Source organism: Trachinotus anak, unplaced genomic scaffold (assembly GCF_046630095.1).
Source record: "Trachinotus anak isolate AG129_WGS33_773 ecotype Australia unplaced genomic scaffold, CSIRO_AGI_Tana_v1 ptg000012l, whole genome shotgun sequence".
Taxonomy (NCBI): domain Eukaryota; kingdom Metazoa; phylum Chordata; class Actinopteri; order Carangiformes; family Carangidae; genus Trachinotus; species Trachinotus anak.
In genome coordinates, this window is record NW_027273863.1 from 8,204,747 (window position 1) to 8,326,642 (window position 121,896).

The 121,896-nt window shown below is 41.4% G+C and overlaps 4 protein-coding genes across 6 annotated transcripts; 2 read left to right on the forward strand and 2 right to left on the reverse strand.

Annotated features, from left to right (window-relative positions):
• The first annotated feature begins 3,286 nt into the window (after positions 1 to 3,286).
• LOC139629624 (KN motif and ankyrin repeat domain-containing protein 4-like) lies at positions 3,287 to 20,281 on the forward strand. The gene is made up of 10 exons (XM_071492363.1): positions 3,287 to 3,481; positions 11,375 to 11,454; positions 11,555 to 13,084; positions 15,159 to 15,234; positions 15,908 to 16,237; positions 16,414 to 16,498; positions 17,224 to 17,443; positions 17,537 to 17,679; positions 18,257 to 18,457; positions 19,616 to 20,281. The coding sequence occupies exons 2-10, from the start codon at positions 11,436 to 11,438 to the stop codon at positions 19,706 to 19,708; spliced, it is 2,697 nt and encodes an 898-aa protein (XP_071348464.1). The 5' UTR covers positions 3,287 to 3,481; positions 11,375 to 11,435; the 3' UTR covers positions 19,709 to 20,281.
• A 1,994-nt stretch (positions 20,282 to 22,275) lies between these two features.
• Positions 22,276 to 106,352, reverse strand: LOC139629119 (low-density lipoprotein receptor-related protein 8-like). Of its 3 annotated transcripts, none has more exons than XM_071491526.1 (18): positions 106,140 to 106,352; positions 105,268 to 105,384; positions 76,448 to 76,570; positions 64,375 to 64,503; positions 54,451 to 54,840; positions 51,411 to 51,533; positions 50,200 to 50,322; positions 44,104 to 44,223; positions 43,308 to 43,433; positions 39,352 to 39,523; positions 37,649 to 37,876; positions 35,466 to 35,584; positions 34,889 to 35,028; positions 31,715 to 31,856; positions 30,818 to 30,970; positions 27,905 to 28,195; positions 26,895 to 26,963; positions 22,276 to 24,929 (listed from the first exon to the last, which is right to left on the reverse strand). In XM_071491526.1, exons 1-18 carry the CDS (start codon positions 106,204 to 106,206, stop codon positions 24,607 to 24,609), a joined length of 2,955 nt encoding a protein of 984 aa, XP_071347627.1. In that variant the 5' UTR covers positions 106,207 to 106,352; the 3' UTR covers positions 22,276 to 24,606. The 3 variants fall into 3 exon arrangements, with proteins under 3 accessions (XP_071347627.1, XP_071347626.1, XP_071347628.1); XM_071491525.1 differs by having other exon boundaries at positions 22,276 to 24,947; XM_071491527.1 differs by lacking the exons at positions 22,276 to 24,929; positions 26,895 to 26,963 and adding an exon at positions 26,980 to 27,177.
• A 9,764-nt stretch (positions 106,353 to 116,116) lies between these two features.
• tmem125b (transmembrane protein 125b) lies at positions 116,117 to 117,822 on the forward strand. The gene is made up of 2 exons (XM_071492504.1): positions 116,117 to 116,539; positions 116,664 to 117,822. Exon 2 carries the CDS (start codon positions 116,743 to 116,745, stop codon positions 117,442 to 117,444), a length of 702 nt encoding a protein of 233 aa, XP_071348605.1. The 5' UTR covers positions 116,117 to 116,539; positions 116,664 to 116,742; the 3' UTR covers positions 117,445 to 117,822.
• A 56-nt stretch (positions 117,823 to 117,878) lies between these two features.
• Positions 117,879 to 121,346, reverse strand: LOC139629720 (leucine-rich repeat-containing protein 19-like). The gene is made up of 3 exons (XM_071492505.1): positions 121,235 to 121,346; positions 119,405 to 119,588; positions 117,879 to 119,220 (listed from the first exon to the last, which is right to left on the reverse strand). The coding sequence occupies exons 2-3, from the start codon at positions 119,565 to 119,567 to the stop codon at positions 118,820 to 118,822; spliced, it is 564 nt and encodes a 187-aa protein (XP_071348606.1). The 5' UTR covers positions 119,568 to 119,588; positions 121,235 to 121,346; the 3' UTR covers positions 117,879 to 118,819.
• Positions 121,347 to 121,896: the final 550 nt, after the last annotated feature.

Here is a 121,896-nt window from a genome sequence, read left to right on the forward strand (position 1 = left end):
CACACATCCTGTAGCCTTTGTATTAGATGTCTGTATTTGACATTTTCTTGGCTTGTAGTCAGTAAACTGGAAAGTAACAGTCCAAAGTTTAATTCTAAAAGGAGACATAAACTATTTTTAAATACATGAATAACATTAAATGTTAATGTAATCCTAGAAAATTAAATAAAAAAATCAACCTTTTAAGATTCACTTTAAGTTACAGCAATGAACTACAAATAACATGCATTTGAAAATTACATTGTATACATTTTCCTCAATCTCACAAAAACGTATAGAGTACCTTTACCTTCACGAGTTGGATTTACAGGTTTCTGTCATGGGAGAAAGTAAGTAAGGTAGTTGATTTTAAGAACTGATAGTGATTTACCAGTAAACAAACCTTGACTTTAAAAACTCTCATGGTCACTGACTCTCCTTCCTGTCTTCAGTTTGGTCGTCATACATGTTCCACATATTTCTACTACACTTAGCTGAAATACTCTCAATAGTTCATTGTGATTTTTAAAACTGATTTGTATGACACAGATCAACAAACTATACCATTCTTAAACATAACCCACTTACAGTGGCCTCAGCCTTAACGTGAACTTTAACAGAGAGACTGAGTGACCTATAGCCTGCAACTGACCTCTATAGATTCAAATGAATCCCGGCTGCTGTACTTAGGACTTGCATTTTAAGGGTGTGTGGCCTTGGTCATGAGTCATAGTTCACTGTTACATGACTACAGTGTTTCAGTTGGCCAATGCAGCTACAGCACAACCTGTAACTCCCCTGACCACAAGCCACAGTTACATAATCAAACGTCAAATGGGAGAAGATATAGGCTGTGACAGACCTTTAGGTGGACTGAACTACTTTAAAGTTTTCCATCTGTCTTGTGTTTTTCAGTTAAATGCCCACCTTCTAAAAAAGAATTGAACCGATGTAAAAAAAAAAAAAAAAAGGAATATGGAAATTGACTGATGAGAATTATTGGTATGACCATCAACATAAAACTTTAGTGAACACTTTGCAGCCTCCTCCACAAGAAGCATGATTTTTGCTAGAAAGAGGACCTGCCTCTTGGCAGTATTTAACTTACCTCCAGCTATACTTTCCACCAGGATGCAGCTTCCACGAGTAATAACAGCAAATGGGAGGAAAATTAATACCCTGTGGCTGGCAAGCCTCCTGCCTCATGCATTTCACTGTGTGGGCCCAAAAAGTCTATTTATATAAGTTCATAATTAACAACTAATTTTTCAGCTAATATTTCTAAGTCATTTACAAAGCAAATGTGTACCCCACAATTCTGTCTAAAATATGATGCAACTCTACATCCTTCTCTGAAATTGCCTTTGAGAACATTTTTGCTTTTTAGCCAAGTTTTCTGCAGTTTGTGGTCAGTCAGTCAGCAGTCATTTGGTCCAGTAAAGACTGTTTTTTCTCTCTCTCTCCCTCGAGTCAAACCACAATCCCTCTCGGAGTCAGTTGTCTGCTTGGGTAATGGAAAAGGAGTATTTCTTGCTAATTCTTGCTAATTCCTTTTCCATCCATGGCGGGGCACACCGTGGTGGTTGCAGCCCCGTGAGCGTCTCTCTCGCCTCATCATCTCATAGACTTTTCATAACCATTGCCCAGTTTATTTTGCTTTCAAGTTGGACTCAAGATGGATGCTGCCAGTTGGAGACTGTGATCAACAATTTTCACTCAGGGGCTCATAAAGTGTAGTGGGAAATACATTTCTCTTGGCCCGAATAGGCAAACTGAGCCGCTTGCATCCCAACACAAACATAGACACAGTGAAAATAGATGAGGAGAAGAGAAAGAGACATTAACTTTGTACAGAAAAGATAAAATACACAGACTGAGAAGTAAAGAAGAATTAGAGAACTAGATTAAGCCATGTAAGGCTGCAATTAGGCACAGCAGTGCTTACGCTAAATGCTTAACTCATGATGCTAACATGCTAGCATGCTGATGTTTAGCAGGTGCTGGTGAAGTCTAACACTGATAATTACCACAAAACACAAAGCGGGCCTACAGCTGATGATGGTGTAAATCAAAATATTGAATAAATAACCAAATAAATTAAAAATTTAATTAAATTAAAAATGATAATGGATAAGGCCGAAGGATCTGTACCAAAGTCAATGTCAATCCATCAGTAAGTGAATGTTTTATTACGAACCAACCTTTTGGTGCCAATCCATCAAGTAGATATTAAGATATTTCAGTGGATAAGTTATAAGCTATGACCTGCCGATGGAACAACACAAAAATAGGATTGCAGAAGTCATTATGATTCATCCTCTGGGCACCATGAATGTTTGTGCTGTAATTTCCAGGTAATCAATTCAATAGTTGTTTTTTTCAACAAAAATGTCAACCTCATGATGGCACGAGAGGGAAAACCAGAGGATCACTAAAGTTTTCTAAAGTTTTAAATGATTCATCCTCTGGGAACCACTAATGTCTGTACAAAACCTCTCCAGATATTTCTCTGGATAAGTAAAAAACGATCTGCTGGTGGTATGAGAGGAAAATTTGGGAGATCACTTGTTTCTGGAAGCTTCATTCTCTGGGAACCATGAATGTTTACACAAAATGTCACTGCAATCCATCTTATACTTGTTGAGGTATTTGAGTCTGACCAACAGCTCAACAAACCAACATTTCCATCCCTGGAACCAACTTCTAATTTTTCCCAACAAGCAATCAGAGCAGGCAGCTGTTACTTATGGTCCACTGCTCTTATAAAGAGGAGATGATAGCCTTCCCTGGCATGATAGTGGTCCCCCAGAGGAAGATGCCGGTAACAGGCTGAAAGAAGATCCATGAAGAATGAGAGGCATGTACTGAGAGAATGAGCCCCCATGGATGGCACCAAGCCCCCTGCTCTCCCCTTCTGTTTACTTGATTCAAGGGGACAGAGACCACATAGCTCTGGACAGGGTTTCACTCTGCTCTATGAGGCACTGCATAGTCACTGATGTTATCTGAGAGGATTATGGGTGGTACACAGTAAGGTGACTCTGGTACTCTCTCTTACCTCATACCAGTTGCTCCATATTTTGACATGTTATCACCAGGGTTCCAGAAGTGTTGCCATTTTTCCCAGCAGGATACACCTCTTAACTCCGATTGGCTGCTGTCTGAAAGAGTGGGTGTGGTACTTCATGTCTAGCCTCCCATATTTCAGTCTTGTTGGACAGTGGATACTGTAGGAAGGCATGTTCACGAGCCCCTCCCTGCTCCACACACTCTTTTACACACAAGCAAAGCAACCCCAGCTTCTGTTATGGCAGGGGCTGCACACTGGCATTTACCAAACAGCCGCGGCATGCCACTCTCCCTGACAGCACCTCCCTGCCCTCTCAGGAGACAGACAGACAGGCTGGTCTGAGCTGAGAGCAGACTGTAGTGCACTGTCTGGCATACACGCCCTCGCATCAGCAAGATAAAGTGGAGGAAACTGCCCAGCATATGTCACAAGGTAAGCACTGATTTAATATTTATCTCATCTCTCCGGCCAGTGGAGAGCTGTTGGACTGGATAGTTAATCAAATCCGAGATGCTGAACATTGACCTTGAAAGTCTTCGATCTGGGACTGGCTGATCAAAATTCAGGGTCAGAAAAGCTTTTGACTCTAAAGTGGTTTAACAAATTGTGTGGAGTGGACCTCTGGGTCTATGCTGAATACTAATCAGACTTACAGTGGAATAACTTTTCCCTTTAAAGATGAAATGTTGAATTATTTTTATATTTCATTACATCTATATTTACTCATACTGTACAGGAATGCACTTAAAACAACACAAACACACATGTCCATGTGAACACACACCCAGGCAATACATTTTCTATTTTAATCTTGCCATGTTAACATACCATAGCTTTCTTCTTAGCATGAAGCCACTGGCAGCTGTTTCATCCTATGAGCTTTGGCTCCACATACCAGTCAACGAGGCTTAGATGCCACAATGCAACTCTGAGCCTGCTGTTATTGGAATAAGACCAGGACAACTTCAGTGGTCCAAAATCTCAAGATGAAATAAAAATATGAAAAAAGATCAGAGGACCTGAGGGATTTCTAGGAAGACTTTACGGAGAAAGTGAGTGAAAAATATGAGTTTGAAAAAAATAGATCAGACAGATAGATCAGGAAGGGAAAGGGTCCAAACAGTTGGCTTTGGTTTCTAAATCAACTCCGAAACAGAAGACAAGGTTTAGAGTTATGTGCTGGAAAAACCACAGTCTGTACAGCCAAGAAGGAGAGGAGAGGAATTATTTTTCTGGGAAGGAAACATAGACAGGGAAACATGTAGACATACAGCATATACTGTACAGACAGATGGATAGATGGAATCAAAATGCAAAATGCATGGGGAGAACTCAGTTTCATAGTTTTTAAACTCACTGTGGGGTCTGAAGTTCAGGATTACATTAATTATCTCAAGTTTTAGACACCGTATAATGGTGTTAAAAAAGAGCGCAACACAGAGTACACGTGGGTGGGTGGACGGGACGGCTCTGTTTCACCCCATGTGAACCCATGGAACCAAAAACACATGAGACTGAATGAATGAATTTCACAAGTTGTAAAAAGACTGCAGCAGCTCTGTGAGGCTGTACTTTGATCTAAATGCTAACATCAGCACGCGAATAGGCTCACAAAGACAATGCTAACATGCTAATATTTAGCGGGTGTAATGTTTACCATGCTCCCCATATTTAGTTTAATTTGTTAGCATAACATGTTAACATGCTATTTATCACAAAAGTACAACTAAGGCTGATGGAAATGTCATTAGTTTTTCAGGTATTTGGTGATAAATTTTGACCAGATGATGGCACCAGATGAAAGGTCACCAAAAGTGACAACAATTGATCCGATAGCTGACAAGGCATCACACAAAACAACTGTCAAACTCATGATGGCGGGAAAAGTCAGGGGGGTCATCAAAGTTATTAGGAGTCATCCTCTGGGGACTAAGTCTGTGTGCATACAATTTGATGACAATCTATCAAAGTTGTCTCAATATTACAGTCTGGACCAAAGTGGTGGGCCACCCAACCAGTACACCTGTCCCTTGAGACACCGTTACCATGCCTAAAAATGACCACTTCAACAAACCCCAGTGACTAAGATTTCAGCCACTTTCTGAAATCTTAAACGACCTCTCTGTCCTTATCTGAGATTCAAGCATTTATCAATGCTTCATAGGGAGGTCACCTCTTGCTGCGTCAAGTTCATATTTAATTGTGGCTTTAGTAAAAAATGCTGTGGACAGAGATGTTGTGATTATGAGGTTTATGCTGATGCAGGGAGAGCCTAAAGGTCTGTGTGAGAAGGAACACATTTATCCAGAGGAGGAGAGCAGCTGTTGTGGGAACACAGAGATGAAAAGAACTCAAATAAAGCGAAATCCACACAAGAAACTGTTACGTTTCCTTTAGCTGGATACAAAGGAAACCTTGATTTTATAATAGCTCAAGAATAAAATTCACTCTGATGCTTGACTTTGGATTAAGTTCAATGTGTGTAGAGGTAGCAGTACTGTAGCGTTGTGCAGTACTGTTGGCAGGGGCCTGTTTGGGGTAAGGCAAATATTTTATGTTTCATTTCTTGGGTTTCCTGTGAGGTGGGCCTTTTGCTCCAAGCATACACAATTAAAGCATGTGCCACAGAAATGTGGAGAGGCAATGACTTTTGGGAACAGTCTAACCGTAACTCTGCTATATTGTTTCCTCTGTGGTAACCTGGTCAGGAAGAAATGTATGAGTGTGTCTATATTTGTATTTAAGAAACATGTGGGCTACTGCAGTTTGGTCCTCACTTTGTTTGTCTGAGAGCGGGCTGTAAATAGCCCAAAAGTTAACATTTGTCTTTCTCAGTGCTACACATAGAGCTGTTGGAACAGTAGCCTACATCATTTGACATTTCTCCAAATCCAAGCACAGGTTAAAGGAATGGTTTATTCATTTTAAAATTAGATGAGAAGATCGACACCTCTCTCATCTTCCCTCTGCCTATGCTACGCTAAGGTAAGGTAACTGTCTCCTGCTGTAGTTTAATGTGCCGAGTGTAATTGATTTCCTCATCTAACTCTGTGAGAAAGCAAATAAGCGAGACCGTCCTCCTGTAAAAAAAACCCATAGGTCGTTTGTGCAGGAGATTATGATGACCCATAGTTATGTTTTGTTGTTAGGCGACATCTAGTAATTATGGCAGGAGCAAAAGGAGAAATGTGGTGATGCAATATATAGAGTGAAGTGAAGTCCACGTTTGGAGGAGGCTGGTGTCGATGGATGGATGGGTCAACAAAATACAGAACTTTGATGCAGGAGAGCAAAGTTCAATTCCCATATGGAAGTAGTGGTTTATGTTGTTTCTTTTATCCACGTCTGTTTGACAAAGTTAACCACATTGTTATTATTGTAACCATAACGACAAAGGTCGTCGAATGTTGAGGAAGTACTTATTTTATCCCAAATCACAATCTTTTCCTAAACCTAACCAGGCCATGACCATTATTATTGTTATCATGGCGACGAAGGTAGGTATGCTGCTATGACACAGATGGTGTGTTTATTATTGTTGGACATCCAAGGTCTGGTGCGCCTGCCACTATAGAGTCACTCCTATAGGCCGTATCAGAGGATTGAAAAAAGGACCTGTATGGTTGTTCAGGGTGGGAGGTCTTGTTGAAATAAGCGTGTTTCATTTTTCAAGTCAATCATTTCCTTTAACTACAGTATTGTCCTACACGTTTAAATCGGACCCTTGATCGCTGTTACGGCAACAATCCTGAGGCCTACAAAACAATATGCAGATCGCCCCCTCGGAAAATCTGACCATAATGTAATTCATCTCTTTCCTAAATATAAAGCTATGGTCAAAAGAACCAAACCGGTTGTTAAGCAAATACAGGTGTGGTCGGACATACACAAAGAACAACTCAGGGACTCTTTCGATAACACAGATTGGGGCATTTTCTTTGAATCCTGTCAAAATGGGGATGAACTCACGGACACTATAACATCATATATTAAATTCTGTGAGGACTGTGTGTCTGAAACAAAGACTGTTAAAATATTCCCAAATAACAAACCCTGGGTTTCTAAACAACTGAAAATCTGTCTCAATGAAAGAAAGGCTGCTTTCTGCTCTGGCAATGTGGAACTAGTGCAGGAAAAAAGGAAACAATTGAGAGGGAATATCTGTAAGGCAAAAATCGAGTACAAAAATAAAATAGAGAGCAAATATTTTGCTGATGAACTGAGCCAATTCTTCTGTAGATTTAATATTGTGGATGACAAGGTTGTATGTGATGACATCTGTAAAAACCTTCCTATAGGATCACCAGTACTTATCACAGAGGATGCTGTTGCTAAAAGTCTTGCTATATTGAAGCCGAATAAAGCCACGGGCCCAGATGGCCCGAAAGCCCGTTTACTTAAAGATTGTGCCCCTCGAGTAAAAGGAGTTCTTTCTAGGCTTTTAACTCCTAGTTACAGGAGTGCCCAAATCTTGGTAATTCTCTTTAATAAGGCCTATACCAAAAAAGCTGGGTGCAAGTAAGCCTAAAGATTTCCGACCAATTGCTATTACCTCCATACTGTGCAAAACCATGGAGAGAGTTTTGGTTGACCTTCTGACTACCACAGTGACTAGTGTGTTAGATCCGCTGCAGTTTGCCTATAAGAGCGACAGAGGTACTGATGATGGATCAGAGATTTTCTTTCTTGCCGCCCCAGAGGGTATGTGTTAGTGACACTCTGTCAGGTGTGCTCACTATAAACACAGGCTGCCCACAAGGTAGTGTTCTTTCACCTTTGCTTATTTCCCCCGTTCACAAATGAATTTGCAATTAATGACAGCACCTCTAAACTGATTAAATATGCGGATGATATGGCCTTAGTTGGCCTGTTACAGAAAAATGATCCCTCTGGTGAGGCCTCCTATCTAGCACACTTGAAGGCCCTTGAAGCATGGTGTAACAATAGCCAGCTAGAAATCAATGTGTCTAAAACAAAGGAGTTGGTTATTTGTAAAAAGCAAGCCCTGACAACAGAGCCAGTTTCACTTAATGGCCAACTTGTTGAAACTGTGGAAACTTATAAATGTCTGTTACAGTTCTCGATCGCCAGCCGAGCTTCTCCACAAACACAGACTATGTTTTTAAGAAATGTTCACAGCGACTCAATCCCCTCAGAAGATTGAGCTGTCTGGGTGTCAGTTCACAGATTATTGAACTTGAGGACACAACACACATTGAGAATGTCTTAACATTTCACCTCTCTGCTTGGTTTGGTCACTTAAACTGTAATTGCAAAAAAAAATTAAATAGGATAGTGTCAATGGCAAGCAAAATAGTGGGAAAACCCCCAAAACACCTGACCCACCTCTACACTGACAGGATGAGGAGGAAAGCTAGGAGAATCACTGCTGACAGCTCACACCCTCTTTTCAGCCAGTTTGAGCCTCTTCAGTCTGGGAAGCGCTATAGAGCCCCTCTGGCTAAAAGTGTTTTTAAAAAGTCCTTCATTCCAAATGCCATCAGCATTCTTAACTTAAAAAGTGACCAATCCACAGACACGATCTGAACTGCTATTTATTTATCTACTTTAACTTATGCATTTTTAAATTACTTGTTTTTATTGTACCTTTTTTTTTTTTTTGAAATGTTATGTGTTTGTATGGAGCTGTCTATATCTCCAGTGGTTTGTGTGTTGGTGAGCCAAAGACAATTTTCCACTCTGTTGGACATTAAAGATTTATTCTATTCTATTCTATTCTATTCTATTCTATTCTATTTAATTTAACAATTAGCTAATATCAGTAACTATTTTATTCTTCACTTAGTAAACATCCAGCGTTGAGATGAAACTTCATTTTTTTTACTACAAAGCAACAAATGTAAAGGAATTCCCAGAAGTCCAGTGAGCAGCCTACTTTCTGAATTTGATGACAGCCAGCATTGAGATGTCTGCAGAAACAGGTGCTCTGCTGCATACAGCTGATTGACAGAGGCAATGCTGAATGCAGCCTCTGCTTGTAGGCAACATTAAGCTCTTTTCCTAATATTAATGACTCACTTGCTCTATTGAAATCTGTTGTGTTATCCTCCTGGTTTGTCCTTCTGCCTGGAGGACGCTCAACTGAATTATCTTCTATCAGCTTGTAAAATGTGGACTCGTCTGGGTCTCCTCTCTTGGCATGTGCTTTAGCTTTACACCCACGTGTATAGGCTAAACTTAGACTTTTCAGTTTGAGTGCTGAAAGATTCCTCTCAACATCATAAAACCCCTCCGGTGATAACAACATACACAGTGTATCAGTTTCAATGTACGCAATGTAACACATGTATTAGGTTTCCATACGGACAACTGCAGAGAACATACAGTGAAAAGGAAACTCTAATATCATAGATTGTTTTAGCTGATTTAGGAAAACAATATTTAGCTAAATAATCTCATAGCACGCTACATTATTGGTGGGGTTTTCCGCACTGTATGATACAGACAGGGCTGGTTATACACTCAATACTCCTTTTTGGCAACTGACTGAAATGTATCTGTAGCTCAAAATATTAAAAACAGTTAAATACCAAGCACTGGCATTGAATGCTTTTCTAAAGTTCATTCTTTGATCAGAATTAAATCATATATTGACAGTTTTATGGTTGTTTATGTTTGTGCAATAAAGCTCCAATAAACCTCCTGTACATTACCTGCTCAACAACGATCAGCATAAATTTAAAGTTAGCGAATAGCTGGTGAACACAGTGGAGAACTCCTCAACTAAAGAGCCAGATATTTCAGTCAGGAGATGAGGATGAAAACAGAGATAAAAGCAGAGTGAGTGCTGGATTTATGTTCATCAGGTCGACAGAAACTCCAACTGAATGCTAATGTTGTTCATTGTCTGCTGAATGTAAATAAGCCACTGTTTTCTAACAACGTCAGCCACCATATCAACTTAAACGGTAACTGCTACCCTCAATGGCCAAGAAAACAGCAATAGATTATTGAAAAAATAGAAAAGTTAGCTAATTTGAATATTCTTGGAATTACCTGCATTTTCTTGTAATATGTCAATATCCTAGATGACAAACTCAACCTATCTGGAAACTACTAGATACGGTGTGCACAGTGCGCATGCAGGTCCTGCATGTATGTCCAGCTGCAACATGTATCTTTGACTTCAAGTGTACACACTTATCTCACACACTCATCTCTTCACGTCTTAGCTTGTGAAAATGTCTGCACCTCTGTCTGTAATTTGCAGATTTGTTGCTATTTCCTGTTGGCCGTCAGCGTGTGTGAATGATGGAAGATAAAATTCTCAGCAGGGCCATTTGGTGTTGTTTGTCTGTTTACTGCATAGCTCACATTGTTTGGGGTTGCGGCTCGGTGGCTGTGGTGCCTCAAGAGGACAGAGAGCTGCCATAGAGGCTGGTGGTCAGGAGAAGGGAGGGCATGGGAGGGGGGAGGTGAGGGTGGAAGGGGGAGACACTGAGAGTGAGGTTGAGGAAGCAATGACTAAACTATTCTCTTCAACATGGACTATTTAAAGAGAAAAGATGGAAAGTCAGCAAATTTAAGGGGCAGTAAAACCATATACTGAAAAAAAAATCTGCACAGTGCAAACAATGAAATGAAAGAAGAGAGAGTAAAAGGAAGTTAGAGTTAGATACAGTTCAGCAAAAGTAAACCAAAGATCTGAAAGAAGACTTGAGATCTAGTAGGAGGCAAAGAGAGAGTGGGAAGGGAGGAAAGTAGTGAGTCAGAACAATGGTTGTCTGTATTTATGTCTGTAGGAGCATATTTTGCCCCGCTGGCCATTGCTGTTGGGCTAAACTGTCTCAAACTATTTTCAGCTCTAGTCCTGGATGGCAGGGCTGTAATCAAGTGAACATCAGGCCTGCCACTGTTGAATAATGGCTGCCTGGTACATGGAAGAAATGAAGTAGTGTGAGAAAAGCAAAAATCTCTCGGAGAAGAAGAGAAAGAGAAGAAAGAAGAGAGAGAACATTTGAGTGTGATTGGATGTTAGTGTCTTGTGCTCTGTGCTACATGAGGGAGAATGAGTAAGTGGGAGATTGTGAGTGGAGTGCAAAAAAGGGTTATTACTGTTCCATCTGGTCATAAAATTTAGATTGAGTCTCCCACAAAAAATACCGCAACTATACCTCAAGTGAATGTCATTGCCAAAATTTGTCAGATGTGCCACCATAAATTGGGACTGTATTCATTATATTATTAGAAAACCACACAATAACCACTTCAGCCACTTGTAAAAAAGCCCTAACATGTGTTTTTCATGTGTGGCTGGTTCAACTGATTCCTCTATTTTTGATTTCATTTTGTTTTATTTGTCAGATTCTGAAGGTACAACCAGATAATGTGACAACTAATTGTTTGGAGAACTAAACAGAGCAAAATGATGGAGGGACAAAATGGTAAGAAAGTCCACAACATGACAGAATTTTACCAAATCAGATATTTAAAATCGGATATTTATTTGTGATGGATACTAAATTGGTGTTTTAATGTTTACAGGAAATATCACACCACATAAAGCAGCGCAGAATGGAATTAAAGAGAAGCCCCCTTACTCGGTGGAAACCCCGTATGGCTTCCGACTTGACCTGGACTTCCTGAAATATGTAGACGACATAGAGAAAGGAAACACCATCAAAAGAGTCCCAATCCAGCGCCGGAACAAGGGCCCTCGGGCGAGCACTCTTCCCAGGCACCTCAACCCTTCTGGGTGTGGCTACCGCCCAAGCCTGTGGGGATCTACTGGAGCTCTTGGCCCCAGGTCCCGATTGTCAGATGCCCACCATCATGGCTACACTTCCTGGGCATATGATCACAGGTCGCCCCTTTCTCCCACGGGGCTCAAATCCTTGTCAGAGATGGAGGCAAGAATCAAGGAGTTTGATGAGCAACCTCTAGGTGAGCATATCAGACCTAATCTGCTCCGTGCCTCCAGTCTGCCTCTCACAGTATTACTAAGACAGGGCTCAGAGACCACGGATGACCCTGGCAGCCTCTGGGGTTCTAGAGATCACCTTGGAGGAAGAAACACCTCCTGTGAAGACGTTTTCTACTCCACAGATAGCTCTCGACCCCAGGACTGCTCGGGGCTGTTGAGGCGCCTGACTGAGGCCCTTGAACGTGTGGGGGAGCTGGAGATGGAGGTGAGGGTCATTCCAGAGCTCAGGGCTCAGATCTGCATCCTCCAAGAGGAGAGAGAAAGACTCCGTCTGGGCCTGAATCCACATTTCCATTCACCTCCGATAAATGGAACCACAGACCCTCATACCTTGTCCCACTATGGCACCGTGGATGTCAAAAGGCCTCGGCATGAAAGTCATATCAGGTTTCCTAAAAATCACAGTGTCAGTCAAGATGACTCTAATCCAAAACATGAGTGGAGGACTAGTACAGATCTGGATGAGCTGCTGACGGTGACATCACTGCAGGCTAAGGTCGCTGTGCTGGAGCAGAAGCTCCATGAAACTGGCCTGGAGCTCCAGAGGGCCTTAGGCCTGCTGAGGGAGCAGCAGGAGGAAGGCAGAAGGAAAGACGAGAAGGTGGAGCATCTTGTCAGGAATCCCGGGGTGTGGGTCCGGGCAGAGAGAGTGGCGGTAGACCAAGATGGAAATGACACGGTTGTGAGATCCATTGATCCAGAATATAATAAAGTGTCTTCCTCAAGAAGCCCAGATGTATTCGGTGGTGCAAGAACTGTTGCCAAGAATGCACAAAGAAGTCGACAACAAGAATCAGTAGTCGATTCTATGTCTACTGAAAAGAGTCCACCTGTGTCTGCTGAACCTGGAGAGACTTCAGCTGAGGACATAGCAGTGGTCGTCCACCACATAAAGAAGCTCAAAAGGCTCCTGGAACAGCAGTGGGAGTGTTTGTGTGCAGACAGGGAGTCAGGAGAGGAGGGTAAACCTCTGAAGCACCCAGACCCTAAAGTCAACTCCCTGCAAAAGGAGATGATGGGACTTGTTGACATCCTCACCTCCTACTACACCCAGGATGGACACAGTGATGGAGAAAAGATTGAACATAGAGGTACTGTAGTCCACAGCTTGTACATTATATCAATTCAATGGTTAAGGCTACGTCTGCACTAATACTTTTTTGTTTTAAAATGGTATTTTAAACAAATACAATCTCCCTTCAGATGACCGTTTTTGCTCCATATCAGAAACGATCTCTGTCCATACTAACACACCTGAAAACGCATACATGCGTGACCTTTCATGTACAGTAGGCATGCATGAGCCAGTGTAAACAGGAAGAAGATTTTCTACTCTGCAGTTGATTAGTTAATCAACAACAAAATACCACGAACGAGGAAGAGCAAAGGAAGATATAGTGTTAAAATGCAGAATTTAACTGCGCAAAAGCTCCTAGTTAAGACAACAAGGTCAGTGCTTGTAATTCATTAGTCATGTTGCTTTAACCGTTAGTGATAAGACCCAATCAGCGAGTGTCCTGGAGGGCTACGTCATCGTTTCCAAAGGTCTAAGTTCTTTCCCATCCAGACTATAGTGCAACCCCAGAGTTTGCAAACTAGAACAGGTCCAGCAGCATTTCCAGAAGTCTGCATTTTAGGTGCTTGAAGTAGTGTGGATAGCAGGCATCAACGTAGCAGAAGAGATCTGCTTAAAACCAAAACGTAGCAGTTTGGACGTAGCCTAAATCTGTTTTGCAGGACTTTAATTACTGCATATAGAGGGAAAAAATGTATAAAAACACTAACAATTGTTGCCCCCAAAAAGCAAATTATGTAACTGAAAATGATTGACTACTACAAATTTGTAGTTACAGGCTTTGGTACCCACAGACTATTTTGACCACAGTTGCAGTGAAGCACTATGACTTCATGCTCTGGAGGCTTCATGGTGAGAGGCAGTGCTCTCACATTATATGAAGACTAACTTCAATCCTAATATTGTGGTTTGGACTTGGTTTGGGAAAGAAGAAGTCAATCTGTTTGCTGCAAGGCAGAACACTATAGTTTGACCTCTTTTCTTGACTTCACTCTTAAAGATTTGTTGAGTTGAAAATCTGTTAGATGACAGATCGTATTAAATTGGAGCACTTGGTCGGTTGACTCTAGTTAGTTCCCAAAAAGGCTGGGTTTAGGTGTTTTGAACTGCTATTATTTTGCTTTAGATGTCATATTTTCCACTACGAAAAACTGAAATGGCATATCTCTGAGAGTGTGTGTATTCAACACACTTCCCTTTAAACACAAATGACTTAAATGTCCTGAGGGCATGTTCAGAAAATGAACTGAAATTACAAAAAGTGCAAACATCATGGGTATGAAATACTTGTTAAAGAGACCATTATTTTAAATTTTGAAATCCAACTTTGTACTTTAAAATGAAAATTAAATCTTTAAAACCTTTGTATCAACCATTCAAATTTAATTAGGAAAGCCCAAAAAGACACAGTGCATGAGGAACAGCGTTACTTTTCTTTTATATAAGAAGGAGCCCCAAAGGGTTGAATAGGATTTTCCAGCATGAAATGGGCCAGTGAAGCCCCTATAGTGCAAAGCCTGTGTAAACTAAAGAGCTCCAGTTAGATGTCATAGTGACACAAAATAGGTATCACCTCCACAGATTCAGTCCTAACAGCTGTAGCTGTCTCACAGCTGTATCAACACAAGAAAAAGAGCAAGCTGATGAGTTGTTGAAAAACTACTCATTTTAATTTCAGAAGAAACACTATGTCTTCAAGAGGTTGGGAATTGTATTTACAGTCGTATCCTCACATTTGTCTGATAGCACAAAAGTCCTGTCAGAACAAGGGGGATTTGGTGCAATTTGAAAGTCAACAGTGAAAAACTAATTTGATTACCATTTACATTAGAAGAGGCTTCATCATGAAGTTCCTCTGTCAAATTCAGACACACAATGTACTTACTAGATATAAAGTAATGGGAGGTGTTGGTCTGGGTTTTTGTAGTTTGTGTTTATCTTTCTTGACAAATGGGTGACTCACAGCTTTTGTGAAGAAACTGTTGTGTCCGAAAGAATCATAATAAACCATAAACCCTGTCACAATGTTGCTGTTCAGCTGTGTGATGATATTTCATCATGTCCTCCGTGTCTGTCTTTCCTCCCTACAGCCTCTAAATCCATCCTGAAGACAGATGGATGTGCCAGGATGTCAAAAAAACAACTTTCTGGGGGTGTTAATGAAGGGTTAGTAAATAACTCTCACTGACTTTTAGTGACTGATTATTGGTTATGCAACTGTACTTGAGGTTCTTTAAGCTACTGTTACATGGTTGTGACTGAGAAAAACATCATAATTTAAATCTGAAAGATGAATACCACTCCCTCTAAGGCCTGGACTCCCACCCTTGTCTTAGGATGACAGTGTCACAGTAAACATTTGCCTTTTCCCAAATCCTCAAGTGAGAATTTATTTCATCCTTTTAAGTTAGAATAGAGTATATTTTCTAGCTCAGTATTACAACAATACAGAGTAAATCGTTTTGGATGTAATAATTGGATGAATTTTCTTCTCTTTTAAAATGAGGAAACCCAGGCACATTTAATTAGCTTTGACTTTGTTCTTTAATGTCCAGCCTTTGAAGCTTTAGAAAGATTGAACTCTAAGTATTGATTAAAATATTCTAAACATAAATAATGCATCAGAAACCTCTTCCAAAACTCTCATTCCCAAATGAACCAAATGAGACGTTGCAGTGGCAAATGGTAGATTGGCTTTAATGTTGAGTTAATGAGCTTTTTCATGGAATTTAAACAACTTTTTCGTCCTTAAATCTCAGCATTTGAGAGATCCCAGAATTCAGCGCTGACAGTGGTGTTATACATTTATTTTCCTACTTCCTTTTCTTTTCTTTCAAAGATGTAAAACAACCGCAAGTAGAAATCTACTTGGGCAGGACGGTGTGAAGCAGAGGGTTTGTGGCGATTGGGAGCAGAAGGAGAGCAGTGCCAGCCCTGGAGAGTTGGCTACTGCCCAGGTGGATGCAGAACCAGAGAGAAGGCGGATGGAGGGAGTGTGGCAAATGAGCCCAGACAGACAGATGATATCGGGAGGAACAGGATCAGGGACAGATGGAGGAGTAGCGTCTGTAGAAGCTGAGGCTCCAGAGAAAATGTCCAAGATGAAACCAAAGCCCCCAGGAGAACAGATGGAGAGGTACTCTGGCTCAGAAACAACCGCAGGGGGCAGGTAAGAGGACCATAACAAATGCCTTGGAAAATGTAATTGTGATGTTTACTCCTCGGGGAATAGTGCCCCATAATAAATGTGGAGAATATTGGACTATATTCCTTATACTGTGAGGCAAAATTTCCCTTTTTGTCTCTTTGTATGATACACCAGAGACATATGTTTATTTTTTTCAGGGAGACTGTGAGTGCAGATTTTATGGCTGCCTGCCAGTTCCTCAGTGACCACATGGACAACATGGATAACCCCAGTGATGATGTAGTGCGTAACTTGTATTCTCCCTCAGAAATTTTTTATTAAACCTAAAGAAACTCATTCATATTGAAGCTGTTTACATAATTTACATTTTTATGTCTAGGCGAATAGGAACATTTATCAATTTACTAAATTTTATTTCATCTTAAAACTGCACCTGTCAATATTTTTATTTAACCAATGGATATTTGTAAAACTTTGACAAACCCACAGAGAATTATCCTCTTAGCTCAGGGCATTTTAGCATCTCTGAGCTCATTGTTTTGGTTTTATGGCCTGCAATGTTACTGTTTTGGTGCTCTTTTACTGCTCTCATAAACAAATGAGTTACCTCAGTCAAGGAGGTAACCCATTTGTTTTATTTGTCAACTGATTTGCACCAAACTTGCTGGAGGGATGTGACACGGGTCAAGGTGAACCCATTAGATTTTGGGGCAGAACTGGATAATTTATTAAGAATTTGGATTTTTTCCCTCTGACGTCTGGTGTCTTTTGTTTGAAATTGTCCGTGACAGTTTCCAGTTGTATTCAGCGGAAAAACTCTCATAACCTAAATGCAACCTGCTCAGCACCAAATGACAGACAAATTTAACAACTTTCTGACAATATGACAATATTATGCTCTGTAGACAACAAAATCAATTAATACTGCTTTAAAGTGTGTATATTAAATGACACATGATTATTCATCCATACTTCATCCAAAGTTTATGCTCCCGTCTCTATTCCAGAGGAAGGCCCTGGTCGTGTTATTTCAGTACTGGTTCAGCGCGGCAGCAGAAGAGGCTTCAGTGGCCAGCAGGGTGGCTATGTACCTGAAAGAGGTGAAGAAAGCCACACCTTCACTGCTGGCCTTCCTCCTCAACCTGGCTGATGACAATGGCAACACAGTGCTGCATTACAGCGTGTCCCACTGCAACTACAGCATCGTCGGCCTGCTACTGGACACAGGTAATATACTAATAGTAGGCATGATGATCACAGTTATTGTACACAGGAAAAAGCTGGAGCGTATCAAATATGTTGACATTTTCTCTACCACAGGTGTGAGTGATGTAAACCTTCAGAACAATGCTGGCTACACAGCAGTGATGTTGGCCTCACTGACGGCCCCTGATGGCCCAGGTGGCATGGAGGTGGTCCGCAAGATAATGGAGCTGGGCAACATTAACCTTCGCTCCAGCCAGGTAATGCGACCAGTGCGAACACTGAGTAATTAAAAGGGTGGATTACACACAGAAAATAAGCAGTTCCTGCAAGTTTGATTCCCAGCAGCCTGTGCAGGTTGTTGTTCTGCATTGAATCCAGCAATCCCACACAATATTAAAGGGTTTTACACATGAATATCAGTTTACATGCCATTACAAAACAGTTGCATAATTTCTGAAGGGGACTTCTTAAAGTCTGAGAAAATAATGATGATGATGATGATGATGTCATATAGATTATATCTAATTGGGCTCTTCAACAGACAGACTATTACAGACTTGGGTTTGCAGTTTAAAAGATAATGTGAATTTAACAGGGGTGGAGGCTCTAATGAAATACACTTTTAAGATGCATTGTGGGAAATGCAGAATGCAGTGTTTTTGAAGTTTGACCCACACAATAATTTGGCCCCTGCAGCTTCAACTTTGATAATTCTTTTATTTATATTTGTCTCTTGTGAGCTCCCAGAATTTAATGAAAGTATAAAACTAAATTGCTAGAGCGTCGCTCTAAAGGGTTCTTTCTTTGTCCCATCCTCTCTCCCTGTCCACACAGACGGGCCAAACAGCGCTGCACTTGGCAGTGAGACACGGCCGAGTTGTGATGGTTCGCCTGCTGCTGAGCTGCGGAGCCGACGCAAACGTTCAGGACAGCCAGGGAACCACGGCCCTGATGTTCGCATCTGAGAGAGGCCACACACACATTGCAAGGCTGCTGCTGGAGAGGAGCCAGTGTGACCTCACCCTCACCGACAAGGTGATACTGCAGCAAACAAGTCCCCTGGGATATTTATTTCCAATATTATCATCTAGCCTTTTGATAAGAGAAATTATAATTTGATAGTTTTAACTGCCACTAGTGTGAGATATGAGCTAACAATTGTTTATGGTCATTATACCGAATGAATAACAGATAACTGTTAACTGGACAATATTATTTTCAAATTCTACAGGCATCATTCCTAGTAAATTAAATTCCAGAGTTCAAATAATGACTCCAACTCCATTTCTATTGTGAAATCTGGTTATATTTGTTAATAAAATGGCATATCTCCTTTTCTATTCACATAACTAAACACAAAAAGGAGCTTAGATGTATGAAAGCTTGAATTTTTTGACTCGTGCTGTGTGGACGTGGGTGGACTGACAGTCTGGATGCAGCAGAATAGAGCTTTCCCAGGATTAATCAGGGCTACAGGAAGACAAATCTCCCTGGGCTGAGATGAGCTAATCCGCCAACAGTACCTTATCTGCCAGTCTGGAGCGAGTGGAGGGAGGGAAGAGAGCATGCATATGTATTTCCGACTTTTGACACAGCCTGCCTTTAAAGTAGAGTTTTAGAAATGAAAAAAAAAAGAGCTCTGCAGGCATCCTATCGTGACTCGAAAACGTGTTTCACCTTGACACAAACCCAGATTAATTATACTAATTAAACTCTCATGAAATTAACCCATTTATCTTTTGAACTGAAAACACAACCTTGCTTTAAAGTTTGTTATTTAATCAGTCCTCTGGGTGCCTCAGTGCTGCACCTTGAAACTATTCATATGAAAGCAACAGCTCTGTGAGACAGCACTTGAGCTAAATGCTAATGAAAGCGGGACAAGCAGCTGATGTAATGTTAACTTTCGTCACCACTTTGGTTGAGCATGTTAACATTTACATGATAATATTTCTCGAAAAAAGCAAACGTCAACCTTGTGGTGGTGTCAGAGGAAATGTCAGGGAAGTCCATCCTCAGGTAACCGTGAATGTCTTTACAAAATGTATAGTACGTCCAGTAGCTGAGGTCTTTCATTCAGGACTGACACTGCCATCTGTAGAACTATTCTGCCAGCATTAGTAAGCCTGTGTCTAGTGTGTCAAACTTAATATGCGTTCAGAATGTAAGATTTTCTTTCCCTCTGTCCTCCAGCGTGGTCAGACGGCGCTCTCTATTGCCATGCGAGGTTCCCACACTGATACAGCCACCCTCCTGCAGGCCCACGCTAAAGCTCGAGCTCTGTAGTACTGGAAAACCGGAAAGGAATCTGCAGACACATGATGCTCTCACATGTGCTGTTTTCTGTGTGAGTTTAAGGTTGGCGTTCTGTGCTTGGATTGAGCTGTTTGGTTCATGATAATGTTTTTGAATCCTCCACAAGCATTAGCTCGTGTTTTGGGATGACATTATAGCAAGACTTTACGTTATGACTGTGAGGTAAAGCTTTAGATGAGTGTTTGTCATGATTGCTGGTGAAGTCAATGTGCAGTTTTCTGTTGTTTTTACTATTGATGTTAATACTTAGGTCTGATCTTTGCACATCCAAGCAGCAGCTTCATTCTGCAAACTATGCAATGAAAAAATATATTTATTATATCTTTATTGTATTGGTCATTATTGCTATTTGAATTCTTGCAGCAGCTCAGCACTTTTTTAAAGAATAAAATGTGTGTAAAATATATCAAGAAATGCAAAGTACTTGTTGGATGCTGCATGCCGAGTATGTGAAAGAAAGACAAATCTCAACCAACCTGTTAATTTCACTCTCTAGCAATTTATACAATGATGTTTGTTTTTAATAAAAATGGTGGAAAACTGTTGATGTTGTCTAGTTTTAACCCTTTAAATACTGTGGTTGATTTGTCAGGCTGCATTGAAAACCCAGTGGTCAGCTTTGTTGCTGTTGTAACAAACCTGGCCAGCAGGTGGCACAGCTCCTCCATTCCAGCATCTCCACTGAGTCAAATCAAATGACAATAACAAACAGAAAGCAACAGTATACATAAATCTGGAATTCTAAAATGAGCATAGCCGAGGGATTAGATCTAATCCCTTTCAAGTGTGACAGACAATTATAAACATGACACCCACCGAATTGCAGTAATTCCACTATGAGCGAAAACACAATGAGATTCACCTGCAATCCAGCTGTATGGCAGCTGGAATGGCTCAGTCAGCCATGAAAGCAGATGTGCTGTGAGTGGCCCTTTGTTCCTCCAGCCCACTGGGGAACAGTAAGGGGCAACGCTTTAGTTTTCCCGCAAAGACTTGAGATTATGTTTGTGAGATAAGAGAAAAGGATTGAGTGTAGAGACTGGCAGGAGGCTGGATTTCTGTCTGACAGAGCAAAGCCACCTCATTTCCCCTGGGGATTTTTTCCACCCTGGCTGACTGACTGCCCTGCTGCTGTAATGACCCTGAGCAAATACATATCCTCAGAAAAGAGAGGGAGAGGTGGATATATGGAGATGGAATCAGCTCCTTTTCTATCAGTCACGTGTCACAGATAAAATATTGGCACACAAATTCTATAATAAAGTGACGTTAAGTATTGAAATCTGTGCTGCTATATCAAATAGAACTGTGCTTTGAATAGATGACCTGTGTTTAAGGATGAGCTATAGAATTAAAGCATTTTGACAGTATTTATTCATGTGTGTACACAGGCCAATGCGCCTGCTCCACACATATATAGCTGTAAATACACCATCCCCCACCCTAACAGGACCTCACACCACAGTGAATGAAGGTGTACATCGTAAGCCTCTGGATATCTGTGACACCTCTTTTGTCTGCTGCAAGCACAACTGGACTAATACAAAAATTTGATATATTTTGTTACATATCGAAATGCAGTATGGCACAACAAAGAGGCTGAATCTGAAGGCATTTGCTCTGTTTCAGTTTAATAATGATAATGGGCTGGATTTATCTGATGGTGTTTTTCTGTCTGCTGATGGATCACTTTGTCTGGAGATGAATGTAAAACACATCTCAGTCAGCACGGGTTACTAATGGAGAGGCATCTCTTCTGGTTTAAAGCGTGACTGTGTAAATTTTGAAAAAAAACAAACAGCCCATCCTCTGATAACAAAAACAAAATAATTAAAAAGTGAATTCATAAGCAACAAAACACATCTTGCTCAGTTCAACAGTTGTTGCTGTGGCCTTACTTGGTCTGATATGACCAGTACCTCAGAGCCGCTACTTTACAGATCAAACTTAAGATTTTACTTTAAAAAAAAAAAAAAAAAAAGCATAAAAAACATTAGCAAATAATTGTTTACAAATCTGGCAGACACATAGCAATCATTCATTCAGAGGTCCCTTTTGGGTGACCTGATTAATCTAAGTCCAATCTTAACACACACACACACACACACACACACACACACAAACACACACACACACACCTTTCGCTCTGTTTTTGACCTTGACCAATTCCTGAGGGAAGTATCTGGCTCATTTGCTGCTAAATGCTCAGCTGCGCACACTTGCTAGTTGGGAACTTTGTCTGCTGTTTGATGCTCGGCAAGGTGAGTGCGTTTGGTTAATCAGACCTTTTTTTAATGATGACAACAAACTGTAAATTTGTGGGCTACATTACACACAATCATTTGACCCAATATAAAATGATCAACCAGTGCAGCTTTAAAGCACCTAATGGCTGCTGTTCAGCAAACATTCCACAGGCCTGCTTTGAAAATCTTCAGTGCCACAAAAGTGTACTCTTTGAACAGTAGGTCTGTGATAGATAATAATATTGTAATATTCGATCATTTGTAGAAGAAAATGAAACAGCACACAATGAGGAAATTTTCAGTCAAATTTTATATATCAATATATAGAGATATTCAAAAGTAATCCATTACAGAAAATCAAAAAGTGGAACCAGTTTGGTCTTATTACAGTATATCTTTGCATGTACAGTAGTTGGCTGATCCCTGTCCGTTTAATGAAAAAAACCCTAGAGGAAAATGAAAAAAAGTAAACAAAGGCACAAATAAACAAAACCAATCATCTCATTAACACTGAGGTTGGGAGGCGTTGCAAAGATGTGGGAATTTTTTTGTGAGGAGACACTATGTGTTACGTGGGTTGACAAAGAAAGAAGGGTTGCACACAAAGGATGCTAAATGATGCACAGCAAGAAACAACACAAACCACTTTGGTGGATATTTCAAATTTCTTACAATCAGGGAATGCAGTGCTCTCCTTTATACAAATAAATTAATATACCTGTCAACACTTTATCTAAAATCTTATGTACAGCTTTTCTTTTACATAATCGTATAATACATTATCAAAAAACCTTATGAAAACATATTTACAAATCAATGAATCAAAAAGCACCCTCAGAGCTTCTCCAGTGTCACACACTCACACACATACACGCGCTTACACACCTGTGTATCCACACACCTGTGTATCATACACTGTTTTCTTCCATGCAATACACAATACAGAAGGCATTCTAAGAGGGTTGTGCAACAAAGAGCATACAAAACAGTTTCAAATATGGCTGTGGGATGAACATTAGCACTCACATGCATAATAGTGAACACACACACACACACACACACACGCACACATACACACACACACCTAGACTTTTGAGATTTATGAATGGAATAACGGCTTTAATGACGGGACTGAACCAGCATGAAATACGTTCACTGACAGGGCAAGTTGGCCTCAACCCCATTACATCAGAGTCTGATTTTTGTTTTCTGTGGTTACATCACATAAGAAGTCGTTGTCATCATGCAGCCACCAGCTGGGCCCTCCCACATGGCACGATCCAAAACTGTCTGCTCAGATATCGGCCATCTCAGGAGGAGAAGAGCAGGCATGGAATCTAGCTCGCTTTTGTGAATGTGTGCGTGCATGTGTGTGTGTGTGTGTGTGTGTGTGTGTGTGTGTGTGTGTGTGTGTGTGTATCTTGCCTGAAACAATGAATGGCTGCATTGTCAGTTGGTGAGCAATTATGCATGCTATTTGTGTTTTCGGAGGGCAAGTTGCACATCGTCTCCTTCCTCTGGAGAACAGCATGAGTTTGCTATCACTGCGCCCCGTGTGTATTCATGTGCACATTTGTCACAGTCAAAAGCAGGTGATCAAATAAAACTCGAAACGCTCGGGGATTTCTGACCATGTAACACTGCCGCCTGACTAAAAGCTGCAGTCTATTGCTTCTTGCAAAACCATTTAACATCTAACATCTAAAGTCAAAGTCCCTCTCATATCACAACCCCTCTGTTCATTGAAAACACAGGTCTAAATACTGTATACGTCCATTTTCTCCTTTCCAGTCTGCGAACTTGCTTTACTTGCTTAACACTCTGGAGTGTTGAAGGTCAAATAAAAACATAACCCTTCAAATCAATTGTGTTCAACTGCTCTCTAAACTGTGAAGACAACCCATCCTTACAGACTTGCCCCTGAACCAGAGAGAAAGCGCAAAATGTGGGCGGTAACCTTTCTTTAAACATCAATCAGAGAATGGAAAAATCTCACAAAAAAACCCCATCCAACTGTTAATTACACAAGACAACTCCAGTAACGACATTTATGATTGATTCTAACATGAATCTATACAGATTGTCCCATCAACGCAGGTGCTGCCCCACTTTCAGAGCTCCTTCTCCGTCTTAAACAGTGTTCCCAGACCTCCACAGCCCACTAGGAATAACCCAAAGCCTAAATTAATATATCAAGGACAAAACATGACCTCTCACTAGCCCTGTCTCAAAATATGAGACACACAGCACACACCTCACTCAGCTATCAATGTAAAAAGCCTGACAGTCTGACTCCATATTCCAGCTTAGGTCAATGTTAGGAACACATTACCACACATTAATAATTCTGTAATTAATTCTGAGCATTTACCAGAGAAAAAATAGATCCAGCTCCAGCACAGAAAAGGTATGAAATTACTTATATTAAGAATCATGTTCATCTCATTTAACACTGGTGTTTTTCAAATGGAAATTGGCATAGTACATGGGTGTGAATGTCTGCATGTAACACTTGATGATATGTTGTTTGTCCCTACTGAAAACTCAGTCCAAGTCACCCCTGACCTCACTGTGTGTGCGTGTGCCTGAGCGGCCATCTTCTCCGGAAGTCGCCCTTGTGGGTCACTTTGCAGTGGAGAGCATGGGCTGCTCCGTGTACCAGTGAGTCCCGGGATCAGGCATGCTGCCCCCGAGTGGCAGGGCGATGAACTGCGGGCAAGTTCCACCCCCTGCTCCCACAACACCCATGCTGACGCCCTGCGGGTACGGGTGATGGTGCGTGTGGTGTCCCATGCCGTCAGTCCGCCCGATGTGGATCTCGTCCTCCTCGCCCTCGCCGGTGGTCTTGCGGTAGACGGGGTTGTCGAAGTTCATGCTCTTGGTGGAGTTGCGCCGCCAGTTGCGCCACACCAGGTAGACTCCGGCGCAGACCAGGCCGAACACCACTGTGGCAACGATAGGAACTGCATGCGTTTAACACACAGTGGCAGGGAAATGGGAAGGGGGGAGCGTTAACGAGGCAAAACGAGTCCATGGCATGAAATGACAGGCACAGGGAGGAGCAGAACAGGCATGCGGGGGACAGAGAGGGCAGGGGGCAGCGATACAGAGGTTGTGTGTGTATGCGGCTCAGCCAAAACATCGGGTCAAAGTCGGGTCAAGCACACAGACTCTAAATCAGCTGTGCGAGGCACCATTAGCAGCCTGACTTTGGAGTAAATTACTTTTAAACTATCCTTGGGGAGAACAAGTTTAAACTATCACATTACATCACAATCTCCTGGCATCTCATTCACAGCAAATCCGCCCTTGAATAAGCAATGTAATTTAATAATGCCTTTTTAAATTACACCAATAAACACTAATAAAGCTTTCATGCTTTATCTGTGTCTTCTTTTCTCTCCTGTACTGTCTGTTCACCTTATGAAGTATAATGAGAGCTGCCACCTGAGCTAATTGGCTGACTTATTTTGTTGAGGTTCATTTACTTCAGTATTATGTATAAGTGTTGCATTGGTTTGCTTGTTTTAACCTCAGACTGTAGATGAACACAAGAAGAGCCTGCAGTAATATCTTCCAAGTATGTTTGTTTTTCTACAGCCTTGAGTTGTTTCTTTTTTTAATTATTATTATTTTTTTTACAACCAGTAATTAAATTCCCGAGGGAATCGATTATGCTAATCAAACTGTATTCTTCCTTAAAAGTGGGTTTCCTTTTTTAAGTCTTTTTAGAGCATAAAGCATAGGAGCACAAGGGTAAGGAATGCATTCAAATATGTGTTATCTGTTCTGTTTATTTATTTTATGCTTACTTTACTTATTCTGCAGCTGCTAGCATGTTTGGTTAACTGGCCTCCTACTTACAGTTATAAACAAGCTTTGAAGGCTAATAGACACATCATTGGCTAAACACATAGTGGTTACAAGGTATATTACATATATATATGTATATATACATTTAGGAAACATCAGCAACATTACAGGAGATAGTGTTACAGTTGCCAGACACATTAGTCTTCATTATAAAAGCCTTTTGTCCTGTAACATTAGAAATGAAGACATACTTTTGGAAAATAAGAATAATAAGCCAGCTAAGCTGTCAAAAACAGTATGATCTTACAATTTTTGCTATAATTCTTATAATACTAGGATTTACTAGTTCGACATTGTAACAAAAGAGCAATGGTGTTTCTTTATCCAACCTGCATCATCAACTGGTTAACACGCTGACTTTTTGTCTGGGGGATTCAGGGTTAGCCTCAGTCTATTAGCACGTCATATGGCCATCAAGTCTTCCATATTTAAAACCTCTTTTAAAAGATTCCCATTTAAAAACAAGTTTCCTGGAACACACCGGACAATTACAGTGTTTCAACCAACTAATGGAGCTGACGTTAGCGCAATTAACCATTTAGCTAAGGCTAATAGACAGTGGTCATTTTAGCAGAATCGATATGAGAAGTCGATTTTGTCTACTTCTGCCTTCTAAGAGGTACATCTGCCACCGTCAGTGTAAACTAAAAGACTGACAGGTGAAGCAGCAGTAGGTTACCATTACAGCTACGTGAGAAAATATATTAAATGCTCTCTTATTGCCCTAAAGTATGTTAAACTAAAGGGAAATGAAGGTCTACTGACAAGGAGTCCTCTGGCTGTAGCAGAACCCAACACAACAACACAGTGTGAAGTGAATAATGCAGTGTGGCAGCAATGTCAGACTCACAGAAAATGACTTGTGAGAAAACTCGAGCGAGGAAGACCTGTGGGCCAGGCTTCTCTCATCCTGCCACAGCAGGGTCAGTGTGAATGGACTACAAAGAGAGTGGCCATAGGCAGCAGGTAGACAGCAGCTTTACACAGCCCCTGGGGGCCTTTAGTGTGGAAAGACAAACACGGACAAGGAAACTTACCGATGGGGATGACCACTCCCAAAACAGCCACTGTCAGGTTCTCGCCCATGAGGAAATGCTCACCACCAGCTGCAGAAAGAAGAAAATACCGCAGCGTGAGAGGGGATAAGAGTGAGAAAGCGTACAGGATGAAAAGAATAGTGTGAGAAACAGAGTGAGAGATAAGCAAGAGGGGAAAGCTGGGGGAAGAGAAGGGAGATAAAACAGTGAGGCGGGGAGCAGGTGATCATGCGTGCAGGGCCGTGAGTGTTTTACAGAGAAGCATCAGATAGTGAGAAAGAGGCTGGAATAAAAAATGAAAGAGGGAGCGAAAAATGATGAGTTGGTTGACATTTGCCGGAGTGTGACCTTGACACTACCCCATGACCTTCTAAACTTCATCCATCTCTGCTCCGTCAGGCTCCAGTGTCACCTCACAGCTCACACTCATTTACATACCACACACTTACTAACACGTACTCTGACACGCACACTTACACAAAACAGCGCACATGCAGTCGTGGACATGCAACAGCCCACACCGAGCACAATTTATGGAGGGAAAGGTGGCATTTCCTTGGCGACAAGGTACCATCCATCACTCTTATTAAAGTCAGTGGAGCGTGGTTGTTGGGTCTTGCCGATAGCTCACTTTAATGTCATCATTACAGTGAGGGTGAGGTTGTTAGTTACATTATGAGTGTGAGTAGGACTAGAGGATGTGCTACTTGGCAGGACACGTGGACGCTCGGGCACTTTATCAGAAGACAGGACCCCATCTCTTATGAACTCCTGAATGGGCCGCTCTGCCCTTTCCAAATCATACAGAGGACCCCACATTACAAATGTTGATCATGTAGGGCTGGACATTTTAAAGTGATAAATCTTGAAATCTGAATGCTCAAATGTGACATGTATGCCCACATAACTGTATTTAAGACTCTAAATGAGACCTATTTACAGTATTCGTGGTTGTATTTGCAGAAATCACACAGGCAGAATTGATAGAAAATATTTTTGAATTCACTTACAGTGCTGTGACACACTGCTGTCACCTGCAGGTGTGGTGGAGATGACCATAGCAGTGGCTGTAGAGTGGGAGCCCAGCGCCTTGGACTCCTCTGACGACACAGGCTTAAGTGTGGAGAGGGGTGTGAGGAGCTCTAGGGCATCAGAGGGAGCTGTGGTCAGGTGGGGGGTGGCGTCCGCCTGTGATACTCCCCCTGAAGGTGGAGGGAAGTTTTCAGCAACTGCCGCTCTGGTGCCGGGTGTAAGTCCAGTGGGAGGTGTGGACGTCGGTGTCGTGTCGTTTCTTGGTGCCGCTGCGAGGGAAGGAAGAGCACAGCAGAAACTTTCAGCTCAAGAAAGTGAATTGCTATAAATGTGTTAAACCCCTTGAAAGTGCAGATTTGAGTCTGAAATATTTCTCTACAACCTGAGTAGTTCTTTGGCATTTTGGGAAATATGCTTATTCACTTTCTTGCAGAGACTTTGAGGAGAGTATTGATACCACTCTCAGTGCAGTGTCTGTCTATTAAAGATGAAGCTACAGCCGAAAGATGGTTGTCTTATCAGTGAGCGTGACTAGAAACGGGAACAGTACGTTTTTTTTCTCTGTCCAAATGTGAGATCCACCTATCATCACCTCTACAGGTGGTGGTGAACTGATTTAACTTTTGGAAAGAAATTTTAAAAACATATCTAAAAAATTCCCTTACATTTACTTTGAATATCATGACTAATAATCTTAACATTAAAGTTCAGGGAAAAACATCCTCAGACGTTACTCATTAACAGTTAAAACTCAGCTTCTGTGCTTCATCAGGACTGTGTGGGTGTGGTTTGTGGCTCAAATGTGATTACATTAGCCTTCCAACAGCATAGACTAATGCTAAGACTAGACGTTTTTCCTTGCCACTGTCCCCAAGTGCTTTCTCTCAGTGGGATTTGTTGGGTCCCTTTCTTTCCTATACTTTATAGAGGTGGTCTTGACCCCCTCCAATTGGAAAGTGCCTTGAGATAACTTCTGTTGTGATTTGGCACTATATAAATAAAACTTGATTTGATTTGAATGCCTTAAACCTGCGTTCTATCTAATGAAGTCTATGGGAAAATGGCCCTACTTCTCACTTGGTTTATTACCTCAGTAAACGTTTTCCTAATGAATTTATGGTCTTAATCGCTAAGTCTTCTTCAATACAACATTTTTTAAATCATCCCATTTAGAAGAAAATAGGCAATAAAGCAGGGTATGCATTAGGGCGGGGCTACCCTCTGATTGACAGACTGTACCACACACAGCGACCTGCTTGACAATCAGGTCAGAGTACAGAGCAGGTCAGACCCCTCACTCCTCCTCAGCTCCAGCTTCTCATCCAAATATGGTTTCTCCTTCTTTCCAAAAAACAAAGATGGCGACAGGCAAATCGCAAACTCAAGGCTTCCAAACAGCAGTTCACAAACCAGTGGGTGACGTCATGGTGGGTCGCCACTTGGCCAACGCAAGCAAACAACCCGACAACTGTGGTCACATTTTGATTAAAATGTTCCAGTGAGAGGAGCAGAGATACAGAAATCTCTCATGTATACCTAGTAAGATTGAGAAAATATATTTTCAGGGCCTTTTAGTATATCCTCTCCTGCTGTAGTCTGTTTACATACGATTTCACATGGATGTATTCATTGATATTTCTGCATGAAATGAGATTTTGATTGGCATACCGGTGCTGTAAGATCCACAACAAACAAAACAACCAAATAACCAAAACTCAACATTCAGTGCTCATATGACCATGTGCTTCCAGAGGTTGGACACTGTAATAAGAACATTAACACAAAATACAGCAGAGCACTTCATGTCGTGTACTAAATACTTCCATCGTGAAGTTTATAATTCTTCTTTAGTCACATCACAACATTCTGGTTTATAATTATGGGAAACACAACTGATCTGGGGTCTGTTCAAACAGTTGTCCCCTCCCTGGGGCGACAAGACAACATGAACACTGTACAGCATGTAATAAAGCAATGTGACACCATTTAATGAGCTATACAAAGGCAGCATTTGTTCCAGAGATGTTGTTTTTGATTGTAATAAATTGCATAGTGGTCCATGTTATTGTATCCACCTGCTGTGTGTGTTGCTTAGCAACTACCTTTTTTAGTTCAACAGCTACAATATATTGCTTGGAGGAAGCATATCTAATAATTTATCATCAATTATCACCTACTACAGATAAATTATTTATTGATTTACTGCATGAGTTCTGTTTTATTACCTCTGTGATTAAATGCATTAAGCCACTTACAGAGTTTCAGGCAGTTTTTCTTACTTGAATAGAATGTGAAATAACAGTTAAATGACTTTTGAAAATTACGATTTCTTTTTTTAAGTTTTCCTCCTTATTAAACTTGAATATTATGTCCGTTTCACTGAGCTGGCAATAATAAAATATCAAATACATGCAAGATTTTAAGTTTTACCAGATCAACCAGGAACATAATTGGACTCATTACTATGTTTGTCTTATTGATATTCTCTCCTGCCTTGTTAACTCAATATTTTAGCAAAGTTTACATTTTATATGTTTTGCTTCATTGTTTTTTCTGTAAAAACACTTTTTAATAGTGTGCAGACATTCCAGATTCTAGGTAAAAGAATCTGGAAAAAATATTATTATTATTATTTTTATTATTATTATAACACTATATACTTACTAAACATTTGTCAGTACTAGTCTCTTAATTCAGTAGGCTTCTGCCCAAAATCGTTCAAAGTTTCCCCTCTGATCACACTTGACACACAAAAAAAAGAGGAAAGCCTCCTTAAGTGAGGCGAAATCAGATTATCTGCACAGTAAGCACTGTGGCGCTCTGCCCAACAAATCCCCTTAGGTGCTATTGATTACTAAATACTCTCAATTAACAGTCATAAACACACTCACCTGGCACACAGCCCCTCATATCAGGGCCCAGGTCCTGTCCGTCGGGGCAAGCGCAGGTGTATTTGGGCGAGTGTTCGGTTATCTGTGGAGCCTTGAGACACAAGTACTCACAGCCTCCATTGGCCATGCTACCCAGATTACAGCTGTCTGGGCCTGCAGACAGTAACAGAGAGAAAGAGAGGCGACATGAAGAGCTACACAGTTATGGTTACATAAATAAGATTATCACTTTTTCAGCTTCGGGACATAGCGGAGAGTCAGAGAGACAGAAGAAGCTGCTGTACTTTGTTGTTCCCTTTCATCAAAGCCCATTACTTTGCGTAAACAAAATCTAAAAGAATACAAAGAATAAAATCTGGCAACATACAGAAACGCGATGGAAATATTAACCAGTTTCTTTGATACTGTTCCAGGTACAACCCACTGTGTTCATCCATAGTCTTGTTTAAATACAAACCTGGAAAGACAAGATGGAATTGGAAAGATGGTTGATGAAATACGGTGAAAGAGTAAAATAGAAATGTGCATGGACGATGCACTGGGAGGTAAGAATAAGAAGAAAGAGGCAGGCAGATATAGATATGGAAACTGACACACAGAGAGAAAATACAACCAGCCCCCACATTCATGATTAAGTGCTCTGTTCAGTTCAACTCAGATCTGGATTTGACAGACGTGCGAATGTACTGCTTCTCCCACAACTTTGATCACTCTACCACAGTCACAAGCCTCACAATCATTTATTCATGCGCCTGGGTCGGCACGGACCCACGGAGGAAACTTGGTCACAGAGATACGACTTGGCTCACACAGTCACAGAGAGACAAGGTGTGATGACACACGAACAGATATGTAGGCACACGGCCAAAGTCCCTCACACACACTGTACACACACACCTTGCGGCTGCCGGAGTTGGTGGAAGACCACAATGTCGTGGGGGTCGTTGAGGTTTTCAGCCAGTGTGTGGATTTCTTGGCCGGTCAGCCTGTTGGCCATGAAGACTGCTGCTCTGTCTCTGTCTGTCCAGTAGATCCGATCCTGAGAAACAGGGATGTGTTGATATTAGAAATACAAAATGCTAAATCATTGAAGAGCATGGTCACTTCATTGCTTTTGGGAAAGTTAGAAGTACAAGCTTTCTGTCCTTGTTAAAATTTACATGTCATTTTTAAAATATTATTTATTTTACTTGATGTTCAACTTGAAGTGATCTTATTTATGATGATTTGGGTAATAGTTCTGTTGGGCTTGTTGGTAGTATGATGTTGCCCAGTAACCTAGTCATTTGCTATTTCTAGCCATGCTAATGGCATGGCTCTAGGATTGGCAGTGTCAGTCTGTTGGTTACTACTACTCTTCATGGATTGTCAAGAAATTTGTACAAACATTCATAGTCCTCAGATGATAAATACTATATACTTTGGTCATCATGTGACTTTTCCTCTGGTGCCACCATGAAGTCAACATTTGTGGTTTTAAGTGAAATGTGTCAACGACTACAGGATGGATTGCCATAAATTTGCCATCATCAGGTCCGCACTTGTCAGTTTGTCCAGCTCCACTTTAATTTGTGTTTTTATGGCTAAACAGTTGCAAAACTTATGTCCTGTCTGCCTTAGCGGTACTTTCCTGCTTGGTCCTTGTTAGCATATAGCAGCATGCTAACACGCTAAACTAACATGGTGAACAAGGGAAACATTATACCTATTTAGCATCAGTATATTAGCTTTGTCTTTGTGCTCATGTTAGCATGCTGATGTTAGCATTTACACTTACATTTAGGCTACTCATTTAGCAGACGCTTCTATCCAAAGTGACTTAGAGACCACACTAAAGTGAGGTAGTGGGAGACTCTGCTGATAAGTACTAATTACAACATCTATTCATTCAGTTCAAAGCACTGTGACAATATACAGAGCTGCTAGTAGGGATGTAGACTCTCAGTCTTGTTAGATGAGGAACCACAATACAAGTAAGTCTTGGACTTAATTGTGTCATCCTCAATGATTTCAGTAGCAAAATGTATCAACACTAAGTTTCTGAAATTCCTACATGTAAAGAATCCTTACCCTATATGTGTTTCTGTTTAGGTGAAAGAATATGGGTAAATGGGACAGAAGAACAATAAATAAAACCCCAGCACAGATGACTGGAAAGAAAACTAAGGGACAAGTGACCTAAACAGAGAGAGCAGAGACAGAAGGGGTATACTGAGGGAGATTACACAGGGCTAGATTCTGTCACTGCTTGACTAACAGTACTCATAAGTCTAATTTATTGGAGGACAAACAACAGAGAGAAAATTGGGGCAAGTGAAATATGCACTGATACATATTTGTTGCCACACAGAGTATAATTCATTATCTTTTGTGGAATATATTATGTTAATTTTGCTTTTGCTGCAAATATTATGCAGTGGATGAATGCATCACGGAAATGCAGGTTTAGTGGGCACTGAGAGGTTTTCAGCAGCAGGCTGGAACAGTGACACACTGTTGTAGAAGAAGATTTAATCTATGATTTGGTTTTCTGTTTATTGGTTTTGAGGGCATATCCTTTGTGGTTCGTTACAGCGTTGACTCTGAAATGATTAAAACATCCTATTTACATCAATGTACAGTCGCTTAAAGGCAAATTTTAACCATCACAACCTTGTTGTTTATTAATTGTTTTGTTTGTGTGTATGTGTGTTTGTGTTGAGTCAGTCATTGAGTCAGACAGAGATGGTAATGTGATGTACACAACATCTAGCTAGTGTGTTCAGCCCCCTGAACAAGAAGGTCACCTTGTAGTCACAACAGGGTAGAGAGCAGAGAATCCCCAGATCGATTGAGTCTTACACCAGGGGGCATTTATCATCACTGCTCTGAGTTACGCTACAGAGCAGTTGAGTGTTCACGAGGGAAATTTGAATCCAGTCTTAGTGTTCTGACTTATATATAAATATAACTCTGGACAAGTTTCATGACCCCTGAGTTCACAAACATAATTCAAACCCGACTGGATAATTTCGGAAATTCATTCTTGTAGATTTGCACTGCTCCTGAATGAAATCTGAATCTCTGTTCCCACTGAGACCAGTTCCAGTCCCTCCTGAGGATGAGTCCCACAGGGGAACGGGCCACTTGGGTGATGTCATTACCACCCATCTGAAACTGGCTGGGAGATAGATGCAGTTGCAACAACCGGGTCACCCCAGACAGGAGTTTGTAAGCAAAAGCATGTTTGCACACAGGCACAAACCACAAGGTAGCAGCAGCTTAGCTGGACCGCTTGGCACCGAACCAGATTTAAGCACCATGATGGCCCTGACATATCACACACAGGTAAGCTGGCTGATGACCAAAAGTGTGTGTGTGTGTGTGTGTGTGTGTGTGTGTGTGTGTGTGTGTGGTGTGTGTGTGTGAGCACTTGTACTTACTACATAGTAAGCAACAAAAAAGTATTTTAATAACAGAGTGAGGACATTTTGGGAAAGTGAGGACGTTTTGGCCGGTCCTCACTTTTTGAGACACCTTCAAATCACATTTTGAGGGTTAAGACTTGGTTTTAGAGTTATGGTTAGAATTAGGTTTAGGTTAAGGTCAGGGTCAGGGTTAGGGTTAGGCACTCAGTTGTGCTGGTTAAGGTTAGGGTAAGGGACTAGGGAATGCATTATGTCAATGAGTGTCCTCACAAAGATAGAAGTACAAGTGTGTGTGTGTGTGTGTGTGTGTGTGTGGCTTTGAGCTGCTCTCTATTCATATAGCTGTCATATGTTTAGTATGCTCAGCCTGTCAATCCCACAAAGGAAAACCGCCTTTAGGGATTCACAAACTTAAACACACACACACACACACACACACACAGGCTGAGCATACAATAAATTGAATTTAACAGTCATTACATTCAAATTCCAGTTACACTGCAGCCCTCTGGCTAATCAGAGCCATATAGATAGGATGAGTTGTGGGAGGCTGGATGAGCTCATGGACAGCTGGCCAAAATCCTTGTTGTCTATTGCTGAGTGTTTCAGCATGAGAGAATGAGATACATCTATAACATATACACACACATATACACCCACAGACCTCAAAAACAGCCAGAGCGTAGGGGTGTCCCAGTCTCTCTGCAGACGACATGTGTGTCCTGCGGTGAGCTCCGTTCAGGTCCACACTGGCTATGAGGTGCAGCTTCGAATCCACCCAGTACAGACGCCTGTTGGCTATGTCTGAAAAACACACACACACACACACACACACACACACACACACAGATGCATATAAAGATAAGACTTTCCCAAGCTGAGTAGAAATTGATTGTCTTCACGATAAGGCCCTGACCAACAAATCCCTTTAGGTGATATTGATTAAGTTTTAAAATGTCAAAGTCTCACGATTACATCACTGAAACACTTCAAATATAATTTCATAGCAAATGTGAGAACTTCATAAATCTATGTTTTGTCATTACCATTAAACATTTACCCTCACTATTTCAATTACTTTTGACCTTTACCTACAATCAGCTGGCTCAGTGCATTAGCCCCTTTCAGGCACATTTAGGAACACACAACACACAACGTACAACAAGTGCCAGAAAAGTGTAAAATATAGTGCGCTGTATCACTGAATTTAAGAACATGGGTTGAAAAACAGCTGTTCTCACCTAAAGTGATGCCGTTGGGCCATTCAATGTTATCCGCCACCAGCACCTGTCGGTCCACTCCATTCATCCCGGCCTTCTCTATCTTTGCTCGCGTGCCCCAGTCTGACCAGTACATAAAGCTGGATTGAAAAAAAACCCCAAACTTATTGAGTTATTATAGTGTTCATGTAGCGCTGCTGTTCTCAGCAAAAAATGTAAAAATAATAAATAAAACCGTGTAAAACTGTTTATACTACATTTCAAAAAATTATCTTTAATAATGCAGCTATTAATTTCTTTCTCTGTTGTGTTGGTCACTGGTCAAACAATCAGTGTGTCTTGACTTTTTGTTTTCATTCTACCGGACACCAACAGGGTTGCTTTCCGATCTTTTTGTCTACGTTTTTAGGTAAAGTCAGATAGTATTCTTCTATGTTTATTATGGGGACGGCACTGCAGTTTTTCACTGGCAAGATGGAAAAAATCAGTGGTGCTGAACTTTGACTATGCACTACGCAGCCTATTGTAGGACAATCCCACATAAAAAAGCGAAGTACTGCAGAAGTAATATTGTTTGTGATTTATCTGGGAATACCAGAAAGGGACTCATTTCTGCAAACAGCCACTGGTATATTATAAAACCACTTGTAATGGCAGACGTAGCGACAGAAACTGAGATTACTCCACTGGAAAGATCAGTATAAAACGAAGTTTACAGGAACTGTCCCTTCAGCACCACAAAACCACAACACAATTGCTTTCTGCTTTAATCTTCATTTTTCCTAGCATTTTACATCTTGTAGTAGTCAAGTGCATTGTTTTTAGGAATATTAGTTCATATAAGTTCTCATATACAGTTTTGTTTATGTGTGTCAAGTAGTTATCTTGTGGGGCTCTGGCTTTTCACATTTTACAATTTGTTAATGACCAAAAATCCCCAAGATTGATCTTTTATAATTCCAGGAGGCTTCTGACCTTGGACAAGCTGACAGGAATATTTAACTATTTGATTACAGCTTTGTCCTTGATGGTGGGGTATGTCCTTCCACCCAATATTTCAAATTTATTAGCAGGCAACTTCCATTTTCTTGTGTACTTTCTTCCTTTCCAGACGTGTGGAAGACACACAGCCCTTTATGTCATGATCAGTAGCCTTGCGATCAATGTGACTCTGTGACTGTGTTAAATCACCAGTGTTACTAAATACTCTGCTAAACCAGCCAATTCAAATGCTGTTAGTGTATGAGTTCAGTACAGTTTGAATGGTTATTGGACAATCAGTTAGAGATCATCGCAGGAAAATACACACTGATTTACACATTCATTTCCATGTAAATGATTATTACCAACATCAAGTGAATTTCCCTGCAAAGACAGAACTGTCATTTCCCGTCACAGTGAGCGTTCTGTGTTGGCTGGATTCCTGTTGGCCAGTTATGATTTGGGTCTGTAATGTGCACACAATCTCACAGTGTGTATGCCTCTTTTTAGGTTATGTGCCTGTTTATTTTAGTTTATTTATGTGCATGTTTGTTTTCATCTGGGTTTGGATCACCAGAACAAAAAATGCTGCAGAAGCACACACTGGCACAAATTCATAAAGCTTCCCAGATTAGGCGCGATCATCTAGGACAGAATTTCTAAAAAATCATTGAGTCAGGACTATAAATGGGTCACAGGCTTGTTACTCTGGATCCACATGTACAGCAACAAGAGTTCGCTTATGTTTGTCATTAGACGTGGTCCAAGAAGAGGATTATGATTATTAAATTTCTGGGTCTCAAGCTGAAATCACTTTACAAATCTATATCTAGGGACATTGACCATTGTCTTCAATATTGTAGATGAGGAATACACATGATCAGTGCAGTGACTGCCGGCATATTCACAGAGATATGGATGAGGGTACTGCATATAAACAGTTTGACAAGATTTTGTGTTGAAATCTTGTCAAATGTTGTCTAAATTTACAGCCTGCAGTTTAGTAATTAGCATTCTTTTTGAAATTAGAGCTAAACTGTGCAGGTCAGTGGTTTCTTACACTGTAATGATCAATAGAGATAATGGTTTAACGATCATAATTATTGATCTTTTCATTCAGATCTTTAATAATGGGTGTTACAAAATGGGTTCAATGCTTGATTTGTAAGCATTTGACATTGTGTGCCTCAACAAAGAAACGCATTCATACACATGCTTCTTACCCATGGTGGGGATCCAGAGCTATGGCTCGGGGCTCACTAAGGTCAGTGTTGATGAGGACACGTCTCTTGGTGCCGTCCACTGAGGCCACAGAGATGGATTTGTCTCCAGAGTCGGTCCAGTACAGGTTGTGTTGGAGCCAGTCCAGAGCCAGACCCACAGGGGTCTGCAGAGATGAATCCACCAGCGGCACCTGCTGGGAGGGGTCACTGGCCTCGTGGATGAAGGCACTGCAGAGGAAGGAGGAGGCAGTAAAGGGAGAGGCAGGGAAGAGATAGGAGAGAAGGTGGGGCAGCAGGGGAGCAAGGGATATTTTGAGGAGAGGAGAATATGTAAGGCATCAGCTACAGGAAGCCAGCCATTATTGCAAAATCGATATGAAGTGGAGGGAGGCTGACAACCTGGTGGGCCCTGTTTTGTGATAATGAGTCTGTAAACACTATCCTCCTTATTAAATGGCAGCCCACCAAAAACATTTATCATTTTAAAATATTGACTTTAGTCATTTCAGGAACTGCAATTAAAGCTTTGAAAGCAAATCTAGCATTAACCATGAATGATGGAATAAATGAAGGAATGATAATACTGTTTAAAAGCTTTTATGTTTGTCTGAATTAAGCAAACATTTAAGCCATACAGGGCTCATACAGGACAATCACAGTGGATACCATATGCAGATTATGAATGATCACTGCTGTAAACTATTTCTCCATCCTTCACTGTGCTGTAAAGTGACTGCAGAGCGGGAAGTGGGTCTGGTGCGCGAGCTGTAGCCTTGGGCCATGTGCTGAGCAGGTTCATCCGGGGGTTAGCGTCCTTCTTAGGTGAACCCCTTATGAAAATAGACAAGGCCTCACTCAGGGGTTGCCCTGAGTGCTAATGACTTGGACCCAGCAGAGGTGTGAGGTGAGGGCCAGGTGAGGGCTAGGCAGCTCCCAAACAGGAATTTCAATTTTAGTTTCCCTAGAGATCCTTTCTCTTAACATCCATTTATGAGGAGCACACAGTGCTCCAATTAGAAAAAAACTCTGTGGGGGACACGTAGTTGGGATAACAGTAGGAGGGCTAGAATTAATCTGGAAAAACAGCAGGTCTCAGCCATCGACTCGTGTTGATTAAATTTCAAAAGAATTCATTTTGCAAGACGCAAGTATTTTGATAAAATCAAACTTATTGAACCCCAGAAAAGATTATGAACACACTGGCGAAACATCTGTTGCACTCATGGATCACGATGCAAAGTACTACATCAGTAAAAAACATCTGTGTTTACTTGGCCAAAGTCAAGCTTTTATAACATAAGGTACCTACTGTATAGTGAGGTTCCCTTTCTTAGCCTCAGTCTCTAACCTACACTTTTAATGTAAGATCACCTTTGGAGTCTAAATTAAAGGCACCTTGTGGCAATGTTGACCACTGGTGGTGCTATGGAGCAATGTTTTTAAGAATGGGTCTCTGTTTTGTTGGCATCTTGTGCACACACTCAAAGAGAGAGTGATATGATCCAGCCGAGAGTGTCCACTGATTGAAAGCTGGCAGTGGTGGTAATGTAACAATGTACCAACACTTTCCTGTACTAGTATCGATAGGCTATTGGAACAACTCTATCAAAATCTACAATCAAACATTTCAAATTAAATCAAGGTCAAGTTTCTGATTGACGACAGTGTTTCTGAAATTAAATCAGGTAAAAGTCTTCATTTACCTGTAGATTTTCCGGTGAAAGCGATCGCACCAGAAAACACGGTTGTTGGCCACATCCAGGTCCAGAGCCACAGCATTCTTCTGCGTGGACACCACCTGGCTGTAATCCCTCTTCACCAGGTCGATGCGTCGGATCTCATGCCGGTTGGTGAACAGTAGATAAGGGCTTTTCCCTACCAACAAAGCAAAGAATATTTAGGGTCCGTTTTTGGGACAAGGGGCACAAAAGCAAGCATGAATTCAGCATCAAAGTCTGGATTAGTGCACGCAGATACATTTCACAGTGCGAGGTAATTCATAAAAGGTGCTGAAGCAGGATGAATACATTGTTAGTAAGAGGAATACATTAGAGTTGAGATCTGCTTCAGTAATGCCCTGTCAAATCAGCTCTGACAGTTTGGCAGTGGGCCAAAAGAAGGGCTGGTATCCAGGAGCTCCACACATCACCTATGCACAGCGCCGCTATTATGATTTAAATTCAGCAGCAAGGGCGGTGTATTAAAACAATTCTAACCTCTATCTCGTAAAAAATCAAGTTCACTAAAGACATTCTGAGCAAACATGGTCTGGATTTAGATTGAATAAGAAATAATGGCTGTGCCTGCAATTGTGTCAATAATTAAACCCAAAACATACAGCCCTATTCTGGGGTAAAGGAAGGACATAAAAATAAAAAAAAGTAGATGCTGATAAGCCTGAGAGATTGGTTTTTCAGCACAGCATCGAAATGTTTGTGTGCTGGACTCAAGACCGCTGACCCTGATGGGAAGCGCTGCGTGTCAGGGAATGATGTAGACATTTCTCCACAGTCTCAACGCATTGCAGCTTAATGTGCTGCTGCTTATTTGTAGCAAAGTCAATACGCTGAATGTGATCTTTTCACAAAGATAAATAACACAGCAAAGCTTCTGTGTGATACAGCTCAATATCCTCCTCTAACAAGAGTGCAGGGACAATAATCCTTCATTAAAAACTGCTGAATAGCTGTAGTATTGATCAGTGTGTCTGTATGCGTCATTAAGTTGTACGCTCCTTATTATTTTCTGCTTGCGAATATATAGATCGGGAATACCTTGCCTTTCGCTGCACCTCCTTAAACAGTGAACACCCAACCGTCACACAGGCAGCAGAATTAAGCACACATGAATGAAAACACACACACACACACACACACACACACACACACACACTAAAAAAACTAGTCGTTTCCTTTGAAGGCTGAATGAAGTAAAATGAGATCCCCCTGTCTTAGCCTGTTAACACAAAACAATTTGGACCAGTTAAGGAGTTCCCTCAAACTCAACTGCAATAGAGTTGAACTCGTAAATGCAACAAAATAATGTTAAATGTTGAGGCGTGCACAGCATCTATTAAAGCGCCATCTCTTGATGATGCGATTTCATTTTCTTCGCTACCACTTGATTTTATCAGTCAGGTAACTGTGGCCACTACTTGCTAAGAAGGAATACATTTGCACCAGGTGGCAAACCACCATGACATCACCCACTGGTTTTGAAGCCTCAAGTTTGTAATTTAGCTGTCACCATCTTGGTTTTTTGAAACCAGAAGAAACCATATTAGGACAAATAGGGGTGGATCTCACCTGCTCTGTACTGTGCCGTACAGTTTGTCAAAAACACAGTAGACATGCCCTGATGCATACCCTGCTTGATTGTCTATTTTCTTCTAAGCAGGACCATAATTTAAAAAATGAGCATCATGTTGAAGAAGACTTAAAACTAGTGATTAAGACCATAAATTCATTAGGAAAATGTTTCCTGAGGTAATAATTCAATCATTTTCCCATCGACTTCAATCAAATCTGGTTTATGTTTGCAACCAGTGGAGTCGCCCCCTGATGGTCATTAGATAGAACGCAGGTTTAAGGCTCTTCAGCATTGGATCAACTTTTCAGACCCAGAGTCTATGTCCATTTTTATGTACAGTCTAAGATTTGCATACAGAGCTAGAGAAGACCACTGCAGTAGATATTTGCATACCGCATAACAAATTTGTCAACAAAATTGTGATATGATAAAGCAGAGTGACGCTGACATAGAGACATGTACAGACTTAATTGATCAGCTGTGTAATGCTATAATCGTGCTAAAGAGGTGACTTTGCATTTCCTTGCTTGGACACATGTCCCTGTACCTCAGCGCCTACATCCCAGAGTGTCCTTGTTTCATTCTGGGTACATTCACACCTATTTTTAGAGCTGTCTTCTTGTGATAAGGTCAGCTAGGATGCATTATAATTAGAATCAGATGTGCACAGGGGCCTTAGACACATTTATATTATCATTTCTTTACACTGATGCTGTTAGAAATCTGGCAAAGAAAAAGCCAAGTGTGTAACAGACACAGTGTGAGCCTGCAGGGAGGGTTCTATCACTCTAGCTAGCAACTACAGCCCACCTTTGTCTAGTAACATCTATATTGAGCCTATATCTTTCTGACAGTGTGTGGTAATAGGACGGCAGCTGCAGCCAGTTATCTCCAGAGGCAGATATGAAAATCTCTCATTAATTGCTCGCTTGCCTCAGTTTCCCCTTTGACAGTCTGTGTCGTTGCCTCATTGTAGTATCGTACTCCAGCACGTTCCCTCTTCCTGCCCTTCCCTTCCTCTCCCTGCCCAAAGTCTGAATTATAAGAGTACCGTTCAGCACTAAGTGTTCTCCAAAACTGGCCATCACAATGACAACATTTCCAACCCCTTCAAAGCAGAAAATGGTCCCCTGCTGTTTTTATGGGCTGTCACAGCAGCAGTAGTTTCCACTGCTTCGAAACCAAGAGGTGGAACTGCTGCATTCACTGCAATTCTGCTTTGACACACAGCCAGACACACAGTTCTCTCCTGGCCACGATGAACTGATAGCAAACACAGTGGGCAGTCATGCACAGAGAAATACACAAGGCAGCGGGAGCAGATACAATCCACATACAGTATAGACAAATGCAAACACGCACACACACACACACATACACATGAGTGCTGAGCTTTGATATCAGCTCAATTTAATTGAGGGAAATAAAATCACGGCACTTGACAGCCACAGGGACCAAATTACCACATTTCATTTGACTCACTGTTTCCTGCCAATTAAATACTGAACATTTTGCAGGAAATGAAGTGTAAACATATAAACTGGCCTCTCTCTGTAATCCTCTTGCTAATAGCTTTTGGCCATAGTTGGAGGTCAAGAGAAATGAACTGGCCTCTTAGCTCTTCACTTTGTTCTCCACTAGTCTGACAACTGTTGTCAACAAGCCGAACGGGACAGCGGATTAAATTGATGTAATTAGCCTCCACCGTGACTCAGCCAGGTACCCCTGAAGAGCTGCTATACCTAATTGTAAGTGTTCGGCATGGCTAAACACATCAGTCCGTCACTCATGAAACGGGACACTGGAGGACAGATTTGGCCTGGGAGAAAGTGAGCGTTTTTTTTTTTGTTGTTTTTTTTGTGATTCAGCAATTATGGCAAGTACACAAGTGGGTGCAGAACAATAATAAGAACATAACAGCAGAAAGATGTTTGTGATTATGAGATGAGGAGGATTTGACACTGAGACCCAAAAGCAGCGAGAGAGAAGTGTTGCACTAATGAGGCAGCACAACATCTGAGAGAATGTCTTGTTATCAACAGTGCAACACAGACTAAACTTCCAGCGCGGGCAAGTTTTTCTAAACAAACCAAGCTTGTTTTGCCGACAACTTTATAGGTTACACTGATTTATCAGCTTCATAAAACTAAAATAGACAAAATACAGCATTTGTTATGTTATGAAATCACCCAAAAGTAAAAAAAAAAAAACTTCAGAATTTCAGAAGACTCTGACTAAACACAGACCTACACTCTTGCAGTATCCTCATTTTCAGCCCCTCACTTCAACCGTGCCATCTCGGCCACCCTGAGCTTGACTGCATTGTTGATCATTGATCATTGTGACTCACCCTCCGCCTTGCACGTCTTAGTGACGGGGTCCATCTCATAACCTTCATAGCATTCACACTTAAAATCCCCCTTGTAGTTGATGCAGATCTGGCTGCAAGCATCAGGGTTCTCACACTCATCAATGTCTGCAGAGAAAAAGAGGAGACAGGTTATCAATCAGCTGGAAGACAAGAGAGAGGCAGAGACAATCAGGCAGAGACAGACAGTGACAGACAGTGACTAATTCACCCTCTTGAGCTTCTGCAGATCAGAGGCAACTAAATTCCTAGAGTATAAATATATTAGTGCTTCTTAAGTAAAATAACAGCTGTAATGGTTGAGTAAAAATGCACATTTATGGCTGTAAGTGCTGGAGAAGCACGTAGACATGTTGCCTTTAAGAAGAAAGAGGTCAACAGGGAGACAGGAGGGTGTGTCCCCATCAACTTCTCTGATCTGCTTCCTTCCAGCAGATCTCAGGCTTTTTCTTTAGATGTGATGAGGAAATGGTAGTGTTAAAAGGATGGGGAAGGGTGTGACGGACACTCTGTGTGTGTGTGTGTGTGTGTGTGTATGTGTGTGTGCAAGAGAGCAGAATGACTGTGCTAGGTTCCCTGTGGGAGTGACAGACTGGGCACACCAAACAAAAACAGACACCTAGAGAGCTGAGAGCTGCCTAAAAGCAATACACACACCCACACACCCACACACACACACACACACACACACACACACACACACACACTCATACTAGACTGAACAGCAGCCAGTCGGCCACTATATCTATCCACCTGAAATGTGTGTTTCTTTATTTACCTCCACAGGTCTTTTTGTCCAGCAGCTGGTAGCCGGTGGGGCACTGGCACTCAAAGCCGATTGGTCGATCCATGCAGACATGAGAGCAGCCGCCGTTGTTGATCATACACTCATTCAGCCCTGGGAGACAAAGAGAAAGAACCACTGCTCAAATGCAGCCAATCACAGAAGAGGTAGGGAGGTTAAGTTGCTGAGGGTGAATATCTGATTAAAAGGACAGGCCTCAGCTTCATTCACTACAAAATCTGTCTGAGTGAGGGGAAGAGCAGTGGGAAGGTTTGTGATCTTCGATAAAGGTGTTTAAAAATGTGTGGCACACAGGTTGGGAGAATGCATGTCATCCTCATAATCTTCATTTGATCTCAGCTCTTATGCTCAGCTCTTTTCCATCCTTTTTGAATCCTTATCAGATATTCTCATAAGTGGAGAAGGAATCAAAGAGACACGACATCGCACTCGCACACACACAGTCAGCTCTTAAACTGAGAATCAGGTCCATCTGCAGGGATATGAAATATGTGTGTAGAGGGGATTCATGCTGCGAACTCAGATCCTGAGATGTCCCATAAGGATCCATCACAGGAGTGAGCGAGGATATCTAAATTAAATAGGCACGCTAAATCGAGACAGAGTGATGTCAGCGCATCCTGAAAATGACAGAAGCTAAAAAAAAAACCAAAAAAAAAAAAAACCAAGATGTTAAAACGCAACCACTCTCATTTAAAACTAGGTCAAAGCAGCAGGCACAACAATGGCTCACAATAACAAAAGCAGAGGCAGTTAGATTTGATTGTTCTACACACAAATAGTGTATGAATGACTTGGAAGCAAGAAGGGTTCAGAAGTCAGTGGCTGAAATTTTAAGATCAATTTTTCAATCTCCTCCAAAAAATTAGCTAAAGGCTAATCTTTTTTTAAGTAATTTTTTTGGCCTTTTAATGCCTTTATTGGATAGGTCCGTGAGAGAGTGACAGGAAAGTCAGGGAGAGAGAGAGGGGATGACATGCAGCAAAGGGCTGCGGGTCGGATTCAAACCCAGGGCCGCTGCTTTAATGGTATGCGCTCTACCAGGTGAGCCACCGAGGCGCCCCAGGAAGACTTTCCTTATGCCTCTTCCATTCACAAGTCTCTCGTTTTCTCCCTCTCTCTCACCCCACTTCTAGTCATCACCTGACTTCAGGTGTTTACGTCGCGTCAGATCACGTTGTCGCCATCAAACTTCAAAATCTGTTCTCCCCTCTCTCCTCTCCTGCTGGCAGCTGTCATTTCAGGCATTTTGCTGTGATCCTCCCCCTCACCATCCACCCCTAGTCTTCATCTCCAGTGCAGGCCGAGCTCATCAGAGTCCAGTCCTCATCACATCCAGATCTTCAACATTCTCTCTCTTCTTCCCATCACCACCACCGCCACCAGTGTCTAGACCCTGGGGGGTTTTCTATACTTTGCACAGCCTCACCCACTTTTCTCATATGATGACATCATGATGATTCTCACATCTCACTATTTTATTTTTCTTGTTTTGCACATGGCAATAAAGCTTTTTCTATAAGACAAAGAATGAAGTCTTTCCTGACTGAAATGTGTTCATGAGGATAAAATATCATAATCTGGTGCATATCATAGCATCTTTGTATCATTTCACTGTTGCAATGACAGCATTTATTAACGGTGTATATGAAATATTTATCAAGGATATTAGATTATAACCAATAGTGTGTCATCAGGACAAGCAGGGCAACCACTGCTTGACCAGTTAAAGCTAAAAACAGACATCAGTTAGAACTAGGGCTGAACTTCATCTAAAATGATCCCAATTGCACAATGGCCAAGTGCAATATCCAAATCGCAGGAGCTGTTCAGAAAATCTAGAAATCATATTCTCCAGACGAGAGGGAACGTGCTTGTTTAGTACAGACCTCAGCAAAAATCACATTATCAGTGTATTATCAGTGAAAGTGAAATGCAAAAAATCCCATTCCCATTATAAGTTCAGCCCTAGTTAGAACGATAAAGTAGAAGCGATGTCTCTCCATACATCTGATCTCAGAACAGTGTTCTGACCCATAAAGGATCGACGTTGCCTTATTGCATTCATCATGCAATGTAATAACAGCAGCAGGCTTGTTTCTAGAATCTAGCTTGTCTCCCTGCTGTTGCACCTGTCAGTTCTGTCATTGTCGTGGGTGTGGACATGTCCCGTTGACAAATGCTGGGGCTTGTCAAGCAGAGCAGGATGATTGCACGTGTGTATTGTAGAAAACCCTGGGATCTCTGACAGGCGACTATCTATAGCTAGCTACAGACAAGTGTGCTTGTCAAGCTGTCCTTGACTCAGCTTCCACTGCTCTGAGATCAGTTATGATTTTGCACACATTATTATACACATGTGTAGATGTGTGTGGAAACTTGTGCGTTAGAAAGTTTCTTCAACAGTCTTTTCTTCCTAAGTGTTAACAGGTTAAAAAGCAAATTAAAGTGTGATTTATCATCTCAAATTATTATAAGCTGTTTTATTAATCGCCTTGGGCAACATGTGCGATAACGAGGAGTTAGGGTGGATAGTGAAGCAGCTTTTAATAAATCCTTTGCAAGAAAAGCTTTCACAGACATATTTGTCGAATTACGATATTTACAGTTAACCATGTAACATAATACCTGAGTCTTTTAATTCTGTTATGCTTTTTAGTTATTATATTAATATCTTTTCCTTTCTGTCCATCAAGGTGTAAGGTTCTATGTGCAGTCTGAGAAGTTTGAGACATACAAAAAATACAGGATTCCTCATTGTCACCAGAGTGTGTTGTTATCAGTTAATATTTTGAAGGTTAACAAAGAAATTATTTTTTTAAAGGATATTTCTCCTCTATACTACACATTTGATATTTTTACTGTCAGTTCAGGAGAATAATCCTAACACTTCTTCAGCCAGGAAGGAGTGCAGAAAGGTGAAGATGTCCAGGCAGAGAGCAGCACGATGCAGAAGAGAGACTTTCAGCACAGGAAAGACAGTGTGCATAAAATCAAGAGACAGGACAGGCCCTGAATTTAAGAGAGATGTGCTACTGCTACTGTCATGCTACTCTCAAGGTATGTTTTAGTCTGGTCTGTTTCTCTGGTCAGTGCAGTAAACAGCTGAATCACACACTGAGATGGTGGTATGTTGTGAAAGTCACGGCACGCCACTGTCTTTAATGCAGATTTCTTTCCATGTTTGATTTGAAAAAAAAAAGCCTGAATTACAGAAGGCAAGACAAATAAGTGAAAACTAAGACCACCAAAAAAAAAAAAAAAAAAATTCATTCAACTGTAAACAGGCTTTGTTTTTCACACAAACAATTAAGCGTGGCTACACAATGAACGACTGACAACTAGAAAGGGGTGATAAAGAGAAAAATGGATTCAACTGCGAGAGAAACCGCTCTCCTCAATACGACAGGGTGCTTATTTCAGTCAACAGTATCCTACCCAATCTAATGTAACACATTTGTCAATAGCCAGCGAGCTTTATATCATCAGTCACTGAAAGCAAGGCCACTGCATATCTTAGTGAGGGAGACCAGTGAGCCAAAGCAAAGTGGAGCATCAGTGAATTCCCCACTATGACAGTCACTTCCGAGATAAACCTTCACAAGTTAAATATATAAACAGCAAACTGAAAAAATACACAAACCTTTTGCATGTTATCGCTTCAGTTTTCATACTTTCACACCTCATAAATCTGTTATGCTTCCCTTTTGTGGATGTTTGTCTGAGCTAGTGTAGCAGTGTGTGTATTATTGTGTTCAATAATGAATAGGGCAAAATAAGTTCTTATAAAATCCTGTGTGGATTTAGCAAAAAAACGTCTAATTTGAAAGAGTACCAGCTAACAATTTTTTATGGGATTAAATAGAATTAAAAATATTTTCATGTAAAATTCACACACTCCTCTTTTCCTTGTGGACTTTTCCCTGGGAAGGTCTATTGATATTTTTTACATTATAGAGATACATTATTACTTATTTTAAACAAGTGGCGACAACCGGGGCTGAAAAATGAAGCCGACACAGAGGTGCCGGAAACTGCACTCGAAGCTGCCTCAAAAAGTGAGTCAATCCCCATAGACTCCCATGTTAAAATGCTCAACCTCACAGCAGAAATAAACATGTTTATAGCCTAGTACAGAAAAACAGTTTTGTTTCTATAGCTAATTTCTCCCTTCATGACAACAGTGAATTTTTATAAGTCACCCGTTTTAATTTTATGAAGGCTTGAAGTTATGAACAATTGAGGGTTGTGTTTCAAAACCGCTCTTCAGAAACCTATGGGTGACGTCACAGAGGCAACGTCCATCTCAGTCTATGATTTTAAACCTACAATAACTCAATTTCTGCCACTTTTGGGGATGGCATAAACAAGCTGTGAACACGACACTGACATACTGTCAACAATACATTGACTGCAAGGACCCAAGCTCACTTCATCATTTATTCATTCTAACTACAATAAAGATAAAGGTGACGCTCATAAGACTGACTGAAGGTTAATTTTGTGGGTAATTTCTCATCTTTGCTTTGTGCCAGTCGACTCCGCCGGCATTAAATTCTCACCTCTAATTCAGCTGAACGGGTGACAGCAATCTGCCACTCCCTTTACTTTCTTTCTGTCAGTTCAGAATTAACTGCAGACAGAAGAAAGGACTGAGATATAGCTGCATTTGAGGAATCGCTCATCCCTGTGTCTTTGAGAAGAGGTGGGTGGATAACAAAGACACCCCAGGAGAGGCCCCCTGTGCGAAAACATGAACGGCTTTTTCCAGACTGCTTCCAAGGACATGATTTAGAGGTCACTTCTCCTTTCCCGTGGGAAAACAAACATGGCGCTTCCCCTTCTCTACTCCACCTCCATCTCTCTCTCTCACCATGATAACCCATTATGTCCTACATATTTTCAGCCATTTCTCTGAGAGAAAACAGAAAGTGAATGGTGTTTCGAGTAATAAGCACTGTGGTAATATGCCATTATTTTTAATGAGATGTGAAACATTGCATGGAGAGTAATGCATTGTCTTTATATTCCCTGATAAGGTTGATGTGGCAAATGCAATCAAACTGAACATCTACACATCAGTGTGTTTCAGTGCAGCAGGGAGTATTATTGTCTCTGTGTGGGGTGGTTTTCCTGTGTGTGTGTGTGTGTGTGTGTGTGTGTGTGTGTTGCAGTTGGGAACATCTTGTGGGTAAACAGTTGAGTGAGCAGAGCGATGAGCTAGGTGTGTGTGGACACGCTTTTAATGAGCTGAAAACGAGACCTGAGTTGCAGGAGAGAGGGAGCAAGAGTAGCGGAGGAAGACGAGGAAGGGAGACGGGGAGAACTACTCTCTGGAATACCTCTTTCGGTCTTGTAATTTCCGCCCCTGGCAGAGGTCGGTCTCGTCTGCCAGCTGTCATTTCTCCCTCCCCAACTTTATTATCCTCTGAGGAAATTTCATTTCATGAGTGTCATGTCTGCGTCTCACTGTCTCTAATGCCAGAAACCTACTGATTGACGTCTACACTGAGGGAATTAGTGCACACGCAATGTTTTGTCTCTTTAACTAAGACATCACCTTCATTTATTCATGGTCAATAAATAGGTTAAGAGACGATGGTGTCTGGAGAAAGGAAGGGAGAACAGAGAGATTATTGCAGAGCAGAAGGAGCCTTTCTATCGTTTGATGGTAATTAGTACACGCAGGCTCTTGTTCTGATCAACGGAAGCTGCTGCTCATTTGAGTATGCCTCTGAAGCCTTTGAAAGGCAGGGTAATAGGAGGGAGGTAGCCGCATTTTGTTATGGCAAACACGATTACCCTGCTACATTAACTGCTTGAATCCATTTACAATAGATATGTACATGCTCTTTCGCTGCACGAGGCTGAAACAAAAGCTGCGCTGACACACACGTAACAAATGATTCTGTGATGTCACTGCTGAGCATTTCATACAACTGGGAAATTTCGAAGAAGCTTTGACCTATGAGCAGGCAGGACGACAAAGCAACAGACTTCATTTGTGTCAAAGGTAAAAGAGCTTTTGGCAACAGCCGACAGGAGATTGTGCAGAAAAAGTCGTCTTACCGCACTCTTTCTTGGGCTCATCTGATCGGTCCTTGCAGTCCTTGACAGAGTCACACACCTTGGAGCTGTCGATACACTCTCCATTCTTACACAGAAACTTCAGCGGCCCCTCACATTTGGTGGCTGTGTCAAAAAAGCAGAAGACAGATCAGCATCTGTATCATAAGCTTCATTTATTTGCATAAGCTCCTGATTTAGAACGTCATGCATGCAAAAAGTGTGTGAAGTCAAATTGAATATCTCCAGTGGTTTGACTAATTATTGAAGGCTTGCATGAAACAAGTGACGGCAAAAAAATACTCCCCACTCAGATATTCATATCATCCCAGTGTAATAAAAGCTGAACTTTAATTTGGTCCAGTTTCACAGTGCTGGGGCTTAATCTCCTGCAAAATAATTTTGCTCCACACTGGTAAATTATGCATCAGTCAGGGGGGGGGTGTAAAATTGGCTTACAAAAAGCACTGGGCTGGATCCACACAACATAACATCAATGGTCATTATAGCAAATGATTCGAGAATAATATACTGTATCTCCAGACTCATATTTTGTCCAGACTTATAATATATGCAGTGAAGATGTTGAAGGAATTTAATAAAAGGTACTGAATGTATTTTCTCTATACTTAAAACTCAGTTCTAAGGTCGGCAGCCAAGATCAGTGTCACCAATTCAGTATCCAACCAATATCACAGCGAAGCTGACCTTTGATATTTTGGATATCAACTGTCATTAAGTGTGACCTCTCACCACCAAAGTTTAATCAGTTTATGTCCAAGTGAACATTTATGCCAAATTTGAAGAACAGATGGACAAAGCAAAAATACAATGCCTCTGGCCCGTCTCTCCGACATGGAGGCATAAAAATCCCACAAAGAAAGCTGTGATTTATTCCTGTTGATTGATTTTCCTTTTTATTTGAACACTGAAGTTGGATTTAAGCTCAAACCACAAACTGAGAAACACTTAAATTGATAAGAGAAAACAGAGCAAACAAGCAAATACACAAGGGCCAAATTATATCATCAGTGTTACACAGGTTGACATTTACAAAAAGGCATTCACAAATATAAATCCTCGCAGACACAGCAACAAATGGGAAGTCAGATTCAAACAGACACATCCATAAAAGAAGAAGACAGGTGAACAGGCAGAGAGGAGGACGTCCTGTGGCAGCCAGACACGCAGACAGTCATGACAGGTGTACCCACCGTTGACACAGCCAGATTCATCGCTGTGGTCAGGACAGTCATGGACCTTGTTACACTGCTTGGTGCCGTGGATGCAGGAACCGTCACCACACTGGAACTCATCAGGACGACACGTCAACAGGGCTGCAAGAGGCGCACAAACACACACACATGAAATTTGGGCTCTAAGTTAACAGTCCAAAGTGCACGGTCTAAAATGTTTAGGACATTATCCACTTCTGCTATTTTAAGTCGCTGGTTCAAAGTCTCTTAATTAATCATGGGAGTGTTTTGGGCGTAACATGCAATAAACCAATCAGAGGGCCATCTCCTATTCCCTTTAAAAGCCAGGTGCACTTGCACCTTGGTGGATTGCTATTATGATGGTGTTTCACACAGAATTAGATTCTATCTGTGGCCAGTTGATTACATGTTGTGAGTGAGCAGAGAGCCCAGTCCCAGCACACGCATGCAGCATGCTCTGTGCACCCCAAGGGGCAAGGCTGAGCGAATCAATTCAGCGCGCACAGCTCTACAAAGTCACAGTGACACAAATGACATTAGATATCTTTTATGTTATATAATGAGAAGTGTAAACTAATGTTTGATTCATTATGAAACTGTGGCCAGACAAATTTAGTCTAGGTGATGTCCGGGAAACACTGTGACAGATTTACCAGGTAGAAACAAAGAATGCTTCTCTGCAGAGCCTCATTCATGTTATGTTATGTTATGTTATGTTATGTTATGTTACGTTACGTTACGTTACGTTACGTTACGTTACGTGTTATATGTTATTCTATGCTATGCTTTGCTATGCTATAACTTAACCAAACACCTAGACTGCATTTTCAGCACTCTAATTGTGCAAATATTACTATCTTGATAATGTGCCCTTAAAGGTTTTTGTTGGTCAATCAGGCAATCGCTATCCCCTGCCTCAAGATAGCACTGCACCAACAATGCACCTGACCACAACTCATTTTAAGACCAACACTCCCATGGGCGCTCAAATGGGCACAAGTGTATTGGCTATTTCAACAACAAGGGCAGTGGACGAGAAAATGAAAACTGCATCAGTCTGAAACTGGCAGACACTTGGGTTTCTCTTTGCGCTGGGTGTAGGATAGGGTCCTTTAAGTCCTCTTTGATACCAAAACCAGGTGCAGACCCTTTGTTGCATCTCAGCCTATCAGTTGTTTTTTTTTTCAAGTAACTCTACTTTCGCTTGTTGAGTAAAGGAAAGAAAATGCTGCCTAGGACAGACACTGTTAACCTGGGGGCGTTTGATGAATTATTTTCAATATAGTAACGCAGCCACACCAAATTTCATTAATATCTCAAGCACAGACAAGTTTTTCATCAGCAGGGCACAGTGTGCTCATATAACTCCTCTGTAAACCACACTAAAAGGCAGTATATATGACAGAGGAAGATTTGATTTAGTGTTATCACAAGAAGAGCAGGACACAGGGAGTGTAATGGAGATAGGGCCACTGTAGCCTGGACATGCACATACACATCGTCATCTTCTCTATATAGTCTATATAGTGTGAATCAGGGAGATCAATCTGGAGATCTAACTGGCCAATAACCTGCTGCTGCATATAGACATGGACATTTTGTGTACTTAAAGGGATATATGGATGAATCACAACAATGGCATTTGTTTTTAGCTGAATAGTGCGCAGAGAATTATATTTTTGCAGCAAGGCAATGCCCACATAGACATAAAAGTATGTGAATATAGAAAAGCTAGTGAAGGTAGAGCATTAATGGCTTCTAGTAACCTCTAGTAGAGTCAGAGTTTGTGCCTCTTAATGCGGGGATCCAGCTGGTTAACAAAACATCAATCTCTTGTAAGTGCTGCTTATATGACACCACAGAGTGTGAGTGGCGGGTTTGAAGTGTGCACCACACATCTTGATAATGAATAGTGGGACTATCTGGGCTTCACACTCTGGCTTAGTGAGACAAGAGCTCCAGGCCTCCCCCATCCATGACCAGCTAATAGGAAAACCGGTTTTATCACAAAGCCCCATCTTCACACAGCGTTTATCATCAGAGACACATTCTTTATCCGACACATTTAGAAAAAAAAAAAAAAAAACACCTACACCAACTCCCAGCAGAGTGGAAATGTGCTAAATGACAAAGTAACACCTCAGAAGAGGCAGGAAATATTGTTTGTTGAGATATTTTTCCTACTTTCCAGTCTCAAGGGAAACACATATCTTACTGATGTGCGAACTGTCCACTCACAGATAATGTATAACATATCTGACCTCGAGTGTAGCTACTTCTGAATGTGTGGGATTTTCATTGGTCTGCAGCCATCTCTGAATAAGATTTTGTAGTGGTAATACAGCATAGAATCAGGGGAAAAAACAACAGTAACCCAGGAGCAGCCTGGAGCTGGAGAGATGAGCTGTGTACCACTTCCATCCTACACAGGCTGCTAATCATAAACAGAATGCACTACATGCTAATTGCCATAGTGGCGGTTTCTCTTTTCAGTTAGTGTGCAAGATTTCCATGTAGTTTACAGGAGCTATGTGTCTGAACTTCACAAAGAGAAAACAAAATGCTTTTTCTAAAGATTTGATACTGAAATCTGATTTAATGTTTAGCGGCTATAAATAGCTCCTCCATTTTCTTTGGGAATTGCATTGTGGGACAAGATATTGAACCTCAACCACACCCTCAAAAATCTATCATTTTCAGCATGTATACTGACGTGCTTAGAATTAGTATGTAGTATGACATTGGACACAGCTATAGCCTCTTCATGTAACCATGGTTACACATATAGCCTACAGTTTTCTACTGCACTGAAACAATCCTTCAACCCAGTTACATATTCTATATGTACATAAAATAAGCTGCGTTTTCCTTTATCAGTGTAAGATGAGAGGACAGCCTTCTGAATAAAGGGAGATATGATACAATAGAGAACATTTACAAGCGCTTCCAAGGTGAAAAAAAAGGGAGAGAGAGAGAGAAAGCCACAGGGGGGACAGGGAAGGTGAGGCAAAGAGAGGAGACAGAAAGAGAGACTCACGGCAGTCCGACTCATCAGACTTGTCCTTGCAGTCCGGATCTCCATCACATTTCCAGGTCAGTCGCACACACTCCCCGTTGGCACAGCGAAACTCTCCCGCAGTGCAGTTTGCCCTGCGGTTGGGCAAGTACGGGACCCCGTCCCCGCCGCAGCGCTCTGGCCCCTCATCTGAGCTGTCGGAGCAGTCGGGATCTCCGTCACAGCTCCACATGAGCGGCACACACTCGGAGGTGTTACAGCGGAGGTGGTTGGGCCCGCAGGTGAGAGGGGAGGTGCATTTGAGCTCATCGCTGCCGTCTCCACAGTCGTCGTCACCGTCGCATACATAGACGGTGGCCAAGCACTTGCGGTTGGAACACATGAACTCACCGCTGGGGCAGGCCTTGGCATCTGGAGGACCAACAGAAAAACAAAATCCTTAGAGAGAAGTTTGAAGAGCAAATGAGGGCCTGTGTCTGCTGTCTGGAGCAGGGAAGGTGTAGCATTTACTTTATATATATAGTTTTGTCAATACGCTGTTACCTTATCTCCTGTCATAGCTGAAAAGTGAAATCTAATAAATAATATTAGAGGCCTGACTGTACCTAGTGTGAATGTAATAATTTGTGTACCAGTGTTTCTGTTTTTGCGCACAGTGCATGTAATAAAAGATGGAGTTTCAAGATTGGCCACAGGTAGGTAGATGAGAGAAAGTAACACCACAGGTGAGAATCTTATTGGCTTAAATTAGCCTCACGTCGAGGGGCACAGAGACAGGAATAGAGATTCTCAGGCAGGCTGAAAGTCAACACTGGTATCATAACTGAGGAAGAGACAGAAAGAGAGCTGAAGAGGCAGGAGAGAGGATGATGGTGGTTATTACAAGAAGGTGGTGAGAGGCTTTCACTCCTCTCCTGAGGAGTGAAAGACAATAGAGCTCTCTCTGTTGGACAGTTCAGTTGGACCTCCTCCTCCCTTTGTGATGGATCAGTCGCACAAATGCCAACATACTGTGGGTTACAGTGGACGATAAATGCTGTTCTACTTTACAAAGACAGCAACTAGCAGTGGCCTTGTCCCTTCCTGCTTGACTGAAAATGTCTCGAAGCAGGATGGAGACGTTTGCTCTGTGCCTGTCCTCTTCATGAAGCCAACCTCAGGGCTTCTGTAAATCCTTTTCTCTCACTCTCCCTACCTTTTCCAGCTTCCTCTGGCTCTAGTCATGTCTGGTCAAAAGCACTCAGGCTGTGAAGAGAGTTGGGGGTTCCCACTGTGATCAGCGGCACAGAGGCCAGCACAGGGAGAAGCACAATTTGATATTTACACAAACCACAGGGAGTTCAGCTTCCACACTGCTGCTTTTGGCTGCTAGCCCTGCTGTTAAGGAGAGGACTGCTGTTTTAAAGAAAATTTACACAGAACCAGCACATTATAAAGCATACTGTCAGTGACCTGCAGCAGAAAGCCCACAGCTCTTAAATATCAGCCATCTTGCACATTCCTTTTTAGTTGGTTTGGTTGGTTTTCAACAGATACTCATATGTAGGTCAAAATATGGATCGGTATTTAAAGGTGCTGGTAATTTTTGCTGTTGCTGCACAGCTAACATGAGCTATAACAACTGTGTTGAGAAAAAACATTACGAGTTCAGTATCAAACATCATCCCGTCTCATAATACCACTTTGTAATAGCAAGTCGCTGTAGCATCAAGTCTGCTCTCAGTTCAACAAGAGAGAATAAAGAAGTAGCACTGATCAGAGGTCGTACTCTAATCTTTTGTCTTGGAAACACAACAATGGCTTGAAACCACGTTTGGCTGCAGAGAAAACTTTCGTATAGCTCCTTTAAATGACTATAGAACAAACCAGTTTGAACTTCTCTGGACAGAAATTCAAAGCATCACCACTAAAAATCATAGTAGTTAAGTTAAGAGTGGGAAATCATGTGCAGAATTTAACTGGGCAAACAAATCCTCAGCTAGAAAAAAACCATGGTGTCCTAATTACTATCCTATGTATTTATACCATATGTTAAAGTCACTGTTTTTTTTTTTCTTTGCAAACATTTAATTACTTCACTGCTACCCTCGTGATTGCCACAGAAGCAGAGGGGAAATGAAAAGCAAGTGTTGTGGATTCAGTTCAGTGAAAGGGTTTTTCTATTCATTAATATTAAACAAGCTCCATCTGATTCTGATGTGTTTTATAACTACTCTCTGTGTTCTGCCCCTGCCCTCACTCCATACTAATTTGCCACTGAATAATTAAGGAGACTCAACAGACATGTACATTATTACACAAGGGGAAGACCATTAGTAATGTACATGAGTGGCCTGGTTACACTTGAGAGAGACTTTGTTTTCCAGTGGGGGCACTGTGTAAATGAATTTCAAGACTTTTGAGCAACTTTGAGACCACAGACTGTCTGTGTGTGATGTCGTACAAGTCAGTGGGTTTTAATTAATAAATAAATCGCAGTGGGACTCAGGCGTTTCACTCAGTGGGATGTTTTGTCAGACTTATTATCCATTTACTGATTTAACGTTTGGCTGCTGGAACAAAACCAGGAAAATAACATATTAAATACTAAATGGATATGTACAGTGGCTTCCAAAGGTATTCACACCCCTATCAGTTTTTGTACGGAGCTTGAGTGGCCAGACTGGTCAATAGCATCCCTATGGTGAGACATGGTGGTGGGTGGAGGGAAGGATGAGTGCAGCCTAATTCACATTGGTCTTTGAAGAAAACCTGCTCCACTCCAGAATGCACACGACCTGAGACGACAGTATATCTTTCAACATGACAATGACCCGGGGCACAAAATGCTGCAGTGGCTTCTGCCAGTAAGGATGCGATAAACTGCCAAAATCCAGGTGTGCACAGAGACTTATCCAAAAAGCTGCAATTGCTGCCAAAGGGGTTTCTATAAATTGTTTCAATACGTTTGAGAGATTATTCAGTATTTTTGAGAATGAGAGATTTCAGTTTTCAATTTGTTCATAAATATGCCAAAAATTCAGAGAGAAGTTTTCACTTTATTATTATGGGTTATTAAGTGTAGACAAGGATTTTTTTTTAAATTTTATCCATGAAAAATGAAAACTACAAACTCTTGTTCTCGTGACAGCCAACAGGTGAAAAAGAACTGTAAAAAAAACCTTTAACCATTATCTTGACTCAACTTACTTTAGGAATAATGTTGCACAAGGAACTGATAGGATAGGACACAGCAGAGATATCATTATTGTTGGAGGCTCATTACTCATAAATTGTTAATTTACTCTAAAATTAGCAACTTATGCTAACTTTCTGAAACTGTTGATAGACTCTTCTGGTCCTTATTGTTATTTCTCAGTTCACTCAACTTTAACTGTCTACTGCCAGATATAATAATAATGATATATATAACACAATATAATTAAATAGAAAATACACAATAATGGTCAACTAATAAAAACACATCAATAGAGAGATTTACTGGTGGCACACAGTCGTATGTTGCCCCTTCTTTTCTCTCCTCTGTGACTACTGCCATGGCAGTCAGAAGCTGGCAGTGTGACCCGCTGTACTTTTTCTGGCAGTTTTGATGATGAGAGACTGTTGCCAGCAGCAACCAGTGGCTCAGATGTAGAGGCTAGAGATGACTGGTTGTTCTACTCAGATTAGCTGATGAGTGTGTGCAGTGTGAATGTGTTTGTGTGATGAGTTTGGGATGCATGAAGGAAGAGTGTGAAATGTAAGGAAATAGTTTTTAGTGCGGGAGGAGGGAAAGAGTCCCATCTGTCCCATCTCAAATCCATCACTGACCCACTCCTGGACCCCCTGCAGTTCTCCTACAGAACCAACAGGTCTGTAGATGACGCCGTCAACATGGCTCTCCACTTCATCCTCCAGCACCTGGACTCCTCAGGGACCTATGCCAGGATCCTGTTTGTGGACTTCAGCTCTGCCTTCAACACCATCATCCCGGCTCTGCTGCAGGACAAGCTCTCCCAGCTGAGCGTGCCTGACTCCACCTGCAGGTGGATCACCGACTTCCTGTCTGACAGGAGGCAGCACGTGAAGCTAGGAAAGCACGTGTCTGACTCCCAGACCATCAACACTGGATCCCCGCAAGGCTGCGTTCTTTCTCCTCTGCTCTTCTCCCTGTACACCAACACCTGCACCTCCAGCCATCAGTCTGTCAAGCTCCTGAAGTTTGCAGACGACACCACTCTCATTGGACTCATCTCTGATGACGATGAGTCTGCCTACAGGTGGGAGACTGAGCGTCTGGTGACCTGGTGCAGGCAGAACAACCTAGAGCTAAACGCTCTGAAGACAGTGGAAATGATAGTGGACTTCAGGAAGAGCCCAGCCCCACCCACCCCCATCTCCCTGTGTGACTCCCCCGTGGCTACCGTGGAGCATTTCCGCTTCTTGGGAACCACCATCACACAGGATCTCAAATGGGAGCTAAACATCAGCTCCCTCATCAAAAAAGCTCAGCAGAGGATGTATTTCCTGAGGCAATTGAAGAAGTTCAACCTGCCAAGGACTATGATGGTGAACTTCTACACCTCCATCATTGAGTCCATCCTCACCTCCTCCATCACCATCTGGTACGCTGCTGCCACGGAGAGGGACAATAACAGACTGCAGCGCATCATCCACTCTGCTGAGAAGGTGATTGGCTGCAATCTTCCGTCCCTCCAGGACCTGTACACCTCAAGGACTCTGAGGCGTGCAGGGAAGATTGTAGCTGACTCCTCCCACCCTGGACCAAAACCTCTCACCACAAAAATAGCTTCTTCCCATCTGCTATTAGCCTCATCAACAAGGCTAGAGAGCCCCACTGTTGCTGATCAATTGCACCAATCACCAGAAAAAATTCCTTGTATGTGAAAACATACTTGGCAATAAAACTGATTCTGATTCTGATTCTGATTCTGAAGAGGGAGGAAAGGGATACGGTGAGATGAAAAGGAAGACATGCAGGTTGTGTGTACGCATGCAAAAGCAGTTTATTTTTCATCTCTGCACGCACAGATACCTCCAAGCACATCAGTCAGTGTCTGCGCAGCTCAGAGTATTCATATTCTGAGGTATTCATAGATTTAAACTGAAGGGACAGTTCAGACCCGTCAGAGCTGAGGGCTGCTGCAGCTACAGCCACTGCAGCAATATACACACACACACAACATCTGCAAGAGAAAGTCAGAATAGTAGGAACACACACACACTCACACTGCTGGCCACTTTAGACAGGTCACAGTGCCTCACTGGGGAAATTGCTCAGTGGCTGACCTTTCCTGTGATGTGAGCAAACGCAGCTGTAGTAATAGAGACTAGTCTCTCTGCAGTAACAACCCAGAGAAGATGACAGACGACAAGATGGGAGTCAAAGTGAAGGGAGTATTTAACCTCCTCTCTGATGTCATTACTGACTTCGCTCTGTGGGGGATGGCAAAGGAGACAGAAGGAGTTCTGAGACGGGACAGAATACACATCATTTAGCTAAACTTAAAAAAATCTGTCCAGATTTCTTTTAACAGACTGAAATTCAGAGGAAACTTTGTCTGTGGAAACACTTTAGTCCTGTAAAAAGCTTCATCTCTGGGGATGCACAGTATCTGACAGTTCAGTGTCACTACAGAGACAGGGAGACAGCTGTAAGGGGCGCAGGAGGTAATTGTTTACCTCATACTATGCAAGCAGTGTTAAATATAAATAAAGAAAACAAGCAAAAACACAACCTCACAGGAATATCACATGCACATACCAGGCAGTCAATTCAGCCTGACGCTGAGTGAGTGTAAATGCAAACACACATGTAAACATGCAAATCCAGACAGGCTCCTGTGCCTCGCAGTACATCCCAGCATTCAGGCGTGCTCAGGAGAGAGGCCCCGGTGACTAAGTGCACATTAATCTCCACATCGCTGAGGGTTGAGGACACAGTTCAACTTTCTTGTGGAGCCTCTCGTGAGCTGCTGCTTAATGTAATGTTGATCAGGGAAAGCTTCCTCTGGTGAGGGCTAGATTCTACTTAATACATAATTCATCATGTGGATGATTCAATTAGCAAGATGCCTCTGCAAGATTTACTTTTTCAAGTCTGCAGCGGGTTATGCACTCTGTAAATTTCTACTAATAGCAGAGCGCACCGAGGCTAACTGAGAACGTTCCAGCTTAGTCAATCAGTTTTGGGAGCCCAGCAGCTCTGTTCACATGCAAGGGGAAGTGTGTTTGACTGTTTTGCTCACTGTAAGCAGGGCTAAGGTATGAGTGTTTCAGACAGTTAAAGGAAGGAACAACTTACTGGCTCAGTGAGGTTCCAACTAAACCAATTTTACTTCTATCAGTCTGTTTGTTCGGGCTGGTGTGAACACTGTCATTTAAATTGGATCAATGTGTTTTTTTTAAATGGTTTTTTGGTTAGATGCCTGAAATAAGGTCTGTGGTTCACACAAGCTTGAGACAATTTTGTGTTTTACACATAAAATGTGTCAGTAATTACCCCAGTCGTGACTTCTTTGAGCTTTTACGTGTTTTAAAAAGGCTGATTGCAAACAAGTGAGACTTCAGATGTTGTTGGGGATCGTAAACGTCATCACGCTGAACATGAAAACCGATCTACTCACCAGTCAGACTTTTACTTTGTGTTTATCAATCAATCAATCCAAATACTTAATTGATCCCCAGGGGGAAATTAGGTACTTGCGCTCTTGAAAACTATTACTAACTTCCTAAGATGAAAGGCTTTTGGAGGTGTGATTTGTTTATAGCCTATTATTAGCTTTTTATTTGAATTTATGCATTTATGCATTTATACATGAAGATTATTGTGTAGAACAAAACATGCAAGAATCACACCCTTCTGTTTGTCGCAGATCTTACTTTCTACAATAATATAGTCTATAATAATATATAATGCTAGGGAACCAGAATGAGGCTAACTTCCAGGTAGGCCTACAAAAATACATCATCCCTGCAGCCTCTGTAGAGCCACAAGGTGCAGTGAAGGGGAGCACGACTTGATGTGACAGTCCCTGGAAAAAAAAAACTTTTGTTTTGATTTTCCCTGGTGGGTCCACACGGTGCTGCAGGATGCCCGGTCACCAAAACTGTCCAAATGATAAATGATTTATATGTCAGTCCATGTGAATTCACATCTACAACTATTGGTTTGTTTATAATCAGTCAGTCGGTGTAAAAATGAAACAAATGGCTACATGTGCTACCAACTATGAGGGCTTCATTCAAAAACGTGGAGATGGAGTCTGACTATGAGCGTCCACATTATTCAAACAGCACAAGGCCACAACAGAGGCAGGGAGGTGCCATAGCACTTTTATCTGACAGGAACATGAAGGAAACAGTTTGTAGAGACCATTTTTCCTCCTGGTGACTCATGATAAATCACCTGCACTGTCTGTTTCAGGAACGTACCAAAACTGGGCAACGCAAACTCCTCATCCGTCCTTCTGAAAGAGGCTTTTCACCACTTTCAGAATATCTGAACAGGGCGTGTCAGGTATCATGTAACCACCCCAACATGGAAGTCTCAACACTTAAACACAACAGGTGTGAAAGAGAAAAAACACTTCATCTCAAATGATGCTGATTCTGTGACAGACAAACTTGGGGATTCCCCTCAACATTTAATGCTGAGTGGTGCTGTAGCAGTAGCAGTCTTTTCATTTATGCTTCAGTATTTTGAATTAACTGCATCCAGAAATGACTCTGTCAATTGGAACCACATTTCCAGCTGCACAGGCCGAGGCTTGCAGCTGAGCTTTTGCTGGCAGGATCAAAATAGGAGACATACACTGTTCATCAGAAAGCTTTATTCTCACTCTTGTATGACTGCTGCTGAAGCTGCTGCGTCATTTCACACATCTTTGTTCATTCATCTTCTCCCTCTGAACTCAAAAATACAGCAGAGTTAATGCTGCTTTGAAGTCAATTCTCCGGCTGCCCCCGTGCCAACAGCTAGCCTGCAATGAACAGACACGCTGAGACGTCCTCAAACCAACCGGTAATTTCCATCACTCCTTCCTCGCCTCGCGTCATGACTGTAAATGTGAAAGATCTAAAGCCTTCAGTCTACACTTCTGAGGAGCAATACAGCATGCAGTGTTTCCGAATAAGGAAATTATCATAAGCACTCAGCTCTAATTCTGTCAACTATAACTTCTTTTAAGCTTGCATTCACACAGGCTTTGTGTCATCTGCAACACTTTCGACTACACAACGGGCTCGCCACTGAGACTGCTGATTTCACAAGTCTGTATAACAGGGATTATGCTCAAGGACAATGATGCAGTGTTCACTCAAAGTTTTTCCACTGTTTATCCTTATAACAGCCAGGCATTTGGAAAGTTGTCCAATACGAACATCATTCCTTATGGTATTGGGCTGAATCACAGACACAGCACTGACGAATCAATGCTTGGTGCCTTCAGACTGATCTGCAGTGCAGAGGCAACATTAAAAAGTTTCTTTCCCTTGCATTGCATTAGGGCCCAATCAGTCTTCAGATAAACTGGCCTGAGCAGCACTTCACAGACCTAATTTGCGATGCTGTCCAACGCTGTGCTGATGATAGAGCCAGCCTCTTCCTCCTGGTCACGCTGAGCAGTGTTTACCTCTGGTGGGTTTTCGGCCTTTGTCTGGGTGGGCGGAAGCCTGCTGCCTGCCCTCATGTCCCCACTGAGAAGCTTAAGACTGCCGCATCAATACAGACATTAGAATGAATAAAGGATTAGTGCTGGCTAGACTGGATCTCAATGGACAGCGCAGTGAAAAGCCATCTAAGCCAAGAAGGTATTAGATCTAAAGTCGATGGAATCACTACTACTTGCTCTGGCATGAGTGTGTGGGGCCACTTTGAGATGGCGAGTCACTGACACGCCACTTGCAGGCTGATCTGGCTAAAAAGAAAACCATCTTTATTGCTCAACAAATAAAAAGCACTTGTCTAATGATTCTTTCAAGGAGATGTGGATAAATATCTATTAAAGAAGACAATTTATTCTTTAATTTTATGCCAAATTAATTTGGTTTGCGCTCCAAATAAAAACACAAAATTGAGCACATTCTTAACAAATAAACATGAATTGGTTAGATGCCAGGCAGTCACAATCTCATCACCCACCCACACACAAACAACTGAAAGGGAGCAGATGCCTGAAAAAACGAACATCATTTATATAGGATAATAAGGAGATGGCTTTTTTCTCTCCCCCTGTGCATTTGCCGCCACGTGCCATTCTGCACAATCTTCAAAGTCTAAGCACCACACCCCCTAGAGCTCTGTTGCCTCAATCAATTTTTCTTGACGTGAAGAGGCAAGGGAGAGAGAAAAAGAAGGAGCCGATTCTTCACGGCTCCTCAGAAGTAGGGCAAGGATAGTCCCTGCAGGGGTTGAGGGGGGTGGGGGCAGCCACACGGTTGAGTTGTCTGATTGGCTGTATAGGAGGTGATGTCATTTTTGATGGTTCTGAGGGCCCTGCAATGGAAAGGCTAAAGACTCAAGGTTCAAAATGTGATGACAGCAGCATCCAAACATCACCAGAAAGCTGCAAAGTATCTGATATTCTCCACCAAAAAACAAAAAAAACATTCTACATCAAAGGGGACCTTGTTGTTGCAGCTGGCTTAAATCAAAACTCACTTCAAATCCTTCTAATTATATAGAGTGTTCCCTACTGTGCTTTAATGTCTTAACCCCCTGGATGATAAAAGGAGGAATGTGATTTCTCCTTATTCTTCTGATTTCAAGCCTCATAAACTCATTCACTATTGCACATCTGTCATCGCCACTATTTGAAATAAAATACCCTGTTGAAATACAGTTAGTGCTCAAAAACAGTGGTAACACCAGCAGAAACAATGCTTCATGTATTTATTTTTTTCCCATTATAGTAGGGAACTGTTGCTCGACGTTGACGAACTCACCAGAAGCGCAGTCTTCCTCGTCCGCCCCGTTCTCACAGTCCTTCTCCCCATCACATCTCCATGACAACGAGACACACTTGTTGGTGGATCCCCCACAGTCAAATTTCTCTGGAGGGCACGTCTGTTTGCCTGTGGGTCAAGATAAAAGAGATAGGGAGATTACTGCAGTGGTTTTATGGTCCCATAAATGCAGTAACGAACATAAAAAAAAACCAAAAAGACACCACTGGACTGTATTTCTGTCGCTCCCACGATGCAGTTAAAACTCAACCTAGACTCCACCACTCTGGCCAATTGATTTTACTGTCTGGGCAGCATCTAAAGAGATCTGCAGAAACATCATGAAATACAGCAAATGCACAGTTGGCTGTAGAGCAAAAGAACCCCCCCCCACGTCTCCCTTTTCCTGCCAATCTGCTCGAGTTGGCAGAGGGTGCGTTTGATCCAGATTACACTGCGTTTAATATGAAGCATGTTGTTAATTATACATTATACTTTGCTTACAGCAGTGCCTAAAGCCTCCCAGAATGAAATCAAAGGGTCAGCCTACATGGCAAATCATTTATCTATTTGATTATTTCATTTTTTTTAAATTATATTTAAGCATAGTTTGACTGATTCCCAACCTTTTTTCTCACACATGTACCACCTGCCATGCTCCAAATGTGCTGTGAATTTGAAAATGATTTTAAATGCAATGTTATTTAACACTATTAATTATACAGACGTGATTTGATCGAGGCTGTGTGTGTATATATATATATATATATATATATATGTGTGTGTGTGTGTCTACCAATCAGAGTGGCAGAAGATGTATGTTTCAATCATTTATTTTTGCTTTTGCTTTTTTTTACCATTTATCCAGACTTTTAGCTAACTGTTTCAACTGTTTATCCACTGGGCTACTCTGAGCTAGCTGTTAGCTGTTTGAGCTAACCTTTATTTATCCATGAATTATAGCAAATAATTTGAACAATTTTTACTTTAACCATTTATCCATTGGACTACCTTGAACAATCTAATTCAACCATTTCTTTAGCTAACGTTATAGTTTTAGCATGAGCTTTTTCATTTGCTAACAAGCTTTCACACACCCTAAATTGCAGCACTCTACATAGATTTTTTTTTTTCATGGAATTGTAGCTCATCAATATTTTTTAAACTGAGCAACTCTTCAGTCTTTCCACATACCAGCAGCCAGTGTTTACAGTTAACTTCGGAGTCCTTTTGACAGTCATGTGGTCTCAATGACACAGCTTCGTTACAGCTGACAAACAATGTCCCAGGATGATCATTTGTAACGAGATGACTGAGAACAACCTCCGTAATGAATACCATTCATGAGGTTAGAACAAAATATCTGATGCTGTCACTAGCAATGTTAGCTGCATTGTGAGTAATTGGACCAGACAGGGAGAATGTCTCCCAAGCCATATTTCTATGCAAAGCGCATCTGTTCAAATGGAAATACATTCATTACAATGCTGCACTTAGACTAAAATTAAATTTCTTTCTAACTAATGTAAATCCAATATGCAGGGGGCTTTAATTATTAAATCAGCAACTGTATATAGCATATTCCATTACATTTACTGAGTAAGTTCAAAATGTACTGTGTATTCTAGCTTTCCTTTGTGGTGCCTTTTTCCTGGGTCTAAAGGTTTTTTGTGTTAAAATGTGTCTTATTGTATTAATTTGTTTTTTTGTATTTTTTTCACTACAGTGTAAATTCAGGTTCTGTGATACCAGTGATAAAAACCCTGAAGTGCAGTGCACTTATTTACAGTTAGATTATTTGGTTTAAAAAAAAGAAAACCTTTTCTTCCAGGTCAGAATAGCAATGCTAACTCGTTTTGTAGTATTTGAAGTATATCCTGGTTAAAACCAGAGTTTAATATCAATACCAATACATATTATTTGAGAGTTTAAAAGTCAGATAAATTAGTTGAGATTGTAGTTGATATTCATATTGTTTTTTTCAAACGTGTTGATTTCTGACCAATATGCAATTTACAGTTTCAGTTATAGATGGTCATATTCTTCAACATAAATCAAAAACACACTGATACACAAAGATATAGTGATAAACATTTGTTAATAAAGATCCTTAAAATTTCCTTAAAAGGTGAAAGTGGTTTCTGGCAGACAAACTATGGGATAGTTACACTATTTAGAAAGTACATACATAAAGTACAACATATCTTTGGCACTTCTTTTTTCTGTATTTTTTATTTCATTTTTTTTGGCATTTTGTGTCAGTGACACTGTAGATGCATGAAGGAAACAGAGGGTGCGAGACAGGGGTATGATGTGCAATAAAGGCCCCCAGCTGGAACGGAACTGGTATATGCATTTCAACCATTAGGCCAACAGGATGCATTACATTACATATATTTGTCCAGAGCAACTATATGAAGCTTTGTTGTTTTGTCACTCATCTTTGACTGAGATGTGTAACCATGAGAAGTGACAGGATAACCAGCAGCTGAAAGACAAAGTGGGCGAAGTGAGGTAACCACCATTGGACTGTCTACGAAGGTACGTTTTTCAGCGTTACTGACCCTGCAGCATGGAGGGGTGACAGAGGAGAAGTGGGGAGAGGAGGCCAGAGAGGCAGCTGGTGCCTGGGGAGCCCAAGCACCAAGAGTGGCTGATGCAGCTGGGCCCTGCCCCCACAGAAAAGAAAACACTGGCCACTGCAGTGTTCAGAAACTGTTTCTACAGCAAGCAACACCTCGGACGCAGGGGAAACTGTATTCCTATTTGTTCTTTGAGCTGATGAGTAACAACTACCTACAATCATGTTGTAGTCCACAAATTGTAGTTCTGAGCTAATTGCAGTGTGAAGTCAGCGCAGAAAATCTTAATGTATTTCATGCTATGCCACTCAACATCCTTGGCACATCCTGTTGTACCTGCCACCTCTGGCAAGTCATTTCCCTCATGGCTGATATTCATGAACAGGTTATGAAATGTATTCTGTTTCTGGAAGTTTTGAAAGTGTATTACCAAAGCAAAAAACACCACAACTATTAATTTAGCATGTGTGCCAGTCTTTGATGTTGTTAGTGACTAATCAGTGAAAAATGTCTCACTTCTTTCTCAACACAATTGTCAAGTGAGCAAACAAGCTTAATAAAAGGAACTAACTGAGGAGACAAAAGACAGGGAGGGATGATGAGCTACAATGAATGATTACAACTGAGTAATGTCTGAAATCCAGAAGACAGACAGGCTGGTCAGAGAGAAAACAGGGGAAGTGTTTCTAAGAGATGTCTGAGATGAAAGAGACAAGGAGGTGGAATCTTTGAAAGTGGAAATAAGACGCTGCCTGAGTGAATTCAAACTAATGTAGGTCCAAAAAGGACTTGACAGACAACAAGAAAGAGGTGGAGAAAATTAAAGAAAGGGCGAGACAGCGAGCAAAGCAGCACTGAAAAAAGGAATTTGTAAGAAGGGAGAGATGCCAAGAGCGAGATACTGTATAAGGGGGAAGGGACACTGAGACAAACTGCTGTATGACCTTTCAGCTTCTTATCCTAAAGCAAAATCAAAGCCATCCATACCAAGTGGAGAGAGATGAAGGAAGAAGGGCAGGTGGAAGTGCAGACTTGAGCACAATCTGGATCCACCAAGTGGAGGGCGAGCTGTCCTGTCCTTTTAACTGATTACTCTTTAATGAACCGTGAGCGCATTTCCTTCCAAATCCAAACAAAGAGACAGAACTTCACTACGGCAAACGCAGGGGCACCTCACCGCCTCTAATGACAGCTATTGACTAGTGAAACCGCAGATTTCATAAAGACATTGGTAATGGGGTTTTAGCTCGAGAAGGAGGCAACTTAATAAAAAACAATTACTCAGAGACAAACTGACTTCCTTGCTGTTGTTTACTATCAGAGTGAAAAATGAGGATTCATCTCCGCTGTGGTGTTTTGGCAGGAGATCTGTTTAGACCCAAGGCAGTCTTCATGTCATCAGTACAATGGTTTAATAGCTATACTTTTCATTATAAAATGGATAGCTCCGATCCTTGGTAATGATGAGCCGCTGCTGTAAAACACCGTAAACACAAACCCTGTGACCACGTTACATCAGAACCAAAATGGCTGATTTCGTTGTGAACTGATATTGTGATATTGCAGGTAAGTGACAGCAAGGAGAAAGTGAGCATAGCAGTTACTGATTGTAGATACACATGTGGTCATAATGTGACTGCAACATGATGGAAACGTTTGTTTTCTTTCTCCCAGTGTTGAGAATACTAAAGAGGCGGTGGGGCTGGACTTCCTCGGCTACATGTTGCCAGAGGTTTTTTAAAGCACTGAGACAAAGCTACATCAACCACTGCTTGTGAAGCACCACTGAACAAAACCTCTCTGATGTTGGCCCGGAGGCAAGAGAAATCATGTCATAAGTGGTGGCATAAATGTGAATCATTCCTGCAAATCTTACTGGCGCCCCAACTACAACAAGTGAAGATGCTGGAGCGGTACCCTAATTAAAACACACTGCCCTGTAACACCCCTGCAGTGTTAGCAGGAGTGCTAACATGTGTGCTAACATGTGTGTTGACATCATTGAACGCTACTGCAACAGTCGCACCATAAATGGCGATATCCAGATAAATGTTAATAATCGAATAATTCGAAGAACTACATTGCTTGACGGAAAAAATGATTATCTGTTATCAGTAAGTTAATGCATTTTTTTCGTTGCTGTGCGTGCAATATAAGGTAATCGTTTATAAAACCATATATAACAGTTCACACTGTGCCTCCCCCTAGCTGTTCTAAAATCACTGTACGGCCTCTGGGGGCTTATTGCTTTATTTGATCATCACAGTTGACCTTGTCAAAACTTGTCTTTCAGTGAAGACGTGGAGAGGCTCTTCAATTTGTCAATTGTCACCAGGCATGTGATATAATACTGTGAAAGACCTGATTAGCCCTGTGTAGCCAGAAAAAGAGTTAAATTGATCTGATGTAATGAACTCCAGTTTCATAATAAATGTAACACTACACTGTAGCTTGGCATGGAAGTAATAATTTGTAAGCTATTTATATAAATGAATGCTTTTAATTACTAATAGATTTTGTACAGTGGTGATTCATCCTTCAGTCGGATGGTGACAGCTCTTAGATATGAATCTGTATGCTCAGCATATTGTGGCAGCCTGACTTCTCTATAGAGCTGCTTCCACTTCGAAATATGTCACTGTTCAACACTTAAGGGCACATATTGTGATGTACTTGCTGCGGGGCAGCCCTCTTTTCCAATGGCAAGGCTTTGATGTCTCTGTACAGCAGGCATGTTCCCAAACAAGTGCACCTGTGTTCGTCAGTGTTCTGGCACTGATGATGAAGGAGACAAATCAGCTTCCCTCCCTCAGATCTAAAAAGGTACAAAACTCTCTGATAACATGAGTCATCCTCAGATTCATTGCTTCATTAAACCATGTTAGCGTGGCCATGTCCTCCTCTCTGAATTATAGATCTGCTGCAGAGGAGAACACACTCGCTGGTCGAAAACTACAAGATAGGAAATTGTTATTTTGAGCAAAGTGCATTAGCAGGTAATGATCTGTGTCATGCACTTGTGGTTATTATCAAGCGCTGTATGAGACTCATTAGCTGAATAACGGCAGATTAATATATTGGCAGTTTGAAATATGTTCTTTGTATTTTGGTTTCAAATCCCAGCAGACACAGGGCCAAGGGTCCAGTCCATCACAGGGTGAACACATATAGATAACCATTCACACTAAACACTATGAACGCCTGAATCAAATTCAAGTCACTAATGCTTCCCTTCAGAGTGACTTCTGGGCCCTTCTCGGCCACTGCGTTCCTCCAAAGAATGTCGTCCGGCTTTGCCATCCCTGCACACAAGGCAATCTAAGTCCAGACTAATCTCATCTGTGGTTCCCCGATGGTGGAACAAGCTACTGAATTCAACCAGTCCTCCAAACTGAAGAACCATGCACGTTGTCTTTTTCAACCCTCTGATACAACCCATAGGAGTGTCTCCTGAAATAGTGCCCCTATGGTGGCAGATGTACACGACCTTGGTTGCCCTCACCCAATGTCAGCTGGGATTGGCTCCAGCCCCCTCCCCACGACCCTGTACAGATATGCGGGATAGATGATGGATGGATGTATCGAGAATGCACTTACCTTCATTACCATGGTTACTACAAAAACGGTCATGGTTAGGTTTAGGAAAAAATCGTGATTTAAGCACTTCCTAAACATTAGACGATCTTTGTTGCCGTGGTTACAATAATAACAACGTGGTTAACTTTGTCAAACGGTCATAGATAACAGAAACAACATAAACTGCTACTTCCACATGGGAATCGAACACTGCTCTCCTCTGTCAAAGTCCTGTGTTTTGTTGAACCATCTTTCCACCCCCAACCTCGTCCTGACATGGACTTCGTTGTATATGCTATCTCATCACACTTTTCCCTTTGCTCCTGTCACAATCACTTACTACACTAGATGTTGTCTAACAACAAAACTTAACCATGGGTCATAATAACCTGTTGCACAAAAGGTAAAGTCTTACTTTCAGCCCTTTGCTCTTTTTTGAGGCAGAGCAGCCCACTGAAGTTCAGTGCAGCTGTTTCCTGCTATTACGCTATTATATAAAGTGTAACAGTATACGGTGTAAAAACATAAGAATACAGCATTAACCTCAAAAGATCAACACTGTCAGGCTCTGCAACTGATGAAAACCAGCTGTGGTTCTGAGTGGGTAACTGGTAAAAACCTGGTTCTGAGGGTTAATCCCCTATTGCAACACATCAACAACTTACAATGCAACAAAGTGTCAAAGACACTAAACTGAAAAACAACACTCAGAATGGAAAGACTATGCATAAGAGCCACATAGCAAATGTGCTATACATGTACAGCAGTGCTCTCAGTGTGTGTGTTTTTCTTATTCTACTATTGTCGACATGAACACTGTAGCATGTAGCATAAATGTATTGTAGCATAAAATGTGCAGCAGAAAACATCTTTACAAAGAAAAACCTCCCCCATTACAAAGTCAATTAAAAGTCACGTTTTATTTTTAACTCCCCCAGAAAACATTTAAAGAGGTTCGATGCTCAATAGAGGTTTATTGTTTTTCATCAAACCCAGAGCTATATCTACAATCCACTGCAAATTACATAACACTTTAAAGACCAAACTGAAGGGACAATATGGTGGGTATAAAATGAAGAGCTCCATCTTTTTGAATAGTTCATATTTTTTCAAGTGTACGCTAATTGGAGGTTATGTCCTCTTCTAATGAAAGACTTCTCAAGCAAGAGGAAACACTGTGAAGTTCCCACACGCCTGTCAGCCCCTAGAAATGAATTCAAAAGCACAGAGCACAAACTGACATGCAGAACTGAGCTGAACTCAGCAATTTTGTCAGAAAGCGTCAAGTAGCTAACACTCACCCTCCTCTTGGTAATCCTTAAAAGGGACTTGGGGCATCCAAGAGCACGTAGAAATGTCACTGCTTTGGCCGGAGAGCAGAGAAGCTGCTGCACAGCTGGCTGCGGTGGCCCAGTTCCTCCTTGATTACACATTAATCTGATATGAAAACGACAGGCCCTGGCACTTCACATGTTTCTCCAAAGAGTCATTCATTTTTCAACACTCACAAGTAACTCACTCAGTGTGGCCCAAATTTGAATTCTTAATACGCCAGTGTAACGCTACTCCAGCGTGTAATTGAGAATCCACTCAGTGAGCCAGAATGATTTTGGCACAGATGTCTGCAGCACTGGGTCCAAAATGACTTAGCTGAGTGTGTCTGTGTGTGTGCAAATGTGTGTACTGTATGTTTGTGCACACGTGAAACTGAATGCGACAGAAAGTATAGGAGAGAGGTGGGGGGGGGGGGTTTGAATAAAATACAAGTTGAGGGTTTTCTGCACGTGACAACAACAGCATGGCTTATCAGGCTTTGGCATAACTGGAGCATGATGCATTAAGGTGTATGCTGCGCTATACATAATTAGCCCGTGTAAAACAGTCATGCAGTCACCAATTGCTGGTATTTACATAATGCCAATCTCATCGCACACTGTCACGTTAGAGATTGGATGCAGGTTGTGTGAAATTCTGCCCTGCACTTCGTTGTTAAGACGGAAAAACAAGCTCCACTTTAGCAAAGTTAAATGTGAAGCTTGGTAGCTTTTGCTTTCAAAGTGAAGTGTTGCATGGGATTGGGGTGTTCAGCAACATGCTAATGCTGGTGCCACTTCAGAGGGAGATATGCTAAAATTTTCATGTCGGAGATTGTTTTTTTTTTTTTTTTTTTTTTTTTTTGTTTTGTTTTGGGGTTTTTTTTGCATCTGCTTCAGTCTAATCAGAAAAATACAGCATGTCGAGGTTTTCGCTGACAGATGTACAGTTCTCATTACGGTTGTGTAATCTCCACCAAGTGGCTGCCACACACAGGTAATTTACCAGTGAAATGAGGTTAATGAGACAGATGATGAGAGAGAGCCATTCAAGAGTAGGTTGGCTGCTGTTGCTTAAGATACTGCAGGCATATTTGCACAATGTCCATCCTTGAGTTCTTTTTTCTTTTCTTTCTCTTTTCTTTTCATTGTGATTATGGCACAGTTGGATCCACTCAAACAGAAAGACAGCTGTGATGAAGTGCTTCTCATTAGCAATCCCTCTGTTCAGGATACAGCCTCGGTCTGACGCTTCTCATCTGAACACGTAATCAGTAGGGATACATGCTGCAGGGTGATGACTGCCTGTATTTATAGTCTGACTTTTGGAGGAAGGAGGAAGAGGACATAAATGTGTCTGTTCTGCCTACAGCGCAGCAAATAAAGTATCAATCTACACCTGAAAAGATCATTGATTGAAACAAAACCACCATGTTGCTGACAAACTGCATCAAAGTGAAATGATTTCTGTTTGCAGAGCAAAACAGAAATCCCAAAATTTCTCAGTGTTGGTGTTCAGGAATTTTTTTTACAACATTATGTGAATGCATGAGGGATTTCCATATAAATGGCTTTCTTCTCAGCCCAGATCTCTTTCTCTTTATTCTGCGGCCAAGAGATGAATCCTTCCTTCATTTATCTTTAATTGGATTTCCAATATAAACTTGTTATCCTTCAGAGGTCCCTTCATGTCCCCCTCCTTGCATTCAACTTTCTGGGGGTGACATTAGAAGCTTAGCCTGGCTGCTACATTATTCATCAAACCGACCCACACACCCACAACCAATAAAATGTAACAAAACTAGAATGAATATCCACTGAAAGATTCATTTGGCTTTTTCTTGATTCATTTCCCGCTCGGCTGGACGCATTTTAATTCCCTCCCACAGCAACTTTAAAAAAGACTTTAAAGATCAAAGCAGGATATTGTGGCTGAAACAAAAATATTACTTTCAAACAGGTTGCACAATATCATTCCACAACACCATCGTCATCCTGCTCTATTACATCTGAAAACTCTGACTAGACATTATTATTAAATCTTTCAATAAATCGTACAACCATAAATCCTTATTCTGCAAGTCATAAATGGTTCATTATTTATCCTGTAGTTTCCTTTTTTTCCCTTGTCGCCTGTGATATGCCACAGTCACCTTTTTAAGTCAACTTGTGTTTATGTGGAACTGTGAACATCATCAGTCCTGCCCCAAGTATGGTCCCAAATCAAAGTCCACATTTAGCAAAGTGCAGACCAAACACCCATTTACAGGACTTCCCAGCAGCAGGTATCCCAGCATGCTTTTTGCATCAAACAGCAGCAACCAAACCAGAGATTTGGTTCACTTTCAATTATTTCCTGTAACCGTGCCACATGTGTTTCTCCAGCTCCCCGCCCCTTTAGGAGACCAGCGGCAGGACTGACTCAATTCATTCCAATGGGACAAGTGAACTTGATCACAGATCGCACCATAGTCACCGAAATAAATACTGGATCAATTTTTCACAGGCCACACATCCTATCAAAATGGCATTTTCCAGACTGACAGATCAGGTCTAAATCTCTCTGCCAGTTCTGGTCTGGTTTCACTGCTGCAGTGCTGTAGACCTCACTTCCCAACCACAGAGGTTTAGAGAAACCATGAATTAAAAGTTAAAACTGAAATAAAACTTGTACTATCTTGTACCGGGCTGATCAGATATTAAACTAGTGGATATAAATGAGCGGCAAAATCAGGCACAAAATCACAATGTATCTAGTGTCGTGTTGTAATATGGTTTGACATAAACAAGCAATCACAACCACGCCCACTAAGCAGACAGGAAGTGGATACCATTTCATACCACTGGCGCTGCCTGTAATGTGCTATCTTCTGTATAGAGTATCTTTGACCAAACCCACAACTGTTCAAGGTCTTGTAAATGAGATTTTAAACAATAATATAGAAGCAAACAACTATTTTCTATGTAAAGATATTGTGGAGTTTTTGTCCCTTACGTGTCCAGATCTTGCCACACTAAAAAGGCATCGTGTTATGTGATATGAAGACCTGATATGCCTGTTTCGGGAGCTATATTTCAGTCTATGGATGCTCTCTGCTTCTCCCAAAGACATCATTATTTATCAGTGCAGTGCCTTCAGCTCTGTCTGATATCTGTAACCCCCAGAGAGAAGCCAGGAGCCAGGGGAGAAAAAGAAATTAGCATTTAAGAAAGACAGAAAACAATTAATAATTGGTTCAAGCCTCCCACTCATGCGTCCCTGCTTGGTTGTGGAAACGTCAACTCGCCTAACCCCCATCAGGGCTTGTGTGTGGGTGCACTAGACTGGCACTGGCTAAAAGTGAGCCAGCCAGAGATCTTCAGCCCTAACAGCTTGGCAGAGAAGTAATCGAGGCCTTTCTTGCACTCACCATCAGACAGCATTGAGAATGGAAGTGCGTGGGCGAGTGGAGGTAGGCGAGAAGGCGGCTGAACTGCCGCCGGAGCTGAGATAACAAGGGAAATTAGCCACCTGAACGCGGCTTCTTTGAGAGTCAAATTAAATCTTGTCTAAAGTGACTGACATGATGGCGCGACTGCGTATCCAGATGCAACGCACAAAATGCCAGCATAATTATCCAGCCACAGCTCTTTTTCTCTAAGAGTCAAGAATCTGATTGGCTGTAACAGTCAATGCTCAAAGCAGAGCAGATGCTCAAAAAAATCACACTATTTGGAAAGAGCTTAAATGAAAATATCATTCAGCCTGGGTCGTTTTTTGTAGTTCCTGATTGAGCAGGTTAATTGCTTAGATCTGGTAACATAGTGACAAAAAGTGCAGTGTGACACAATCAGTCAGACAAACATGCAGGTTTTAATTAAACTTATTTCAACTTTGACTTTTACTTACCATGGAAAGTCCCTGTGCATGATGGGATTATACCTGACAGTATGGGTGCACTCACTTTTGGTTTTACCTTCAAATACATTGGTTTAAAGTTTTATTTTCTTTCGCTTGACTTGCAACATTCACTAGGAACCCCTTGTCTCAGCAGCAGTCATCAAATATACAGTGATTTTTATCTTACTTGACTATTTATTTCATCATTTTTGGAAGACTGAAAAGTCTGAAAAATAATCATAATTTTAGGTAGGTGAATTTAGTTTTTCTTATTTCCTCTCCCAGTAATCTTTTTCTTTCTTTTTCTTTTTTTGGATCCTCATTAGCTTCCACAAAGTGGGCGTTAGTCTTTCTGGTGTAAACAAAACAATTTAAAATCACATATCAGGAAAACAAGAAATGAAAAACAAGCCAAATATAAAACACAGAAAATAAGAGAAATAACTCTGTGTTAAAAGACAGACAAGAGAAACTTATAATGAAAAGAAAAGGAATATTATGAAATATAAATAATTAACCCTTTCACAACCCACTGAAATCATCTTGTGGCCCTATATGGTGGTCATGCGCCTTAGACTGAGAACCACTGGTTTAGATAATCTGGCTAAATTTACAGAATTTCAGATTTCTTGCCTCGTCAGGCTTTGTTGTCCTGTCTTGAGAAATTTCAGGTATTGTTTTAAGGCGGCCTTTGATGTGAGCAGCTCAGTGGTTTCACTTACTGCAGGTCTCCTCGGCCTCGTCGGAGCCATCGGGACACTCCGGCTCCCCGTCGCAGCGCCAGCGTCCTGGGACACACTGGCCGTTTAAACAGGCGAACTCTGCGGGGGCGCAGGTTTTCCTGGCTGCTCAGAGAGAAAGCACAAACAGAGAATAACAACAGTGAGAGCAGGAAGCTGAAGACGGCATGAGAGCATTGTCAGTCTGCAGTCGGGTTTAAGCTCTGTCGTGAAACTGGTCCCATTATCTGCATCCCTGCAATCATCCTCCTCATCAGAGGAGATCAGGCTCATCATCTCTCACATTATTTCTACGCAATCCTCTCCGATGCTCCCTCTCTCCTGATACCCCTCACTAATTATCTCCACTTTCCCTATTTTCTTGACTCTTATTCATTGTGCTACCCCCACCCCTACCCCCCTCCCGTCTGACTCCCCATCCCTCCACGTGCTGGTCTCCAAAAACAGTCTAATCTCTGCTTCAGGTTTTTCCATCACAGAGCGGTGAAATGGATGCTGCTTGCTGAACACTGAAGGCTCAGGGAAGTTAAACCTTTTACTTCGCAAACCTGTTTACCACAGAGAGCTACAAGCCAGCCAGCAAGGCCACAGGCTGATAAACATGTCAAGTGTGCTGAGGATTGGAAATCAAAAACGTGTCAGGAAAAGGCTCGTTTAAGTGATAAGATGAAACCTGAGTGTGATCAAAATTTTTATGCAACAGCCCAGTTGCTACTCAAATTCTCTCCAAGATGCTGTGTTCAAAGGGTCATGTAATGCACTCACTCCACACACACACACACACACACACACACACACACACACAAACACACTGTCCACCTGTAGCAACTAAGCGGCGAGCTCGGCCAGAGTGCCAGAAGCAGGCAGAGGTCAGAGCCATTCATTTTCTTCAGTCTGGTACTGCAGGAGGGACCCGCAATATGATCTAATAAATCACTGGCTAAAAGGCCCTCAGCTGGGCCCTCCAGTGTTGTTACACAGACACAACTGTTCCTAAGCTGGCCCCGTCTTGGCTCTGATGCTTCAAATTAGATATAGCGTTCAGAGATGTGCAGGGAGCTTAAGCTTAGCTGACGGGCTGTAAGGGAAGAGAGCAAGCCGAGTCTCTCTTTGCTGCGCTCAGCTCACTCCACTCCAACTCCGCTCTCACTGCGAGCTCCAACTCCAACTCATTTCAAAGGCAGTAAAGTTCAGGGGTGTTCACAGTTGGTTATGACACATATGTTTTTGTTTTTTTTTTTATTCCATTGTACAAATGTAGGTTTGATTTCAAATGTGGATACAATGGAATCAGGAGAAACAAAACTAGGTCAAAGCCCAGTATATGTCCGGTTTGTATATGGTCAATGTGCAAAATTGAAGATGTAGTTGAAAGCTGTTGTGGAACTGCTGTAAACAACTAACATCACAGTGTTGTATCTGCATTCTGCCTAGTGTCAGCTTTTATCTGTTTCACTTGTATTGTCACCAGATGATTATTTTTATGAAATTTTAAAAATAATCCCTAGTTGCAGCTCTATTTAAGACCACAGATATGTGTGATCCAGCTTTATATCCTCACTCAAGTACAACAGGAGCGAACGATAATGGTCATTGAATTATTAATGAGGTAACAGACAGACAAAACTCGTACAGATTATTACAGAAAGTAGTTCACATATAATAGTGTGTATTACTTTCTCTTTGTAATGAGAAAGTCATTTGTAGAACTCTTCATTTCTGTCACCAGTTAGTAGTGGCTTTCTCTCCTATTGAGCCTCAATACTGCACTTGATTAAACACAATCACCTTTTTTATCTAAGTTGGCAGGTTTAGTATGAAACTCACTAGCGAAGACACACCAGTCTGTATAGACTCGACGCTCAAACTCAAACTTACATTTGGCTGCAGCAACGTTTAATTTGTGTCTCTACAACAGCGGTCCCCAACACTTGGCCCCGGTGAAAATTTCAAAAATGTTGGTGACCCCATAACAAAATGGAGGCCAAGTAATGAGTTCTCAGATCAGTTTTCATTTTCATGAACACAAACAATCAGGACTGAACTGAAAGCAGAGGAAACATGAGGGACACCTCCACAGTCTCCACAGTGTCTTATCACAGTGATTTAATACCAGAATAAACAAACATGAAACATCTTTTTAAACATCTTGAATGTTTTTAAAGAAAAAAACATTATGCTGTTTTGAAATGTGTCGGCCCACTTGCAATACCTGACGGGCTGCGGTCCACAGGTTGGGAACCCTGCTCTACAATTCTTGTGTCAATTGTACCTTTACTCCCTAGATGAGCATTATAATATTTCAATCATCACAGACCACATCTCTTCTCGATAAAAAAGTAAATAATAAATAAAGACTGGCCTGTTTAGAGAGACTTTAATGCATAAATCAAACTATAAACCATTAAATATAGAGAGCACAAAAGTGGGACCATGAGAAGTGAAGGGGACCTGTCCAGCCATAGACCTTTTTTACACCAACCATCTATCTCTCTTTCTTTGGCTCTCTTTCAAAATGCATTAAATCACATTGAAATCTAATTCTCACATTTACAGTATGGGTCACCTGAAGAGTTATCTGTGATGAGGTCTTGTTACTGCAGCCCAGCCAACGAGAAGCACTCAGATTATAAACTCCTTGTGTCTAATTCTAAATCTTGTTTAATTGCCCCATTCTCAATTATCTCCTGTGTCAGAGTAACAAAGTCAAACCAATAACGGCTCATCTTGGCTTGTTGACGCTATCGAAAGAATTTAAGAAACATCTCACAGCGCCGCTCTAATAGGCTGTGTGTTTCAGGGGTAAATGTGTTTTCACAATCGGCGACCCTCGTTGCATTTCACTTCAAAAATCTACATTAACATTCTTTCTCGCCTTTCCTGCAGAACGTAATGAGCTGACCCCATTACGCCACTGAGACAAACACTCCCTCTCCTCCTTTTGTTCCTTCAAACATGTGTCACTCCCTTTATTTTTACCTCGTTTCCCTAATACCCAGTCCCTTGTCTAAGTTTGCCACCATGAAAAAAAAAAAAAACAACACATTTTTGATTGTTATTATTCAGCAGCTTAAGTGCCACTTGTGTCCTCATTAGAGAGCTGGAATGTGAGCCCCTTTGTTGACTGTGATTGTGATCCTTTTAACCAACACCTCCCTCAAGTGTATAAACTCATTAGTGGTGTCCTAACATTAAAAAAAAAAAAAAAAAAAAAAAAAAACACCGGTTGTTTCCTGCAGCACACACACAATATACACGTGTTCACATCTTGCACGCATATTTTCAAAACCTATTTATCACTCTTGTAGGTAGGAGTGGCAGCAAACCGAGAGACCCTGGGGTACGAGTTTTAAAGGCTCAACACCTTCCTCAGCAGAATAATGAGATTCATAAGATCTTCCCCACAAATCCGGGAAGATGATACAGCACATTAAAATTTTTATTCAGGGCCAAGTTGCACATTTTAACTTCCCAAACAGGCCCTTCATTCCCATTCACCCAAATCCCTGCATGGGTATTAATATTGTGTTGATTAATCTGACTCCCCTGTGATGAACAAAAGGAGAGATGAGGGCAGTGCAGAGAACATATGGCACTGCAGTGTGTGAAGATTAAGACTGCGTTTAAGACTTTATTTGATCACATGACAAAGACCTTGAAAATCTCAGGTTGATCCGTTAAGTGGCCTCTGCGAGTCCAGATGTGCCCACGTCGTGCAGTTTCTCTCTGAGAGTCTGAGCTTCTTACCCCAATCCAACTGAGCTCGCTACTCATTTCACTCAAGGTCTACAGAGGCCGTGGTTCACTTGGCAATAATTACCCAGGCCATCTCATGCCATCTGCTTGCAATGACTTTCTGCTTTAATTAGTAGAGTTTTTAAATTGTTAGGCTTGTGTGTGTGTGTGTGTCATGGGAGGTGGTGGGCTGAAGGGGAAATCGACAGGAGCATGAGAAGAAGGTTAGATAGAAAAGGCGAGAAATAACAGAAGTGAGTTATAGCAGCAGAGATAGAGAGTGACATACACAGTAATAATGCTTTATGGAATCCTAATGGAAAATGTGATACTTAATAAAAACAGGTAATATTACTGTAGTGTAGATGGCAGGGCTGTCACTTACTGAACATTAATACCTTAGACATCCACTGCACACATGACAACGCACCCACTCTCACACACGCACCTATACAGTATCCACACAGTGTCTTCTTGAGTGGGAGACTTTTACACGGCTCAAATAAGTCTGAGATAAATCTCAGGGACAAAAACAAAAGCAGTGGTGATTCAGTGTTGTGTGTGTGTGTGTGTGTGTGTGTAACCTGTCGTGAGTGTTACAAATGGGATGTGACACACACAGAATGAGGGCCCCGCGCAGGGGAGTTCACCCAGCCATGTTATGTCTCCTGGAGGAGGTACAGTGGGAAGGAGCGCCACGCTCCGACAACCCCACCTGGAGCCTTCTCCTCTGGAGGCGATGTTGTCAGCATTTCACTGCATCTACTCCTTTTCATCTTCCTTAAACGGACGTGCGCTCAGACCTATATGTATTATGAGTTTTGTGTTACATTGGGGCGATGTGAAGCTTTATATAAAAATCAGGTGAGAGCAGTCAGTGTGGCTCACTGCTAATGTAACTGACAAATCATTTTCCTCTGCAGCTTTAGGTGTGTTAAGGGTGTAAAAACTGCAATGAAATCTGTCTTAATATCTTTTAGCCAAGATAGTAGCTTAGCTCATGGGACGGCAATGTCAGACTGTCGATTGGTTGGTTGGTTTGACTAACCAACCAATTTGGTCTGTGAATGTTTTTCCCCATTTTGTATTCCACTTTAATGATATTGTCAATGTTACTTGACATAGAATTATGGGACTCTCCTGTGGCCTCCAGTTTTAATTATAATTTCTTTTTGAGAAATAATATTTTATCTGTCAGTTTGGCATGGCGGAACTTTCAAAAAACTACAGTACCCATGAGCCACCACTGCCATAGAGAAGAAGCCAGTGAGGTGTGCAAATTACAGCAGTGGTAAATTCAAAACACTTTGCTGTTGCATTTGCTGAACTGATCCAACATTAATATAAATCCATAGTTTCAAGCTTGTTGATTGGATGTTTCTTCCCGAAGTGCACCTATGGGAGTTGTAGTTAACTTCTCTGAATTTTTTATGTGCGCAGCCTTGTAGCTTCAACCTTTTATCAAAGAACTAGATATATTTATTAATATTTTATATACTAATGATTCTAGCAGAAGAGTTTGATGCCCATTCAAGTCAGTGCTGAGAGTAACACAAAGGTGTCATTCACACTGAGGGTCATATCTCCACCACTTTTTGAAATGGTGGCTTTTGTCCCAGACACTTTCTAAAAGCACAGTTTGTTAAAAATTTTCTGGAAAATAGCTCCACCAAAAAAAATTAACTAATGAATGAGAAAAGGTCGTGAAAAGGTTTATTTGCAAAACAAGAAAACATACAGCAAAGTGAATATAGAAGAAACAAATGTGCATCGTCCAAGAAAAGTAACGTAAGCTATAAAACAAAAAGAAATCCCAGCTAGCCTATTTAATGTAACATGCATACATAGATGCACAAGAAGTTGATCTCCCTCAAGTGTGTGAGAGAGGGGTACCTGCATGATACTGCAGCCAGCCACATTAGACAGCATTAAAACAGCAAGGCAGTTTAACTCAACATGTAAAGGTACGGTTGATTTATTATCTTTAGCTTAGCTAACATTAACATTATTCCTTCAGTTGTTTCTATTTTGTCATATTTTATGGCAGTGATATTGGAAGCTGTTATTGCTGGGCTGATTGACATGCACTGATGCTCTTTACAGTAGATGTGATATCGGTATTGTTTGATTGACATGGTGTTGCAGCTGTGGTTGTGGTGCATACAGATGAGTGTTACTTGTTGGTTGACTTTGATGTGCGTTTTATGCCGAATATTTTCATATTGTTGACGGTAGTAGCCTGGGCTGTTTTTGTTCCTGCTGTAATTATCTACTCTGACCTTAAACCGATCCCTCATTACATGCCGCAAATCGCATATGTCAAAGACGGTTTAAAAAAATGTTTTTTCATCTGAGCTCTTGTGTCTGTTTTCTACACAAAGTGACCTTGGGGTCAGGTAACATTGCCTATGGCAAAAATGAATGTTAATTTTACTTCTGGAACCAGCAGCACCCAAAATAGCTTCTCTTCACACACAGCACTATATCTGCAAACCCAAGAGATGAAATGCTCATTAGTAAATGTTAGCATGCTAACACACTGACCTGAGATGGTGAACATGGTCAACACTATACCTACTAAACATCATCATGTTAGCAGGCTGATGTTAGCATTTAGCTAAAAGCCCTGCGGTGCATAAATACAGCCTCACAAAGCTACTAAAGTGGCTGTAGAATCTTATTTCTTGTTTACACATTGGTATTCTGTATCATATGATCTAGACTAAGATGGAAAACATACAATTATTTTATATCGTTATTTGTTCATGAAGTTAAAAAAATACTCATACTGGTCAAACCTTAGTGTGAATATGTATGTGTGAGTGTGGGGGCGACATCTTGATGGACTAAGCTCCCTCCATCATTCAGTGATGTTCAGGAGCAGCAGACATCCTTCAGTCATCTGACTTTCTCTCTCTCTCTCTCACACATACACACACATGCACACACAAACACACACACACACACACACACACACACATACACACACATACACACACTTCCCAAACTTTCTTTTTTTTAACCATGAGGGATATTAATGACAGCTCTTTCATTTGGAGGCCAGGAGAAGCTTAATAGGTAATGCAGTGATAAGCACATTCTCCTGGGCATCAGAAGACAAATGGCCTCATTAGCTCAGAGTAAAGTAGGGGAGTGTTGTCGAAGCAGGAAACATAATGTATCCTGTTGGCTTAAACCGACATGCAAATGACTAAACCTTCCAAAATGAATGGGATCTCATGGTAGCATACAAAATCCAGCATGGCATCAACAAGGCTCCGGACAAGCTGTTCTTGATATTGCTTTTGCGAATGACTATAAAATTGAATTAGCCTAGTTTGAGTGTTCAGGTTTGCCAGAGGTGCCAGATGCACCAGCACAAAATTTGTACTTAAATATATAATAAATTATACTTAAAATACAATATTTTATATTTCTAATGTGACTATATTATTTCATACTCAGTGGGACTAGCCAAATTAAGGATTGAGCAATTTCTCCTGTTGATTCCTTTATCTGTATTTTTATCTGCCAACAGAGGAAGTCACTACGGGTTATGTCCCGTCAGTCAGGCCTGTGTAGAGAGCTGTGAACCAACAGGAAGACAAAAAGCCACATGGGACTGAGCTCTAACTCAGCTCTGGTTGATGGAGTATTGATCTGGAAACACAGAGCCACAGAGTAGTGGCATCTACAGATTAAATATCACTCTCACGCTCTCTCTTTCCTGCCGTACCTTTTTGCCCTTTTGGACAAACTGAGCAAATCAAATGTTAAAGATAAAGCTATAGATTGTTTACCCTCCCCTGGTAAAACCAATTTGGGCCACAAACTTAATCACAGGTAATTGTTTTTCATACAGTGGCCAATTTTTGTTTGTTTTTGGAGTTTTTCCAAACCGAGGGTGATTTAGACTTATATACAAATACAAATAAAACTGACTAAACTTGTGTCTGATAGGCCAAAATATACGTTTTACTTTATAGAATTTGATTCATGGTACTTTTTTTTTCTCCATTAAATATGCAGAGTCATATAAAACTCAAACTGCTAATTGTACTTTAAGAAGCAGCTATGAATCCTGAAACAACAGGTTAACTGTGGGAAGGAATGGGAAGCAGAAGACAAAATTATGAAGCAAGAAAACTTTGTTACAAGGCAACAACTAGTCCCAGTTGTTAGTTGAGATAAGTTGAAAGAGGGAGTTTAATACTTCAACTCTACTTTAAAAAGTGATTTCACCTGAAATCTATACGATGGATCATACTTTTTAGGATAGGTCGCGGCTATTAACCTTTCTTTAATCTTTACTCTGCCATATTTTGCATGTTTTTAATTTGTTGTATGTGTGTGAAATAATTCTTCTTGTGGTTGCAAACCCACTTAAGTCAAACTGCCCTGTGGGATGAATTAAGCATTAAAAAACTGAATTGAATTGAAATGTAGCACTGATAAAACACCTTATATCCTTACGCCACCACCTGTCATTACTTTGTTTCATTATTAATATCACTTAATCAACAGTAAACACTGAGGCCAGCTATCAGATCTGTATAACATTACCTTTATGATGCCAGAGGTAACGGAGGCGATTTGGTGCTACTCACTCCCCAGCATTTCTTCTGACCTTGTGGTCAAAGACACATTCTGTGCTAATTATAGCCCTCAGCCTGCTAAAAGACATATTTTCTCTCCCCCTGTCAGGTCACATTGGCACAAACACCTCCTGACCAAGGAGGAGACTGGGTAGCCTCAGCTATCTGTACCTTTGAGGCAGCCAGAAAGTGATTTATTTGAAGATGGTTAGGTTCAGCTTGGCTAGACCCAAAGAGATTTACCTCGATGCCTGAAGTATGACAGAGCAGAATCAGACAGAGGTACAGGTGGTTGTACAGCGAGCCTGTGAGAAGGCAACGGGACGCTGCTGAGCCACATCGACGTTCAGAACAAGTGTTGATTTATCAAGCTGTTTTCAAGCTGCGATGATTTTTTTTTATTCATGCTCCATATCACGGCCCACTTCCTTTTGCTCTGCATGTTGATATGGAGCATGCATGGGGGTGGACCAAAACACACACATAAGAGATGCACGTACCACAGAGCAGTGAGATCAAACTGACAAATATTGCTGAACTAACACATACATCACTGTTTACAAGAAAAACTTGCAACTGCACATACACACACACACACACACGCACATCACTGCCCTTCACTGCATGATGCCTTCTCCATGTGTCTGACCTTCTGCTACACTCCCTTTTTCCTGTGCTTGCTGGTTTAGAGAAGCAAAATATGCTCGATCTACAGCCATATGTCAACATTTCTACCCTACAGCCTGGCATCGACACTGCGACACAATGTACGAATACACAAAGTAGGGGGCGAGCCAAAGCTTCAGAGGCCTCCGCATGCTGTAGAGTCAAACAAGCTGAATACTCTCTTTAAATTAAGTTTGGTCGAGTGTGGAAAGGGGGGGGTGGGAATGACTGGTAAACATTTCAGCATTCTGGACACGTTGCAACTTTTTTTCAATATATCCCTGGTGTGTTGAATATACTACCAAGCTGAACACAGGAACTTCTACTAAAATTACAATATAGGAACAGCAAGGTATACATGCAGTATGGTGAAAGTGTGACTTCAGATTACCACAGAAACAACAGAATATGGGGGCATTGTGCCATGTTTACATACAGTTGAAATGCTTGGACAAGAAGGGAGGCAAATAATCAATCAAACAGAGGAGGAAGTAATCAAACCCTTGTGGAGCTCAATGACTTCAGTTGAAATGTTGCAGACATCTTGAGGGATCACGATAGGCTGCTGAATGAGAGGAGTGTAGTCAGATCATTAACTGACCTACGTTAGCTAACAAGCTGTATTCTGCCATAGCACTATACAGCCAACACAGACAGATGCCATGTGGCCTGCATTAAAGGCTCTATCATGTATAAAGTGACATTTCCATGTCTTGTGTGATTATAAAGCAGGTCAAGGTTTTATACCAATACTGTGGAGGTATCAAAGCGCTCAGTCCTCAAAGAAATTCACACAGTCTGTATTCAGAAACTGAGCCTTAAAACAAGCCGTCAGGACTTCAGTTACTTTGTGATGTCACAACAAAGCAGTCGCTGCTCTCAGCCATGCCCTAAGCCCATTACAATGTAGTTAACTTCATGGATAATAGAAACAACATGAACCTTTACTTTCACATGGGAATCGAGCACCGCTCTAATGTGTAATATCTTGTGTTTTGTGGAACCATCCATCCACCACAACCTGCTCCTGATGAGGATTTTGTCGCTTTATGTGCTGTGTCACTTCTCTCTTTGCTCCTGTCCTAATTACATATTACAATTAAATTACATAATAACCTGCTGCACAAATGACCCATAGGTCAATCACCATAGGTCATATGACAGTCTTGATATCTGCTATATTTTTAAGTTAAAAACACAAATATATTTTCTTATGGATATAAAAACTCCAGATAAAACACTGGAAAATTGTAAAATATGGGACCTTTATGAGCTGAAAACTGAATATTTGCATTTTTGTAGAATGGTATCCATATCAACAAGGAGGCATCAGGTTCATCAACAAAGAATAAGGTCTGGAACATATGAGCACATGACCTATTTATACCACATTTATGAATATATAAGAACACACTGTGAGAATAGAGACGAAAACAGACAGAGGAGGTTGATTCAGAGAATATACAGCACAGAATGTACTGTACCTACTTTACAACTCACATATGGTATTTCTAAGGCAGCATCAGTGATGCAATGTAGCTGTAATGTCATCCAGTCCTATGTAATTACCACTTTGGCTGGAAAGTCTAACCTAGATTCAGCCAAGAATTTCACATCTCATTATTTAGTTAAAACAATTGTAGTACAAGTGGTTACACAGTTATATTTGGAGGTGCAGGTTCTGCTCTCTTGGGTGTTCCCGCTAAGAATTCCAGCATCGCCCTAATGATTCGGCAGGGACCCCCCCAAACAAACCCCAGGGGTGTCAGAGCAGAGCCCAGCAGACACTTATCGCTGAGGTATGAAAGAGAGAAATGCCTCCAAAAACAGACGACACAAACCTGACAGGACAAAGGTGTGATGCAGGAGGGAGTAAAGTGAATACTCTATCTGCAGCAGAACAGCAGGTAGCAACTGCAGGGATACGCCTTACATGAACCATCCAGCTTCCTGCATTGACAGTGATTTGTGTTTAGCTAAGAATCAGCTAATGTTGCACCAATGCTCTGCCTGACTCAGCCAATGTTTCTGTGACTCTTCTGCGAGGAGAGTAGTGCCTTCAGAAATATGAGCAGCTGTAATGAAGAGGCAAGCAATTAGTGGGCATTTCATTGGGAAACCCATGCTTGGAGTGAAATAAAGCACTTTGGCAGAGTAATCTAATTAAGGTGGGCAATGGCGGAAACAGGCAAGGTTTTAACAGCAGGTGTGTGCAGGAACCAGCCTCTACTGCTGCTTCTAAATCCTTGACAAGGGTCAGATAGTGTGCACTTCTCCACAGCTGGAGCTGGTGAATGTGCCCTCACATCCAACTTTTATCAGAAAAGAGCAGGAAACCAGGAAACGTCCTATTAAAACTTATCCTGCTAAACAGATGGATGGGCCTCTAGTGGCAAGATAAAATGTTGAAGGCTTATTTTGATGAAGGCCTGATTCTCGAACAAGAAATCACAAAATAAAAGGAATTTAAAAAAGGAAAATTCAGGAGGAATTAAACTTGCAGTTGAAGGAAACTTTGCATTTAATGACTGCTTTGTTTAATTGTTGTTAAATAAATGTAATGAAGTGCACATCTGTGGCTGGAAACCTTCCGACTGAAGGAAGAAATAAAAGGAGACCAGCTGGTTGGTGCGGTCTGTCACCTGCCCCACAGTTTTTGGTAATAAAGTCTCCCTGGTCTGGAAAACACAGAGACACACAGTTTGAGGACGGGTCCCTCAGCCAAACAGCTGACACATTCACCACTGCTCTTCCCTCCAGAGCCTCTCCTGCACGGTTCAGTGGAAATGATTCCAAATCAACACAGCAGCACAGATGCTCCTTCCTCCTGGCTTGAAACACCACAGTCTGCAGTCTGGACTTCAAACCAAGATCCTGGTGAACATAACTCAGACATTCTGCAGAGGTTTCATCCTTGTTGTGCTGTGTGTTTTCGAGTCCTGAGGTCTTGTATTTCTCATTGCAGTCACAGCGGTCTACCCGGACCTTTTCCTCAGAGGTGTATTGATCAGACTCCCTGTTTTTAACCTTTAATGATTCAGGGAAGCTTGACAGCACACATATACTCTGTCTCAGCAATGACTTGTTTCACATTTAAACTGTTTAAACCACCTTATACCTGCAGCCATTCTGCAAAAGTTCGGTCTTTTACTAGCACAGCTGGGGGTTCAGAAGGTTACTTAAGGCAGACACTCAAAGATATTTGGCAAAAGAAAGGAAGAGCACTTCACTTTTCTTAAATTAGGGCTCAAATATCCAACATCTGAAGACCACATCTTTAACATCTAGACTGTTGGTACACATATGTTTCAGTATTAGTTCTGAATTTACCAAAGACATCTTAGATTAAGGCCTACACTACAAAGATAGTTAAGAAATCATAAGAACTTTTCAAAGCCTCATAGAAGAGCTCAGGGGGAAAATATCAGTGCTGAGTTTACAGTAAACACACTGTAAGATCACTGAGTCATTAAGCGCACATTCATATATATGGGCATAGGCCTACAGTTCAAAAGACTGACTACAAAACATCTTGACTTCAGGATCACAAATAGCATCTGAAGTGTGCCTATACGCACTTAGAACTGTACTTTTGCATGTGAACACACATTTCCAGTCACTCTTATCCAACCTTACTGCATCAGTAAAAAGACAAAAAGCCTTTAACCCTCTGATGAATGGAAATTAAGGAGGAGAATCCCAAAGCGATTTCCCCTTCACTTGGACAATCTCGTCCAGTTCCAATCTAGCTGCACACAGGAGACACTCCTCTTAAGAGTCATTATCCAGCTGTCAAAAGTAATTATAACTTCAGGACCAAATGCTACCACTCACCACTGAGACCTAACTGACACAGTCCACTAAGTCTGCAGCAATGACAGAGCTGGTGGGGTAATTATTTTGAGATGAGTTCGTGATGGGAATATTTTCCCACTTTTAAACTTAACCTCTTCAAACCAGATCGCTGACAGATATAAAACAAGAGTCTATAGTCATGCTATGCAGATCTGTGAGGCTATTAAATGTTGAGGGAAATGTTGACAATAGCATGCTAGCCTGTGCATAACGAGAATGCTAACATCCTCATGTTACCACAGTCTAGGTACTGTTCACCACTTTACCATCATAGTTTGGCATGTTAGTATGCTAATATTTGCTAATTACTAAATTTCATTGTCAGTTAGCATTTCATGGCAATACATCCATCATTTCACAAAAAAAAACAAAAATGTAAATTTCATGGTGGCACTTGAGGAAAGGTCAGGGAATTCTCCAAAGTCAGCAGGATTCACAAATGTCTGTACAATTTCTGATGGAAATGGTGAACCGACATGGACTGGCCAACATTACCAGGTTTAGAGCCACACAGCTAGCGTGGCTAAAAATCCAAAGTGCAAATGAGACGCATTCTAGGCAGATGTTAAAATGTTGAGAAGGTGTAAATGTATCTAACTCTCCAATATGTAGTCATAGTCTTACTCCTCCCTAATGTAACTAGGTCAGCGAGTGATCTGTGGAAATAACCACTAACAGAGTCTGTCCCCTGTGATATCTGCAGCTCCGTCCTTCACCTGTCACATATAAAGCAACAGGAATAAAGCCCCTCCAGCAATTTCAATACATACTGTACAATCATACAGAAGGTGTAAGATGCTGTTGAAGACATTATCTGATCCCTGTGAATCCCAGTGAATAATCTGTGAAGATGAGGAAAACTACAGTCTCTCAGTCAATGAAGTCAGTGTGAGGTAGATCCGTGTTTTTGTTAAATTCGGGGTAGTTGGTATCTAGCTAGAGTCTTTGCAAATGAATTGCTAAACTATTTCTGGTGTTTTTAATCGTTACCAAAGGCTTCAATGCCACCACCCTTTGGACTATAGGCTCAATCCCGATTTGCATGTAGCCAGTTCTCTTGTCAAATTCTGTTTCCCCTTCAGCTGTTCAACGTAATTTAGGTCCTTGGTTATGTTAAGGACAGGCATCGGGCAGATTATCTGGTTGGAGTCAGGGCTAAAGTTCAATTCAGGCTTAGGTGAGTAGAAAAAACAAATCCATGGCATAGTAATGTAAAGACCAAGACAAACATAATCAAGATTGTAATCCTGCTAATGAAGACGTATGCTAGTAAGGGTAAAAGAAAGGAGAAAATAAAACTATGAAACACGAGGGTAAATGAGGCCTATTATCCATAACAAGAGCTATTTGTCATGGATATCTAGGTCTCTGCGCTCACATTTCTCTGCATTCAGACTCATCTTAGACTAGGCCTATATAAATTAATCTATAAAAGTGCCCGCAGGCAACTCTAAGTATGTAATTACATTCCTGTTTCTGAACACAACACAGAAAGTAAGATAGTTGGTAAGAGCCTTCAGAAAGGTTTACGTCTGGTCTCATTACTTTCAAGTAGTCTTCCATTATTCCTCTTGAGCTTACAATAGGTCTGGATTTAAGAATAAATGCTGAAAAGTGACTTGCCACTCTAAGTCACAGGCAGCCACATGCATTAAGAGAGCCTACAGCGCAGTCACTCTTGTATAAGGAAATGTGTGCCACACTGGATTATAGTGTCTGTCTACAAACCAAGGGACTGTAATGGGAACTGGGGGATTAGCCTTTTACCCTGCAAAGAGAATGAGCCACATCTCTCTCGTTTCTCCATCTCTCCTTCATCCTCTCTTTTCCTTGCAAAAACCTAACCCCAGTAAGATGAAACACAATGCCAGCTGCAGACCAAATTCTCAGAAAGACCCTGACTGGCCTGAAGACTGAGCCATTCAAATTGCTGTGAAAAGGCACTGAGAGCAGGATTTTACATTTCCCACTGCAGACAAGAATTAGCATAAGTGTAATACTGCCCGAGGTTAAACTTCTTGTTCTAGAAAATCTGCCCCTAGCAACAAGAGAGCGTAATTAAGACACGCTCAGATTTTAGTCCCAGCTGCTGTTTGCCTTTGAATATAACCCGACAGTTACATGCAAACACAACACACTTGCATGCACATTCACCCACTTCTGCATGTGTGCGAGCAGATCTTGTTTCTCTGGGTTTTAAGATTCAAACTTGGCCTGTTTTTTTTTTCCTCTCACCCACAAATACAAGCAGCACAGTGGAGTCGGACAAGAAGGACAAAGTCACAGACAGCTATTGATTGACTCTGTGAGGGCCAATATCTTTTAGTGTGAGCCCACCAAATGCACACTGTAAAAAGGAACCAATCAAAGAGTCCAGTGGCCACCCACCACAGAAACAGATTACTCGGACCGTGACTAAAGGCTTCCCGCTCACCACCAGAGCAGCTGAACATTAGCAAAGTAGCTCAATGCAGCTACTGTTGAGGGTGGGCACATAATATATGATGTGTAACACCTTTAGATTAATGCTGTATATGAATGGAATGAATACACCTTGAACACCTGAGGGTCAGAAGGGCACGCTAGCACTGGATGTTTGTTACCAAGCATAGCAAATAACATATAGCATAGAAAATAATGTAGAGTTTTAAATATTTCATCATGTATATTAATAATCAAATGCAACCACCACACTACAGTGCCAACACACACAGAGCCCCCTCTCTCTCAGCACCAACCTTTTTTCTTTCTGCAGTGCAAGACTATATATCTGCATCTCCTGCTTATAGTATCACTATGAACAAATACAGTGCATCTCCAAGTGAGTGGCTGAAGGTGACACAGCAACTGTGCTCTTTACTGCAGTTTCTTTCATGCATGTAAAGCTCAGATGGCTCCATTAAAAGCACGGTACATTTGTTACACATTGGAGATATAGCTTTTTCAGTTGGCCTCACTTAAACTAATAGGGGCAAAGCGAAGCGGTTCGTTAGCTGTTTTCATAATATCTTACTCAAGTCTTAATGGGCTGAGGAATATTACAGCCACATTCATCTATATTCCTCAGGACCAAACTGTCACAAAACAAAACTGATTAAACACAGCGCTGGGTTGACTGATCAAGCAAACCCCTTCAGAGGCATTGAGTCAAAAAAGTTATAGGAAGGTGAGATGGCTTTGGCAGCACAACACTGCCAGTGGTCTTGATGATGATGATTTTGGGGCCTTATTTAAAAGCACATGTAAGGCTCCATACACACTAATATGTTCTCATTTTAATAAAATAACCTCTGTCCATGAAAACGCATATCACATGACCATTCACGTACACTGGGCAAGCGCATGGCGGTGTAAACAGGAAGCAGTTCATCTACTCTGCAGTTGGTATCTTAGTTGCAGAAAATACTACAAAAGAGGAACAGCAATGGCAAAGAGTAAGACCAGAGATTTCTTTGCTTGGACTGAGGACGAGGTGTAACTGTTACTGAAAGTACCACATGGAGCATAAGGCAGTCATGGTGGCAGAAAACATAGTTTGGGTTTCAAGTTTTTTTTTTTTCCAGAAAAGGGTCACATGATGGGAGCATAACAAATCAGGGAAGGACATGTTGTGACTGACAAGACCCCGTCATGAAGAGAACGTGGATGTCTACGGCATCTTTTCCAAAAGTCTAAGAAAACTAAAAGTTTTCAAACAAAAACAGGACCAGCAGCAATTTTAAGAGCTCAAAAACCTCTACAGTTGATGCAGCCTAAGTCTATACCTCAAATACATGAGTCTGTAGTGCAAGACATAACATTAGTGCTAATACAGGAGTGCTAACACATTTGTTAACACAGTTTATGCATTCACAAATCCATTTCTACCTGCTTTCAAATGCAATAGCAGCGTCCTGTCACATTAGACAATTTAATGAAGGTTTTTTTTTCTGGGGCATTTCTGCTGCTATTTCTACCCAATAATAATATATGTGGTGTCGACATTAAAAGTAGGCCATGGTGCTGTATGGAAAGGTGAAGTTTCTGCTGCGTGGATTCAAAGACTTTTTAGTTCACTGCAAATTAAAGGATACAGCAGATAATGATTTTAGAGGAGGGTCAGGAGTCAATATTGATGAAACATGTGGATGCAACCACACCTGTGAAGAATACAGTGTTGTATAATAAATAATAATAAAGTCATATAATATTCCTGCAATAAATAATATATTTTTGAAGTTCCAACTTTGGAATATTTTAGGTTTAGGAATAGGTTTTACAGCAGGTTACTGCAAGGCTGTTGCAATATATTATAGAGATGCGCACTTTGAAGGTTCTGCTGTAGCATATTTAATTCAAATACATAATCTATGTTGTTTTGAATGTCAATACAGAAAATTCGAGGTGCCACTGTTTTGACTGATAAATACAGAAAATGTACTTCAAACAGCATTAGAAGTAGAGCAGGAGAGCTGCATGTATGCCAGGTGTTCCCTGCGGTCTGGTTGTCTGATGGGACGAGCAGATGTTCTGCCATGAGTTGGAGCCTCCTGTGAAGATGCTCTGCTTGTGTTCATTCAAGCCAAACAGGTGCCATTGGTTTTAATGTTCTCCCTATATCCCTGTAGATACTCTTCTTCTGTCTAGTATATACATGTTAACATGTTGTGCAGCGCGCGACAGCAAAGACATCGTCAACTTTGACCTTTCTGAAGGACAGACAACAGGTGATTTCTAATGGGCTGTCGGCCTTGTCCCACACACTTTGTCTGTTCTGCATCACAACAATAACAAAGCTAAACAGCCACTCTAAAATCAATGACACTGCAGCACTCTTCATCCCTCCTTGGCTCACCTCGACACTCCCTCTTTTCTCTCTTTTCATTTTTCTCCACTCTCCATCGCTCTTGTTCATCCTTCTCTGGCAACCCATGTCACAGAAGATTACATCACTTCTTGTGCACAATAGGCAACCGCACAACCCAATAAAACAGCATTGTTGCTGCATTCTGTTGTGTATGTGTGTTTGTGTACATCAAGTAATTCCATCGGAGCCCACAGTATCCATGTGTGTGTGTGTGTGTGTGTGTGTGTCTGTGCACGTACATATTTGTGTGTATTTTGAGTGACCGGTGGCTATGCATTTAAAACATACTGTATCTATCTCTAGGCAGAGCTTAGCTGCTGAGCTTTGATCATAATATGCCTCCCTACAGCGCATGAGGTCAGGCCCAACTCAAGAAACCAACTGTAACTAACACTTCCCACCACTCTGCTTTCTACCAGCGATACATTTCCTAACACTTCTGCTGAAGTACTGAGCTACACCTCTGATATTAACTCACACTCACAGGCTGAGTGTATAAGCATTAAATTCTTATGTAGTCTATGATTTAAATGTAAGTTAAAACAGGCATGGCTGACCTTTTCTGACGTGAGACCTACTCTTTCCTTGAATTGGTGAGAAAATCTATTGAAAGCTCCACATTACACTTAAAGATAAAAATGAAAATATGAAATCAAGCTCTATAGCAACAGCATTTGTAAAGATTTGGCAATATGGGGTTTTCCACGTTCATGTTCGACATCTAAATCATGACAAAACTGAGCGTGTTTTGACAAATTATAACATTTTCATTCCCTCTGGTTCAGACACCACCCACTTACTATGAACATTTCAAAGAAATTAAAAAATCAAATGTTGGCTCCTGTTATAAAATCTTAATTTTCGAAGAGAATGGAAGAATGAAAGTGGAAAATATACAGTGATGTAAAACAGGCCTGCAGAGGACTGGAAAAAGAGCTGCTCTGCAGAAAAGCTCTGTGCTCTGTGCACAGATGCTAAATTGTCTCAGTTTGTTATGTTATATTCCTCCAGTCAAAAGGTGTCACATTTTTCTTTGTACAGATATGCACTGAGCAGAGTGTGAAGCATCACGAGGCTGTAGTCTAGACATTTAATCAGCACATGTAAAAGCAGTCATCCATTATCTGGAAGGCTGGTTTTGGAGGTACATAATTTGATAGTCCCTGTCTGGCTGGATTCAAGATTTCTCCCACTTAAAACTCTATAGCTGAGTAAATGAGTCTAAGCCCGGTTTGTGTTTGCTATCACTGTTGAGGTAATGCAGGGTTTGACACTATTAAATCCCCATTTAACTTGGGTTTAGCTCATAAATTCTGCATTTGTTCCTCATGAGGAAAGGGAAGCTAGTTTCACTTTACTACTACAATGACTAAAAGACATTCAGAACCTCATTCAGCCAATGCTCCATAATTACCACCTGAGCGAAGGAAAAAAAGAAATACAGTTGAACATAATGAGTATATACATTTCCTCACAATCTCACAGGAAGGGGCAGCACTAGGGAGACCCAGGGTGCTCACTCCAGTCATAACACGTTATTATGAAAATCTGATTTAATTGGGGTTCCTGTGGAATTACACCAAGGTCATGTCAAAATTAGACCTATTCTCTCCGGCTTGAATAGACCATAACTAGGAGTGGGTGATGAATGAAAAATCTAAATGAACTCTGCCATATTTTCACAGTGTGATCTCGCATTGACACAGTATGTTAATGATATTTAGTGTCAAAAACCACATTTTCAAAATAAACTGTTCATCCCACTGTTTTTAGGAGTGGGGAACTATCAGGGCCTTCTGGCCTTCAGAGAGGGGCCAAACGTATCAGCATTTTAAATGTTATATTAAATCTCTTTCATTTAAAAATGATTCTCTTCTTTTTCTAGTTTTAGCCTAATTTTCTATCAGGTTTGTTTCAGAAAAGAAAAGGTTACTGCCCTAAAACCACGAAGACAGAGTTATCCAGACAGATTTTTTTTTTGTTACATAGTCAGAGAAAAGGTAAGCTAGCTCACTCGTTGGTTAGGATTTCATAATAGAACAAAAGCCCTGCTGCCCCAATACAACAATATTTGTTTAGAAAGTGGCAGGTGAATTAACAAACAAACATTGTGATTTATAGTGGGTAGGACCAAAAATCATTCCCCAGGCCTTCCTGAAGGCTCAAGGCCTCTCACAGGTTTACCTTTCTGTCCAGGGGTTTCAACTAGCAGACCAGCAACTTCAGTCAGTCAGACAACAGTCACAGCACATATAGCAAAGTGATAGGACAGTCTCCAATGACAATATTCACAACTTAGTATATAATAGTTTACAGACAATCAGACTTCATGACCACTTCAAAGGTAGGGAGATCTATCTGAACTATCATCAACTACATCTTTATGCGTGTTGCTACACTGGGCGACCGAGAGGAAAGAGTGAGCTGCTAGTCTCTGTAGACTGTAAACTGGTAAAACAGCGTCTCATTTCTGGGTTGGTGCTCCTGTAAGTGTCCGTGTGAGACATTCCGATCAGTGATTGTGTGTTTTTAAAACTTATTTAGCTCAGTTCTCTCTGAGCAGCAGGTGTAGCTACAGTGTTTCTTTAACAGCACCGTTTGTGCTCTGAAAAACATCACAGCATGGAAAAGGGGCAAAAATTAGCGCGTTCACAATACTCACAATTCACTATTTCATATTAGCATTAAAAGCAAATGTCTTTAGGTTTGTCAAACTGGACCATCACAGGTTTTGGTAGAATTCTCAGTCATTTAGCTGTCAGACCATAATAACCTTGTGTGAGGATGTTGCAAAATGTTGCTCAAATGATAAGTTAATATAAACTTTATCAACAACAATTTTAGTAGTTGTTTAGAAACATGGCTATTGAAAATCAAATATCTTTGGGTTTTAGACTGTTGGTGGGAAAAAAAAACAAGAAATCTGACAACGTCACTTTGGCCTCATAGAACATGTGATGGGCATTTTGTTTTACATTTTACAGATTCAATGATTAATCAGTTATGCAGATTAACTGATATTGAAATTAACAAATAGTTGCAGCACCAAAGAGTAGGTTTATATAGAAGAATGATCCTAACAGTTGCTGCATCTGGCTTTATACCTCTGTGGCTCCTTGAAAGGAAGGACTTGGTCAGAGTTCATTTCTAACCAGGCACAATAATATAACCAGGCACAATAATGGCTGCGTGGATGGAGGAGACATGGGCAGGTGGAATGATTTTATGGCAGTGACAGCCTGCATGCAAAGCTTTTTACATTGTGATGGTGGCAATGTAATGAGTCACTGCATCTGGGCAAGAGGAGGCGAATGTTGCTGCTTGTGTGACTGGAGTTTGACGCTCATAATTCATCCAGCTACACTGAATCATCAATAAAAAAGAAAGAGACTGAGGGCTTTGGCTGCCGTGTCAGAGCCATTTGCTCATCATTTCAGTTCACTACCACGTGTGCTGCTGACGCTTTCTTGACTTCGGGAGTGGAATAACGTCCTCTAAAGGTCTGTGACGAGTGTGTGTACTCATCCACAAACAGATAAATGAAAATAAAGTGAGAGTCACAGCCAGACTTGGCCAGTCCCAGCATCCTCGGAGCTGTCAGCAAAAATTCACAAGCCCTCCTGTTGAGTCACCCGAAGTGGCATTTTTCCACAAAAATGACTCACAAGTTGCAAAGGGCCACAGTTCTTGCAGTGTGTGCCGACATACTCCCTCATGGGTCTGTTTTTTCTGACAGTGATTGTGGATGAAAGGCACTGTCTGCCTGGATGCCTGTGGCCCCAAGGTCTGGGTTCACAGAGCAGGCAGACGCTCCCAAACATCCAGCATGTGTCTTATTGATTTTCAAGCTAACCTGGGTTCATTTCACTGCCACTACTGAATCACGGTAACAAAAACTACAGTCGCAAGTAGAAGCATCACTTTATCTGTAAAGTGAAGGGTGGGATTTCAAAACTAGCTCAGCTATCAATCCATTAAAAAAACAACAAGGTTTCAACAAATGCAGAAACAGAACGTCCTAATTCTTAAAAGTTTACAGCAACTGTAAGTCGTCGTGAATATTTGAATCAATTAACCACTTGATGGCTGCAGCCTTTGCTATGTGTTTTATGCACCATGTTGTGCTATTGAGGGGATTTTGCAGCGTTATTGAATAACCAATAAAGACAGATAAATTGGAAACATGAGCGTGTGACATAAAATCTTGCCTTTGAAACCTCTTAGGTTCATGACAGCTTTTAAACAACATGATTCAAATAAAGACCCAACAAAGTGTTAATGTTCTTTAAAAAATGTAAGACCAGAATCCAGTGTTGAAACCACACAGTGTTTAAAAGACAGTGTTGTACAGACTAGTTTACACTGTTGTATTTCAACGATTCAGCTGAACTGAAACAGCATTTTTCATGAGGCAAGACTCAGTGTCTCCAGAGGAATATATCTGCTTTTTACCATTTGAAATGAGCAGAGATTTCTGGGAAGGGTAATGTTTAAAATGCTGCAAATAAATGCTTTCTTTTAGGTGTTGAGCTCTAAAAAAAAAAATAAGTTAGGTGGCATGGGAGGATAAATACATGTTGGATGAGGGAAAGAGGTTGAGGCTGAGTGATGTTTTATACCCACACATTAATCCCTCCCCCCCACCTCTCTCTCTCTCTCTCTCTCTCTCTCTCTCTCTCGCTGTCTCTCATCCTCTCTCTGTCTCCCAGGATCTCTGCATAGCGACACGTGCTAATCTGAGATAAAGACTTCTTAATGATCACTTTGGGCTATAGGTGGCTTTGAGACATGCAGACACAGGGCAGTAGGCCAGTAGGGCCAGCGACAAGGCAAACATACACAGTCACACACAACACACACACACACAACACATACACACACACATTTGGATGAGCACTAGACATAAGCTGTATCAGAGCAATGGCTTTCAAGTGTTTTCCTACACTTGATGCCAGGAAATGTAATGAGCAGAGCATGCTGGGAGAAAATGTCCAGTCAGTGTCTGGATGTCAGAAAACCTGATTAATACTTCATGAACCTATTGAAAAAGAACCACATTATTTAACACATTTACTGCTTGATTATTAAAGATAAAGTATCAGCATTTTATTATGTTGTTACTTACATGTGTTGTTTTATTCCATGTGAGTCTTGCTTACAGTCAATTTGTAATTAAACTTATTTAAACTTAATTGAACTCAATAGCACAATGGACCCTCTGAATACTCAATGTTGTGAAGGGACAGATGTATTAAATTGCACAAACTGATGCTCTGTTAGCTTGTTGGAAAAGGAGAAAAACTTCTTGTATCAAGAGTCAAAGGTCTAACAAGCAAATAAAACAATGTCATCAAAACAATAACAAATGACGGCATTTAGTGATATCAAAAAGTAGCATGGGATCATGCCATCAGCTTCTCCTGGTTTAGATTCCTTCAGTGACAGGAGGTTTTTACCAGAAACCAAATTATCCACAGAGGTCTCCTCCTCTCCAAAAAAAAAAACAGACCCGGTGATTAAAACCGGTAGAGACACAGAATAAAGCAGTTTCACGTTAAAAATCAGTGACTCCCCAATGTTGTTTGGCGGACACTGGACTTATTGGAGGGCCTGGGAACTGAGCTGTGTAACATTTGCCTGGGTTTTTTTCTCTGATATCTTAAGATGCAGATGTCCGATGACTGAAATCCTTTATCAGGTTAAAGTATATAGTTGAGAATGACCAAGGTGTAAAAATGTATCATGACAATGCACCTTAAAACTGGATAAAAGTCAATTTAACCACTTCTGGTAGGCAACCACAACACTGAAACATGAGCATGGGTGATATGACGTGATTGACAGGTGACCAAATGAAACAGACTGTTACCTGATACCTTGATTACCTTGACACTTTATTGTAGAAAAGTTACATATAACTTTCAATAAAAAAGTGTGAAGAATTCATATTTCAGTTCAATTTTAATGTCTCCTTGATTGTCTCACAATAAAACCAGAAACAGCTTCAGGCATAAAGAAGGTTTCCAAAATTCAACCAAGTTTGCTTTATCCAGGCTGTTAAATAATTGTTACACTAATTAAGGCTCTATCATGATCATGTTAACAACAAGTGAGTGAGTGAACACACAATAAATTGACCACAGACCCGACGGAAAACATGCATCACTGCATTGAAGAGATAAAGGCATAATCTTTTCCACGCTGTGTACAGTTGTCAACAGCTGTAGAGATTAGGGCGAGAATTTGAGATGAACACAAACAACCTCCCCGACTCACCCTGCAGGTCAAAATGATGTCTTTCCCCCCAACTTTCTATCACTTCAACTTCACTCGTTTTTATCCTGCTCTCTGCGCTGTTCCAGATCCTCCCCTCACTCCTCCTCTGTCAAACACATCAACAACAGACAGGGAGACTGTGGGGAAATACAGGCACGCTCCAAGACACTGATAAGTCAGAAGTACTACAGGATGATGGGCGTCTCTCTTTGATGAGCAGCACATTACTGTATTATTCTCCTGCATTTACAAGCAGATCTCAACAGGTGGCCAAACAACTCGACAGATCCATAAAAACAGAGGCACCGGCGCTGAAAAAGTAGAGCTGACCGGAAATGTTCGCGCTCCTGTCGCCCATCAGTGCCAACAGAAAGAGAGTCACATTGCTGCAGCTTCGGCAGAAGAGAGGAAAGGAGAGGAGAGGAGAGGAGAGGAGAGGAGAGGACAGAGGAGGAGAGGAGAGGAGAGGAGAGGAGAGGAGAGGAGAGGAGAGGAGAGGAGAGGAGAGGAGAGGACAGAGGAGAGGAGAGGAGAGGAGAGGAGAGGAAAGGAGAGGAGAGGACAGAGGAGGAGAGGAGAGAAGAGGAGAGGAGAGGAGAGGAGAGGAGAGGAGAGGACAGAGGAGGAGAGGAGAGGAGAGGACAGAGGAGGAGAGGAGAGGAGAGGAGAGGAGAGGACAGGGGAGGAGAGGACAGAGGAGGAGAGGAGGAGGAGAGGAGAGGAGAGGAGAGGACAGAGGAGGAGAGGAGAGGAGAGGAGAGGACAGAGGAGGAGAGGAGAGGGGAGGAGAGGACAGAGGAGGAGAGGAGAGGAGAGGAGAGGAGAGGAGAGGAGGAGAGGAGAGGAGAGGAGAGGACAGAGGAGGAGAGGAGAGGAGAGGAGAGGAGAGGAGAGGAGAGGAGAGGAGAGGAGAGGAGAGTAGTGTGGTTCCAGGCAAGTATGTTTAAACTGACATGCAGGTCACACAAGACGTGATAGTAAGTGAGCATTAGGATGCCTGGAGGAGATTTCTAACAGCAAACCCCTTTCTCTTCCTGAAAAGACGGTTGAAAAATAAAATTCAGAGGATAAGCAACAGATAAGGAACACAAAAGCAAATCCTATAATGAAAAACCCACTTGCTTTCAGTCACCACTGAGTAGCTTTCCTCTATTTTCTGTCATTGTATCAAAAGAAATACCTGAAGCATTTTAAAGCACAAAGTGGTGGGATTTTAAAGTTAAATGCCAGTGAGCAATTGTGACGATTGTCGAGTGCAGTGGTGCCTTTCAGTGGTGCATGACATTTACCTGCTCCTATAGAAAAACAGCACTACGGCTGGAAGACAAAGGTGATCTGAGATCATCTGATCGATCTGCAGAAAGAGTGAGAAAGTAAAGAACATCCAAATAGCAGGCCATAAATAAAAGACTGGATTCATACTCAACTGGTGTCAGCTGAGAAGAAACCAGTTGAGCTTAGAACACTGAGCACTAAAGCATTAAATACGCATTAATCAAGGGTGTGAGGATAGTTTTTGCAGCTTCTAAAACTTTGATCGTGTTGGCAGGACTTTGTGGGTTCCACACTGCAGCAGAGGAGGCTGCATCCACTGAAAGGCTTTGGATTTAAGAAATACACAATGACTACAGGAGGTGTGGAGGAGCGCCAGCAGTTTCAAAAGTGAGTTAGCCTCTGAAGCAGTTGTACGGATTTATTAGTTAAAAAAAAAAAAAAAGAAAACACAAAGGGGGGAGAGGCCAGTGGTTTGTTGCTGACTCTGCATCACAGAGGAAAACAAAAGAACACTTTGAGCTTCTATGTGTTGATGTGAAATATCTCCTTGCAGGTACAGATGTTAAATTCATGAACACGGGTGGAATGGATCATTATCACTCCTGAGGATGAGAAGAAAGTCAGGCGGGCAGGGTGGACTTTGAAGGGAACGCAGATGTGATGGAGACGGGGTGATATGGCGCTATAATCAGGATGAGGATTGAACAGAGGCTCCACGTCAGAGTTGGCACGAATCTGTCTGAGAATTCAAGGCGAGGATTCTTTTGTTTCCTCCGCTGCTGTCAACTCCAGACGAGGCGGGAGGCAAGGGTGGCTTTGCATCTCATCCTCGCCAGAATCGTTACGCAACCGGTAGACAAAATATACAGTTTCTATTCATGTTCATGTGGATTCAACTTTGCGGCTCTGCCAGAGAAGCAGGAGTGCAGGAGTTCATTGGTATGCATTCGTTTGTGTTTACGCTCTGTATATACGCATTTATGCCTGCATGCGTCTGGTCCATACTTGTGTCCGCGCATACTTATGAGTGCAATTATGCATGTATGGGTGTCTGCAGCGGGTGACTGGTCAGTGGGGAATAGAGTTTGGATGATGGGGGATGGAAAGAATGGAGTGCAGTCTGGGGGTGGGATGGTGGGGGATGGGGTTAAGGGAAACAGGGTGGAGGATGGAGGAGGACCATGGTGCATAAAGGGTGTAATACTGGTAAGAGCAGTAAAAGTGTTTTATCTGTGAGGTTCAACCACAAGCTCCAGCCAGTTAAAAGTAAGGCGACACAGGGATGACAAATAAGGAGCTGCAGCGCAGGTTCCTTCCTGTCAGCATATTTCATAACCATGGTCTGTTGCACACATTCAGTCACTGGATTCTCAGGCTTGGCATTGTGTACAATAATATATTGTGACTACAAGAAGAATAAAAAGTGAGACCATCCGTTCAACCACTCCGAAACCTAATTTAAAAATACAACCACTTCACAGTCAACAAGAAACTGTTTAATTTCTGCAAAGGATTTTCTGTGTGTACAAGCTAAATCCTCACCGTACTCTCCCCCCTGTGCAGCATATGTCGTACAGGTTTACACTCCACTGCGCTACACCAGCTGTCTCTTAGCCCGCTCAGATGTAGAAACAGAAAAAGGGTTTACAGAAGCAACCCCTGAGAATGACTTTAATAGTATCACATTAATTAAATATTGCCAGAGCTGCACAGCGCGCCAGAGAACCTCTTCTCCAAATCAAACAGGGTAAAAGTTGAAGACCTAATATCCTTATAGCCAATCAGTGCTCCAACACCGCGAGGACGCCAGAGACCGATCTGAGTCTGCACAGACAAACCAGCCTCATCTGCCTGCCCACGCACATGCAGCGAGCCACACAGGGACAGGAGGCGGATGCAGCGTGAAGGCCACTCTCTTAATACAAAGGCGTAAAGTAATCCTGGACTGTCATAATCATCAAATGGTGGGTTGACAGTTGTCTCAGCTTAAAAGGCTTCCAGGAGAAGTGTTTTCACTCAAACCCTAAATGTGTCAGAAGCTTTGGCCGATGGAAAACACACAGGGGGTAATAAAACCTCATCGACAGCTTCCCATTTATAAATACTGAGGAAATAAAGAGTCATGCCTGGCAGAGTCATTTTCTCCAAACATCAGTCGTTTGTGTGCGTGCGTGTGTGTTTGTGTGTGTGTGAGGCAGTGACACATGAATGTTTTAGGAGCTCCAAACGACCTGCTTTTTTTTGGCATGCCTGAGGACACGTCCTGCTGGTCTCAGCGAGAGGGCAGCAACAGCAACACCTCCGGACTAACGCACACGGGAATCATAAGGTGGTTGTGTGCCGCAGGTTTGTGCGAGTGGGAGTTTGCAGGAGACAGAAACAAAGGCAGAGAACGCTCTAAGGAGAAAGAGAGAGAAAGAGTGTGTGTATGTCTGCATGTGTGGGGAGGTGCAGGAATTCCTCCCGAGCCACAATTAACCCAAACACATAGGAAGATAGCTGCGCGGAAAAACACAACAGAGCTTGGCTTCAGCTTTGGCACAGCTTCACTGGTTTGAGTGCAAGCATTCCTCCGAAATATAGGCCACTGGCTCGCAGTCAGGGAGGAAACTGGAATTGTATTATTTCCGCGCAGAACAACACATCCGAGATACCTGTCAGAGCTCTGCGCGGCGGACTGATGTGTCACGCAGTCCGTCTCTCAGCTGGACGTCTTTTTATTTGACGATTAATGGGAAATTGTTCCACCCAATCAGCTCTCATTTTAGGAAAACATGTTTGTTGAGATTTCTATATATAGAAAAAAAAGGGGATGAAATCACCAGCACACACTCATGGCCTGAGGCGCACACACACACACACACACACACACACACACACCTAATCCCCCACTCAGAACATGATTTTATTTGTGTCTCTCTGGAAACTCTGTAAGCTTTTATGTATCCCTGAAAATATGCAACTGTCTTTCACAATGAACAAACAGGAAGAAAATAGATTAAAAAAAAAGCTAATAAAACAGCAACTCCACCACAAGTGTTATGAAATCATGAGAGGACCGAGACCGGGTGGAGACACGGGTGCATTTTCTGGTTCATAACTGTTAACATTTTGAGGAAATACGGCTCATTAAGACAGAGAAGCTTCCATAAACATTCCAGTCATGAACAGAGCATTGAGTCAGGCTCTGATGGACGGCTGATGGAGCAGGTCCTGTCTCCAGGTGGGATTAATGACATAACTCTGACTAGTTTTTGTTTTGTTTTTTAACTTGTGGGACATTTTTCATTGGTAAAGTAAAACAGTGACGTTACTATCTAAGATCCTGAGAATACAATGGGATGTTTTATGTTTCATTTCCACACAAATTGCTGAGTTGTTGAGAGAGAGGGAAGCACTGAGCAGACAATGAGAGGTGGTTGTGTGGTGATTGTGAAGTCTCCGCGGTTTGGATGCATCGCTCTGACAGGTTATTCCTCTGCACTGTCACATCCGCACCATCACGCGTCTTTTTCACTGCCTGTTTTTCTGCCTCCGCTGATTTCAACACTTACGACAGTTTTCTTCGTCGCTGTTGTCTGAGCAGTCGTCATCGTCGTCGCACCTCCAGATGGTCGGGATGCACCTTTTGTTGTTGCACTGAAACTGTCCATCCTCACACTCATCCGTTGCTGGAAGAAGGGAAAAAAAAAAAAACAACAAACAAACAAAACACAAGAAAGAGGGAGGGGGGGGGGGGGGCAGCGTCCAGATGGGTTAGTGGAGTAGTAACCAGAAGTAGTTCAACTGTCATTTGCAAATGAATGCCTAATTGATATTCAGCTTTCATTCAGGTCAATTGGCTGAGGCGCTGGGAGCGTCATGGTCCGCGTTTTTCTTTCACTTATTGATCTACTTCTCTTTTTTTTTTTTTCTTTTTTTTTTTTTCAAGATGATTAAAAACAGTTAAATTGAGAAGAGCAGCGGAGGAGGAGGCCCCGCGTCTGTCAGACTCGCTTCTCCGCAACATGAAGACAAAGATTCAGGTTGGGCCACCACATCCAGGCTACTACCGCTGATGCGGTATGGATGCCCACAGCCGGGGAACACATGACAGACGCGCGGAGGGTTTTCCCCCCGTGGAAACACTCTCATCCATCCGGGGAGCGAGACGTCGCGGATTTGAAAGGAAGCAGAGGGTGATTCTGGGTGTTCATGATAAAGTATTGTCTCTTTTCTCTCTTGGCATCAAAAGCGCGCTGAGTACCGGGTGCGCTTCCAGTCTCTCACCTCTAGTGCAGCCCATCATCACACACACACACACACACACACTCACACACACACACACACTCACACACACACACAAGCCACCGTTTAGGCTATATTTCATTATTTCATTTCATTCATGTCACACACATACACGGGGGGGAAAAAAACCAGCACTGACCTTCCGATAAATGAAGCCTCAGGACAAACAAATGAAAAAGTAGCAACGTCCTTAAATCCGTCCACATTTCTGGCGGAGGTGGTGGAGCTCATTCACATCCACTGAACTGAACAAAGCCCGACAGCCGCGCTGGTTGTAGCTGCGACGCCGCTCCCGCTGCTGCCTCTCGGCTGTGAGACGCCCCCCCCCCACCCCACTGGCTGCCCGGAGCGTGACGACACGGCGCAGGGCGGAGAGAAGAGTAGAGTAGAGTAGTATAGAATAGAATAGAATAGAATAGAATAGAATAGAATACAATAGAATAGAATAGAATACAATAGAATAGAATACAATAGAACAATTGTAACAACTAGCTACTACATGGGCCTGGATTTGATAGTTTTCTCAACTACAGTTTCAGTCTCAAAAAATAGAATAGAATAGAATAATTGTACTTTTTTCCCCCTCTTTCATATTCTGTTCATATTCTGCTCTTTGACATTGAATTTTTATTTTTGACATTGGAAACAGTAGTTGAAAAATCTCTTCACAAGGTTCATTTAGTAGCTGTTCTGAAGCTTTCAGTCAGTAGCTTACTTTAACAGCTACGATATGAGCCTAGATTTGATAGTTTTGTCAACAACTATTTCTGTCTCGAATAGAATAGAATAGAATAGAACTATAATAATCACAGGCCACAAAAGTTAACACACAATGAGTGCTTATTATCTCTCTATGGGACAGAACATATGCTGGGCTAATGTGAAAATAATTAAATAAGACACAATTCAATAGCTAATTCTTAAGTCAAGTTTAGTTTTATTTTAATTAAACATTTGTGTGTTTAAAACTGCCCCAAAGTGTTGATATTCTTTGTTCCATTTCCCTACTTAAATTGTTTAAAATTCAGCATCATACGGCAGAATAACCAAGGAAGTCAAGAAGAAAGGTTTGGGTTTATTAAAGACCTTGCTCACCCACACGTGTTTTCAGTCACTCTGACAGACCTATAGTCTGGTTTCAGATGAACTACATTATGTTATCGTGTTTGAATTTAGTGGCTTAAATTGTAAAGATGCAACAAAACTGCCAGAAGGGTGAGGGAGCACACTCTGTAGCCCTGTTCAGAGCCGTGTTTACACCCACACAGTCCTGAGGAGATTTCTTCTCAGGCAAATGAAAGCGCCTGTGTGGGTTACCATGGGGACTTTAAGGTGTTATAAAGGTGAAGTGAAAACATACATCCCCAACCAAAGAGCCCCTTTCAGTGGTTTGACCCTGCGGCCACAGCGAAAGCCTTAAACTATTTGTTGTCATCTCAGATGTAGAGGTGGTTGGTTGAGCTTTGCCTTTCTGTCTGTCTGTTAGTTTCCACAACAGTCAGTCATATTTGAGCTTTAATTGCTATCTACCTCTTAACTCACTCATAGCAACACATACAAGTATTTCTTAACCACAGGTTAAGGAAATGCCCCACAAATAAATAACCTATCTGGTGTCGCTCAAGCCTGGGTTCTCATGGTTGTGTTCATGAAGTGGTTGTAATAGTGATGAGTTTAAGAATATGTAACAGTAAAATAGGTGACATTATAAAACTTGCTAATGCATTTTATTTTTCTGTCTTCTGTCTGTGCCACTGAATGTAGGTCAGGCTTTACTGTGACATTAAACACCCTTGATGTTTTTCTTGTGCTTGTTTTTATTTTTTTTATTTGTGGACTCACAGTGCTCTCGTGGTGGGACTTCAAATATTTTGATATGGACTGTGTGCCTTCAACACTATCTGGAAAACTATAAGTTATAATTATTGGGTAAATACCAATTTTATATCAACTTAGCTTTACAAAGGTAACTCCATCAGAGCCCTTCAGTCCCTTCTGGCCAGCAAAACAACAAGTTGTGCAGGCTGTCCTCTGGTGCAGCTGCCTGGCTGGAGACATAACAGTGGAGAAGTAACATGTGGCTCAGCTGCTTGAGTGAAATATGTGAGAAATTTAACATCAAGCAAATGCATTTTTGATGCTGCATTTATCCAGACAGGCCAGTTTTTGTTTTTTGTTTGTTTGTTTGTGTGTGTGTGTGTCAGTACTACTAATACCAATCAAGTGAGAGAGACAGAGGTTCTTGGGTTGTCACACCCTCTGAGCCTGTGAAATCAATTTTAGAGCATGACAGGCAGGTAATACAGTGGTGGGGCCTAGCAGGGGCAGATATGAAGGGTTCAGTAGGACAAGCAATTTTATGTCCCTGTGGTCTTTTCTGTTCAGGTTAGGGGGAGATATAGAAATGCTAGCTAGAGACCTATTCAGGGATGTGGCACTGGATCTTCTTTAAACCTTCAAAATATAAACAATAGAAAAAGAAATATAGTGCAGCGGCTGGAGAGAGGAGAAAGACGTGGGACCGCGTGGCCTCAGTGAGGCAGAAACCAACACTCCGGGCCCCACCTGTTTCAGCATCTGCACAAGTCTCTTGCACAGTACTGTGTCCTGTTCAACTACCCCATTATTAATATAGCCCCTAAGCAATAATGTGATACGATTCTCATCTATATGCAAATTATGCGAATGCTAAGGTGATCCGCGGGCTATACAGTTTCTCAGAGGCAGCAGCAACAGGAAAAGGCCCCCTGTACCTCTTTCATTAACCAAACTGCAGCGTTATTGCTATTACTAAACACAATGAGGTAATACTTGTCTGCAGATAAAAGTGCATCAGTAGTATTTACAAGGTCCAGTGGCTCTAAGCCAGAGTGAACGAGGCCGTCTTTCAAATCTAGGCCACGACCATTGCTGACAGCATAATCACTCATTTTAATGGAGATAAGCTGAACGATATCTTAATCCCCCTCCCAACCTCAACATATAGTAAATACACAAAGAGACACTGGCTCACACATGCACACATATGCACAAACAATTGTATTCACAGCCATTAAAGTCATGGTACTGAGGATATCATGCTACTGTAGTTGGGGCCTGTTGTCATGGTTGCACAGCAACCAACCAGCAAGAATGAGGCAGCAAGAGCAGGCTGAAAGGAAAAAACACAGTGGTTGGTGAACAGGTGTTCAAATCTGTTACAAGATTTAGTGTCTGAAAATCAGTATGTTAGCAACATCAGCCAGTGTGATATTAGCTCGTTCCAGGCCTGCCCGTAACAAATTCTGATTCTGGACTGTGATCAGGGTGTTTAGTCATAGAGGAAAACATCCCAACACAAACAGAGCCCTAATGTTCTGAAAAACTCCGTGTCTCTTCACAATAAAACCCTCAGTACTGCAAGCTGGAAGACAAATGACATGTGAATCACAAAGTAATGAGTTTTTAGATTTAATTCCTACCTTCTTAGGGTTCATGATCCCCATCATGCAAATAACGTAACACGTTGATCATAAAAATAGCTTACATACTGTGGGTTTTGCACCTCATAAGGCAATTATAATATGTAAAGTATAGTATTTGTTATCATTCGTGCCCATCTGGCTTACTCAAGTAAAAACTAAAGCAATGAATATTGATGTAGTATAAGAAATGTTTTTGGTTATCTGAATCGCACCCATCAGAGATAACACAGACTAAATCGAGTTTACAGTCAATTTGCTGTGAGGAATGAGTCATGACTAAATGAAAATGCTTTTAGCACACTGAGGATTAAGCAGGAGGCAGGGTACATCTGAGAGAGAGAGAGAGAGAGAGAGAGAGAGAGAGAGATTGACTGAAATACAGAAATAGTAGAAAGCAGATTTTTTTTATGCTTATAATAGGCCATGGTTGCTCAGGCCTCCTGCCCTGTCCACCAGACTTTAACCCTCCAGTCTCTGTGACTAGTGTATCCCTCTAAAAGCCAGTGAGCTGATTTTTTTTCCCCTGCTGTGACTCTTGCAAATACTATCTACAAGGATGAAAAAAGAAGAAAACGTAAACTGTTTGTACAGGTTGAAAACCTTAACCTTTTAGATTTTAAACTGAAGAAACAACAGATCTGTACATTTATTTCAAATAAAAAGTGAAATGACAAGACCAACAGTCTACAGTCATGCTAGCAGCTTTGACTGTAGCAACTTACGTACAGCAATACTTTGAGCTAAATGCTAACAACATCAGAATGCTAACCAGCTTACAATGACAAACGCTTACATGCAAATGTTTAGCAGGTAATGTTTCCTCTGTTTGGTAACTCAGTTAAATGTCTTAGCATGCTGACGTCCGCTAATTAGCAACTAGCATAAAGTGCAGCTAAGAACGATGGGAATATTTTGTAGGCAAGTTAAAACTTTGACCTGATCATGGTGCAAGATGAAAAGATCACCAAGGTTATTGCTCTTCATCCTGGGGGGAGCATGAGGGCCTTTACCAATTTTCATGGCCATCCTTCCAGTAGTTGTCAAAGCATCACTCAAATGTCAACTTCATGGTGGCACTAGAGGAAAAGTCAGGGGAGTCAGCAGGATTTGTCCTCTACGGACCATGAATGAATACAAAATTTCATGGCATCCATTGTGCCAGTTCTTATATTTTTAGTTTGGAACCAACACTGCCATCTCTAAAGCCACCCTGCTAGCATAACTAAAAATCTGAGCTTTCACATCCTCTATTACTCAATACCCAATAATTCCCATGTAGCAACTGCTGATTTGTATGGTTGTCATGCATTTCAATAACTGCCCAATAATTTCCCCACACATGGATAAGTTGCAGATGTGTACTGTAAAACACTTTTTTTTATTATCCTGCAGAGTACCACTTATGCTCCATAAAAATCTCTCACTACCCGAACTGTTTGACAGCCTGTCTACAGAATTATCAGTGCTCTTACTGAGATAAAGTGACTTCAAGACACATCTTTAGATTTCTGTCTCTGCCAGAGCGACATGTGGTTTAAACTACATCCATGCAGGAGATCATAATTTTGCAGGCAGCTCTAAAAAGTCAGGATTGCTGGTAACGTCTGTCTGTGTTTGCACAGTGTGTCAAAAACTGGCAGCAGATCCCTCATTTTCTGCTACATTTCCTCAACATTGTCGATTCAGGAGCAGCTTCCATCATCCTCCCATACAGTCACGGCACTCATGGAAATCTGCAGTTCCTCTTGCATGTGAACAGCATTTCAGTAAATAGTGTGACTCCTATTCTGGCCACATTTCTTATTTAACTAACCTTTAGGCCACATTTGCTGAGCATGCATAGTGTGTGTTTTTTTTTTCTCCGCTCCACATCAACACAGCTGCAGTAGCTGGAATCGACAGGCGTCATGGTTCAGTTACAGTGTCGCTATCCACTGATGGCTTCTGAGCACTGACGCAATTAGGTTTAAGTACCTTGCTCAAGAACACCTCAACAGCTGCTGCGGGGGGATGTGAAAGACGCATTTTCTCACTGTTTTCCTCCACCTTTTGCCAGCTGGTGAAGGGAAACTGGAACAGCGATGCTCTGGTCACAAGCCCTGTTTGTCTAACCCAGTGGTCTGCAGCCGTGAGATTAGCTCATCCTCTCCTGTTGATGTTGCACCTGTCGGTGAAATCAGCGGCTGGAGTGTCGGGCCAGAATGACAAACTGTTCACACAAATCTCTTTATTGCACATGCTTGGACACCAGTTTATAAGACTGTGAATCACATACTGCTGCAGGCTTGTGAATGCCCCTTACTCTAATCTAATCATTTTTTTCCCCACACCGCACATATTCATATTTTATTCTTTTTCTAAAACTAAATCTGGAAAAACTTGTATATTTTTATTGAACAGTGTTCTGAGATGATACTGAAAGATGTGTTTAAGCTAATTTTGCTGAATATGAATTTATAGCACATATTATGCTGATATAACAGTACCAAAATATACAAGATAATGATTAAATGATAAGAAAAATAACATTAAGGGGCCTTGGTGACCACTGGGTTGGCATCCATGTTAACATGAAGGGTTGTAATGCAGTCGTAATGTACTTGTATTTTACTTTGGTAACCCATTCTGTTTCGTAATACTCGTACTCCATTTCAGGGGAATGTTCTTGGTTTTGATTTGACAGTTTTTTTGCAGATTAAAAATTTTCATACAAAACACATGATCAGCTCACAAGGTACGATGAATTGTTATAAATTAAAATACTCATGGTATTTAGTCATTAAAGTTAGCTACACTTCCACCAACTATGACAACAAAATTCATGTAACTGAAAGCATTTAAGAATAAAAAAAAAAAAACAACACAAATATAACACATAATAACAGTCACAGGTTTCTACATATTTAGTAGGCAACTTTTACTTTTCATACTCACAGCACCTTTAGATAAATTTCACCATACAGAACCATACACGGCGCTTATTAATGTGTGGGCATCCTGCAGGCAGCTGTCCAAATCTGGAGGCTGCTGCCCTCTACAGGTCGATGTTTGACAACAACAGCATCACACTGCACAAGAATAAAGCTGATGTACGAAACTGTATTGTTGAGATATAAATTGAGGTATAATTTCAAAACTGTCAAGTATTTTTGACAGTTTTGACCATTTCTTTTCCTGTAGATATTCAGTAGATTTGAAATGACCCAGTGACAAAAAGGTTATGAGAAAGTACCAGCTTTCACCTGTAAGGAGGTTTGAAGGTGTTTTATTAGGAATTATAATCGTCCGACCTTTGGGACAGTGGACAGCAGGACAGTGATAGTAAATTAAAAAAACTGTCCAAACACCTGTGGACTGCACTCTGGCCTATATATCACGCCAGAATTGTATATATCCTTAGTAATTAATAAGAAGCAGAATGCTATATTTTATGCTCATTAATCTAAATTATGTCATTAATTCAAACATCTATTCATCCATGTGTGCATCAATTTTCTACACCCTGTTCTGGTTTTTTTTTCTGAGTCTGTTATATTTTGGAGTCTCTCCCAGAATGCAACAGGCAAGTGATAGGCTTCTGTCGCAAGGCCAATAGGTTCACCAGCTGTTCAGAAAGATGCCAAACACCTTACAACCTGTCATCAGCAACCTACTCATTTCTACAAATATTATTGTGTTTTACCTGATTGCTGAGCTAAATGCTTTAATGGATGTTGTACAAGGGCAGGATTCATGACAAATAGACACCATGTGTTGTATTTCTTCCTTCTTCCTCATTCCTCATTTTCTCACTATGACAAAATAAAATTTTTGATACATTTAAGATTTGTTGAAATTTGTAATTCCGTTCCCATGAAATGATCATACACTGCAGATTCAAAGGCTGAATTGTACACTGAGTGTTGTCCACTAGGGGGAGAGAGTGTATTTTGTGTCCCTGTCCCATCACTGCTTTGGTGAGGGGGCTGGTCTATCACAGGTTTGCAGGGGCCATCAGCATCACCGCATCACTGGTGTTTCTACACGTATAGAAATGTGAATTGTTAAGTTTTATCTGCAATATGAAAACTATAGTAGGTGGCACTGGGACCATGCTACGGAGTTTCTTCACTGTTATTTTGAATGACTGTCACTAGACTGGTTGGGGCTCAACAAGAGTACCAGATGGAGGCAAAATACAATAAATGCAGTCATTTATTAATAACAATTGCGCCAACTGTTTGGTGCTATTAATTAAAAATTCATTCACAAGCTGGTGAAAATGCTCAAAATCTGAGGCTATTGAACAACAGTTTTGTGGGGGAAAAAAATGCAAGGCAGTGCTGGAAATGGCTGAAATCTGAAATGAATCCGAAAGTTCACATGCATTGCACTGTGTCACTGGAAAAACTACTGGAAGCTGAAATCCATTACTGGTAGAGTTGGAAGCTGTGCAACCTAAAGAAAAAGCTGGAAAAGCTGGAAGATAAACTGAAATACTGCCAAAGCTGGAAGTTGAATTTAGTTGTCAGAAGATGCTAACAGTAAATGGCTGCATAGCTAGACACTTTGGAACCTAAAATGCATGTGCACACACACACATAGACAAGAACTTACCTACAGTTAGTCATAGTTCAATCAGTTCAATACAACACAGCACATGGACAGCTCTCTCACCTTCATCCTGTAGTCATCCTCACTGTTGTCATGGATAAGACCAATTACTGTGCATTACTGTCATCTGCAAATTGAACGCTTTGGTTGTTATGTTTGTAGACACAGTCATAAGTGAACAAACTATAAAGTAGAGGAATCAAGAGTGGAAAAAAATGATACATAAATCATTTCAATGACTGGTGCACAGGTAGTTGTGGTTCCTTTAAAATACAAATGAGCATGGTAAAGTGTCAGCAACTGATTGAAAATATCAGTGTGACAGAGCAACTCCATCACTAACTACGGGTGAAACACACATACACACACACACACACACACACACACACACACACACACACACATTTCCCCCCTCCCTTCTGTTCTAGTAAAGCAGCTGGTAAACTCTAGAAATGCAGATTGGTCAAAAACGTCTTGTTTGACCTTCCCTCACTGGTTTATTAGAGCCACCAAGGGTGAACACTCTGTGGTTTTGTGCTATTGAGGCAAACATTCATTCAAACGCTATCGTGCTTACCCTTTGTTGAGGCATGTGACATATTCACCTGGCCTTCTCCCATCAATGAGTTTAGATGGCAAAACAGGAGCATAACATTTTCATTTGTTAAATCCAAAGCTATGTCCTGGCGTGCTAATAATTGGGTTTTCTGTTTGTAATATTGATTTTTGCTGCAAATAACTTGTTTTGTTGAAAGGGAATATCTTTATGAAAATATCTTGTTCAAATATGTTTACGTTTCAGAAACGGTGAATGCTTTATCTGGCAAGAAAAGGCTTTGTGGGAGGGGCTACGGGTTTAAAAAGGGCTGCCTTGTCCTACAGGCTTCATTTGGTCACGGAGATCATCTGTTGAATTCCCATTTGTACTCTTGCATATAGAGTAATCTGTTTTTGTCATTCTACATCTTTTATTATTATCAATACTTTTGTTTTGTTTTATTGTTTTTTTTATTGTTCGCACTTTGGGAGGCCAGCACAAAAATCACACCGTACTATCTCTGACTACACCTGCGTTTTTCCCATTGACGAGGAGGAGTTTGTAATGATCAGTAAAAACAGAGCAGAGCTGACTCGAGCAGACCTTTAAACTCCATCAGGCCCTTTGACTCTAAAGACATCCACCTCCCTCTCTGTTGCTTGCAATGTACTGTCAAAGATACAGTTTGTGTCTTGCATTGGTGGGTCAGACAGTCTCAGAGCATGCATGAAAACAGTTAAGCTTAATATAATAGGCAGGTAAAGTCGCGTTAAAGAGATAATGAAGCTACAGCCACATTACAAACCAGATATAATCTGTTAATAAGTGAGTTTCAGTGGTGCTGGTTTTCTTTTTGTCACTTTCAGACACAGCCAGGCTACTGTTCCCCCTGTTCCAAGTCTCTATGCTAAACTAAACTAACCAGCTGCCGGCTTTAGCTTCATATTCAACAGATAGGTATGAGACTGCTTTAGATCTTCTCAATGAAATCTTAGCGAGAATGCAAGTAAGTGTATTTCCCATAAGTTAAAACTAATGGCAAAATGTTTTGGAGACACATTTTCAGCATTGGCATGTGTGTTACTGGAAGACACAGATCAGCAGGCCGAGAGCCGGGAAGTGTCTCGCTGAGGACGTGCAGCATTCACTGTGGCCTAGCTAAGAGGCTCAGCTCAGTGTGTGAGTGACGCTATCCTTGGGATCACAGAAACACCATTATCAGTTCACACTGACATCACTCAGCCCCCCACTACAGCTACGCAACACCCCTTCACGTCCCCACACACACCACCGCCCGCCTCCCGCAGCACAGTCATTGTGTTCATCGGTCAGCCCATTGTCTGTGTGAGGGGCATGGTGGACAATGTCGCCAATCTCTGTGCAAACCATGATCCAACTCTGCTATTGTGACCCGTCTTTTTCCCCACTTAACCAGACAAGATGGTGTTCCCGTGGGATGAGAGAGGGTGGGGGTTGGGAAGAGGGGGTTGTTCTGCCTGGCACTGGGGTAGAGAAAGTGAGGAGGGCACAGATTATTGATCTGTGACACCACTACAGTCACTGTGGTGATGAAGGCTTTGCTGAGCAGACATGTGGACGGGCACCGTTCACAAAAACCATGACAGGATGTTGCTCCTCTGCCGGGAATCCCTGTTTGTGCGCTGTTGGGTCCTCGCTGCTTTTCTGCCTTCAGCTTGAAATCAAGATACTTCTACCATCTACACTGAGAACAGTTTGATCCCTGACACAAACAGACTATTTAAACATTTTTTGGAAACTGGATTTTTTTTATTTTAACTTAAGGTGGACATCATCTCTTCTACAGAATGAAACGACAATACAAACAGCTTTGGGATCTTCCAAACTAACTACAGTAAAGACTGTTTGACTAAAGTCATCTGATGGGATGCAGATGGACGGACAACAGCACTCGTTTAACAAAAAGTGAGTAATTGTTTTCAATCAAGTTGAGATGGGATGTTTCTGCTGGAAACAGTTAGCATAGTTGTTGTAAATGATCTTGTTAAAGGTTTTTCTGCTGAGCGCCAAACTCTGAATCCTGTTATAGTGCTGTATTCTGATCATCAACCCAAATTCTGCTCACAAGATCAGTCTGGTTTTGGGTGAGCTGACTTGCCATTCCTGAGATGCAGACTTTCTACCACGCCACACGTCGGCCCCCGAGCTTCCACCTGGAGCCCACTCTGATGCAGAGACGTGCCATGGAAGAGCAGGTGGAGCTGTGGTGGTTCAGGGAGCCTCGCCGCTCCTTGCTCTGCTACTGTGCCTCAGTGGCCCTCATTCTTGGACTGGGCCTCGGTGGCGTGGGCCTCCTCTCCACCACCACCAGCCTCTCCGGGGAGTGGCGACTCGGGGTGGGCACCACCCTCTGCCTCTTAGCCCTCGCTGTTCTGCTCAAGCAGCTCCTCAGCTCTGCCATCCAGGACATGAACTGTGTGCGCAGCCGGCGGCGGATCGACCAACTAAAGAGCGGCGGGAGGGCTGACCCGGCGCTGATTCTTGCTGTGGGGTTGGCAGTGATGTTCTGTGGGACAGTGCTGCTCTGTGTGGCCACAATCAGCAGCAGGGGTTATGACAGCAGGGAGATGTTGGTGTCTGGGCTGGTGCTGATGGCTGCTGGGACTGGCATGGCTCTGGCTGTAGTGGGCTACTGCGTGCTGGTCTACCTGAAGAGGCGAAGGGAGCAGCAGAGGAGGATGATGATGAGAATGAGAGTGAACAGGGCGAGGAGGATAGGGAGTCGAGCTGTCCGGGTGTTCAGTGTCTCGGGGGGACAGATGAGCCAAGCCAGGAGAGAGACGTCCTCCAGCAGGAGCAGCCTGATCTGAATGAGCTAACGGGACAAAAACACTCACAGAAAGAGGCTGAAAGAGTCTGTGAAAGAAATATTACAGCACATTTGTCAAGTAGATAAATATGTTAAAGGAAAACAAAGTAGAAATAACAAAAGAGAGGAACTTAGGAGAACACGTGCATATTGTCAGTGCCCCATTTAAGACATCAAAGCTCTTTTTTCCAGTCTTTGTGTTGCTATTACCTTAAAACCAAAAGAAAACCTGCACAGAATTTGTACTAGAGCAACAATCGGCTCAGTAATTTGATAAGCACATACTTTTCCTACTTCCCTTTTCACTCTCTGAATGCAGAATTTTTTCATACAACTGAGCGGTTATGGTTGAAAATAAACTCAGGAAGTCAAATCAAAAGATTACTGTGTTGAATGTGTTTTTTTTTGTGAGATCCCTACCACGAACTCAAAACACGAGACTGACAACGTTTATTTCAAAATGAATGATGACAGAATTTTAATCAAGCTGAATTCATTCATGAATTGCATGTTCAAATAAAATGATTTAGACCAAACATATAAATGTATTAATATACTTACTATCTTACATGAATACACTGACCTTCCTGTCTTTTCAACAACCACATGAATTAAATGTCAACAGGTACACAAAAAAATTTCTTATTAGTGGAGTATGAACAGCAGCTTCAGCCTCGCTGCGCAAATGTATGAACTTATAGATGAATATACTGACAATATATTAATTAAAAATATTACAGATTTAGCTTTAATGACAGGAAACATCACGACTCATCAGATCTTCTTTGGGGGATGAAAGTTCACAACAACACAGAGCAGAGGCACACTTTTGTTATTACTTTTATCATTTCATACTATTTCAATTTGCTCATTTGGACAAGTCCAGTCGTTATATTTGAAGCAACAGTGTTTCACATTTATCATATATCGACTGTGCAGTTTCGGTGGTTTCGAAGCTAGGGGTCAGGCCCCCTCCAGGTGGTCGCATGATAATCTTAAAGGTCTCGACATGATTAGTTGAAAACAGGAAAACAGACAAAATTAAATTCTGATACATTTGTTTCAAAAAGTAGCTTTTTTACTTTTCTTTCCCTTTTTTCTTGTGATATCTATATATAGATATAGCTATAAATATCTATATATAGATATACATAGACATATATATAATGTTGCCTATTCTGACCTCTACAGTTATTTAACTGAAACAATATGAGACGTTATGAGGGAAACTCACAGTTCATAGACATATACAAGCTGTACTGCTTATAGGTTGCAAGTGGACACTGCTTCATTTCTCAAAAAAAAGTTGGGTGCCATTGTTTTAAACTTAGAATCAAGATGTCTCTGTTTCTCTGATGAAGTCTCCCTTCACCTAATCACCCTATAGTGAACTGAAGATCCTCGTCGCTATCTTCTATCCCCTCCTCATCCTCCTCTCCCCCCTCTCTTTCTCTCTCTGCCCTGTCTTTCTCACTGGTCTGGATATAGTTATCCTCAATGAAGCCATCATCATCATCATCCATCCCACTCAGAGTCCCTCCAACCACTCCCAGTCTACCCGACACACTGTTGGGGATAGACAAATCGTCTTGACCGTACTGGCTGACCCCGTCGGTCTCCTGGAGCAGGGAGTGTCTGTAGCTGGCCAGGAAGCGATGGAAGAGGCGAAACTTGACTGTCATCACGATGAGGAGTGAGATGGTGAGGACTGTGCCCAGTGCCGCAGCGAGATAGGACCACTCCAGCGACTTTGTACTCTCGTCTGGATCGACTGCCCCTGGGAAAACGAAAAGATAAAAACGTACAGCACCCACATGTAACTATGAAGTCAGGGGTCAACACCAGTGCATTTGAAATGATTCCCGTAAAAGTGAGACAGAGCTCAAAGTTCCTCAGATACACCTGGCTGTAAATAGTTAGATGATGGTAAAACAACCAGCAGGGTTCATTTTGTGACTTACTTTCAAGTCCAGTACTGTTAGTGCTGGTGGGATCTTCTTCACTTAGAAGATGTCTCTGAGAGCCTTTGTGTTCCCCATTAGATACAAGACCAGGATGTGCTTCTCTGATAAAAGCTGCACAAAGAATAAACACCACGCAGGCGCTGCAGCTCCACCAACCCATCTCTCTTTCTCGTAGCAAAACCTGAAGACACAAAATCATCAACTGGTAGCATTTACTGAGGATTATGAAAAGTACAGAGTTTCCTCTTTGTGTTACTTTCCCTCAGGGAAGCACAAAGACCAAAAGTTGCACTAAAAAGACCGTAACTACAGATCACACCCACTTCACTGAGCAACTCGAAGCATCAGCTGAACTTCAGTATTTTACATGAAACAAGACTGTGGCTTTGTTTCCTGTCTCTTGTTGGAATCATATAAGTGATGCATTCACTGCCAGTAAGGAGAAGAGGAACAGTCACAGCAACTCTTTCCGTGTACATGTGGGATTGTCAGTGTTTTTAAGACAAATAAATGTTTTTTTAAATCCTTGAACCTATTTTGTAATGTATGGCTGATGAAACAATTAACCTTGTGACATATTGTGACATTGAGAGTGACATACTTCATGTTTCAAACCCATAAACCCTTGTTTTACAGCTTCCAATAAATGTACACCTGAATATCAGAGGGTTAACATCATTTGAATCCTCAAAGCATGTTGAGATTTGATTGGATAAATTAGACCTATTACATTATTAAATAGAGATATAAATTAATCTTCATTGTCTTTTTGGCTTAGTGATCCCTTTTCATCAGATTTAATTGTACCTTTCATCATTGGCATCATCATCATTAATGATCATTAGCCTTTGTTTTGGAGAAACTGAACCATGACACATCCGATATAACAAACTAATCAGATTAAAGTGGTGGAAAGTCACTAAGTGCATTTACTCAAGTACATGACCTGTGTACAATATTGATTATAATTTATTTTACATAGTAAGATTTGATATGATGATGCATTGTTCAGTCAAAAGAAAAATCTGCTTGTTGAATCATTTGAATCATTGATTCAAAGGTCGGTATCTGAGTTCTTCATGCCTCAGTATTTGGTTTTTAAAAAGTGACAAACTCTCACAGTGCTGTCAGAATATCCCAACTGGTTTTCAAAGCCAACGGAAAATTCCTCTCCGGACTCTTTTTTCAACAAGTTGAAATAAATTAGAAAAGAATAATAAAAATGATAAAATATCCCTATTGTAATGACAGATGTTTTTATTTGTTTGAAGAAAAAAAACTGGTTTGCAGGATTTTAAATATAATATATAAAATAAAACATTAAGTTCATTTCATTTTGCTGTTTTAAGTGCATATTTCTGACATTACCTAAAATGACCTCCTTTACAGTAATAGAGAGGACAGATTAACAAACAGTTTGACATGAACAAACAACATTTGTCAAACTTTGTGAGCAGATTGTCCTCTTTTCTCACAGAAGCTGTCACATGATGTTAGGGAGTTGACCTGCCAGGTCTCGAACAATGTTCGTGATTTTAGTCCTGAACTGCTTACTAATTAACTTCAAACATAACATACACACACATGTGTAAATCCGGACAGCAGACACCTCTACAATATATCCACAGTGTATGTTCTGCCTGTATATATTTAATTCTACACAAGTAATATAAGAAAAAGTTAATCGGGTGAAACAGGCCAGACAGTATTTGTGTCTGAAGTCATATGACTACCCAGTCTGTGTCACATACATTCCTCAGCCACTCACAGTAACTCAGTTGTCAACTTACAAACAAAGAAGAAAACAAAACATCTAAAATGACTTACCTGTACAAAGTAGGATCACTGACAGAGCAGGTGTATCTCTCCCAGTCCTGTCTTTGAGCTGGTGTTTGTGTCTTCCTCTTCAGCTCCTTCTGAAATAATAAAGAGGTTTGCTGGGCAAAGGTTGCAGCACATGCCATAATGTCACCCTTCCTGCACCGTGCCCTTAAGACAGAGATGTTAATGAGTAACTTTATTAGGTTTGTCATTTGTGTTACATCTGTAATTCCTTTTCCCCTTACTTTTTCAACCAGGGATTGAAAATAAATGTTTTAAAACTAAATATTTTTTCAGTGACTGTCTTTTTTAAATTCAGAATTTGAAATAATTCCACAATTGAGTCTTTCAGAGAGAGGTCAATAATCACTTGTGAGTGTAAGTTATTACGGATATCTTGACTGGAAGGACCGAAATGGATTAACATGTTGTTGTTGCATCTGTGCTCTGAGACCAGATAGTGGCAGTGCAATCACATAAGATGTGTGAGAAGAGTCAACACGCAGTCACATCACAGTTCAGTAAATCAGTAAAAACTCTGGCTTCACATCATTTCAGTGGATTCCACTCTCATAAAAAGATTTTTTTTTTCTTGAACCATGTCCCAGTAAATCACCAGGTCTCTAATTGGAGGTACTGAGAGGAGGGCAGGTTGAAAATTACTATGA

Excerpts from the sequence above, each read along its gene's own strand:
- LOC139629119 (XM_071491525.1), bottom strand. The coding sequence starts at position 106,206 with ATGTGGACGGATTTAAGGACGTTGCTACTTTTTCATTTGTTTGTCCTG. Across the intron at positions 35,585-37,648 it reads GCTCTGGATCCCCACCATGG|CTTTATGTACTGGTCAGACT; the intron begins GTAAGAAGCATG and ends TTTTCAATCCAG. Across the intron at positions 30,971-31,714 it reads CCAACTCCGGCAGCCGCAAG|GCCCAGACAGCTGTAATCTG; the intron begins GTGTGTGTGTAC and ends TACTGTCTGCAG.
- LOC139629720 (XM_071492505.1), bottom strand. The coding sequence starts at position 119,567 with ATGGGTTGGTGGAGCTGCAGCGCCTGCGTGGTGTTTATTCTTTGTGCA. Across the intron at positions 119,221-119,404 it reads TAACAGTACTGGACTTGAAA|GGGCAGTCGATCCAGACGAG; the intron begins GTAAGTCACAAA and ends TCGTTTTCCCAG.
- LOC139629624 (XM_071492363.1), top strand. Across the intron at positions 16,499-17,223 it reads ATAACCCCAGTGATGATGTA|AGGAAGGCCCTGGTCGTGTT; the intron begins GTGCGTAACTTG and ends TCTCTATTCCAG. Across the intron at positions 17,444-17,536 it reads CGGCCTGCTACTGGACACAG|GTGTGAGTGATGTAAACCTT; the intron begins GTAATATACTAA and ends TCTCTACCACAG.
- tmem125b (XM_071492504.1), top strand. The coding sequence starts at position 116,743 with ATGCAGACTTTCTACCACGCCACACGTCGGCCCCCGAGCTTCCACCTG.